Below are 144,179 nucleotides of genomic sequence, written 5' to 3'. Positions count from 1 at the left end.
CGTACTGGGATTTGGTAACGAAGCTGTACACTCTCGTCAGTTTGGGGAAGTATTTGGTCTTTCGCATGATGCTCCACAACGTTGCGAAATTTCCTGCTGGTCGGTTTTGACCCAGTTATTAAACAAGATAGGGCCAATGCAAGTGTATCTACATTCGACAAAAGCAGAGAACTATATCGCTGTTCCTTAAGGCAGCACTCTTAAACTTGTGTCGAACTGCCAGATCCCACTTTATTTCGTATCATAAAAGTGGAGACACCCCATTTTGTTGCTGCAAGCATCTGTAAGTTTTGTTTTGTGTACGGTGTTATCTACGGCTCATACTTTATAGCTTGCTTCTTGGAAATACATTGGGCATAGAACTTTAGACTTCAGGTCTGGTCGCGAGCTAGGGCAGAAAACGTTTGTTCGGCTGAGTAAGGTTGGGTACGCTTTTTAGTATTTTTATAACTGGCAATTGAAGTTTGTGTGTAGGCCTAGAAAACAATCAAGAAGCGCTTTCCAGCATATTAATGTATTGCCCCCGACGGATTGCATCCCTTGCTTCTCTTGCAATCAAGCTACTTTGCACGCAACTGCGTGTCGTAACTTCTGAGCCTCGGAATCCTCTCGCTGCCGTCTGTTTCTAAGGTGCGGCTTAATTACTTTCCGTAATATCGCGCTTCAGCTCCTTCACCATGCTTCACCATGCATGTGTAGGTACAGCCTTTGTAAAAATTTTGCGGCCCGCTCAGACGCCTTTTCAAACTCCCTGCAGATCTCGCATTTTCAATAGTAATCTCGTGTGGCCTGCCCAATCACATCCTTGAAGCTTTTACGGATCTTCCGATGGTATCTTTATGTACACAGTGTTCTCCGCCGTAATGACGCTATAACAAAGAGGGAAATTGCATACCTTAACCATATTCAGATTTATATACCAAAATTACTTTTTTACAGTGAGTGTAAAGGACTGAAAACACCCAATTATATAGCCTTGTGAACAAATACCATACTTACCGTACGCATCCTCTAAAAACATGGGTGGCGCATCGATTTACAACCCAACACAGTTTTGAATTTCTAGAATAGATTCATTTGCTTCACTCTAACACCAAAATATTTCTGCAATGCTGCTAACAAGAGTTCAGTAGTTGTAGGGATGTAGAAAACGGTGTAATAAATAACGCAAGACAACAAAAAAAGGAACCCAAAAAGCCACGTCAGGAAGGTTAAAACCTGAGATGAGTTATTATTTTAGGACATTATTTAAAGAACAATCACACATGTCGCAAGGAAACATATCCAACAAAGAAAATTTCACAGCGATGGCAAACACCCATATTACAAACAAAGTACCGAAAAAACATAATGCACAGGTGTATTCGCCCCAAAAAACAAGATTCACAGCGCAAGTGGTTTTCAAATGTGTTAATTATCAGAAAGCTCTACAATATTCTCTTGAAGGCAAATATCTTTAATCAGAGTTTTCAGAAAGGATGATTAAGTTGTTTTATGGTTGGAAGCCAGTCAAGGAAAACCAGTGTCTATGTCGTGATGTGTGCTAAACACAAAAATACTTTTAAAGTATCATAAGTATCGCTCCTTAGTTCGTTTTATTTAAAAAAAACAACCTAAGCGATGAACCTATTTATAGCAATTTTTTCTATGTGCCAGCTTTAGCTGTCAATCCTTAATGTGAGGCATAGGACTATAAACTACAAATGACTGCTTTTTTGTACTCAAACAAATTTAAGCAGTTCGCCTGGCACAGATAGAGTCAAATTACCTATTTCCAATCCAAAATAGGTGACCGGACGCGTATACAGGCTAATAACATCGCACTCCTTGGTGAATTTTAAAGGGCCCACATGAACTCAGGAAGGGAAGACATTGTAGGATGTGAAATGTATGTGATATTTTATCATGATATTACGATATATTTCACGATGCAATCACTTGTCAATAAACAAAGCCATGCTCTTGTGTGAACGTTCTGATTCTTACTAATACTCTTCTCTGCCTCCCCCCAATCATTTGGTCTTCTGGCTAAAGTCATGTCCTCTGGTTAACTGGGCATTTCTATTTTCGGTTGTGTTCGCTTCAAAATGAGTCCCTCCTTCATTTCATGCTACTGCCACTGTGAGAGTAGCGTCAAATAAAAAATAACTAATTTATTGACAACCATTTCGAGCAAGCAAATTTTTTTGTGAATGTTTGGGAAAGGGGGAAATTTTTCTCCTGGACTCGCCCCAAAAGGAGAACACTGAGTGCCAGGCAATAGCTAGAAACGCTCCGGTAAACCTATCAGAGTGTTGGCAATCTTCATCATAATCATGGCCATCACTTTCATCGCCACTCATTTAATAAAGGCTTACCTGTGGCCTTACGTTACGGGGGAGTAGGGGCACTGTTCGGTAGCTAACAAGTCATCATAATACTACGTAAGCAGACAACCGAACAGCAATAACAAGAATACATAAATGTGGGTACAGGGAGGACATATCCGCTTACATATGTTCTTAAGAAAACAGAAAGAAACAACAGGAAGAAATACCAATAAGGAAAGAATAAGATAACAAGCAAGGTAAGATTAACAAGAGATCTTGTCGCAGAACAAGGTTGCACTGACGCCGGCAGCAGTTTAATGGCATTGGATCCCGAGGACTTACGAAGAAAGAAGAAAATGCACGCAAAATAATTAGTTGCTAACTACACATTTCTCACTTCGTATTCCTCATCAGGAAAGAATGCCTGCAGTATGGTCCTTAAATTCAGTTTTTTACAGAGCCTAATCCAACTCAAGTTTATATTTTCATGGCACTAGACTTGTTCTGGAACTGCCAGCTAGCTGTGAACTTCAGAACCTGAATAGAAAGAAATTAACATGTCTTCAAATCTCTGCGGTTGCAAGCTATCCACTATCAAGTATTCAAACGTAGATTTAGTTGGTCTTCATGGTCTCATTATTGAAGTGAAAACCGATAAAATGAAGCTTCTCCTAAGGCACCATATTAAATTTCATATTATGTAACCAGCATGTCGACGGGTATCTGGAGGTAGCTTCCGCCATCATCACCTTTATTTTTTGAATATCTGAGACAAGTTTTGTTTTAATTTAATTTGAAGCTTTACTTGGCGTCACTAAAATTTGTTTTTGCTTAGAAATTGCTCAGGATAAAAATTCAGTAGACTCTCCTTAAGACCAAATTGGTTATGGCTAATTTCAAGGTGTATGCAAACAACACTTTTTCATTTTTAGCGTGCCCAATACAGAAAACGCACGCAGAAGACGAATTTTTGGTAATATTAAGGCATTTTCATGTTCCGTCAAGTTTTCTTTACACGGGAGTTCTCTCAAACTGGACATTCTCTTAGCCGCTTATCACAATTTCAGTGTTTGTACGAAATGCTTTTCACGTTTTATGACTTTGTCATTGATGCAAAGAATAACCTCAGATCATTCAGGTTGTGGCTGTAGTAAGATAGGTGAAATATTCTCTTTTTGCCAATTTATGCTATACTCGCCTGGTAAATTGACCAGTATCTATATGGTGTCCACAAAACTATTTTCACGGCTTAGTTTTAAAACTTTATTCGTCACACTGAACAGGTAGCGATAAATTGATTGACCTTATTCTGACGAGGGAATTTCTCTAAGACCATCAGCATGTCAGGGAATCAGCATGCCAGGGAAAATCACAAGGGATGTTTAACGTAGGCAAGTTGACATGGGTATATTTTAATGTTCATAAAACCTAAGATATACGATAACTATTTACAACATACCAATTGACAAACACACAATGCTAACCTATACACCCGCATATAAGGCGTTTGAATAAATTGTAATTTTTTTTTACAGGAAAACTGCCTGCACTAGTGTGCCTTCAAGCGAACTCGGTTTCGCACAGTCTGGCACAGAATAGTATACAATGAGAAATAGTTTCACTGACAAATACGTCCCGAATTTTACCATGAAGCGAGACTGTTCAAAGCGGAGAAACATCCATGGTTGTGCAATTCGACATCTATGGTTGTCCTCGCTGCTTTTTTCATCGATTTATTTTCCAAAACTGTTGGTGTTCACTTAGATTTAACTTTCATTTCTATCCGCTTTATAATATGTGGATCTGGCATACACTCACTTCTAAGAAATATAAAACATAAACTTTCGCGAGGAAATAAAAGCTTCACAAAGTTTATTAATATCTCGCTATGCGACTCTTTATATGGCTTGGGCTTTCATTACTTTTGAATTTTCAGTTCTTCAACCGGAACTTGACCTTTTGGATGCTGCAAAGAAATTACAACGTCTCTGAAAACTTAAACGATTCGATATGTGTTTGGTCCTGGCCGCCAAAGCGTGTGGGTTCTAGTCATTCTCTTCGGAGTACGTTTGAATATAGGAACCTGAGCTCAACATTTGTTCTTCCAGAAACAAACGCAACGTTGTGGTAAGTGGCTACGTGACTACGGCACGGTTCCTTTTGTTGAGAAATAATGAATATCTAGTGCGCTCTGGTGGTTTGGGTGGCATTATCGGGCGCTTACTGCCTTTTCCTTCGCTGCGGCTATCAAAATAGGCAGCACATAGCTTTTAGCTTCCGTGCGTCTAACATATACACTAAAATCTCGATATAACGAACTTGAGGGGACCATAAGAAATTGCTCGTTTTTTTGAAAGCGAAAATCGCAAAGTTTAAGACAACAAACAACATTTTAATGCCTAAAATGACCTACCTGCAGAGGTGTGCATCCTTGAAGTCATTTTCCAGAAAAAATGCACAAGTGATCATGAGACAAAGTACGTTTATATAAAGTAGTTAGCGATTTTATTCTGGTGCATGCAACACAAGCTTTCTGGCACGAAGGTCTTCAACTCTTCCATATTCCTGTGGACTGACTCCATGGCCGCGCCGTTTTCCACGAAAATGGGTGATTTTAGTACACTGTCCAGAACATCTGCAGTCGTCACGTGCTGCTCGCTGTCTTCGAGTGCTGCCGCGGCACCCACAGAGGCATCGTCATTCATGCCGTCTTCGCTGCCTTCTTCATCTTGAACGCTCATGTTCTGAAGATTGTCCTCTGTGGTCAGCTCCGCTGATGTCCTTGAAGATCCACCAAGCAACCCAAGCAGCGGCAGAACGTAGAAAAACTCGAGGTGGGGCGCGAATAGCGCGGCCGCGGCTTTCGGGACGGAGGAGGCCACCCATGCTTCATGTTTCCCTTCTCCTTACCTTATTTTTTCTCTCTCTGTCGCATCGGCTCGCGCATTCCGCGGAGCAAGGTCCCAGACGCCCTCTTTTGTGCTGCACTTTGCCGTGTCGTCTTCTAGCATACGGCTCCGGTTGCCGCGTTTGTTTAACGGAAATCTAACAATCTCCGGCCTTAAAAATCTGAGTTGCTAGATCTGAGGCGTTGTTAACATGGCACAGAACTAAATAAAACGTTCGTTATTTTGAAACGTTCGCTGTTCTGAAGTACGTCGTGGTGAAATATTTTACATTAAAACTATAAGCAGTCGGGGTGGGATTTCTTAAATGCTCGTTAATCTGAAACGTTCGTGAATGTGGTCTTTGTTGCACCTAGTTTGAGTGTAGCAGCCGGTAATGATGGCTTGTGTTAATCGTCTCCCGGCTGCATTCGTCTAGTCACTAACAGAACAGTGGTTAGAAGGAATGAATTGCCGTCAGACTGCAGTAAGTCTGGTGAACAAGGAAGCTTGATGGAATACAGTAGCATGGATTTCTCTGGCCAGCTGAAGCAATTCAGCGAGAGACGAGGACGAGTACTTCGTGTGCTTCGTGAAGCGTTTCGACAACGACACCATGGCCACTAGGATTAGCGATAATTGAAAAGTTTCGACAGTCGTCACAAGCATGACCTAAAAGCTTGCCGCACATTAAAATACCGTCTCGCTTCAGCAAACTCCAAGGAAGGCTGCACAGAGGTTGTCCCGCTTCTTAATGAGCAGTACGCTACAAAGCGTATGGTGATTACCGGGCGGTTTTCACAAATTTCGCGAGCCAAGCGCCAACCAGAGTATTTGGCTGCATTCACGTAGAATTAAGAAGTCAAGCTTCATTGTGCGAATTCGCGAAATACCGAAAATAGGTTTTACGGTACCCATTACTCTTCAAAAAGAACAAACTGACTTTTGCCGCTTTTGAGATCTCGAAAATTATTGCCCTTGCGCTAACGAACACAAGAATGTTTTCACAGGTCACTTAGCAGCCGGAAAAAGAGGATGTTGTTGGGCACCCCATGCACAGTTGGAAAACCACAGCTACTTTGTGAGCGAAACCAGCCTCAGCGGCATACAAATTGGAGCACCACACTGCGCCCCACACTGTTTCCGCTGCATATCAACTGGCGTGTTATAAGCCTGCCTTTTGCAGAAACACAAATGCCATTTCTGGAAGTTAGTGGGTCATCTTTTGTGAGACTGCAAGACCACATCCGCCAGCTGTGCGAGCTGTAGGCGGCTTCTATAACGAGACGGAGGCAATAAAAGGTGACGACGAGCCTGTGTAAGACATATTGCCATCTGACAGAGCCCTTGAGCTACACACTGAATGTTGGGCAGCTGGTAAAAACGTTCGAATACAATCAATTACGGAAGCGTGTTTTATTTTTCAAAGCAACTTTATTTCCGGAGTATTGGGTGTTCTCAACCCCTGCATGTCGTGTGAGGCTGAGAGAATACTTGGGGCCTCGTTTGCATAAGGTACGGAAGTTGTATGTACTGGCAGAACAGAACGGTGAGCTATCCACTCTGCCGCTTGCTGTCGAATGTGCGTCGCAGGCATGTGGGACATCGTTGTTGTGTCGAGACTGGCTGTACGAATAAAATCCCCTCAGGTTCAGCTCCTGCGGTATCATCTTTAACAAGGTAGCATAAGCCGTAGTAAAATTCTGAGTCTCTTCACCACCGCATTTCCTCAATCCACTCGGCTGAGTAAAATATTCTGAAACGTTTATGCATAGGGAAATTGATTTCAAGGACCTACTCCACTGGAAGCTCGAGTGAAGGAAGAACTCAGAATATTAGTGCAAGAGGCATCCCAGAAAAACTGTTCACGCGTGTTATCACGAAGCCTCGGTTGATGCCTTTTGGGGAGCGACAACACCCCGTGGCCGGAAAACTGCAGGCGCAGGATAAAAGTTGGCGTACTTTTTATGATTTCATCTAGCAAGTTGGCGATGACCCATAATTTTTCAAAACCAAACGGGGAGTAAAATAATAAATGGGGGAGAGGGTTACAAGCGCACAAAAAACAAGTATCTCAGTATTGATCATTGCCTGTTGCAAGTAAAGGTGGTGTAGCGGCCACTTCGCCGTTGGCGGAAAGCACCCACTATCATCGCCATGGGCCGCTGTGCCATCGTCAGCAGTGCGTAGCCTCGACACGCAGGACGAGCCACGCGCCAGAGAACACCCCAGGCTGTTGCGCTGCTCGGCCGCATTCCATGGGCGCTCCCCGACTCGCGGGGCTTCTGCTGCCACCGAATCTTCCTCTTTAAATAAATGTGGCGTCAGCTGTGCGACCACATCGGCGCCCACATTAATTGGTGACCCGGACGTGGGCAGTATGGAGCACCAGTCCGCTTGCCCGCTGCCGCCCTACCCGGCCTTCGAGCGACGCTACCCACGAGCCTGGTTCCTCAAAAGGGAAGCGCACTTCTTCATCTGCCGCATCGACTCACAGACCGAGCTCTACCGCATCACCACCGCCCTGCTTCCGGCCGACCTGCGCTGTGAGCCGCTAAAACACTGTTGCCGGCCCTACGACACGCTACAGGCCTACGTGATGGAGAGCCTCGGCTCGAGTCTTTCCCGCTACAAGGACGCTGCATCGCCCCCTTCCACTGTTACCCCGCACGACGTACCGCATGATGGAATGGGAACCGTGCTGACCTGCTTGCAGGTTCCCTCGCGCCCTGAAGACGATTCTCCGACCCAAGGGCGAAGAGACGTTCTACCACCAGCCGGCTTAGCTGAACGTCAATTCACTTACGGCCACTCCAAGCTGGCAGCGCTTACGCACTCAACTCCTGGTGATTCCGCCAAGCCACTCAATACAGCAGCGTTGCCACCTCGCCCACCATTCTACCCCAAGAACCCCGAGGTGTGGCTTATGCAGATAAAGTGGTTTTTCGACCTGTACCACGTCACAGCCCAGGAGGACCGTTACTCACTGATGTACGAGCTCTACCATCAAGCTTAGCCTCCAGCTTGCCGGAGCCTGGAGCCCAGCCCTACGACGAGCTGAGGAACGTCCTCCTGACGCGCTATGGTCGGTACCTCAAACCACCCACGCCAGCCGCCCGGCCTTGCAAAACCCCGGTCGGGTACCTTGTTCCAAGCACCAGCATGCTGGCGTCGGCGGTACCGCCCCATGATGACACTACTACTACGACCACGATATGCCCAGCGGACGGCAGCTCAGTGGCAACGATGAACGACTGGGCCTCCCACCCCAGCAGTCTGTTGCCCACTGTGTCTACGGTGCCTGTCTGCTTTACGCAAGCACCGGGCTGGCGCCTGAACACACCGCCGTTACCATCCTTCAAACAAGCGGTTTCTGTGGACGTAAGCGCAGTTCATGCACCCAACACGCCGTGTTCGTCCTCACAACAGGAGATGCTGGCACAAGACGCTGCTTCGCAACGCATCTCGACCATATGTTATGTGGCTGAGGCGTTCACTACACCTCCACTGCGGTCGCCTTACACCCAGGAAACGCACACTTTGTCACTGATTCCACATCAGGACGGAAGCCTGTCCTCCGAAGAGCAGCCACCATCCCTTTCGACCTACAAGTACAAGGACACCGACGGTAATGACGGGGTCACAGAAAATCCTCTTGCCCAAGCAACAAACTCAAGGTGCAGCTTTACCATTCCCAGCATGGCTAAGTGGACGCTGAGTTTGCGAGCCGCAAGTCCCCCCGTCCAAATGATCAGCCACGAGGTCCATCTCACGAAAACGCACCCTATTCGGTGTCGAAGCGGCCCCAATCAACACTCATGTGCGCGGTCGCTTCGTAAAAGTCGCCGCCGACGCTGCAAGCGCCCACCCCGAAGGCGGTCTGCTGCACTGGTAAAACCACCGGAATCTCACGTCGACCGCCTGCTTCGGCTCTGCCAAAGCCGGAGGCGCGTGCGCTGGATCCGTCGTGGTTTTCTGGCTCATCACAAGCTGCTTTCGACTTCCGCAATACGGAAACGCCGCAGTCACTGTCGGCATCACGTAACGCTTCCGCGTCAGGCATGCTGCGTCTGAGGCCATTCCCTCCACTCCAGCTCCAACGCTGCTGCTTTCTTCAACGCCATCGTGCTGTTTTTACACCGGCACACTCACGATGTGAAACGCTGCAGTCCCAGCGCCCACCCTTCCAGACCCGTCCCACTATCACATTAATTTGCACACCCACAGCAGCCTCACATCGGTTCAGCCGATTCATGCTCAAGATCGTCCGCTGCTATACTCCCAGCTAACACCACCGGAGACGTGGACTGTTCAAGGACCTTGACCGTGGACACGGCTTCTACATTTACTTATGCAGCCTTCTTCATACTCGTGCTACCCTGTGTCTAGTCTGTTGCTCATGTTCTTTTTTTCCTTTTGTCGCGCTCCGCGCTAGAGTGGGAGCCCTGTAGCGGCCACTTCGCCATCGGCTGAAAGCGCCCCCTATTATCGCCATGGGCCGCTGTGCCATCGTAAGCAGCGCGTGGCCTCGACACGCAGGGCAGGCCACGCGCCAGAGAACGCCCCAGGCTGTTGCGCTGCTCGGCCGAATTCCACGGGCGCTCCCCGACTTGCGGGGTTTCTGCTGCCACCGAATCCTCCTCTGTAAATAAATGTAGGGTCAGCCGTGCTACCACATCGGCGCCCACAGTGGATATATTTGGAACGTTTCAAGGGTGTTGGCACTCCACTGTTCCATAACTTGCAATGATTTACCAGCCACCCAAACGTTACTAAGGTGTGAAGACGGGCTAGTTGGTTCAAGCTGATTGCAAAAACCAGCCCACAGAAACTGAACGGAAGTGGAGACACAGACGAACACGGGCGCTGACTAACAGCTGAAAAATTTAAAATAAAACAAAATAAAATAAAATAAAAATAAAATAAAATAAATAATATAAAATGTTGTCTATAGTCAGGAGCTGCACTCAAGGGTAACAAAGAAAGCTGTGACTCATTGCGTGAGCGAGGGTGTTGATGCGCTTCTAGCCAAACCCATGCACTCTGCCTTGTTCCGGACCAATAGGGTGGTATCCGCCCTGAAGGACGCTGACTTAAAGCTTCTTTGTTCTGATAAGGAAGGTGGGTTTGCTGTGCTGCTATTCGCCCTGTACCGTGAGAAGGTGAGGGAGGCCTCAGTAGATGTGAAGTGTAAGAAAGTGAAGGAAGGAGCCCTAAAGTTGTGTGAGGAGCTTGCGTTAACGAAGCTTGCAAGCTCGGTGAAGAAATGCCCAGAGCTTTTTGTTCGGTGAAAACGCACAAGGCGGGAGATCCTTTCCGAGTAATTGTCCCTCAATGCTGGATTTGCAGCATGTCGTTGGGCAGTTTCTGCAAAAGTTGCTTTTTCCTGAAGCTTGTGACCCGTTCCTGGGGCGGAGACCGCAACATGTGTCTGACTGTTCTGACGTACAGTTACCAGGAGGCGTCAATGCCCTGTCAATAGACATCAAGGATCTTTATTACTCTCTCCCGCACCTTTCTCTTTGTGAGGGGGTCAGTAAGGGCATCGACATGCGTGGAACCATTCGATTCCAGAATGCCTGCTGGGTTAGAGCAAGCGGTTTCATTGAACTACTGTCATTCTACCTCCGATCGACCTGCGTCGACTTGAGTGGTGAATGCTGCATTCAGAAGCAGGGAGTGTGCATCGACTCCTGCCTTGCCCCACATCTTAGCGATCTAGGGTTGGCCAGCCTAGACCAACGTCGGCAGGAAGCGTTTGCGGACGGCGCCATGGTGAGGACCTTCCGGTACGAGGACGACTTCTTGGTTGTCTAACGGGACAGGAATGACAGCGTAACGGAGATAGAAAATTTGTTCGGAGGCTTCGCCCCTGTACTTCGCGAGTTCGTCCTCACCAGTGAGCTGCCAGTTGATGCTTCATGCGCGAACGACCCACCCTGCGAGCTCTTGCTTGAGAAATGTCACGTCCTCAGGCGCTACAGCGACCAGAGAACACGCGAGATCTTTGAACCTTTTAAATGCAGAGCATTTCAGTAACTCACGATGTCACCCACGTTGACGTCCGTAGTCCGCACCGTCGTTGTCCCCACTATATAAAAAAACAATACTGTCCGGCGCCCGGTTTCGATCCCTCGACCCTGCGGGCGGAGCGCAATGTACATGGTGCTCTACCCACTACGCCACAAAGCAGACACAGAATGGGACGCTACGAACGCGCCTTATATCTTTGACTCATTCAAATTACTGCTGACGAGCGCTCTCTCGTCAGCAGTTGCCACAAGTGCAACAACATTACCGTAACGCAAACTACTTAACGTCGTGCGCCCCCGGAAATGCTCTGCCTTTGTTTGTGCCCCTCCCGAGGGGGATGTTTCACTGCGTCTTCTCGCGGTCGCGGGACCCGTGGCGCCATCTGGCGGAGGCGCGGCACAACTCGTAGCACTTTGAAAAGATGCGGCGCCAGCCAGCTGTGTGTGTGTTTCGATGTACGAGCGAGCGGGCGCAGTCGTCGGCGTGCCGTCAGTCGACTTGTTGCCCAAGGAGATAGTATTTCTACAAATTTAACTGTATATGCTTTTTCTGTTCTTTCTGCATTTTCTTATATTGTCTCCGCACACTAAATTTTATTGAGTTATTTGTCAGCGCCCGTGTTTTCCTCTTTCTCGTCTTCCTTGCAGTTTCTCTGCGCTGCCTTTTGCCACCAAACATTACTTAGATTCACAGACTGCGGCTACTGTGGATACGCACGGGAGTTGGTTACTGTATCCGTTGCGGCCAAGCAGGAGCAAAATGGAAAGACGAGCTAGTTGATGAATATGCAAGAGTGAAACTTATGCTCAAACTGACACAGGCACGAGAAAGCAAAGCGATACCAGCTCTAACTGTCAACTGAAAGTGTTGTTACACTCGAAAGCGCAAATATCCCCGCCCAAGGCACAAACATGAGGCACGTGTGCCCGCCGCACATGGGTACGTGCATGCATGAGGGCAACAGCCCCCCCCCCCTGCTTTCCTGTCTCTCTCGTTTTTTCTAACCCCCTCTACTTAAGAAGAGGCACATATTAATTTAAAATCATCAGTGATAGCAAACACTTGTCTCGTTTACCTTTCACGTTCCTGGGTCAGTTTGCGCTTACGTTTCGCTCATGTTATGCAGAATAACGAGTGCAGCGTCTATTTAGGGCGCTAATACGCGACAGTTCAAAGGGACTAGAATGGCTTACTGGTTTCATTGAGGATGTACGAATCACTGCGAAAACCGTAGAATAGTGGTATGGGAGGAATAACACGCAGTGACTAGGTTTAATAAACAATAAACTAAACTTTAAACTGCAGTTTTTGAGACGTCAGCAATTTATGCCAACGGGCATACTGTCGCAATAAACAAAAGAGACATCACAGGCTTACATGGGCCAGGTCATCGGTAGAAAAACAAACAGGCCTTTTAACAAGACTATTCCGGCAATTAATAAGAAGTAATTTCTAGTGTAGCTAACAATGTCATATCTTGAATCATATTTACAACAACACAATCACCTATTCAATTATTACCAAAATGCAAATGGACAACTGAAGCAGAGTGACCTTTACGAAAAAAAAAGTGTTGGCGTACACAGAATTCGATATGAACATTTTGGGAATAATCAGTGGCTCTTCGTCTCTTCGTCTAGTTTACGACGCCTCGGGCTAAAAGTAGGGGCTAGATTTTTCTACAAGAAAGCCTCTGAAAAATGGCCGATTGGTTTGGTATCTAGGGTTCTCAATAAGGAAGAGAAGGCGTACGTGTATGTCAAACGAGTATCGCTGGTTGTGTTGGGCGTGTTTTAAAGTTATTTTAATTCAAATATTTACAAATAACCTGATCTTCAGCCCTTCGTAAGGCTGGTTCTACATGATGAGCTTGTCCGCACGATGCCAGCGACACATATTCAAAGCTAGGCTTCGTTCGATGGTTGTAAGCTGCAAGTGCGTACAACTATCGCTGGTTGTACCACTCAGCTAGGAATAATTGAAATGTTTATGCATTGTCAAGGTTGCCTTTGCAGGTACCGAACCAATCACCAGAGTTAGGGAGCACGCACGTTTTAAGTGTGTCCGATGAAATTCCGCTGCCTTCGAATAAATGTAAATTAAAAGAATGCAGAAGAGCGCACTACCAAGGCTTGTTTCTAATCGGCGAAGCGGCAGCCCTTGATATGAGCAATATGACACATTGGCCTGTCATAATCTTAGCCGTATTGAACTTTCTGTTACCTTGGATTTTTGTATCCGGAGAAAATCGCATAAAAGTGTCGGTTCCGCTTTGTTCAAATGTTTTGTCACGGGTGAGTGCAGTTTGCTTGAGAAGAAAAATAATATAGAATTCAAGTGCGGTTCCTCACGTTAACTGAAGACCCCGATAAACTGTGATGACCGAACAGGTCGCGAAAGGATGTGGAACAAGGCACCTGTGGCAAACCAGCGCACCCACTTTTCCGTTTTTGTCCTGGGGCTTGCTTAAGCGAAGGTGGCAAAGTACGCAATTACACTTGTCGCGTCATCATCAGCTGTGGTTTTATGTGCTTGTAGAAGCTGTATCCAGAACTTTCCGAAGGGATCGGGAGGAATTCGACAAACAATAAAAACACAGTGGCAAGACTGCGCGGAATCTTCGTTTTTTATGCATTGCGGGAATTGGTGGTTAAGAAATGTGCTCCGAGGTTCCGTTCGAGTGCGTTTGCAACGCATTCAAACTGAACTGGCATTTAACATGTAAAGCCGCATCCTTATCATGCGGCATCATAAAGGGCCGAACGATGCGTACACACCTTCGAAAAGGTACTAAGGCGAAGCTTTCTGCCTCCCACTGTTGATGTCCGTACACGAAAGCGCATTGCAGGAAAGCAAAATTTTCCTGACGATGACGGTGATCGCGCAACAAGTGTAAAAAATAAAAACGTTCCCTTGCGACCCTTGGCGACACCTCCGAAAGGCCCCCTCCGCCAAAGTTGATGTGCAGTAGAGGGAGTAGGTGACCAGGGCAAGAGACGGCGTGGCACATTTAGGCCTGACGTCGTGTTCGGAGGTGAGTGTCAACAGACGTTAACCCACATCTCGCCAGAGGCAACGAAGGCGTGCGACGGCACCACGTATACAGGCCTGACGTTATATTCGGAGGTAAACTTCCACAGCCGTTAACCACAGCCGGACAAACGATGAGAATAGCGTTTGTATGCACGTCGGAAGGCGGTTAGCTACAGTACGTAAATACTAACGTCTCATTTTGAGGTTCAGGACGTTACCCTAACGTGGCATTTTTAGGTTTCACACCTTGAACCGGTACCCATGCGAAAATTACTCACTGTAGGCCAAGCAGCAGGCACGAGATTACGCCGTAAACCTTAAACCCAAATGTTAGGACTACGGAACGCTGCAGCGGTTATTCTAGAAAAGTGATGCATACCCGAAAGTATTACGTACACGCAGTGCGTTTGGCCAACCAAGGAATCGATCACGAGGCAGCTTCGCGCTCAACTATCGACGTCTTAGGCGGGGGGTGCGCGACTTTTTTTTTGGTAGCGGTGCACTGTAAATTACGTTCGTCATGTTCTCAATGTTTAGGAATGTGTGCTGCCAGATATACGCAGCCCCGAGGTGAAGGGAAGCGGCCTCGTCTCCGTTTGTACGGCTGTGGGCTTAAATATTGTTAGGTGGTAGTTTGTAAGTTTGTAAGTAAAATGCCTGATATTTCTACCAAAATAAGTAAAAATCTCCTCTTTGCCACAGTCATTTGTAATCGGAGGACTGAATGTCAAGACGACGGCATATCTTGAAAGTTCAGAACTTTGGATGGTGATAACCATGAACTGCTCTTTTGATCAACTCTGCAGAAATACAAAAGAAACTCATTAAACCAACACTTTTTTACATTGCAAAGTTTTTGCTTTTACCCAAATTTTCTGCGCAGTGGCGTTGTGTGCCCAGTGGTTACCGCTAAATCCTTTTTCCGAGTAAGCTTTCCTCTATTCAGCTAGTCTCACCTATTGGTGCTAGTCTCTAATAGCTGTGCTTAACGACCACTACAAATTCTGAATGCGAGTTCTTTAACGACTGGAAATAGTAGTCACATGGTTATTTTGGACCAGACTTTTGGTATCCAGGAGAGGAGTGCTGCTAGGACCTCTCGTGCAGCACAGAATGGCGTACATTAGTGCTACGTGTTGTACAAAAACGTTAGTGCTCAAAGTTGCCTTCTACAAGCTGACTTCGAGGGGGCTTTCTATTGTATGTCAGGAAAAGTTATTTCTAATGCGCAAAAGTAATAGATGGCCCATCGCGCACCACAACCGGCATCCGTCAAAGGGGTTGGCATCTGCTACATTATTAATGCAACATTGTCGCTTGTAGGTGCTGCATAGTTGAAATACATAAGCGCTTTCTTTGAAAAATAGAACATATCTCATCTCTGTGCCACATCTATATGCAATTGTATCATTTTTGTATTTTTTTGTTATTTTAGAAGTTTTCCTGTTTTCTGCTAGATACTAAATGCTGTCTTAGCCTCCCCGGTCATGTTTTAAAATGGCCCACCGATGCCCGCCTGAATATTTTTAGGTAAAAGGTAGTCCCAACGTTTTACACCTGTGGTTGCTCTGTTACACGCGCTAGGCAATGAAAACAATATTGGCAGTCTGTTTTTTAGGATAAGTGTTAGTACGTGCTAGCCAAATTTACTTTTAAAAAGAAGTTGTTCTTACGATGTACGGGTATTTGTTTTCGTTCTGTCAGAAATTGAAATAGTTCACTGGGTCACGCTGTTATGCCCTTTATACGGCAAGCAATATCACGATGTAGGATGTTCGTGGAACACTCCAAAGTAGATGCAGTGAGAGTGCCACGCCCTCTCGCACGGAATGAGCACTGCTTCTTGGAATGTATCAGATGCAATGTATGAAAACAAAAGCGCTGCAAAACTTGGCTTGCTTGCTACTTTGGTGTTTTAGTCGAAGTTTCACTCAAATTTTAGCCTACCGTTATAGTCAAAGTGTGGTCAAATATTCATAAGTCAAAGTCTGGCCGGTGGTTTATAAACTAACAACATCGACCGCAAAAAGATGGAAATAAAAAAAAAACTTTCGTGGTCTCAGGAATGTGTGCCAGTCTCGTAGTAAGGACATCACATGCAGAGTTTTAACACACATTCAAAGTCATTTTTCTTATCAAGCGTGTTACACTCTTTGGTATTTCTTGAGGAGTCATCTGTGTGATTGTATGCAGGAGCCATTAATCGAATAGGAGCTTTGTGGGTGTCATTGGAGAAGGGCAAATTCTTGCGTTCTAGCTTGGTATATGCATGAGAGTTTTTATAGTAGTTATGCGATTATCTCTTCTTTCTTTTAGGCACAAAGGACTAAATAGTGGTTAGATAAAAGAGGTAGGATGTAAGGGCGGAATGCACAAACACTTTATTATTTTTATCCACCTTCACCTATCCTAACTATCGCAAAGTTGACTGTCAAACAAGATCATTTGGTGGGACTCACAGTACTGGGGTTTGTTGTAAGAATTTGTCTTTTAAATGCATGAGCGCAAACGAAAAAAAAATATCGCGTTTTAAATTTAGCCGTGCAATGCCTTAAAAAACTTGTTTTCTGATTATGGGAAGTTTTATTACATTGCGCAATCTTGAATGCAGTCCGCACGAAGGTGACCGTTCATTCTTTCAGGCCTGGAGCCAGGATTACATTGAACTTTACTCAATATAGAGCGGATCTGACATATATTTACGCCCGGGAAGCTACCATAAATTGTAAGTATTCGCAAATTCTTATGCATTCTGATCAATGCACCAGGCCCAGACAAGCACCGAAGAGGCATAGTTGCCGGCCTGTCGCCCCAACATTCTGCAGGGGTTTCGCTACATTCCATCTTATTGTCGGTTTCTGCAAATGGAAAAGCTGTTATTCTAGATAACTTTCAATAAAACAGCAGTTGTTACCTAAACATGGAATTTTCTTTCCACAAACTGTACGGTACCCCGGTGGTGGTTTCTCGTTCATTTTGTTTAGGCTCATTTCTTAAGGGAATCAGCGTTACACAAGAGAAATAAATGGAGTCAGAAAAACTGTGTAAGTCACTTAGACCAGCCAGCTAAAACATCAAATGGCACCGAACCTCTTATATATGCATTGCGAAAGCATAAATATCCCACAACAGATATTCTTGATATGCTCTAAGTAATTTTATCATTCTTCACAATTTGTCTTTTTCTTTAATTACTGTGACTCACGCAATTTCCCGGCTTTGTGTCACCAAGCAAATGAGGCATTTATCAGGAACATACTCTACAAATCATTAAGAGAAATGTGTAATCAGCATGTTGTTGTGCTCCTCCGCCTTGGTAGGCAGCACCATCTGCTTTTCACCCCCTGCCATGCACAGGCCTCTAAAGGTCACCGAGCATGCAAAAGCTGCTTGCACGTCGACGCCAGAAAAAGTAGAAATTTCTCTGGAATGTTCTTTTACCGAAGTGGCTGATGACATTTTCTTATATGATATCAAGCACTTTGCTCAAGAATACTAAAAGGTCTTGGGGTACTGCGGTAAAATTCACAGAAACCAAGAAATCATCAAAGCAATTTATATAACGTCTTTCACTAGCCACTGCACTGTTGTGTGTTAACGAAAGGCTTCTAACGTCCTCTTTTCTACTTGACTTCACGGGGTCCCGTAGTGCCTTCCAAGTATTGTCATTTTAGAGGCAAGGTTGCTAAACTCTTGTGTTTGCCCTTGTTTGCATTTTCAATAGAAATAGATTTGCAAGTTGCCTAAGCTTAAAAAATTACATCACATCGGCCCTGTCTTGATTGAATCGGCGTGTACAATTCTACCTATTAGCTGGTGTTTTCGCCTTTGAATACATCAAGTCCTATTTTCCTTTGTTTCATTGAAAATACGTTTGAAGAAGGATGAAACTTGATAAACTGGAGTAGTTTTTTAACGAGCAGCCATAGTTCAATTAGGGTTATAATTGTATTTCGGGCGAAAAACTATCAAAATTGAGTTCCACCACAGAAGAATAATAGACTACCAATAATAAGACAGAAATAACGCTCCACTAATGCAGGGAGGGCATTGAGAGTCTTGGGTGCGTTCTCGTGCGTGTACTATATGGTATAGCGTGCGGTGGTGGGGACAGTGGGCACAAAGGAAAGGTTGTTGAGTGGTGAACATGACGTAGCCTTAGGTCATATGAAACTCGCATAGAATTTATGGTACATAGAGAAGGTATGAGGCTATGAGTTATGAAGTCCTTACTGCCTAAACGTAACTAGGGTATATCGACGAAATATCACACGGTAGATTTCCACGGTGCGAGTGCGCGAAAGTATAGAATTGTGTGTACACTTTGGTAATATGTGAAGGCAGCGTGAACAGCACCCACTCTGAATCGCAATATTACTGCAGGAAAGTTCGCAATTCTGGCTCGTCAGCTTCACGAACTTTTACTGAATGAGTTTCAGCCACAGCAAAAAAAAATCACACATAGACGTTTATATTTCATGAAAATAAGCATGCTTCACTCAGAATGAATTGGTTTTGCTATAAGTCCTGATGCATTCAAAATGTTTAAATGGTATTTTAGCAAGGCACACAACGCATTCCGCTTTTACAATAAAATAAATGTTAAAAGGTTCCTTTTTTGGATGCCTACCCGCAAAAAGGAGCGCAAATGTGAACGTACCAAGCTGTTGGAATGTGATTGGACTAGCTACAGCGAAGGGAAGAAAGGCGAGATACCCCAGAAAAGGCTTTACTGTGATGATCTAGTAAATAAGTCCTACCGTCGATATATCACCTGTAAAGTTCCCCTGGATAGTGGGTAACGGACCAAAAAATCTTCGATACAGATCGAGGTACTTCATACCTTGGAATAACATGCGCATTTTATCGCCCCACGCCGTCCTCCTCGGCTAGTTAGACAGTTCTTATGGATGATACGACTAACGCTGAAATTTCGAACGCTCTACACTAGCTGCAGCTTTGTTAGGATGCCTTTTGGGTGAGCGCTCGTGTACGCACGCGATATTCGTGTTCTGCCTGGAGCTGTTTTTCCCACAAGGGAAGTCCATGCGATTCTGTACCCAGCAATCCCTTATAAAACCGCTCGCTGGCGGTTACGTTCTATTCTAATCTTATACTCCACATGGGGATACATCGGTGTGAGGACTATACCCGCCGCGGTGGCTCAGTGGCTAAGGCGTTGCGCTGCTGAGCACGAGGTCGCGGGTTCGATTCCCGGCCGCGGCGGCCGCTTTTCTGATGGAGGCGAAAAGCAAAAACGCCCGTGTGTACGAGATTTCGGCGCACGTTAAATATCCCCAGGTGGTCAAAATTAACCCGGAGCCCTCCACTACGGCGCGCCTCATCGCCTGCGTTGCGTCGGCGCGTTAAACCCTACAATCAATCAATCAATCGGTGTGAGGACTATCAAGTCCGCAGACTATTTGAACGATCAAAAACCTTCTATGTTTTAACAGGCAAATGCGCTTTCTGAGGCAGTGATTGCATGCCAAGTGTTCATTATATACGCGTCGTAAAAGAGAAGACTGAGATATAAGTTGTAAGCACGCTACAGGAATGCCGGGAAAGTATTTCTTCGGGTTACCTTGTGCATAAAATAATTGTAAACGACATAAAATATATCAAAGGGCCGGAGGCGTGTACCGTAATTTTAGAGCAAACGTAGAAGTGCATTTGAAAACGCTTATTGTAGAAATAAAATTTGTACTGAGCATCGCCTTCACTGAATGTCCCGTTTTTTCGTAGAATCGTGATAGTGCAATTACCTGTAATTTTTAACTGCTGATCCTGTACGACGTCCACTATCAGTTCTCCTATAATCCGTCCCAAACCTTCCTCTTTCCTTGCTAAATTAAGTGATGCTGAGAAAAACGCCTCATGAAAACCTCAATGAATGCAAGATTTTTTTATATGTAGTGTTTTCATGTTTTCGTTTTGTTTTTAGCGTGGTTTGGTTACAACCTGCCCCCGATTAATTGGCGCTTTTTGTACACTGGCAAGAACTGCTCTGTTGTACAAGTGCTACCAGAAGGAATCAATGAAAATGGTGAGTACGTCATCATTTATATTGTAAAATAAAAAGAATTAAAAGTGCGCATTGTCAAGCGTTCTGCTTGCTGATTTCGTTTCGGTGTACTTCGATACACCATAGTCACTTACGGTAAATTAAAGCGAATTTGTTGGAACCATCGCACTCCTCATGACTACATGAGATAAACGGATATTTTGTGCATGGACGGTAGTATCCAGTGTATACTAATGGGACACTATGTTAAAGATACTTGCATGTAAACCATGCGTAGAGTTACTTTGTACTAGCCGTAATTGTATTGCCGTGGACCTTTACTGATTCACTAATTTTTGCCTTCGGTCAATACTGGGGCGCCCACAAAACGCGTGCGGAAATAGCAAAGGAAGAGAGGGCATGCCTTTTTAGAACTGTTCTGAAAAAAATCGTGCAGAGATAGTGGGCCTAAACGATTACTTACCAATGAGAAATGGGCTTGATGTCATTGTCCCTCTGCCCGCACTCGAGGACACAGAGCAACGGCCTAACCATTTCGCCATCGAAAGGCCTACGCAGCCACACGGGAAGAGCTAATTTGCGAAAGAATATGGCTCTTGTATTCTAGACAAAATCATTTTACAAAATATGGCCTTAATTGGAATGGACACAGCGAAAAATACCTGAACAAAAACATGCTATCACAGGCCGTCGCGCACTAGCTGATTCTCTTCTCTCTTGCTGAAATATGGCCGACCAGCTGCGGTCATAGCTCGCGGAAGGGCGAAGACCCCCAATGGCGACTCAGTGGCTGGAGTCTTGTGCTTTTGTCACTAAGGCGAGATGTTTAATTGCGCACACCGGGGTCGTTTCTGTCATTGAGGCGAAAACCAAAAAACCTTGTTTTATCGAGATAACCAAAATCATTCAAGCACCCTGGTGGTCAATACTATCCGGAGATATTTACCCCGACGTGTTTCATAGCAAGGTGTGGTATCGGCGGGGAAACGCCAAAAAATTGATTTTTTTTTCAGAGGATAAGGGTGTAGGAATGAAGTTGTCATACTCGCGCTCATACACCCTGAAACGCCACTGTGCGTGCACAGCACGGCAACATCACTTTTTGGAAGTCGCCAAAGAGCCCAGACAACTCCCCTGGTACATCTTGTGCTTTATAAAGAACGAAGAAATGACTGAACTCCAAATATTTACCCTCGCAGTGATGGAAGCTGTTTCCTACAGCGTCAATGTTAAAACCGCCTAGCTGATAACGACAAAAGTACTTCGTCCGTGTCTCCAATTTTTTGCGCAGTTAATTTTAGGTATGGAATACCAGCATTCCCAGGATGCTATCCTTATCGCCTTCTGTTCAGAGATTATTGTGCTTACTGTCGGCGCTTAACAGTGCTAGCGTCACAATAATGACTTGTGCCCTACTTCTACTACCACCAAGGGCCGAAGCAGAAATTCAATGATGAAAGCACTTTTGTTGAGCATCATAACGTCTATTCTCGCGTTTTACTAGCGGTAAGGCAACAGTGGACAAAAAGTATCACCGTCGCTCTCCTAGTTTTGGAAGGGCAGACATGTGCATTCAAAAAGCAATGTTCAGGTTGAGGCCACATAACGTCGCACAGTTGGAAAAGGCATCGCATGTACAAACAAGTTGTTAAATGCTACTGTCTGTGTATATGGGCTATTTATACTCAACGTTTTACTCATGAGTATTGCTTGAAGATCAATATGCTGTTCTTACTATGAGATTTCGGTCGCCTTTTCAGAAGTGATATCAATTTCAAGCACTGACAAAAGAAAAGTGAAATGTGAATTATGGCAGACTTCAAAAGACGACTATACTCCTATTACCTTGAGAAACAAAACTGCCAAGTGTTGTAAGGATTTCTTTCAGGCATACTGTGACACGTCAACTATCTACCAAGTCTACGATTCGACACGGTGTAACCGATTTCCTTGGAATAAAAGCAGTGATACTTGACGCAAACGTAATAACTTCGCTGCACTTGATTTAAAACTTGATTTATGTAACACTTGATTTATAATCTCCGGAGACAATTTTGCAATGCTTCACCTGAACGTGTGTGGGAGCGTTTAACCCTAATAGCTTCCTCTGTCATACCCACACCGACCAGAGTACTGCTTACAGGAACTAAACAATTCCGTCCGCAACATAAAGATCAATTTCAAGAGTGGTTGCACAACTCTGCGAACACTAGAAAGTGCCGAATGTTTTACTTCTTTCTTTGAATATGAAATTATCTCATTTTTAGTTATTTACAATACTTTCAGGGCCAAGCGGCACTACCGAAAGGAGTGGAGATACAGAACTATGGCAACCAACATGTCTAGTACATAAGTGGGAATACATAGTACTACTACACACTTTAACAAATGAGGTTTTCTAGGGCAGTCTTGGATTGGGAGGGTACCAACATGGAAGCAGTGGAGGCGGGAAGGTGCTTCCAGCCCACAGTGGTTCTTGGAATGAAAGAATCGTTAGATAGGTTAGTCCGACAAGAAGGAACACCAACTTCATTGATGTGGTATGTGCGGGATGAAATATATGTAGGCGGAAGCATCAGCTGTTCTTCAAGGTGTGTGATGTAGAAACAGTTTTTTTGGAAGAAATTTCAAAATAAATACAAAAAAAGGAGGGACGGAAAACATCCGCAAAAAGTGTTAACGCCGCCTGCTGGAGTTCCCTAGCTTAAGCTTCCCCCACCAGGTCCCAGCAGCGTCGTGATAGGAAAACAAATTTTCTATAAGCAAACCTATAGCTGCGCGTCTCTTGTGAGGAGCCACACAACACGTTTCGCTGTAGGCAATACCATGGTGTTGGGTTTCACAGAACCTGCTTAAGTGGCTCATTCGGCCTTTACGGATAACAGCTTGTGAGCAATGTAGTCGATGTTTACCCACGGTGCTCAGTGTGCCTCTTGTGAACACCGTTTGCAGTCGCCCACCTGCACCCCTCAGCCCTTCTCGCCAGCAAAGCCTGTCACCCAACCCCGTAAGGAAAAGCAAGCACGGCACACCGAGTGGTAGCGTTGCCCATGGCACAAGTAGTGAACCTCTACAAACACCGCGATGTCTGCAATCAAATGGTAGGAAGCTTCGCATGCCTGTTGCAGCTCTCTGAAACAACCTGCGTGTCTAGAATAGCAGGCTCCTCCCGGTCTGACGTGCTTCGAGGCATGAGAGGCAGATTTGACCAGTTTCTTACCTCAAAGACAGCGCGAGCTGATTGAGAGGCAAGAAGAGGGGCTGCTGCATCTGGGCCCGTATACACTCAGGTTCCACCTTTGAGCTCCCTGCAATCTCTGTGCCCCATTTTCCAAAACCACAACTCTTTCCTCCAGGAAAAAGATATATATATATATATATCTCTCTATGTTTCTCTCTCTTTTAAAAAAGCACAATTGTTCATCCCGTCCTAGATTTCATAGAATAAACGTTTTGGTACACCTTGCACTGACTCCTCTTGGCTCAATCTAACCAACACCTCGCATTTGCAACGGTCGCATTTTAAGCCACAAAAGCGCGAAAAGCCTTTGACTCTCCTGGGACGTGGTGTTTGAAAAGCCTGGTTGCTAGTCTTTCTCTTTTCGTTAGACTTCGATCAGAAATGCAGCAGCTGCGCTCGAACTTGAATAGAAGTATCGCTATCGCGCCTTACATCATAGGATAACAACGTAGATGCCTCTGCCACTTTTTTCTTTCAAGACAACTGCGTCGTCTTTGGCCTCCTGACAATACTTTCGAACTATCGGATTGACCCAAGCCCGTGACCGATATTAAGTCTTAGCCAACGTCGGGGCATCGCCGGCTTTCTTTTTGTGAAATATTCCACGCTGCAAAATTGCCATCGCTGCAAACGCTCTGACATTGCCCCTTCATGCCGACCTGAAACTTCAGGAACAGCAAAAGTGCGAGATTCTTGCTATATTATAGGATTGTCGCCCTTGTGTTGCCACAACGTATGAAGTTAGCCGTATTACTGATGCTACACATGGGATTTTCATTCAAGACAAACCAATAGCGGAGGACAGTCTTTGACTCCGTAAGCTAAATCTAAAGCGCCGCCGCTTAGAACACGTGGACAAATGGCGAAGCTTTTCATCTAAGTCACCGCTTTCACTTATGGTGCTAACAGAGCCCTCATCTCTGAGCGCGGTAATGCATTCACTCCGTACCCGCCGCGGGAGTGAATGTGGCTAAGGCGTGGCGCTGCTGAGCACGAGGTCGTGGCTTCCATTCCCAGCCGTGGCGGCAGCTTTTCTGATGGAGGCGAAAAGCAAAAATGCCCGTGTGTACGAGATTTCGGCGCACGATAAAGATCCCCAGGTGGCCAAAATTTATCCGGAGCCATCCACTACGGCGCGCCTAATCCCCTGCGGTGCGTGGGCCGGTTAAATCCTGCAATCAATCAATTATTCACGTCCCATTTCATGCAGGACGTACTTCGACTGATTAATAACAGCCACCTGCGAACAAAACTGCGGGAGCCGTGTAAACACAATCGTGTAAAAAAAGGGGCACAAGACAAAAACAAATATGATCGCCATGAAGATGGCCGTGGGCCACGTAACGAGGTATAAATCACCTTCTGTGACGTTCGCGTACAACCGCGCAGTCCAGCTAACAACGGGCTTCCTGTCATTTTAGCTCGCCAACAGTCAACGCGTGAACGCAATGCTCAAGGTAATGCTGGCTCATTGATCGAGTTCACATAATCCTAAAATGGCGGAATAAGACAGTGCGTGAAGGAAGCACGGCAACTCGCAAAGTTCAGAATAGAAATAATATCTGCCGATACTCGGGGATGCAACTGCGTCTGTAGAATTTTACATTGTGATAGACAGCAGTTTGAGATAGATGGCGAGGCAGTGGAAGTGGTAAGCGAATATATATACTTAGGCCAAGCTGTGACCCCAGATCCCAATCATGAGGCAGAGATAATTAGAAGGATCAGAATGGGGTGGGGTGCATATGGCAGATATTATCAGATAATGAATAGCAGCCTACCATTGTCGTTGAAGAAGAAAGTGTATGACAGCTGCATCTTACCGGTACTCACCTACGGGGCAGAAACTTGGAGGCTCAATAAGAGGGTTCAACTTAAATTGAGAACGACTGAGCGGGCAATGGAGCGGAAAATGATAGGTGTAACATTAAGGGACAAGAAGAGAGCGGAGTGGGTCAGGGAGCAAACTGGTGTTAAAGACATATTAGTAGAAATTAAGAAGAAGAAATGGACTTGGGCAGGGCATGTAATGCGAAGGCAAGATAACCGCTGGTCATTAAGGCTAACAGAGTGGATTCCTAGAGAAGGCAAGCGCTGCAGGGGGCGGCAGAAAGTTAGATGGGCAGATGAGATCAAGAAGTTTGCGGGGATAAATTGGTCACAGTTGGCACAGGACCGAGGTAATTGGAGAATATTGGGAGAGGCCTTTGCCCTGCAGTGGGCGTAGACAGGCTGGTGATGATGATGATGAGACAGAGAAAGAAAAAAATTATTTGGCTGTTTCGCTTGAAACTTCTTATTCGGCAGGAACAATTAAATTTTTTCTTGTTGGATTTGAGAGGGTTCTTGCCAGGCAGCTGGGTGCTCCAAACTACCGGGGGTTTCTGGACAAAGCCTGCCATTAACAGCTGCTGCTGTAGCGCGGTCGATTTACCTAGCCACTCCCGACGGATACAGTTTCGGTCCATACTATGCGCTCTTGATTAAGCGGTCCGGGGCATACCTCGCACATTGGTGGTAAAATGTTTAAACAGCCTTTTTTCATGTATACTTCACCTGGTGTGAGTAATATTTGTGTTTTCGTCCTGCTCATGGTGCTTTGCTGTTGCCTCAGAAATTTCTTGCGCGGAGGAATGAATTTAGGTCTGCGGTCTGCATAATGCCTAACGTCTCATTTTTGCAGAATTACGGGCTTCCGGGTTTGTCTACCGTTGGAACGTGTCCGAAAAAATGCTTCCAGGGCTAGCATCTTCGCTATTTTGTTTCTTGCCAAACCTCCACGTCACGCTGCCCAGTGTACCCTCATCATGCCTTTATGGAGTTTAAGTTCTTCTAGAGCTGTTTTCGAAACAAAACTTTGTGTCACAAGGGCGCAGGCTTTCCTGGTGTCAGTGTATATGTAATTAGGAAAATGCTGTCTTCAAGTGCAGGCGCCTGTCCAAGCTATCACTGTGGCCTCAGTTATTTCGTTGCAACGGCCATTTTCTTCGTTTGTCCCCTTTTGGCCCGAACTGCTCGTGATTGCGATACCATAGCTAAAAACCTGCAATGCTGCGTTTGTTAAACATATGTTTTATGCGAGTGCGTGGTGGCTTTGTTACATAAAAGTTGGCCTGTATAGGTCCTCGGGATGGATGGCGTTCTTTCCATATCTTTTGGCGGATGGGTGCTGTTTTAGTGAAGTTTAACGGTTCCGGTGGAAATATAGCCAGCTCCTGCTACTGGCTAGCAAGGTCTTGTGGTTTGCGGCGCACAGAGTGTCCTGGCCTTGGAGGGATATTCTCAGTTGATCCTGCGAATTGTGGCTGTTAACTGTCAATACTTCTTGAATTGTATTTATGGTAGCTGTGTTGATTAGAAGCTTGGTATTGAGATACCAAGGAACGCTGAAAGCGATTTTCAGGTTTTTGCGTACGGGAGTGTTACGTTTTTCTCTGCGCCCTGTTGATTTGACGTACGTTATCTGACCCCGAATTTCAGGCATTAGGAGGGCTTCTCTGAGGGAAAACAAGTCATGCGGTACGGAGTTTATTTTTGTTGGACATTATTTAAAATGTCCGCAAAATTTGTTCTCCTTCTCTGATACTGTTATTCACCGCCATGTGCCCTATTCCTTCACTATGGAATGGTAGTCCTTCTTTCTTGACGTACTTGCACGCTGTGCATGTTGAACGATAACCATACATCTGAAGCTTTCCACCACTGAGTATGAACTTCTATAGGCTTTCTTCTCTCCATAGAGCACTTACCCCCTATCTGCAAGCCGGCAGCTTCTGTAGCGTTGACGGCCTGCTGTATCAGCTTTTGCATGTGCCCGGGAATGTCGGTGTTGACCCACACGGAAGAATCGTCCATGTAGAAGGTGTTTGGGATATCGAGTACCAATTCCAAGAGCCTGTGAGCTTGAAGCATAGCCTGGTTTAATAAAGTAGAGGATAGTACACAGCCTTGTAAGAATGCTCATTGTTCATGTCGAAATTATATCGATGTGTGCACGTAAATTAATCCTGTGGGTACTCTTCCTCTCAAACGGTTTGTCAGATAATAACAGAGAGGGCCTCCGCAGTCTGCTATAGCGAGTTCCTCAATCATTTCATAATGATCCGCGTTGTCAAAACATTTCTGGAGATATATTGCTAATGTAGCTCTGAGTTGGCACCTTTTGAGTTCCTTAGTGATATTTTGGTCCTTTTGAAGTGGTGCAGTTTATGTGAAAGCGTTCGCCCGATACCCCACCAGCTGTTTGGAAGAGCTCGTTTCTATTTGGGGTAATCTTGAAGGCGCTGCAAGACCAGACGTTTTATGATTTTGGCGGCCCTTTATGTATATATGATCGGTCGTTGGTTTGTATGTCTGCCTGCCTTTGTTGGTTAGGTACAAAATACTGTTGCCAACCTTTAATTAACTCTCAAGGGGGTGTTGTACTGCCACGTACGGTTTATTTCTTTCAAAAGTGCTGAAAAATCCTTCTCCGCTAGATTTTCCAGATGTGCCCAGGTAATGACCTCTGGAGCCGATGTAGCATTTCTTTGGAAGTGGCTGAGATGTCTGTTTTTGTTGCTCCCGGGTTGATGGGGGATCATAGTAGCTTATTATTCCAGGTGTTTGGTGTGTTATGTAACTGATCACACATTTTCATAAACTCATCACGTCGTAGGTGCCCTGAGGTATTTTGTACGTGTTTGTTCAGCTGATTTATGCGCTTCTTAACTTTAAGGTTGGGCCTATTCTCTATTCAGCATTCACAAGCGCTTTTCTGGTATAGAAACAATGCAATAGTTGCTCATCCACTGCTACGTGGTATTCCGTTTGCGAGTATGAGTTGTTCTACTTCTTTTTGCTGGTTTGATATCTTCCCTCCAGGAGTCTTTAACATTTAGGTCGCAGCCGTGTCCATGTGAATTGTATTTGTGCCAATCGGTGATGTGCCGTTTCGACCACTTTAAAAGCTTCGGCGTAGCTTTAACGGCCACGTTTATGATTGTATGGTCAGTGCTAAAGAATATAAGCATGCGACCATTCAAAGTTAAGCTGTTTCTGTGGAGATAGCAAAATGCAGGTGGCTGTCTCTCTCGACAAATTTCCCAATATTATATATTGACTCAAATCGTTACGTATTGTGTGCATGTGAGTTGTTGGGTCTGAGCTGTATTTTATTTTCTGTAGCTTGGTTATTTGGTAGCACTGCACACATTGGTAACGGAAAGAGGCCGTTGCTGCAATGACATAGATACTGTGAAGCTCGCATCTTTGTCATATTAAATATTAGAGGGTATAGGTGTGCTGACAAGAGTGGCAATATTAGGTATGCTTGATACGTCCCACTAAACTAAATGTTTAGTTTTTTGCCTGTTTTCTGTAGTGGGATAAAATCCAGACTGCAAGGTTAGAATATCATCCAGCGGTAAACTACTGCAGGTATTAATTTGAAACCACATATTTACACCCTCGGATGACAATATCCTAACCTGTGAATGTTCCGCATAGCTAGGGATTGGAGGGAAGGTAGCCTGGTATTTGGTCCACCCTGGTTAAAAGAGTGTCCACTCCCTTGAGGACGCGTGCCTCAAAAGATCGCTCTTGTTGAGTAATCATTTCGGTTTTGGTTTGTGCATGGATTGGCTGTGCTTGAGTTTGTTAACTACGCTGCATTACTAGGCAGGCAGCTTGCAAACCAATGGCCTGCTCGCGCATTTTGGTGTTATTTAGTAGAATAAAGTTTGCAGTGGCGCATCCGTACTCCGCCGATCCCTCAGGGCTCCTGCTCTTATTAGGTACTTCGCCACATCTGACACCTTCACTATGACGTTATACCTGACGTAGCACACCCACAGTCAACTGAAACCCAGGGCCAGTGGAGGTCCACGTTGTAGACATCCAACCTTACTATAAACAATAACCCACGACCTGCACACCGTAGCCGCATATCCCACTGCCTTGCAGTTATCCACAGCGTCAAGTCCGTGAGTCCTACGTGGGGTAATGTAATGACCCTACAATCGTGACAACACTACAGGAAAGCAACATCAGCGCTTGCAGAGCACTTGGTATCGGATACTTGTTTACAAACCACCAGTTCTCAGCTATTCACCATCATCGTTATCATTACAGCCTATGTAAGTACACTGCGAAACAAATGGCCTCCAGCCCATCCTGTGCTGCGCTCCTCGAGTACATTTTTTGCCCCCGACATTTCTCATTTGTTCCCTCCGTGGAGGTATTGGTATTCCCTTTCTTCTAGACGCATCTCTCCGGATCCACTCTCTTACTCTGGTGGTCCTGCAGTAGTCAATTTGTTTTACCGCATGGCCACCTTGAGGCGCTTTTTCTTTATTTGTACTATGATATCGTCTACTGCAGTTTGCTCCCTCATCCTGAAAACGTCTTTCTTTCTCGAAGTAATACTCGTACCTTTATTCGTTCCATGTCTTGTTGGTTCGACGTAAGTTTGATTTCCAATTGTTTAGTAAGGCGCAATGTTTCCGCTCTACATGTTATCACTGGCCCGGTGCATTATTTGCATATTATAATTTTTAGCGATAGATGTAGCTTACATTTATTATTTGGGAGTGTTTACCGAGTGCACCCAAGCTCATACCTATTCTGCGGAAAACGTCTGTGTCGTGGTTGGGGTCAGCAATGAAAACTTCTCTGAGATAGTAATGATCTTCAACTGTAAGTAGCGTTTTGTTACGTATGCTGAAGGAGGTGTTTGTTTCATGTTTGTTCATAATTACTTTCAATTTATTCACATTCATTTGCAGGCCCACAAACTACCGTGTGATATTAGTGCTTCAAGAATATATACAAAGTGTTCTACAAGACTCCCTTAAAAATACTACGGTGTCATCGAACTTCAAATGGATCTAGTATTCTCTGTTTATCTCTAATCTTGTGTTTTCTGAAGCAAGATTTTTGAGTAGCCCTTCCGGACGTGCTGTGAATATTTTGGCGAGTATCGTGCGGCCTTTCGGTTCAGGAATTTGTCGCTTGGTTTGTGAAGAATTATCCTGACCATACATCTTTTGTATATGTCTTTCAAACTTTTTGTTCAGGTCGCCTCTACTACCTATACTTTTAATGCTTTCAACAGTGCTGTGGTTTCTACAGAACAAAACGTTTTTTCATAGCTTGTAAGTGCCATGTAAAAGAATTAACTCTATTTTTGCGGATATGTCCTTTATGGTATTGACAACACGCGTTCGATCTATTGTGGAGTATGGCGCCATAAACCTACACCTTTAGCCAAACTGGACGAACGGGCCATCGCCAGTAGCCCTTGTGGGGAATAAACGTGTTGCCACTAGTATTGGCCTTTTTTTTACTACCGTAAAGAGTACCCAGTGTTCGACCCTCCCCATTTAGTCTCTCCACGGTTAAAATGTTTGTCTACCATCAAGGTGAACTATTAATCCTTGGCCAATCAATTGTTAGTCTCAACTGTTGGTACACTAGATACCACTGGTTGCTCCTCTGAGCATGAATATTTATATTTCTCATTACTCGACATAGAGCAGTTTATGGTCTTTTAGGAGTAAACGTTCATCCTTGCAAATCCTTCCCTCAGGATTAACCATTTTATATCAAAGACAAAATTTCCCCTGGAAATGCTTCATAAAGAGCAACTGCTCCTCTATTTAACCAGTAATTCAAAAAGCAAAAAGCAAGATCAGTATTTCCTGGCTATCTAATATAATTACAAAAGAAGAAATGCCACTTTCAATCTTTTATTGCAGCGCAGCGTGCCTACATACACAGCCGAAATAAACCATACTCCACTCCAATACCGGAGTGTCTATATAGAAGGCCTGTTGGTCACACTTTGTCACGGCAATTTCAAATCCACATAACCGGGCTATTTGGGGCTCCCAGGGGGGCCACATGGTTGCTGTTCTCAGCACAAGCATCCTCTGCTTCCTCGATGTCCGTGTCTGGTGAGGAGACGCACCGGCCGTTTCTGTCGCGGTCTGCTAGGAAAGCATGTCGTCACGTTCCAGTAAAAAAGATGTAGGCAACAAATGAAGTATTATACGAGCACCCGATGGCATTTTATTTATTCATATACCTCATAGAACCAGGGTAAATAATCAAAAGGCACACATTCTTAGTCTCTAAGTGTGTAAAAAAAAACCTTGAACACGGGTTTCAAAATCCAGAGAAGAGGACAAACCAAAAACCTGAATTAGGTGATGTACTTTGCGTAGTGCTTTTCTCAGCTTCGGGAAAAAAGTTTTACAATATTCCGTGACCACATATAAACATGGGCTCCCTTGCTCTTTGAACGAGACTAGAAACAAATTATTTCATTGTACGATGCTAAATTGCAAAAAAGCGCGCTTTTCAGCAGCCTCAAAAAGCTTTTGTAAAGCTTGAGGCGCCCCACAAAGTAAGAAAATAAAAAAAAAGTAAGGGTTTATCCAGGACACGCGAGCTGTGGCTGCGAGTTTTGCTGTGTACTGGACTATGAATCAATTAAGGCCGTGGTGCACAGTTGTTATATGCAAAAAACTCTATGAAAAGGTTTTGTTGTTTGTTTTTGTTTTTCTGCTCCAGCAGGTAATCCCGCACTCAAACCTGAAATAGCACATGTAGCCTCATTAGCCGTAAAAAATTATTGTACCTCTTTAGCAGACCCACACAAAACAGTGGCGCGATCAACATGTCTCATTCTCGGCACGCGGGCTCGTTGTCATGATGAGAGGCCTACGTAGCAGGAAAGAAAAGCACCTACTTTTTTTCAGGCGACATATGAGAAAACAGACGCTTCCTGTGAACAACAGGTCTACAACAAAATTGTATGGCCATGATAAGCAATAGGCAAGCAAGAGAAATCGTTTAGAGATTGGAGAAAACTCTGCTTACTAGTAGTTAGGGCATGGGTTGGCGGGAAAAGCTCGTTTTTGATGTCTGGTAGCGATATCGCACAATGCGGTTTTAGTCCTAAAAGTATACAGTGCCCAATTTTTTCTGTTTTCCTAGTTTTATCACGGTCATGTTTTATTGAGTGCATGTTGGCTGTTGTAATGATAAAGCCAGTTTCCCAATACTCCGCGGCTTCAAATTGGAGTTGGCTCTCCGGCTGATACAACGTCTAGTAATGTTAAGCTGCCACACTGTCAGCCTCAATTCTTGTATTTTGTGGTAAAATTGCGCATCACTCGAAGCAATTGTTAGTGCCTACGTAGGCAGGCTCAGGTATTTGAGGACGATAGAGTTTGCTGAGTCAGCTGTAGGCCTCCAGGGTTTCCGACTACGTGTTGAACTTGCCTTTCAAATTTCCGACATAAAATCGAATAACACTGTATTTCGGGGGGAAAAGCGCTTAGGGGAAGATTGCTACTTCGGATCTTTTATGGTGATTATTATTATGGCGAGGAAGCGTGTGCAAGGAAAAGCTTTCGCAGTAATATTGTACTCCGACCGAATACATGTTTGCGTTTCACAAAATATCGAGAAAAATGGAATATTTCAGTTAATTCGCGTTTGCTGAGTGAGCTATACCCCCGAAGGGTGTCGATTCTTGGTTGAACACGCCGTTTAGGTTTTTTACGTTATAATGAATATAACTGTATTCTGGTAGAAAAAAACTAACGCTTAGGTGAAGAATAATACTTCAGTTCTTTTATAGAAAGACAGCGTATGCGACGAAAATTATATGCATTTTTACTGCAGTCTGGCTGAATACAAATTTGGGTTCCGCCATACCTCATTAAAAATGCAGTATTCATCCAGTTTACATCAGATTATAGCCGTTAAAGACCAGTTTCATTTGGGGCGTTGTTGCGGTTACGACGGTGTAACTATTTTTTCTTCTACTCAGCCACACAGTGTAAGCGCCCCTTCAGATCCCGTATATGGCAGTTTGTTAAGCTTTCTGCGTAATGTGTAACATTTTCATTTAGGATTTCGTAAGTCTGTAAGCAATTCTTCAATCTTGAAAACATCGTGTTGTTGTGTTAGTGTTCACGCGTGTGAATAAAGATGTTAAAGCCCTTTCAGGGTCTCGACCACGTGTTAAACACATGATATAAGTTTTCAATCCTACAAATAATTAATATGTAATTTCGAATTAAAAAGTTAGCGGTTAGGCTCCTGTTTGTAGGATGACCCTGTGCGGGCGGTTATTTCTGCGGTTCAGCCAAGCTTGCGAACGAAAACTGCTTTTTACTGTGTTAGAGTTAAGCGACAAATTTCAGTAAGTATTGACTGAAACAAGTAAACAGCAGGTGGTTGCTGGCACTGAGCTACAGCATATTGACTGTCGCTGGGTTTAACGAAATTTGTCACTCAGACGCTAAGGTACACGCTGACAAGCTTCCAAAAAAGAGGGCCAATAGGTAAAAGGCCCCCTCACGGGGTTTACCTCTTATACGTCTGACGCTCCCGGCCGCTGAACAACACTTAAGCAAGTCTTCAGGACGCCGCGAGGGGGACAAGAGCAACGTCTTTGGAGCAAACAGTCCACTTAGTCTTTCTGGTGGTCCCATTCACGCCCTCGGGCCAACGTGTGGCCCTTCACATTTGCACACGACCCTCTTCATGACGCACTTGGGTGTCTATGGTACTAAGTGTTCATCTTGAGGTTCACCGCTGTTTTTCCTGAGGAACTTAAAGTTGCTAGAGTGACGCCGATTCATAAAGGGGGAGCGCACGACAATGTATCAAATTACAGGTCAATATCGGTCCTGACAGTTTTTTCTAAGATATTTGAGGGAGTAATCTATAATAGACTATCGCCTTTCTTTCTTAAACACAATGCAATTTCGAAGTATCAATACGGTTTCCAAAAATTTAAATCAACAGGGCAAGCATTACTGTACAATGAGCATAAAATAATAGCAAGCATTGAGAGCCGGCAGTTTACAATTGGACTGCTTTTAGACCTTAAAAAAGCATTTGATTCGATAGATCATAATATTCTGCTAAATACATAGGAGAAATATGGAATATGTGGCGTGCCAGGTAACCTTTTAAAAAGCTATGTGACTCAAAGAAAGCAGATTGTTCAACTCAACTTCATGGCATCAGACATATTAGAAATAAAACAAAATGTCCCGCAAAGCTACAAGTTAGGTCCGTTACTGTTTATAGTTTAGGTAAATGACATTATACATACAGAAGGTACGCAAGAACTTGTAATGTATGCGGATGACACTAACGTATTCCTCACATCTTATTAAATAATTAAACTTCACTCAATAGTACATTTTTATTTGGAACTATTATCAAATTAGTTATTAGATAATAAACTGCAACTTAATGCTTCGAAGACCACTTACATGATATTAAGCGGTACAATAAATAATCGAGAAAGAAATCCAAATTATATTCAACGGAACCAAGTTTAACCGAGTGACACAACAGAGGTTCTTAGGTGTTTGGTTTCAAGAACAACTGTCGTGGAATACGCATATTGCTGACCTGTCCACCGAACTCTTCAAAAGTATAGGTCTTATATACAGAATCGGCCATTTGATACCACTATGGTTGAAAGAACACTTCTACGATGCTCTCATTTATTCGTAACTATGCTACCGGATTTTGGGGTGGGGGAGCACAACTAAAACTAATTATAACAGGCTCATTGTACAGCAAAAAAGAATTTTGCGAAAATATTTCCATTATCAGGGCTGTTACGCAAATTTAAGTACCAGGCCTTTATTTACTGAATATTCAATCCTTCGAGCTGACCAAATCTATTACATGAAGGTTCTGCACAACATTTATAAGCAAAAGACCCACAAACAAGTTAACAATAAATCTTCTGGCTACCATCTCAGGCACACAGTACAGCACACTCCAAAAGTAAGAATGAACTATGGTGAGCAATCTTTCCTGTACCAGACAACTGAAATATAAATAAATTTGTTTGAAGAAAAATTAAACTTCGACGCCAGTGAACGTACGTTTAAAAAACAGGTCAAAAAAGTGTTACATAAGTAAACGCTTGCAATACTTATATATAATTAAGGGTTTGAAATATATGTCTACATGTTCCCCTAAAGGTAGAAATTACAAACAATGACAAACAAAAACACATTCATACGTAATTGTGGCGTAGTAGTGTAACTGATAAAACTAGATGCGGAGGAATTACTGCGTTTATGTATACACTGTGATACTTCTGTGAATTTTCGACCAATGCTTTTTACAATACTTAGGCCTGCTTTGTGCTATTTCTCTATTACGATTGTGCTATATTGCTTAAATTTGTGAACAGACGTGTTATTATGTACGTTGTAAATCGGGTGGCTGAGGCCCCTGTCAGGCCACGCCCGCCTTTAGTCTCAGCCTCCGCTTGGTTTTGCCAAGAAATAAAAATCAAATACTCAAATACTCAAAACGCAGCAGTTTGTCTGATGTTCTGCAATTACAGATAGGAGAGCAGCCTGATTTCTGAGTTTTTGATAATCCAGTCTGTCACTCACGCGGTTAACTCTTACTTTGGTAAACCACCAGGCATACAACGGAGATTTGGGTGATGGGTCTTTAATTCTTAAAGCCTTCCTCATCTCCCTTCTCGTTAATCTAACTTTGTTCGAACTTTTATAGGTTATAGCAACTTTCGCAGTCATTAGGATTACTCAAATTAGTGTAGCACACTTTTCAGAAGAAAACTTGTGCCCTGTTCAAACATTCGTGGTTATTTTGTCGTCACCTTTAGCTTTTCCTCTTTTCTTCAGTTAACAGCTTTATATTTTATCTTGAGTTGCTTGTGGCACATCGCACGGTTTTACGCTTAATAGTACTTAAGCTTGTACGTTAAGCAATTTCCCGTGGTCTAACTTCGATAGAGTACAGCCAGGTGAGTAATCGTTCCGGTAGTAATATTATCTCATCCGATTTCAGCTTAATGGTACCCTACTCGTCCCTATGTGCACACCAACCGTATTTGGCGCTGGCTATCTTCATCGCAGTTGCTTTAACCTTCCATCCCGTGTGTAGCATTTCCTCACCCATTGACATTTTGTACGCTGGAATGTCGTTGGTTTACGCTGTTTTTTAAATTTGTGTGCTGGATCTGACAGTCTTCATGTTCGATTTTTGCTTTTCAGAAGTTTCCTTATTTATCTTTTGAGATTTAGCTTTGCTTCGCATCTAGCTACCGCATGATCGCTGCTCCAAAACTTTTCTAGCATCTCTCCGTCTTTAATGATACCTGAGTGTTACTTAAAAAGAATACAATTTATTTTTTGTTGCACCGTTGGGGCCTGTCTCATACCCATTTCCGTATATTTTGTCCATTACTTCTGGTCGCATCTATTGTGACCCAATTTAACCTGCGCTTTTCATGGCCGCAAGTGACATTCCTGGTAATATTTTTTTTAGCGCAGCAACTCGCGCATAAGCGGGCATCTTTAGTGCAGCTCAGAGACATCGTCCTTGATCCCAGCGTTGGCGTTGCGGACGCTTTGAAGTTTTGGCTCTTCCCGAGGTTTTCTAACTTTTAAACACAGAGACAGGCTCAAGAAGTGCTTTCAAACGGGAAGAAGTGTCAAGGAAATGGGTAAATGTTTTTACAGCATATTTGACTGTATTTGTAATACAGCAATATTTTAATTAGTTTTAAAGTATTTAGGGCTGCATTTGTTAAGCCATCTTGCACGGAATGCACATTAAAAAATTCTTGAGGCATCTAAGTCTGTGTATATGCTTTGACGGCAAAACCCTGGCGATGCCTAACAACAAATTTTTCGCTGAAGCTTCGCAATTGCATTGCTTTTTTTCGCTGTTCTTTCTTTGTCTTTCGAACAAACCTACCTCATCCACCTTCTTTTCAGCTACACCGTGTACACGCCCCTTTCTTCGTTTCTACTTCGTCTTTCCCCCCGAAATACACCAGCACTGACACATGCTAACGTTCCCGCAAAATCAAGGTTCTCCCGGGCTGTTCCGCAGCTGTTTTACTTACGAGCAATAAGCTTGAGTTGTCTGCCGGTAAAACTTATTCTTCATTTTTTACTTGTCAAATGCAAAAGTTTCTCAATTTTTAGGAGCGGGCACAGTGACCATGAAAACTACCGATTCCGAGACAATCAAACGACAGGGACAACAATAACGACAACTTTTCTTTCGCGCCGGCAAAGTTTTGAAAAGTTAATTACTGTCAGGAACTCGGATGTTAATGCGAGGAGAGCGTACCACTATTTCGCTTTGATCAGAGGGGGTGTGTTACAAGACAAAAAAATGTCAAGTGCCGCGTAACGCTGTGATAATCCAATGCAGATGACGACCAAAAAGTGGGCGACACGCGGCTTGGATTTACTCTGCAGCACGATTTTCAGAAACATGCTCGCTGCTCCCTTGTGCTGCTTGTGCCATGCTAATCCCAACCACGTGGCATTTGCGCGAGAGAATCAAATACGATTTGCAACATGCCGGCCAACGGAGCCGGCGCGCTGCGAGGTAAACGCAGAGTTGCGCACGCCGCCGTGCGCTCGCTGATTACGCCAACACTTCCTGAGACGCAGCAGAAATGCGCTGTCACCAAGAAGACTGGAGCTGGCGCTGCGCAGACATTTCATATTTACGGAGTATGTAATCGTAAAGGCATTTTTTACGCCCATCCGTGCTTCTGTTTATTTTTCACAATCATCTGATAACCGCGCTACCGCCGCCAGCAACCGCGCCACTGCGCAACGTGCAAAAGGTTCAAGGGTGGACGCGAGCGGAAAAAAGTGGCGAAAGAGATCTCAGCGGCGGTGAAGAGGAGCCCTGTATCGGCGCCGAGCATATCGGCGACACCGGCATGAAAACAGATGTGGTTAGGCATATACTGCTTTACAATAAAAGGAGCCATAGTTTCAAGCTCGGCACTTCGAGCAGGCATTGTCCTTGAAGACCAACGCTCTCGCAAGCTGCCCTTTTCTTCGCCAGCTGTAGCAGAGTCAAAGGCAGACAATCGCGCTACAGCAGAAAACTTCTATGTCCCAAAAAACACCGCAGGTGTCTTCCCTTGCCATCAGCACTTCTAAGGTTCTAAGCGCCTAATTAGGTTCGCAACAACAGCGGGACCCTCCGCTCGGGACGTTGCTTGGGTAAATCGGGTAAAATTGGCTGATTAATACTGCTGTCATCAACTTCGAGACGAGAAAGGGCGTTCTGTACCTGCGGTGTTCTTACCCTCAAGAGGAGAAACAGAAATTGGTGTCCCATTTAAAATCCGAGGAGTCGTCTTGGAAAAGCCGAAAGCAGGAAACCTCGGTGGGCGCAAGAGTGTCAAGCGGATTATATCTGTGGCACGCGAGGACATCTACCGGCCTGCCATGCGGTTCTAAATTGCAAGATTTGTTAAATCGTGCCACAAATGTCAGCGGGCTGTGCACGAATAAGTACAAGCGCGAAAGGAGATGGTGGGGATAAACACACCAACGCACCGTGATGTCTTCGATGTTCCCAGGCATTTCTCACCGGGTGGCCAGGATCGCAAAAACACCGCGAAGATTGAATACACCCAACTATGAAGCTGCGGGTGTTATCAATTGTCTGGACACAAAGGTGTCAGCACCACCCTCTTGAAAAAGCCTGATTTCCTCCACTCAGTAGCCTGGACGTGTGGCCGTATCCAGCCTCGCAACCACCGCCATTCTACTCCACATTAGATTATTAGGAGTGTCTATGAGACGTGAAGAATAAAGCCCGGTTGCCTAACTCATACCTCCGTGTGGTGGGGCGCTATATGTTATTTATTTATGTTTATCTTGACATTCCGTAAGATACTATTTTTGGCACCATTGTGAACAAGTACTGACAGTGCTAGAACGGGTGAAAGAATTAACTTATTGTCTTGTGCCATGAACGAGTATCATTTTCCGAGTTTTTTTTTGCCTCTCGAGAAGAGGGTGCGTGTGACCATTCGCATAGCAGGCGACACGGGTAAGCATCTAATTGACAAGATGAAAAAAAAAGACCATTGAGAGGACGTCATGCGCGGGGCACAGTTCGGGGTCAGCTGATGAGTGGTGAGAGCTCCTTGGCGACCAGGAGGCTGGCCAGCTCAGAAACATGACTGGATGGGACTGCTGGTTGCTGTTCAAGGTTCGCCAGGTTCGAGGTGCGAGGTACGCCTTGCCAGGTGCCGTCGCGGAAGACCCCGCGCTGCCGCCCGAGTGGCAGCCCTCGGTTGGGTCCTGTGTGCCAAGCGAGGGTTAGGGCCGCCAACAATCACGCATATCTCGGCCGTGTGAAGCTGCTGCCAACTTGCTACTGAACGCCTCGCGCCTCGGCGTGCCCCATTGCGTCCTCATCACCACGTCGTCACGTCTACCAGTGACCGGGTCTACCAGTGACCGGGTCACGTCTACCAGTGACCGGACAGTGACCGGGTCATTTTATGCAGAAATGCATTATAGTCGGGGGTTGTCGTGCGTCCCTTGGCCGGCGTGCGCAGCGCGTCTGATGATGATTCTGGCATGATGCCCCTAGGGATTGGCCAACCAAACAATCCATCACGAGATAGCTTCGCGTTCAACCACCATCGTCATCTTCCCGTAGGGGAACCGCTGAAGAAGAAGAAGGAGAAGAAGACAAAGCTGCGAAGAGGAGGGCTGCGTGAGTTTTAGCTACCGTTAGCCTCCTCGGCTGGCGCATCTTCCCGATCTGAACCCGGTCGAAGAGCGGCTCATCGCGCCTCGACTCCCCTTCATTAGCATCAGGCGGCTGACTCGAGGCAACGGGCAGTTTGGAATCAAGGGACAGGCGGTGAACGTGCCCATCGACGTATCGAAGGTTGTGCGGTGCCTTCCTCGCATGGTACCCGAGGACGTTGCGTTCGACGTTCGCATTTCTGGATCCTCACAATCCCCCTCGGGGAAGGGCGGGGGAATTTTTTTCACTGCAAAGCAGTATACCTCTACCCTCCAAGGCTTCTTTCGTAACCGCTGCCGTCAACAGAAAACTCCCGAAACAAATAAAAGAAATGACTGGAACCGCCAGGAATTGAACCTGGACCCGAATATAGTAATGGAGCAACAGCCCGTTGTCTTACGGACTAAGCTACGCCCACACGAGGTGAAAAGGAGACAGATGGTGTGCTCAACGAGCACAGCGGAGGGTCTGCAAGCTGCGCTCATTCAGAGCCCTCTGTTGAAGTTCACGAAATAGATAAAAAAAAATCGGCACGAATAATGCAAGACCACCTCCAACAGGCCGCCAATGTAGTGCAGGCCTATGCAAAATGTTGTGGACTGACTTGCTCCCTCGCCCCCCCAGAATTCGAGGTCTACCTTGTGCAAAACAGGCGAACCGACACAGCCATGAACATAAAGATAATATCTGACGGACATAGTAGTACCCTCCCTTCTTCAGCAGTTAATATATTGGGCATTACCCATCAAGAAAATTGCAAAAACTACCCCCTAATCAAAAACCAGAAGCAAGCACAGCGCAAATAATTAGGATTCTCTCAAGGATGCGAATCAGAACCGCGGTTAAAAGAGCAATACATGCAACGTTTGGTCGAAGCGTTCATTGTTTCTCGAATCACCTATGCCGCATCCTGCACCATTTTTGAGGTGCGAGAAAATCAGAAGATAAACACAATTATCTGCAATGCGTACAAACGAGCCCTAGCTTTTCCCTCAAGTGCATAAACAACTCGACTGCAATCACTTGGACTTGGTCTAGGAGACCTTACTGAAGCCCACCTAACTGCTCAGAGAGCCTGACTAGCCATTACCTCTCTCCCCTCCGGACGCCACGTACTCGAAAGACTATGCTACGCACTTCCACAAACCATCAAATACGTCGGACATCCCACTGGACATTCGGTCAGTGCTGCGAGTACCCCCACTTCCACGGAACATGAACCCTAAGCACCATGAAGGTAGAAGACAAGCCAGGGTGCAAGCCCCAGAAAGCTATTCGGAGAATCTACCACCAAGGTGTACGCGGATGCAGCGGACAACGCGCTCGCAAACACCAAAACTGCAATTATCCTAGCCCCCTTGCCTTCATAGGGAGCATAAGTCTAAAGCAGTGCATGATGTACAACCGGTAAAGGCAGCGATTTCAACAGCCATTGCGCAAACTCAAGCCATCACCATCTTCACTTACTGTATAGGAGCTGGTCGTACGTGCATGGTGGGAAAAACTCCCAAAAAAGCAACGCAGGTTTTAGCCCAGAATCCCCTATAGAAGCCTATCAATAATTTGGGCGTCTCCCCATTTGTTACTCCGCGGCAATGAAGCAACCCATGAGTTCACGAGAGGTTTCTAAAACCTGGCACCTTTGGAGGATGACGCCCGGGCACTCTTGGTTGGCACTTCATGGTTGGTTGGCACTCCATGTACAACGGCAATATCTCGGGGTAAGCTGTTGTGCCAACTTTTTTCAGCAATTTTCTGCACTACTTCTACGAGTGACGCTACTTTTTCCTACGGAACTTCTTGAATTCCTACGCTGTTGTTTTGGCGGTATTGCTTCAGTTCTATGAGTTAGATTCGTGCGCAAGCCAGTGATTCAACCAACTTCTCCCTTTCGAAGTTCACGGCAGCAAGTACTTTTTATTGAAGCTGGATAATTCTATGTCGTTCGAAGCTCCTAGAAAGTCTCATTCATGTATCCAATGCTTGCCTTATTCTAGTCTACTCCCTTTTTTAAGCATGCTAACAAGTTTGTACAGTTTTTTAAATGGTGCTAATGGTTTGTCCCCCATACTGAAGAGCGTGCGATCCAAGCCCCCAAAATCAAGATTTCTCAAAGCAGTGGTTTTTCCTGTCAATGAAGCTAAAGTGAAGACATATTTTGATGTGCGTCTTAGGCCATGATCGTTTCGGTATCTCACAATAAATTCGTAGGCTCGGACCTTTCTACCACACTTGCCGCAATCTAAAATCCGGATATTGCGAGAATAAAATATCTAGCATAACGAACTTTTGTTCTGCCGAAGCCTCAGCAGACATCGTGTATTAAAATTTAACCCGTTTGTACCTTTTTCACAATTTTATACCAGACAACATATCTAAAACGGTTTTATTACAACAGAGTAGTCGAATGAGAGCCGTGTAACATCTCTCAAACAATTCGTGGTCATTCGTCATTCAAAAACTCCCGTAACCTTTCGATTAGGCTTCTTCACCCCATTGCACCATCCAGGAATAAGAAATCCGTCATTATTTCTGCTACCATCTAAGCTCTTCCTCCTCAACTACGATCATTTCGTCGTCACAATAAACTGGCATGCGTTATCAATAAATAGTTGATCCTTGCATCATGCACGAAACTCCTCCATACAGGGCTGACTGACATACCTTCTATCAATGACGAATCGCCCTCTTGGGAAAAACCAACGGTACATTCATTCGCATTCTCGTAATAATACACGTGCCCGTTCTATGATATATCACACCGTAGTTTACATACTACACTTTTACCGTTAAAATTTTATGTTTTATTGCTTCATTTTTAGTCACTACGCTGCATATACTATGAAAAACCACTCCTCCCTAAGGTACGTCATCGTGACCTTCAAATAAAAAAGCTCAATGTGATATAAAGAGCACATCAGCTAACGGGACCAATTACGGTCTGTTCTTTATGTTCGCACGATTCGCATAACGTTTTTGGTATTTGCTAAACAAAATACAAAATAAATATTTTCAGGGGATTCCAATTAACTTTGAATTTATACGATGTGCCACACAAAACTCTCGCTCGAATAATTAGCATAGAATAAACGCATTACTGCACATTTCAGGAGTAAGTGAAAAACACTTTTTTTCTCTGTGTTTTTGTACTCTATACTTTTTCGTCTCTTTAGAATGATTTTCCTGTTTTGTTCCACAATTCCGCAATATTTGTGCCGAAGGGCCACACTACTGATTTGCTGCATAAGCCAAACGGCTGTGCAAGGTATCTAGTCAAGGAGATGTAGCCACAAACGGAGGATAGCAAAATGTATTTCAAGTGATGTAAGCGAGGTCCTTTCAAACAGTGCCGTCTTTGCCGCATTCAAACACAGAACAATAACTACGGCAAGCGCTTGCATGTGGCAAAATGCCGAAGGAGTGCCTGTCAACTGGTGTGGGCGATAGACTGTCTCGAGACAATTCCTTTGGCAGCGCACTTTGGTGACAGCTGCCCACGGCTATTCTTGCGCGCGACATTAAACCAGGTTGCCGCCATTCCACGTTCTGGAAGGTTGTGCGGTCTCGAAAGAAGCGGTCGTATTTAGAAGTGTTATTTGAAGCCATGAGTTCGGCAACCCTCTCCACGTGGTCACAGTGTTTACTTGTTGCTGTTATTTTAGGCAAGTGACAGTTTCTCTGTTTTCTTTTTGTGTGAACGTGGAGGAGCTAACAGCTGGACTTCGGAGCTGCGTCAGCCTAGCAAAGTAAATCATTCACGTTACGACGCACCATGCAAAATGGTTTTCAATTACAGGTTATCGAGCTTTACACCGCCCTGCTGGAAATAATTGTTAACATTTAAGACACCCAAACTTCATGAATGTCACTTGGAAAATAGACTGATGGCATGCAGATGTAAGTTATGAAGATGAAGAAACACTGCACTTCAAAGCAAAATACGTTTGGCGGTTATCTGGGCAAATACATGACTTAAAAAAATCAGCAAATTGCATTCGTACTTCACATCTTCAGTCGAGCAACAATCCGCAAAGCCAGGTACGACATATATCCGTGGTTATAGGGGCTGAGTACCTCCCAAAATTGGCAAAAAACGCCCATTTTACACACAATGGATGTTCTTTTGCTACCGCGGCGCAGAAAGCTGTCTTTGTCTGTCTGTCTGTCTGTCTGTCTGTCTCTGATCTTATCAAACGGGCTGCACAAGAAACAAGATAACGAGCGCTTGAGAGTGAAGTTCAGAAAATGAAAGGCGTTCAAAGCGATAGTATCTGGGGAAGTTGCTGATACATGCCCTCATCATTACGCTGAAAAGCGACCGGAACATGTTTCCGGCGGAATATCAGAACATAGCCTCTAGGGTGCTAGCGATCTTTGAACTAGAAATATCGGTCAGATTACTTGACATTGTCTTGTTGCCTCAGCTGCATATGGAAGTACTGCAACAAGAATATATACGAAAACGCCTGAAGACTTGACTCCCGACCAGTGTCAACGCTCAAAAATTTACATGAATTCTGCAAACGTCGAGAAACCGCCATACTATTTGTTGTGGGAGGCGCGAGATCGGGGAGAAAAAGGGTGAGGATCCTAGAGGCGACAGGAGAAATTGGGTTATCTGGCCGGGTATGCATAAGATTATTGTCTATCGATGATGTTTTCAAGAAAGTAAGCAAATATAAAGCGACATTTTTTTGCATACATCTGTGAATTTCTTAGGAACCTTGTTCCGGTGACGTTACTTTTTATCAAATATTTCTCTTATTTAGCGTCATTTCTCTATTTTTCTGCACCCACAGCTACTCCTTTGCCCTTAGAATTGGCCCGCCCCTCTGCGAGTCTGAAGGGAAGAAGAGAAAAGCACAGCGCTTCACCTGATGTCTAGCCATTAGTGCCAAAAGGGTTGACAACATCATATTCTTCATTGCCATTTTCATCAGCCCGTAGCCGTTCCATCTAGGCCTCGTTCGGCGTTTCGGTTCATCAACTCCTGTACATAATATTCCTTTGACGTGACCATATTGTTACGCCATTATAGAATAAATCTTCAACATGAAATTTTCAGTTCGCCTTCTGAAAAGATACGTTGGATTGTGTGGGAAAGGTACGGACAGAGTAGCATCGAAAATACAACCACAAAAAGTAAAGCCCTTAAATTCGCCGTACAGCTGCGCGGTTGTGGCGCCTGCGTATAAGTGCGGATTGCAAAATAGTAAGTAGACTAATACGATTTAGAAACAACCTGAAACATAATTTAAAACTCAGTTAAGCAGTGTTTCTGCAGTGAACTACACACACAGTTAGAATGCGCTTTTTAAACATGTATGAAAAGCGGTATCCTTGGAACACATAATTGAGATGAAGAATTTTGAAAACGCTACTCGGGTTATTTGATCCGGTAATTGAATTTTAAGGGTGGAGTATTGGTCGTGCTATCTCCAACCACGAGACATTTGCCTTAGGCCTGTTTTACACTTCGGACATTGGCCAATGATATCCGGAATACACAAACTCAAGGTGTTTTGTTTCCTTTAAATCTTAAGCAGGACTGGAGTTATTATAATGAAATCGCGAAAATTTTGAGAAAAAGGCCAACTGACGTTTCAAATTTTCACTCATAGTTACAATTTCAATTGCAGTAGGTAATTAGTGTTTAATTGATGCAGTGCATTATAAGTGTAAAATGCAAACATGAGGCTAATTAGCGTATGAAAAGAAACATTTATTGCATTGAGTATTTTTGAATAAACTGTAAAACATTGTGTTCGAAGAAAATATGAGTGTGTTATTTTTATTGTAGGCATTTGTGGAATTTCCTGGGGAGGGACTGGAGGGTAATTCGGAGATGGTGCCAACAATATATGTTAGCATTCATTTTCCCCGAAACGTTTATGGCGCATATGCACTCCTTATCACGTGGTAAACGCGGAATCGTTGAATTGTGGATCGGATGAGCTGGTATTCTGCTGGGCGTCGTGTTAATCGGCTACAGCTGATGCAAAAGGTTCACAGGCCATCGCCACATAAACAGCACTGATGTAGTTTGCTAAACAGGTGTCAGGTATAAAGCAGCGCCTTCATTCTATGCACAGTAATGCTGTGGTACCTACAGTGGCATGTGTCCAGTTAGAAAGCATTGTCAATTTCTCTTTGCTAAGGATATTTCATCTCTGTCTGCCACCTACTGAGAGTCTTACCCGCTATATCTTGCGTATACCCTACGAGCAGAATCCTCCTTTGCGCTCACATAATCGTTTATTGTACATTTGTTAGGCTAAACATTCTCCTGTAGTACTGAGAACATGTTGTAACAAGCGTTTCTCGCCATATTACACGGTATGCCTTTACTAAACTAAAATAAGGAAGTTTCTGTTTTTCAGTTCCGCGTTTCTCTCACATCCCGTAAAACGCTAGTGTAAATCCTCCGCCTGAAAATTCATTCCACTTTTAGATGTCTTAGTGACTTCGTCAATTGCGGCTACCCTAAGAAACGTGGCACTATTCCCAGCGTTTATTTTATTATTTATTTCCTTTTATCCTTTCATCGGCCAGCTTCTTTGTGTGCCAGGGAAGTCAGAAATTTCAAAATGTAGTGTAGTAATGACTTTGCAATTAGGTCACTCCGACTGTAAATGAACCCCGAAAATTTGGGCTAAAGGCGAGCGCCATCAGATCCGCCACCCGTATGCTGAACGCTCTAAATGTACAGCAACGCTTGTAACAGGGTATTCATGTCAGGTGAAAAAAATAAAAAAAAGGTCTGCAAGGCAGGGGTAAAGTTACCAGCAATGCCCCGCCCATTACACGACCGCATTCTGGTATAGGAAGCGGAAACTGTATCTTTTAACACAGCGCGACGTTTTCGAATTACGCTTTTCAGGGTCCCGTTGGGGCTTTCCATCGCCTTCGTGCGCTCAAGGCACCAAAGGTAAGTGTCGCTTTTGGAGCCGCTCAACCCTCCCTCACAATTTCTATTGGGAATGCTGCACTATTAGAGCCATGTTGTTTTGTTCTCAGCCCATGCTAGAGGGAGAAGGTATCTGCCTCGCTGGATTTATGGCCGTATCGGATGAACCATACGTCGTGGAGTTCAAATAGGCTTACTAGAGAATTTGCTTACCAAATAGTCAGCTTATGCCCGTGGTCTCTAGTCTATGACGTTTGGGTTCGGCTTCTGGATGAGTGATTTGAGTTGATATGGTTTGGGTGACGACGTGAGCGAAAGATGCTTAATTTTTTTGTGAGCTCCTGTTACTTGCAAGGGCAATACAAGCAATGCGTGCGGTGCACCTGAAGATGGCAGCTGCTATAATATCGATGACAGAATTGTCTGCTGCGTAGATCTACACAGTAGAGCAGTCGGTAGTCTTTGCGCCCTGTTTCTCGTTTTATGCCGTTTTCCCTCCCTGAAGAAACCGTACGTCATGTAACCGAGAACAGGCCCACACGGCTGGTAACCTGATTGTTGTGGGTATGTCCGTAGCAACAAGATGTGCTTGTTTATCTGGTTGTAACGGGCAAGCACTTTAATTCCAGTTGTTTTATCTTAGCTATGGCGTAGGTATATCAAAATGGCTTCCATTAGCACCTATACCCAACTGAAAAAGCTGCTTTATTATGACCATATGGCGAAGCTCAATGAATTATTAAAACACGATGTGTTTTAATAATGCGTAGCATTCTTTGTCGAGCACCCCCACAACCAGGCCCGTGTAACGCCCTGCACGAAAATGCAGATATCGCGAAGGTTACACCTGTAATTGTTCTAGCAACGTAAATGGAAATAATTGGTCAAACAAAATTTTGAAATATTAAACCACAAGCAAAGTATAATAGGGAAAATGGCAAAACGTATGACGCATGGCATTTCCACTATAATGCAGATGTCGCGAACGTTTCACCTGTTATAGCTAGAATACCGTAATTGCGGATAATTAGTTGAACGAAATTTTGAAATATAAAAAATATAAAATGTAAAATCATTCTGGAAACAGGCGAAACGTGAAGCCCCTGTGTTTTAACAATAACGCAGGTTTCTCGAAAGTACCACCTGCAGTGGTTATAATAGCGTAAGTAGAGATAATTGGTCAAATGAAATTTTCAAGAACTACAAAAATGAGAAAAATATAAAATACTTACAGAAACTGCTGAAATGTGTAACTTTTTGAATTTCCACTATAATGCAGGTGTCGGGAAAGTTCCAAATGTAATCGTTATAATACCGCAAATGGAGATAATTCGTCGAACAAAATTTTGAAAAATAAAAAATAAAAAAATTATGGGAAATGGCGAACCGTGCCCTGCATTTACAAAATATAGCCGATGTCGCCCAAGTAGCAAACGTAATCGTTATATTACCAGAAATGGAGGTAATTGGCGCACAAACTCTTGAGGAACTAAAAAAAACAACAATAAAAAATACGGAATATGGCAAAACGTTCCACAATTGCACCACACTTTCCACTATTCCCCAAATTCTGCAACAATACCTCCAATAATGCTGATTATGCAAAGGTTCCACCAGTAATTGTTATAACCGCGTAAATGGAGATAATTGTTCGAACTAAATTCCGAAATACTAAAGAAACAGAAAAAATATAAAACAATTACGGAAAATGGCGAACCGTGTTACGCTCCATTTTTCCACAATATTGCAGATTTTGCAAAACTTCTAAATGTAAACCTTATAATACCATAAGTGGAGATAATTGCTCGCAGGAAATGTTTAAAAACTACAAATAGGACAGCAATTAAAAATTACGAAAAATGGCAAAACGTATAACGCATGGCACTTGTAGAATATTGCCGATTTCGAGACATTTTTGACTCCAATCGTTATTAGAGAGGAAATGAAAATATTTGGCGGAAAAAATTTTCACATAATAAAAAAATATAAAATAACTACACAAACTGGTGAACCATGTAAGAACCTGCATTCCCACAATAACTCAGATTTTGGGAAAGTTCAAAATGTAATCGTTTTAATAACGTAAATGAAGATAATTGGTCTTGGTCGAACGAAGATTTAAAAAATACATAACAGAACATTTTTTTAAAAATCACCGGAAATCGCCAACCGTATAACGCTGGGTATTTCCACAATATTGCAGATTTTGCAAACGTTCCACCTGCATTTGCTATAATGGCGGAAGTGGTGATAATTGTTAGAAGTACATTATGAAATATAACAAAATAAAAATATAAAAAGATTGCGGAAAATGGCGAACCCTGTCCGCCGTGCATTCCCACATTATTGCACATTTCGCGAAAGTTACAAATGTAACCACTATAACAATTCAAATGGAGATAATAGCTGAACAAAACTTTGAAAAATAATAAATAACAATAATACGCAAGAATAATGGAAAAGAGAAGGGGTATAAATACCAGCATTTTCACCGTAATTCAGAATTTGCCCAAGTTCAACCATAATCGTTAAATTCGCGGAAATATGATAATTGGTAGAAAAAAAATTTTGAAAAGCTAAGATAATAAGAATACCAAAAAACTACTGAAGATGACAAACAGCCTAACACGCTGCATTTCCACAACAATGCATATTTCGTGAATTTTCTACTTCTCGTGGTTATGATAACGTAAATGGAGATACTTGGTTGGACAGGATTGTGAAAAAATAAGAAATTGTGCGGTAAAAACTCACACTAAAGAGAAAGCCGAAAAAGACTGCTCCGAAATAGCAGATAATTGTCTGAATTCCGGAAGAAACTTTTTTTACGTATAAGCACATCAATTTCTTTCCAAAATGGTCACACTGGGATCTGCACGAAAAGTAGCTAAGCGACTACGTTGCGCCAGATTTCAGATATAACTGTGCGACACACTGTTTGTTTTGTATTGTATTGTCCTGTGTTGTATTGTATTGTATTGTATTGTATTGTATTGTATTGGATCCTCCAATTACAAGACAGCGGACGTGGAGGTCAAATACCTCAACATTTTGAGATAGGTGCTCCAGTTGTCAATTAATTGCGCTGCGCAGAGTTTAGCTCACTTTTTAAGCCCTTCTTCATATAGTAATTAAATGCGTTGGGCTACAGGTTCGATGGTCATGCACTGCACTAATTGTTAGTAAAAGGAAAAACAACATTCGATTTTCTGAAGGAGTAATAAATAGGACTGATTTGTTTTCTGATATACTGCTAACAGTTATTGGTTTACTCTTGATATCCAATTTTAGCATTTAGCGTTTCAGTATAAAACTCCTAATTTGTCGTTCTGCACAGTTTGATGCCTCACACGCGACCCACAAATTCATTCCTAACAGTAGATCACAACTGAGCGGCAGCCGGTGTTTAGCAAAACTCGATGAGCTTAGCGTGCCAGTCTTTTAGTTGCGAAGCATCTCATGATCGAGGCTGTGTCCCTCCCTCCCTCATTGTTGTCCGCCGTCCGAACTCTACTGCGCATGCGCGTCTCTTCAGCCCCGTCAGCGTTTCGGCGCACGTCAGCTAACTCCACTAAAAAATAAATGCCTAGGCGGCGCCCGGTTTCGATCCCACGACTCTCTGACCGCAAAGGGAGGTGCGTGGCGCTCTTCCCACTGCGCTACAAACCGAGACGGGAGCATGTGCTACGAACGCGCCTTATGTCCTACACTCCTTCAAACTACGTCAAGAAGCTACTGATACAACGAAGGCACGGGAAGCTGAAGGTCAACGGAAACGACGAACTGAAAACTTTAAAGGAGGATGTTAAATTTCCCACGGGAAAGCTGTGGCGAGAAGCGCCACGCGCCTTGCAGATCAACCAGAGAAGAGGACGAAGAGGGCGGGCAGCGGGGTAGGAGCGTGAGCACGCAATAAAGAAAGACGAGAACAGGAGGTGTTCCATCAGGTAACGCGGGTGTCGGTCTCTTCGCTGTCTCTACATTTCTCTGTCTCTACACGGGGGTTCACACTACGGTCCCATTCGTGCTCCGATAAATGAAACAACATAACGGCAACGCAATAGAACCGACACGAAACCCCCCAGATTCTTCCAATCCTCCTCATGGTTCCCCATGGCAAGATGGTGTAATTTTTTTTAAAAACGATAGTTTTTCTTGGGCTACTTACACCCAGAAATTTTTTCTGTCTGTGTGTCTGTAACTTAATTTCAGCCACCCGGCCAAAGTAAAACAAGGCCTGTGCAATAGTCTTATATAATCACAACTGAATCTACCAGTCTAAGTCCGGTGTATTGTTCATACTTGTCAACATTGTTGAAGAAGAAGAGCAAGACATTACGCAAATACAGGACAACAAATTATTACAGAAGTGATATTTGCATTGTTTTTATAAAAAATCATACATGCTTGATTTTTTCGATATTAAATTCCTCATCAACAGCAGAAAAAAAATTCACTCCACCGTCGCCTGCTGTCGCCCGCGCCACTATAGCTTCTGGCGCCGTTTTAAGGAATCAACCGGCGACAGTTACGAAAGGTTTCACGTTCCACGTTCTGCTTGGAACGCACGTGGATTCGGGCAACGCGGTTCTATAAATGCTGAAGTAGGGCGTCTGGATTGACGCGCGTCTCCGCCGCACGGCAGCGTTGGCATCAAAACACATGGCCTGGAGCAGTGGAACGCGTGAATTTAAAATGATCTAAGCAAACCTTTGGTGTCTTTACCTTCGGAGGGGCACAACGCAACAGGAACAACATGAGAGGTGAGCGGGAAAGCGAAGGGAGGCATTTACTGCTCAAAATTCGATTGAGACTATTGTCTTTTGGCGACATTTGAAACTAAAGGAGCAGATACGCGGCCAATTTTTCTTTATTCTTAGACGTTGCTTGTCCTCTTCCCCAACTTCGTGCGATAAGTTTTTCAGCCGTCTGTGGTGAGTTAAGGCACTTTTTGGCCTGAACATTCACAAGTACTACACTGCGTAGTGGGTTACGATATTCACAGGTTCACCGACATCATCGCGTTTGGTTATCTCAATAAATATTAAGGTAATGATGGGAATGTCACGTTGCCTCATGTCCTCCACTTCTCTCCGAAAAATAATTTTGTCTAGTGTATTGCCGTTTGTTCGACGAATATATTTTTATCGTCTTCACAACCCTGGCGCGAGCACTAGAAAAATAGTTAGCAAAAGACACATTGATCACCTACAGAACAAAAAATTGAGTAAATTTGAAAGTTTGTGTTCAACCAACTCCGTAAAATCCCATTTGTATATTCATGCCGAGGGCGGGAATTTACATATTTAAAAAGCTCAAAGCTGGAGTGCCCTATTTGATCTGTCACAATTGTTGCTGTAGTGTATTGTATTGCATACGTCCTCTAGTTCAATACAAAGCATACAACGCACAACTATAGTCAAAAGGATGACACTTATATTGCCACTTAAGGATATCACAGCCTTTTCAAGAACCTTTAGGGGCAAATGACTATTAAAATTACGCCGCACAAATCTTTTACCACAGGGGGACAAATCCAATTGAACACGACTTTTACCTATGAAAGACGTTGCAACTTCGATAACTCTGCAGACGGATGGACGGTGAGTAGCAATAGTTTATACGCATGTTTCATATAAAAACAACTCTATCAAAGCACTTTATTCACAACGCCCTGAGTAAGTGTTTGTTTTTACTGCTTTAATGTCTTGGGGTATTCATATTTGACGCTGTATTTTTCTAAAACACCCGCAGCCTTACTTGTGAGTGGTACAATCCTTGTTTAGTGAAACATTTGCCTCGACGGGTTAATGCGAAATGCAGTGCATGGAAAGTTTATTGCTTTATAATACAAAATTGCTAGATCAAGGGTATTACGGTATGGAGAAGGGTCAGCCGAAGGCTACGAGAAAAAGAACGTATGTAAAAACAGTAAGTGCGCCAAGTAGAGATATCAAGGATTGTAAAGACATTCCACCTGTTTTTGGGACGACCTCCCAACGATTCATTGATTTGGCTTGTAACAACAAAGCTCGTAGCTTAAGGAGGGCTTGGGAATATAGGAACGATTTAGCTGGGGCGGAGCTGAGATGAGCAGTGCAAAACCGCAAGAGGGCGTCCTCGGGTTGCTGAATTGGGGATAAGAAGCCTGAACGGAACGGTAAAAGTCGATGTGTTGGTGAGCTCGTCATGACCTACTGCCGGATTTTTAGCCAGCAGGGACGTTCGTTCCTTTCCAAAGTATGATGGTTAACCTTAACATAACTCGTAATATTCTGTCTTCTTTCTCACAGCCATATATTCTGATAGCTGTATTTATTGATCAAGTAATAAAGTTGACTTCTAGTACTGTTTCCAAAAAACTCTGCCAATTCAAGGAGGTGTAAAGCAAACTCATTTCTAAACCAAAAGCTTACTTTGTTTTCAAAACACAGACTACCTTATCCGCGCTTTGGTTATAAAGTAACCTCGAAAAGTAAAACTTACAACCAGTGAGTACGTCTCCGACATGGCAAAGTTCGTAGAAAGTGTGCACGGGAAACCTACGGGCTAAAAACTATCGTCCGGTAACGAGCTCCGAGTATTGAAACTCAAAATATAGTTACCTTCCACGCAAAAAATAACGGGTGACCTCGGAATATGTGAACACCTAGACAACCCATCTAAAGCGCCTACTTAATAACCTTTAAAAAAAACTTCATTATCGCTATTTGTTGCAATTGAATATGTGAACATATGTGAACACCTAGACAACCCATCTAAAGCGCCTACTTAATAACCTTTAAAAAAAACTTCATTATCGCTATTTGTTGCAATTGAAGGGTTCTGTGAGCATGGCTACAATCTCTGACACTCTATACAACTATCAATCACAGAAAAGGAGTAGGAGATAAAATATTAATGCCGCGAACCATACATTGGGTTTGTTTATTTGTGTTTTGCTTTTACCGCCCGGCTGCGCGGGTCTGTGTTATCTCTGCGCCAAGGGAAGCGCGTGTTCCATTCTTTCTTTCTGTGCCGCATGTGTTATCTGTTGTGATAGGGAGAGCATTCCGATCTAACGTGAACAGCCCAGAATAATCTTCTTGGATCTACTATGTTCTCGATGCGAATCGACGTTTCGAGAACCACGCGCGCCAAAAGATAAAAAGCCTGCAGTGCGGACGCCGGGGCATTCGATTCGACGACACTCGCCTGTGCAAGTCACTTTGTTGACCGCTGCTTCGCCGCCTCTGTATTCTTTTGAGTTGTTAGGGGAGCACAAGTTCGCTCCAATAAACGTGTTTCTCATTCAGCACCACTGCATCGTCCTTGTCTTCGTGACATCTGGTGGAGGTGCGGGGTACGCACCCTTCATGCCCACTACAACCTCGAAAAGCCGCCAAGCCAGTCCAACAAGAGCCAGCCCCCGCCTGCAAGATTTACCGCCCGAGTTCGGTCTTCTGCCAGAAGGGCCCAAGAGAAGGAACGCTGCAACCAGCACCATGGTGCAAGAAACAACGTCGCCAATCATCCTGCAGCAGCCCCGAGAACCGCCATCGTTCCGAGGAGCCCCCGCAGAAGACCCAGAAGAATGGTTGGAGAAGTTGGAGCGCGTCCGCATCTTCAACAGGTGGGACGACGAAGAAACTTTCCGGCATGTCTTCTTTTACTTAGAAGATGCTGCTCGAACTTGGTTCGAGAACCATGAGAGCTCTTTGACCGACTGGACTCAATTCAAGAGGGAGTTCCTTAAGACCTTCACTACCGTGGTGAGAAAAGAGCGAGCTGCGCTTTTGCTTGAAACTCGAACGCAGCACCCCAACGAAGGAGTCGTGATTTTCGTTGAAGAGATGAAGCGACTTTTTCGTCGTGCGGACCCTGAAATGACCGAGGAAAAGAAGCTCAGGTTTCTAATGCGAGGAGTGAAGCAAGAGCTTTTTGCTTGTCTAGTCCGTAACCCTCCGAAGACAGTGGCCGAATTCGCGTCTGAGGCGGCCGCGATGGAGAAGACGCTAGAAATTCGAACGAGGCAGTACGACCGCCCTGTCAACGCGCTGTTCTCGGAGACCATCGGTGCTGCAAATGGAAGCTCCGATACATTGCGAGAGATCATCCGAGCAGTGGTCAGGGAGGAGCTTCGGAAGCTTTTTCCAACGACGCCGCAACCTCAAGTGGCTTCCCTGACCGACGTAATCCGAGAAGAAGTCCAAAACGCACTGGGAACTTCTACGCCGTCGGAAGCACCCCGCGAACCACAAGCCATGACCTACTCCTCGGCTGTTCGTCAACCCCGCCCTGCTCCAACCCGTCGTCAAGAGGCTGAGCCATACCGCCGTCCAACGCCGCCCGCCCGACGCCCTGTAGACCAATACCAGACGCCAAGGAAGACCGACGTGTGGCGAACGCCCGATAATCGCCCGCTGTGCTACCACTGCGGAGAGGCCGACCACATCTACCGTCGCTGTCCCTACAAGAGGCTCGGTTTGCGAGGGTTCTCCGTCGACGCCCCACGCCCCCGATACGGCCAGCGCCCTGCTGAGATCGAAGAATACCTCTCCAACACCAACCGAGGACCAGCCCGCTTCAACCGTTCACCGTCGCCCTACCCGTCTCAGTCACCAAACCGCCGCAGCACTGCTGACTTCTCACGTGGAAGGTCCCCCAGCCCACGCGGGGGAAACTAAAAGCAGCAACTTCGGGAGGTAAAGTTGCACAACGGCGGAAAAATGAAAACCCTCCAACGACGCAGCTACTCGCTGAAGACCATCATTCACGACATGCCCTCATCCCGACGACCCGACCTAGCCCTAACGAGACTCCTGAACACGACGACAGCTACACGGCGCGACGCGTACCCGACCTGACCAAGACGTCCGTTGAGAAGACGACGACAACGACGATGCACAGTGCCCGAGCATCAACACGTACAAGCAGAGATACGACGCCCCGACGAACCCGCAACTCGAGGACGACTGCATCTGACGTCAAGGTGTCCATCGACGGCTTTGACGTAGTCGCCCTCGTAGACACGGGAGCTGACTATTCGGTAATGAGCGGACCATTTGCGTCTAAACTGAAGAAAGTTATGACCAGATGGGACGGTCCGCACATACGCACAGCAGGAGGCCACCTCGTGACGCCAAGTGGAACGTGCACATCGCGCGTCACCATAGACGGCACAACGTACCCTGCGGCGTTCGTCGTTCTGCCTAACTGCTCCCGCGACGTGATTCTCGGAATGGACTTTTTGACGGACAACGGCGCAATAATTGATCTGCAGACCAAGTCGATAACATTTTCCTCCAATCACTCCACGACGCCGCAGCCGAACCCCGATCACCGTGCTGCTGTCAGGATCGCCGACGATCACATCACCCTGCCACCCCGCGCAAGCTTGATGATCGCCGTCTACTGTGAGGATGCTGCTTCTGACATCGACGCTATCGTAGAGAGTGATCGAAGGTTGCTTCTCGACCGCGGTGTCTCCGTCGCAAGAGGCATTGCGCACTTTAAGCAACGCCAATCTCATGTTTTGGTCACTAATTTCACCGAAGAGTACCAGCATTTAAACAAGGGAGCTGCAATTGCGTTCCTCGAAGAAACGCAAGAAGCAAGTGATGTGATCGCAGTCGCCGACTTTGAACGCACACCTGTAGAAACATTCAAGCTCCCGCAGCCATTCGACGTGAATCCGGCGATACCGCAAGAACAACGGAAAAAATTATTGGCTTTGCTGCGTCGCTATAGCGAATGTTTTTCGTCGAGCGCAAAAGTACGTCAGACCCCTCTAGCGAAGCACCGAATAATAACCGAAGATGGAGCCCGACCTACCCGACAGTCACCGTACCGCGTCTCTTCACACGAACGGGAAGCCATCCGGACTCAAGTCGACGACATGCTGAGCGATGACATTATACAGCCATCGAAAAGCCCCTGGGCTGCGCCCGTCGTACTCGTAAAGAAAAAAGACGGCACATTAAGGTTTTGCGTTGACTACCGGCGACTGAACAAAATCACGAAAAAGGACGTGTACCCCCTCCCCCGAATCGACGACGCCCTCGACCACCTCTGCCACGCGAAGTACTTCTCATCGATGGACCTGAAGACCGGCTACTGGCAAATTGAAGTGGACGAGAGAGACCGAGAGAAGACTGCATTTATAACCCCAGACGGCCTATACGAGTTCAAGGTGATGCCGTTTGGGCTGTGCACAGCACCAGCGACGTTTCAAAGAGTCATGGACACTGTGCTAGCTGGCCTTAAGTGGCACACCTGCCTCGTATACCTCGACGACGTAGTGGTATTCGCCCGGACTTTCGACGAACACCTTGCAAGGTTGGAGTCTGTACTCGAGGCCATTCGTACGTCGGGGTTGACGCTGAAGCCTGAAAAGTGCCGTTTCGCATACGGGGAACTCAAGTTCTTGGGCCACGTCGTCAACGCCGCGGGAGTCCTACCTGACCCGGCAAAAACTTCAGCCATTGCGAACTTCCCAAGGCCAAAAGACAAGAAGGGCGTGCGGAGATTTCTCGGGCTGTGCGCATACTACCGGCGCTTCGTCGCAAACTTCGCACGCATTGCAGAGCCACTCACGCGCTTGACGAAAGATAGCACCCCTTACAGCTGGGAAAACGACCAAGAAAAAGCATTCGGCGAGCTGCAAAAACGCCTGCAAAGCCCGCCCGTGCTCGCTCATTTCGACGGAAATGCCGAAACGGAAATGCATACGGACGCCAGTGATATAGGCTTGGGTGCCGTCCTTGTCCAAAAGCAAAGCGGCTGCGAAAGGGTAATCGCCTATGCTAGCCGTGGTCTGTCGAAGGAGGAGAAAAACTATTCTGCCTCTGAGAAAGAGTGCCTGGCTATTATATGGGCGATTTCAAAATTTCGCCCATACGTGTATGGAAGGCCATTCAAGGTTGTAACAGACCACCGTGCGCTGTGCTGGCTCGCCAATTTGAAGGACCCCTCTGGCCGTCTTGGGCGGTGGAGCTTGCGCCTGCAGGAGTTCGACGTTACAGTCGTTTATAAATCCGGCAGGAAACACTCCGACGCCGACTGCCTGTCCCGCGCCCCCGTCGACCCACCACCACAAGACTCTGATGAAGACAGCGCGTTCTTCGGGATCGTGACGGAGAGCGACCTAGCCGCCCAGCAGCGTGCCGACCCCGACTTACGCGTCATAATCGAGTACCTCGAGGGATGCAACGTTGCCGTTCCTAGGACCTTCAAACGCAGTTTACCAGCATTCAGCCTGAGAAACTCCGTCCTTGTGAAGAAGAATTTCAGCCCCGGAACAAGAGCGAATTACCTTCTCGTCATCCCCGCGGACCTTCGTGACGAAATTTTGGAAGCGTGCCACGACGACCCGTCTTCCGGACATCTGGGCACAGCCCGCACTATTGGAAAAATCAAGGCGAGGTACTACTGGCCCGGCCTTACCTCTGACGTCACCCACTACGTCCGGAGCTGCCGTGACTGCCAGCGACGAAAAACGCCGCCGACAAGACCCGCCGGACTTCTGCAACCGATCGCCGTCCCATCGAGACCATTTCAACAGATTGGAATGGACCTTTTAGGCCCGTTCCCTACGTCACGATCACAGAACAAGTGGATTGTCGTAGCGACAGACTACATGACGCGCTACGCAGAGACCGCCGCTCTTCCGAGGGGGACTGCACAAGAAGTGGCGAAGTTCTTTATAAGCCAAGTTGTGCTGCGACATGGAGCCCCGGAAGTCCTAATCACAGACCGCGGAACGGCATTTACTGCGGAGCTGATGCAAGGAGTATTACGCTACAGCAACACGGATCACCGAAGAACGACGGCGTACCACCCCCAAACGAACGGACTAACAGAACGTCTGAACAAGACAATCGCAGATATGCTGTCAATGTACGTTGACGTTGAACATAAGACTTGGGACGAAGTGCTCCCGTATGTCACGTTTGCGTACAACACGGCTATCCAGGAGACGACACAGCTGACGCCGTTCGAGCTTGTCTACGGTAGAAGGCCGACTACGATGCTCGACGCCATGCTTCCGCACGTAGAAGACGACGACCTCAACGCCGACGTCCACGGATATCTTCAACGTGCGGAGGAGGCCCGCCAGCCCGCTCGAGTTCGTATAACGGACCAGCAGCTGGTGGATGCGGGCCGCTACAACCTCCGACGCCGAGACGCCGAGTACCAACCAGGAGATCGTGTGTGGGTTTGGACTCCCATCCGACGACGCGGACTCAGTGAGAAGCTCCTGCGACGGTATTTCGGACCCTACCAGATTCTACGACGTGTTGGCCAACTTACCTACGAAGTGATCCCCGATGGTGACTCCGGCACATCACGACGACGCACGCGGCCTGAAGTCGTCCACGTGGTTCGCTTAAAACCTTTCTACGGACGATGACGAACTTTTATTTTCATTTGTTCGGACTGTCGCTTATGTTAGCATCGGGTCGATGCACTCTTAGAGGGGGGGGTAATGCCGCGAACCATACATTGGGTTTGTTTATTTGTGTTTTGCTTTTACCGCCCGGCTGCGCGGGTCTGTGTTATCTCTGCGCCAAGGGAAGCGCGTGTTCCATTCTTTCTTTCTGTGCCGCATGTGTTATCTGTTGTGATAGGGAGAGCATTCCGATCTAACGTGAACAGCCCAGAATAATCTTCTTGGATCTACTATGTTCTCGATGCGAATCGACGTTTCGAGAACCACGCGCGCCAAAAGATAAAAAGCCTGCAGTGCGGACGCCGGGGCATTCGATTCGACGACACTCGCCTGTGCAAGTCACTTTGTTGACCGCTGCTTCGCCGCCTCTGTATTCTTTTGAGTTGTTAGGGGAGCACAAGTTCGCTCCAATAAACGTGTTTCTCATTCAGCACCACTGCATCGTCCTTGTCTTCGTGACAATATCATACCAAGATTTTCTGGCAGCACGCTCCCTGAATTCTTTAAAACAGAAATCATCCACTGTGAGACAACCAACTATATTACAAACCCACTAGGTCGGTTTAACTGTCAATGATATGGGCAAACTAGACCCATACTCGGGGCCCTTGAATCGGCACAGTTCTGACGACACGACCTTGTGACAAACAGATCAAAGCGCATACAACTAACCACGTTTATTCCTACTCGCCCCATTCACATTATTCCCATCAGGGTATTTTTTCTTTAATTCGACGACCACAGCTTATCAAAAAGCAGTTTTACTTCAAAATAGCACATCCTATTACCTACACAAAATGATGCGTAAAAAACACATTCCTATGATACTGGCCGTGTTGCGGAGTGGGATCTCGCTGAGGGGTGGGAACACATGTAGTTGCGTGACCACCGAATGCAAATATAAAGTGGCCCCACGGCCAGGACAGCGTCAAGCTGAAGCTGCATAGCTTAGGGCTCATAGCTTCTACTGTGCCGCGGCTAGATAAAGCCCCCAGTGTTTGTCAGCTTTCTATAAAACACCGGTACACCCAGTGACTTCTGGCTGCCGTGACATCGAGACCAGTGTCCCCGATTTGTCACAGCCTACTGAACCGTCGGTTTCACACAAGCTTGCCGCAATACACCGCGTAGCCGTGCCATGCTTGGTCATCTAAGCCCATGTGCTGGCGTTACTGTTGTATTTCCCTCACAATTCCCGCTAATGGTATCCTGGGAAGGTATTCGAGACAGTCTTTTTAGGCTACGGCTGCAAAACCCAAAGAGTGTTTTTGTAGTGTATATCAACGACGCACGGATACAGCGTTTTTACTGCATACGACCGCAGATTATATCTTTGAAAGGTGTCACTTGACACACGCCGTTTCTTTGTAGGTATTACAGTTTTTGACAAAAATACAGTAATTGGGATATGCTTGTTAAAATTTTGTTTGCCAATTGCATTTAAACAAAAACAAGAAATGTCACAACCAAGGCAGTGCTTGCACACCTACACAAAATAAACCATAAACTATACCTTTGCCTTATTTTCACTACTTTTCCATATTTTCGCACGGCCTTAGGATGAAGAACGCGATCCATGGCGGATGAAGCGAGAATGTAGGGTTAATGGGCGGGTGCATTAGCACCAGCCAACACGGGTTATGGTATATTCAGAACGTCCTCGTCCTCATGACAGAATTCTATTGCGCATAGCTGTACTACCCACTTTTTTCTTGACTTGTAACATATCCCACAGCCGAAGACGACCCGCTAGAGGTCGCAGCCCATGGAAGTGTGCAATAACGATGAAAGAGGATATGAATTGATGAGTTTGAAAATCCTCGCCTCCGTTGGGTGAGATGAAAATACGGGTAAGCACTGGCATAACAACAACATTGCCCGCCATGGCAATGAATAAACACTCAAGCGCTTGGAAGCGCGCTGAGCGAAAGATGGGAGGCAGTGTTAGATGGATGATTTCTCGGGCCCGGGTCTACTGCGTCCTCGGGGTCCTAATAATGACGACGGTGATAACCAAGGTATGATGTATTTAGATGCTGAAATTATCGAAGCCCACGTTACGTTCACTCATCAGTGATAAAATATACATAATTAGTATATATTCCTTAAATAATTTATTGGCTTCATTTATACTGTTATATAACAGGCGTTATCAGACGTACATCTTACTGTCGTTTGATCCCCCGGCTACCGGAAATCCACAAATAACTGAACTTTCCTCTCGCCCCGCCGCACAGCCAATGTACAAAAAACCATTTTCCTAAAAACATTCTGCATTGCATTCTGAGTTTAATTTCGAAACACATCAATTTTACAAGACGCATGTACAGCAGCAGCGAGTAATGTGTGTTCCCGGAACTTTGGCATCTATCATAAACACAATTGCCCCGCTCCGGCTGGTTTAGCAAAGGGCTCAGCATGGAGATGGTGTTTAAGGTTTCAGTGATGGTGGCCGAATTGACCAAATCGAGCTGTTTTTGAGATGAATAATGGAAGTGGTGTATTTGCACACAAGTAATAAATTAAGAAATGTGAGTAAATAAGTAGTAAAAAACTTCGAAACTGGAGTGAGACTCTAGATCCAAGAGCGTAGACATCTCTTAATTAGGTGTCTGGAACTCCATCTAACTCCTTTCTTCTATCATCCGAGGGTACACAAATCGCTCGAGCAACAACGGTGGGTTTGAGAGGGGCACAATGCTGATCACATTTCCTTGGCAGAGCGTCCCTTTTTTCGTGTACATCAGAGGAGGTGAGACCAGGTGCTACCTGAACAAGTGGCCCCACGCATTCTGCCGCATGCTCCATTATAAAGGTCACAGAGGCGATGTTTGTCCCAAGCCTAACGCTATCACTGTCGCCCACTCCAAGCGGTGTGGCCAGCTGAGACAAATGTACGTTCCGCACCACTGTCAGCCTAAGTGTGCATCCTGCGGCGGAGAAAACATTACGGCTAGCCTCAGGGAGTGCCCGAAACGCTTTGTTCTATCAGTAAGTTGGAGAAAAAGCAACGCGAGGTCTCCAATGGTCGCCGCACAAGCCGAAAGTCAAGATTCCGCCCTAGATCCAGAAGCCCTTCAGGGAGAGAAGCAAGACCTCATCCAGGTCCACGTTCCGAGGGAGAACACCTACACCCTAGCGGAGGTCTGCTGAAGACGCCATGGCTAAACAGGTGAGCTGGGCTCAGATTCTCTCTCCACGTGCTCAGACCCCCCTGTTCCTCCCCCAAATCCCCAAAACGTGACGAGCTGGCGGAGATAAAATGACTAAACGCTCAGCTTCTTGCCGAGATAAAACAGCAACCAGATGAAAACCAACAACTCCATAATTAGCTGCTCGCACTCAAGGCAGATATGAGGCAAGGTGATAAACCCCACGCTAGAAAAACGCAAAAAAAGCTGAACCCACCACACTAGAGCCCCCACAAATCCACCTTCCAGTTCAACTTGCCAACCCACCAATACGACGGAATTCCCGCTGACACAAGAGAATACCCAAATCGCACAAAATCGTAAAGCAAATGATGGTCATGTTAAAACAAACCACACAACGGTTAGATAAATTACAAGCACTTGGGCAGGAATTAACTGTTCGTCACTGTAGCCGAGACCTGAACCCTCCCAGACAAAGCCACCTCTCAAGATGGCACTTCCCAGAATAGGCGCACCTTTCACCAAAAATAAAAGCTTGCAATACGGCAATAGAACTGAAGGAGCTCAGTAAATTGCCACCTCTGAGGATTTTCCCGATATCATTACACTTAGAGAAACGAAGTCTCCAGCAAAACGTCCTGGCTTCGTCATATTATGGCGATGGACCCACGGGCTCTCTCTCCACACTAATACGCAAACGACTTACAGCCATACAGCATCCACTACAGCAATCGGAGAAGATTGGAATACAGTCGAACACGGATATATCGAACACGGGTATATCGAATTATTGTCTATATCGAACTCATGAATTATCCCCTTGAAAATTCTGTGTAAAAGTATAGGAATTCGTACGTTTATATCGAACGGTATTTTTCCCGACATTGGGTATATCGAACGCCGCACGAGCTGGAAGGTGCTCTTCGGCGGTCGCTGCAACCCAGATTTCCGCGGTCGCTTAGTGCCTTCGCCGAAACCCGACAGGGACAGAAGCCGGGGCTTAGGAGCGTCGCGCTTGCCTTTTTGTGGATAACTGCTCGGCCAACCAAACCACCTGCGAGGTCGACAACATCGAGCTCAAGTTTCTGCCTCCGAACACAACAGCCCGGCTGCAGCCCCTCGAGCGCTCGACTAAGTCGTTCAAGGTTGTGTACAGGAGGCGACTCCTCGATAGGCTTTTGATGAACCTCCGCGTGGGCACCGAGCTTAAAGTTGACTAGCTGAGGGCCATACACACGATGACGGGTGCTTGAAACAGCGTAAAGCAGAGTGTGGCCAACTGCTTCCGGAAGGCAGGCTTCGTGACGGCCGAACATTCGGAAGCTTGCGAAGACGGCGACGACGACGAATAGGGCATGGACGACATGTTTTGAGAGCTGTCGTCCCTTTTCCCGGCTGCTGTTCCAGCCGGACTGTCTGCCGGCGACTTCGTGAACGCTGACAGCAATGTTGAGGCTGTTGCGAGCGTCGGTGACGAGGATATCGTAGCTGCGGTTGCAGGAACCCAGGCTGATAGCTCGAGTGGCGAAGATCGTCCGAACGAGGATGCGGCTACACGATCGTGCTCCGCCGGTGAACTGGCGGCTGCGTTCAGCTTGATTCTACGTAGTTGCGGCGACATGGGAGTAACTGGGCTGTCACACCTGGATAGCCTCAAGAAGATCGAGACCAGCGTCTTTAATTCCATGTACAGGACGAAGAAGCAGGCCAAGATCAGCGATTTTTTTTCACGCAAATAAAGCATCCTGTTGCGTTGTTAGTGCGGAATTAGTTGTCATTCTTGAATGCGGGGAACGGTAAGTGGTCGTCCGCCACAGGTGAGGTCTCAGAGCCCATATTTTTTATATCGAATTTTGCATATATCGAACTATTTCGCGATCCCTTTGGAGTTCGATATATCCGTGTTCGACTGTATTCACTAAAATCGTACCGGGAAGTGGCACACAGCCTAAATGTGGTCAACGTATATTGCGGCACCAGATGCCAGGAATGTAATCTATCTGATGTTATCAGACAAGCAAAGCGCATTGAATCCTCTCGTCGACTTGTTACCACGAGAGATTTTAACGGTGCACACTCCTTATGGAGATACAGCGACACAAACAACAGAGCGACCACCTTGAGCTCTATCCTCCAAGTGCAAAACGTCATTCTGCTATTGGACCCGCATGCTGCCGTGCGTTTGGGCAATAGTGCCTGCAAAGACACGTCCCTGGATGTCGTGATTACCACAGAGACTGACTGTCAAGGCTATGTGGTCTCACACAGAGGACACCCTTGGAAGCCACCACTCCATCCTTGCCACCACAATACTTGGAAATATATACGGTGGCACACTTGGTACAGCCAAGCTGACGGACTGGCCGGAATTTTGTAAACAAAGGGAGCAAGTCGGACTTGATGCTGCAGTTAACCAGTCCCTCAGGCTAAAAGAGTGGACCACAAAATTTTCTCTCGCATTACAAACAATATTCGCCTTACCACGATGGTCTACTGCGTAGATTAACACTTTTTAAACTTATGGACAGCAAGAAGGAGTCTAATCAAACGAGTGAAACGCCAGCGCCTTATTCGTCGGTTGAAAAATAGGATAGATTTCCTGACAGAGCAAGCAGCCCGCTATGCGGCTCGAATATGCAAAAAAAGTTTGTTAACCTTTGTGACAGTCTACAGAGCACACTAACTACATCAAATGCCTGGAGACTGCTAGGATATCCATACGACCCTTCCGAACGAAAAAGAATCGAATCACACCATGCGAAAGGTGATTCACACCCATCCAGGGGATTCCGCTGACATCGTAAAATACGTCCACGATAAATATGTTCTAGTCAATCCCCGCACCCCAACCTCCATACTCAGGGCAGCCAAATGTTACTCTCGATGAGGTCGTTTATATCCACAAAGTCAAAGCGGCCCTTCACATCATCAGGGGTAACACGGGTCCACAAGGGCACGACATAACAAAATAAGCTTCAGGCGAACTTACATAACGAGTCTAATACTGACCTCGCGGCCTATCTCAACATGGTGTGGAGTTTAGGTCGACTATGTGGAGGACTGCTCCGGAAGATTGCAGACGGGCGCCTTATTCCAAACCCTGGAATGCCACCAATCCCAGAAAGTCTACGCCACATTGCCCTTGCATGTTGTTTGGGGAAGCTATTGAACCACATCATCCACAAAATGCTACAGAACTATCTCGAACACCACAACAGGTTTCCACATACCAGGTGTGGATTTCGCAGTCACCTCTGTACCCGGCACATCCTTCTTCAACTTTTAAAGAACAGGTCATGCCAAAAGCCTCCCTGGAATCCCCAAAAGCCCTACTAGCTACAGATTTAAAAGGGGCATTCGATTGTGATGGAACATACCCGCGGAGGAGAATGACGCCACATTCTACGCGAAAACGCCGAAGCTCAAGGCCAAGCGCCTGCTGGTGAGTTGGAAGAAGAAGAGGTGAACGAGGCACGGGCGCAGGGAGCGAGACCCCAGCCAGGGAACAAGGCGTACGGAACGGGGCACGGCTCTGTGCGACCTCACGGCAAGACGTCTGGTCTACGTGCCACAGTGAGGCAAGGCCGTCGCCTGTCTCCGCTACGGTTCCGGGCACCGCCGCCAAGGCCCGGGACATCGTCGCCAGCACGGGCCACCATCGACCGGGCTCCGGCGTTCCGAACGGCGCGTGACCGGGCGCGAGGCGGGAGCAAGGCCGTCAGTGGACCCGGCTTAAAGTCTTCTGGCTTCGGAAACCGGGGTGCCAACCTCAACGACGCGAACACCGCTACGAGGGCGACGTCGCACCCGCGTCCCATACAACCGGCTGTGAGCGTTTCCTGCCCCCGGGACGTTTACGCGAGGACGGTCGCGGACTCCGTAGTTGTGGGTGCTGGAGCGGGCCGCTTGGGCTGTTTTATTAGCTGAGTTTTCTTCATAACGCTTCGTGAATTCCCTTTTATCATTGTTTAAACCCTCTGTGCTGTCCAGTCTGTAAATATAATGTCATTTCCTCATCCGCACCAAGAGCGTTCCCTCCGTTTCGTGTGATCCGGCCCATTTCATTACAAAAAGTGGCGAGCCTGCCAGGATCCTATCATTACCATCTGCGAAAAGTGGTTGAACGCTGTGTGCGGACGAGTGATCTGACAGTTTGAAGATGGATTTGGAAAAGTTAATGGCAATAGGGTCACAGTTAGGCTTGACGGGACCCGAACTTCGGGAGTGGATTGGGAACAAGCGTGCGGAGGAGAGGGCTCACAGGGCAGCCGAGAGAGAAGCCCTTAGAGAAGCAGCGGAAAGGAAAAAGGAAGCTGACGAAAGAGAGTTGGCACTCCTCCAACTTAAGCTGCGCATTCAGGAAGGGGCACAAAATACTCCAGCAGGTACTGGAGAGAGTAGCTCTGGCCCCAAGACGCTTGTGATCAACCCACAGAAGTTGCTACCCTTGTTCGATGACAGGCGAGACGATTTGCACGCCTATCTGCAAAGGTTCGAGCGCGTAGCAACGGGTCAGGGTTGGCCCCAAGACAAATGGGCTGTTGCCATTAGTATGTGCTTGTCTGGGGAGAGACTTTCAGTTATCGGCCGGATGACTGCAACAGAGTCGTTGGACTATGCGAAAGTCAACAACGCTCTGCTGCAACGGTTTAAGTTTACTGCCTAAGGCTATCAGGACTAGTTTCGCAAAGCACGAGCTGAGGATGGCGAAACAGGGAGGCAGCTAGCAGCTAAGATATCCGGTTATTTCGATCATTGGATTGAAATGACCGGGATACCAAAAACATTTGAGGGTCTCCGCGATCACGTCATTGCGGTGCAGTTCCTCCGCTGTTGCCATCCGAAGCTCGTAGTCTTTTTAAAAGAGCGCCAGTGCAAAACTCTGGATAACTTGGCAGATTACACCGACCGGTTTCTGGAAGCGCTAAACCTCCCAAATCTTGGGTAATGCCCAGATGACGGGAAGAAAACCCCGAAGAATGCGCAAGACGCGCAGAAGAAGCAACCTCCGAAGTGCTTCTTGTGCAACCGGCCGGGCCACCGCGCTACGGACTGCCGCAGCACGGCAAGGGAGCAACCGAAATGCAGTGCCTGCGGACGTGTCGGCTACAAGTCGCAGAATTGCAAGCGCAAGTCAGACGGCCAGGAGCAGGTATCTGCATGCGCCCTAACCCAGAGTGACGGGGATCCGGCGGTGTGCAGCCAGCCGAGTTTTCCCGCAAGAAATGCGTATCGTTCCGCCCACAACCACGGTCAAGGCACTGGAAAGGACGCCTTCCGCGTGAACGGTATGCCTGTCGTCGAAGGCCGCGTTCAAGGAAAGCCTGCTACGGTGCTTCGGGATACCGGGAGCAATACTGCTATTGTTCGGCGCGACTTGGTTGAAGACGGGCGTTTAACTGGAAAAACAACGTGCGTCGTGCTTCTGGACGGCTCTAGTAAAGAACTAGCCGAGGCAAAGATCCAGGCCGACACTCCCTACTTCGTGGGCGAAATCATTGTATGCTGCATGGACCGGCCGATCTACCACCTTGTGCTGGGAAATCTGCCAGGTGTCAGAGCAGCGGACAACCCTGATCCTGATTGGAAAGGCCGTGTGGGACCAGCTCAAGTGGCAGGAACCGGTGTGGAGTCTACACCTCCGAATAGGGATGTCTTACTGTCCGCCGTTGTTAGGGCGACTTCGTCGAAGAGCAGGCCTCTGAAAGCACGTGATTCCATGCACGGAGATAACGAAGAAGGAGCTAATTCAAGAGCAAAAAAGTGACCCTACTTTAAAGCGCTGTTTCCGCAAGATTGGGAAAACATTCTCATCTGGTAAAGGTGACAGCTACTCGTTCACTGAGGTTGACGGCCTTCTATACCGCCATTATCATCTAGCAGCGGGGAGATCTTTCAAACAATTAGTGATTCCCAAGAAGCTTAGAGAATCCATTCTACAAGTCGCTCATGAGAGAAGCAATCCTTCGATCTGCGTACGAAGGCTTTGGTGCAGGTCATCAGAGCATGCGAAAAACGGCCTACCGTGTTTTAGACACGTTTTACTGGCCTGGTCTGCGAGGAGACGTCAAACGCTTCGTCAATTCGTGCGACTACTGCCGCAGAACATGCATGCACAGGGTTGCGATACCACCACGACATACTACTGAGATACAGACCTCTCATTGCGTTGCAGTGTGCAAGAAGAAAGAGTGCGACATCATGAAAAAGCATGTTCAATCTCTAGGCCATGGCATGAGTGCCTCCAAAGGATTTCGTCGACGGACCTGAGAAAACATCCTGGAATTTCAGAGACCTATAACCAAGATGGGTCTGCACTACTTTCTCAACTTGAGTGGGTGCTACCGGAAGTTCATTCCGAACTATGCTGCAATCGCCAGACCTTTAATGACTTGATGGAAACAACAAAGTGAAAGAGTGTTGCTTGCAGTGCATCTCAGGAGGCCGCGTTCTTCACCCTGAAGCAAAAGCTCTCCCAACACTTCACAGAATCGGAAACCGACGCATCGGACACCAAACTTGGTGCCTTTCGCGTAGGCCACAGGATAGAAAATCCTTTGAAACCTGTCTCCCAGGCTCTTACGAAAACAAAAGGGCGGGAATAACCTATTTTGACTATACCTACAATCGGCTAAGCATGTCCACAGTTTTGCACTGTCGCTTGCCATTGTACGAGAATATTTCGTGTTAATTTTGGCAAGAACTCTTTACTGTATGAGCTTACCGTACTATTTGACGTGCCTTAGCAACTTGCATGCTTCCGTAGGACACAATTTTTGTGAGGACAATGTTTTTGTGTATGTTGGACTGTTTTGGACTCTGCTTTGGACTGTAGAATAGTTGTTCCCCGAACAACTTTCTTAAGCGGGGGGTAATGTGATGGAACCTACCCGCGAAGGGGAATGAGGCCACATTCTACGCGAAAAAGCCGAAGCTCAAGGCCATGCGCCTGCTGATGAGTTGGAAGAAGAAGACGTGAACGAGGCACGGGCGCAGGGAGCGAGACCCCAGCCAGGGAACAAGGCGTACGGAACGGGGCACGGCTCTGTGCGACCTCACGGCAAGACGTCTGGTCTACGTGCCACAGTGAGGCAAGGCCGTCGCCTGTCTCCGCTACGGTTCCGGGCGCCGCCGCCAAGGCCCTGGACATCGTCGCCAGCACGGGCCACCGTCGACCGGGCTCCGGCGTTCCGAACGGCGCGTGACCGGGCGCGAGGCGGGAGCAAGGCCGTCAGCGGACCCGGCTGAAAGTCTTCTGGCTTCGGAACCCGGGGTGCCAACCTCAACGACGCGAACACCGCTACGAGAGCGACGTCGCACCCGCGTCCCATACAACCGAATGTGAGCATTTCCTGCCCTCGGGACGTTTACGCGGGGACGGTCGCGGACTTCGTAGTTCTGGGCGCTGGAGCGGGCCGCTTGGGCTGTTTTATTAGCTGAGTTTTCTTCATAACGCTTCGTGAATTCCATTTTGTCATTGCTTAAACCCTCTGTGCTGTCCAGTCTGTAAATATAATGTAATTTCCTCATCCGCACCAAGAGCGTTCCCTCCATTTCGTGTGATCCGGTCCATTTCATTACATCGATATTGTCAGCCACACAGCTATACTGAAGCAGCTAAACGGCCTAAACTGCAGGAAGCATACCTGCACCTACGTTCGAGAATTCCTTGACGGCCGTAAAGCTATTCTCAAGGTGGGTGACCTGAAATAAGATTCGGTTACCCTAGGCAAGAAGGGCACACCCCCGAGTGCCGTCCTGTCCCCCTTGCTATTTAACATAGCCCTCATTGGTCGCCCAACGCTCATGGATGCTTTTCAAGGCATACGCCGTGGACTACATCCGGACTGTATTGTCACATGGGCTATTCATGGATTTATAAGAGACATGGAGAACAATCTACAACAGGCGGTGGGCATAGTCATTCAATACGCACGTCAGTGCGGCCTAGAATGCCCACCGCAGAAATAGGAGTTGCTAATCGTTTTATCAAGGAAGAAACCCTCCTGGGTCGCCGACCATCTCCCTGTATATTGATGGCCATGTACTTGTTCCGACTCCACAAGTCAGGAGGATGGGCTTGCTTTTCTAAGCAGATCCCTCGAACATCTAGCTGCTCAACAGACTTAAGAACACCAAGAGCAAGTCTCCAACTTGATCCGGAGGAGTAGCACCAAGAGGAGGGGTATGCGAGAGGAGGGTGTACTCACGCTGGTTCAACCATTCGTCGTATCTAGGGTCAATGCTTCCCCCACGCCATACTCTGGAATACCGAAAAGGACAACGTGGAAGCCCCGATCCGCAAGGCGCGCGAAGTAGCCTTAGGACTGCCTCTTACCACCTTAACGCTGACACTCTTGCAGCGATGAGTCCACAATACTTAGATGAGCTATTCGATGCCCACTACTTGAGCCAACTGTAATATCTCAGCAACACCCTGCCGGTAGAGCCCGGCTGTCTCAATTGCACCTGCGCGCTCTTCTGCAACACCCGCAGGGCCGATGCGACTCAGCTTCCCCGGGAGATTGACAAGTTCATTGATGTGGCCCAACTGCCACGTAACATGCATCCGACACCTCACGCGACTAGTAGGGAAGCTCGAGCGAAAACGATTCTAATCAACACGGCTGAAACTCTGCCACAGTCTATAGAGGCCCTGCTTCATTTACAGGGTGAAAAAGTATGACCCCTGTCGTTTCTACTACCGAAAACCTCATTACATGCGCATAAATTCCCGCCGTCCACTCTACGCAGGCGGAGCAAGCAGCAATCTCTGTATTCAATTTTATTTTTTTTATTTTGAATACCCTCAAAGCAACTGCATTGAAGAGGGGAAGTAGGTCAATACATTACAACAAATCAGAAAACTGCAGTACAAACAGCAGAACAGAAGTAGCTATAACCTCTACAAAACAAAGTTACGCGGGTAAACAAGGTCGCAATCTTCCTGTTGCGACGAGGGAAGTGCGGCTGAGGTGTGCATGGGTGTCAATTTTTGTCATTCATTGCAAATATAATAAAAAAATACATACATTGGACAAGTAGAATTAGCAGAAATCAATGTAACGTTATACAGAATCAAATGACCTATAATATAATACTCGACTCAGCGGTACGAAACAAATCCGGGTTGCCAATTGTAGCAATATTAAAAGGAAGGTGGTTCCAGTCGCTAGAGGTATGTGGAATGAAGGAATAAAGAAAGGCATTAGCGTTGCAAGAAGGAACGCCAACTTTATGAACATGATCTAAAAGCGAAGATGTGTATGAAGGTGGAATAAGTAAAGCGTGGCAAAGCGTGTTGTTCGAGAATACTTTATGGAATAAGCACAACCGTGCAATTTTGCGACGTGACGTCAGAGATGTTAGACCCAAGTTACTTTTCATTCCGGATACGCTGGCTGCTCGCTGATAGTTAGAAAAAATCAAACGACCGGCGTTGTTTTGAATCATTTCGAGTTGATTACTAAGAATTTCAGTACATGTACCCCATATCGCTGATGCATAGTCAAGTTGTGAACGCACAAGTGATTTGAAAAGGAGCAGTTTTATCGAAGAAGGGGCGGAATGGAAATTTCGTCTTATGTACCCAAGCATGCGGTTGGTTTTGAACAAACCTCTGCAGAAATCAACATAACAGACAGCCCACAAGCATGTAGTACCTTCTCCAGCAATTGCATATCACGACCTGCCAGTACAATTATTCTGCATCATCCTAAGCTACATCCCGTAAACATTATATGGGTTCCGGCCCACTGTGCCGTGCCTGGCAATGAAGCTGCTCATGAGCGTGCCCTTGAGTTCAGCCAGCGGGCAAGCGAGGAGTTCGGCGAGCAGTGGCAGGTCTACTGCCTCTTGTGGTTCCACGAAAAAACCCAGCTATACCGCCAAGAACGAAAACTATGTCAACCTGCGCAGACACCTCAGTGAAGAACAAGAGCTCCACCTCCAAGGCATCCAAACAAACACATTCCCCCCCCCCCACTAGACCCCACATTCTGACCCCCACCCTGTACTCCTCGCAATGCTCTTCTGCGAGGCTCCGGGCACGTCTACCTTATCATGTGGGGCATGTGATAACAACCCCCCTCTAGAACCCCCTTCCCTTCCCCTTCGCTGTGCAATGGGAGATTGGCCTGTCCAGTTCGGACCCTGACGACCAGCTTTGGCTGTGCAGAGAGCCCAAGAGGCCGGACGCACTCAAGGGGTCCTAGAATGAGGACTCTTCCCCGGGGCCAACTGCTTTAGAGACATGTTTATTCCTCCTCCTCCTCCTTCGTTTTCAAGCTCCAGGATCTATTTGCGCGGTACACCACTCTACCCTCAACTTCCGAAACCACATTTATTTGGTCTCTCGTTCAGCATGCTCATTATTACCCAAACGTAGCAGTCCTGATCGCGACCCCTACTATCGCCGGAAGCTGTCCCCCACAAATACTAAGACAAGAGCGACAATGGCCGGGACTTTTTTAGTTTCGTAATTCCCCGTTACACAGCTTGGCCCTTAACGTCCGATGCCAGTTTTTATACTCTTTCTTGTTTAGGGATCTCATACACCCGAAACGTAGCATCAGCGATGGTGACATCAAGTGTCACTGGGAGCTCTCTAGTTCAAATGCTCACACAAGAGCCTTTGTTATGGCGAAGTTGTCCTTATAAAACCTCCGCCTTTCACTATCTCAACGACGCCCGTCCAGCTCTACACCTGCATAGGAGCGGCGTCAATATTGGCGCTGGCAGCTCTCACACACAGTAAACCGCCGAGCGATTAGCCGCCATGGCTGCCCTATAAGCCTGTACGTTTCCCGCGCAGACAAGAAGACACGCGGTGGTTAGACGGCCTGTTGACTCTAAATGAGGGGGGGGGGGCGCAGAAGCACCGCGAAAGTAGCCCTTCCCATCGCGTTCTCCGGAACTCGAAGGGAGCCGCTTGAGACGCGGTGGGACGCGCTACCTATCTTCTTCTGCGTTTATACGTGGGGGGTTGGAGGAGGGGGGGGGCGAGAGGGTGGCGCCTGGAGAGACATTGGTGAATTGTTTAGTGCGGAAGTGCATGTTCCGCAACGGTTGTGGATCAGACAGCCTGGCGGCTACACCACAGAGGCGAGGCTTCACGTCAAGCAGTTTCCCTAGTGGCCTGCATAACCCTTGAACGTTTAAAAGCGGTACGCTGACCATTGTTGCAGGTGCTATGGTACTCCGGAGTACGAAAATTCACAAGTGTCGCGCAAATCAATCGGCCACGGACAAAAAAAGAGCTTTGAGGCATTTCGGCCATAGGAAAGAATGCGACAGCTGTGTCGGCAGCCCTTGCCTGTCATTGTCAAAAAACATGTTTACAGAATTGCACATCAACTTGCATTCATGTCTAATAAATGAGGTGCGTCGTTTTTTTTGTAATGTTTGGGGATTTTTCTCCTTTTTGGCGCAAGCGTCCACTCGGTAACCTAGGTGAAGTAGAGCAACAATGCAGTTGAAGTCTAGCGTTCATCTCGTGCAGTTCTCGCTTGGTCCCGTCGTACAGGGCCAATAAAATGTACCCAGACACATAAAATTATTTCACTTTTTTATAGAGCTTTACATTTATTACGATAAAATAAACCTGTCATGTAAGACTCTCCGCAACTCTCTTTTGATGGGCATAATAAACAAATCAGCATCTTCTTCATGGTTGAGCCAAGCAGATTTAATGAAGGTAGGATTTGAAAAGAAATGTTTCAGGGCAGGAGATGCACTCAGCTTTATTTAAAGATTAGAAGGATAGCCACCCCGCGTTCTTCTTTCGGCCAGGTGGTATCAAAAAGACACGGTATCTAGGGCATTGTCGTCAGCTGTCTGAAGGATAGAAACCTTTGTGGCGGTAAGTTATTTGCAGCGAGTAGGTATAAAAGGGGGCACGTGGGCGCATCAAATGCCGACCCAGTTTTCAATGCCAGGGCTGCCCGATTGTTCGCTCACTAAAACCTCACGTAGTGTTGAGTATCATAATTTGTTGCAAGAACAGTTAGGGGTAAACTAATAGCAATGGACACAATATCTTCCACTCTAACATTCTAACAAACTATTCACGATTTTTCCTCGAAAGCTACAACACTACGGGTAGCGCAGATAAACTGTACCAATTCAGGAAGAAATCTCGAGTCAATATCACCATTATGCGATTGCACTTATTCACTGGACCAGGTCACGATCACAATGAACTTCATTGTCAAGCGCCATGTATTGAATTTCTGGCAGAAACAGGGTGCAGTGATTTCTGAGCCTGCATGTCAGTGTATAAGCTGTGAATCGCTATATTTAAGTCCCCTCACAATTAAGTAGTTCACAATGTTCTTCAGAAAGTTTTCATTATTACCCTACTTAAACCTGTCCTGGTGCCGAAACGTGCGGGCGCCGAAACATCCGCGTGTCGCGAGGTTTGTCTACCAAAAAGAGTGTACCGAGACGCCCTGTACCGAAAAAGACCGGTACCAAGCTGCTCGGGGCGTTATTTAGATTTTGGTGCCCGATCAAGCTGGGTTCCCACCATTTGGACCGGGCAGCTTTCTCAGAAATGTCTAAAAAAATAAATAGGAGCAGGAATAACCAATAAAAATTGAAATGCACTCGAAGGTTGTCAGTAATAACGTGCGGGCTTCGCGCCCCCCCCCCCCCCCCATTGTCACCGGTTTGCCATGGTCGGCGTGAAGGCAGGTTGAGCCTCCTGCCTGCAACTTTGGATGCGACCATCAAGCACACTAAAATAATTTTTTTCAATAGTCCTGATAGCTCCTGATAGGTCGAGGCCAGGTTCTGCAGCCGCCCTAGCCAATACCCCCTTAATCTGGTCTCGGGCGGGGCACGCACGGCAAAGAGGTCGCGGCTTGTCTGGTCATTTTTTGTCTTGTCTGGTCTTGTATCTTCAAGTGAATGGTAGGGTTCACAGAGGGTTGGGTGCAGTCAACAGGTGTTTACTTGATTTTCTCTCATTATTATTTTCTTAGAGTAAATGTACTTTTTTTGCAAACTAACTATTCGCGGTGAGATATTTGAATGGCGCCCCGGGCTCTGACGCCAGCTTAGGCACTCGCACCGCGGTCGTCTGCAATACTCCGCTTGTGAGGGGCAGCATCGCCAGTGCTACAAACCACCTGCTTTGATGCTTTAGTGCATTAAATTGCGTATTTCCAGTAATCGACCTATTTTTACCAGCTTCTAACACATCTCAATAATTTCAAGCTGTATCCCCCACAAGTCTGCAGTAGACGAGGAGAAAGAAAACAACTTTCTTCAGAGCATCGGTCAGACGATGCTGTGTAATACGTATGCCACACGTACACGAACATGACATTAGGTGCTTAAGGCCTTAAAAAAACCGAATGACATTATTTCGGTGGTCCGTGCTACACTCCAAAACGCAGAGGCATTTATTGCGTTAGGCATGATGGTGATAATGACCAAAAAGAGAAATGAGCTCATCTTTGAAACGTTTTTTATGTAAAGAAAAGCGTCTTAAAAGGGTTAAAATATTTTTCTGTGTGAGAAAAGGTTCTACGAAATAGCTGTTTTAACGAATGGCCTTAGCCGCTTTTAATGACGACTTCAGTTGCTGCAATCGCCTTCCACCCATTGCCAAATCCAGCCCGGTTGTTTTCCACATGGTTTTCCACTCGGAGTTTTTACCTTTCTCTGTCTTCTCTGATCGTTGTCGTGATCTGATCTTCGCGCGAGGCGGCAAACCGAAAAAGGTTAGAAAAGACTCAGAAAGGGCGCCCGTGTGTAGTCGGCCGCTGGCATCGAGAAGGTCGTCTGCTGACGTTCACGGCGCGAAGCTTGTAGTTCCTCTTCTATGCTTCTTTGTGCAATATCAGGCCAAGGAACGACGCTTTCAACAACGTGGTGAAGCCGACAAACGGCGTGGTCGAAGCATCGAACAACTCTTGCTCGCCAATTATTTCATGATGACCACTGTGGCCGTGCACTCACTGGGGCGGTGGAGAGGTTGCGTTGGCGCTTCACGCGGAACGACAGGTGGTTTGAGGCGACACTGCCTCACTTGGGTGAAGCCCATTTTAAGCATTGCTTTAAGGTGACGTCGGCCACTTTCCTCTACATCTGCATGCTGCGCCGACCTCACCCGCCAGGACAACAAGATGAGGGAATCGGTGTCCGTCGAGAAGAGAGTGGCCGTTGGCCTTTACCGACTCTGCTCCACCGCAGAAGAAAGAACCGCCGCGGAGCAGTTTGCTTTGGGATGGTCGACGGTGAACATGATTTATAAAGATCTCTGCGTCGCCATTTTGGATAATTTGGAAGACTAGTGGGTGAAGGCTGTCTCGCCCTCCAACACGTCCCAGCACATGAGGAAGTTCGCAGCGGTGACTCGGTTCCCACGAGGCATTGGAGCTGTGGACGGGTGCCACTTCGCGGTTTCAGCACCCAAAGAAGACGCAACGAAATATTATAACTCTAAAGGCTGGTAGGTAAACCTTCTCTCCTAATTACGGCTATTAATATATACTTCGTGTTCAAGCTGGCTGCTTGGTGAAAGTGTTTATGTTCGTCCCAGTAATAGAAATGCTTGCAGCTGTTCATACATGTTTAAAAAAAAAAACATTAGACACTTTCATGCGCATGAAGGATTTACATTGCTCCGTTTGCACGTGGGTACAGCATTATCCTGCTGCCGTTGGTGGACCACAGGTACTCGTTTCGGTACACGAACATTGGATCGGCCGGGCGCTACCATGATGCATGCGTGTACGGGCGGTCGAAGCTGCGTAAGTTCGTGGAGAGCGAGGAATTTCGAGGACCAACGGCTGAGATTAAGATAATGCTAATGCTACCAATCATCCTGTAAGATCAGGCTTTTCCCCTCTCCCAGAACCTGCACAAGCCACATGCAAGTGCTTCCCCAGGAACGCCTAAAGCAGCTGTCAAATATAACCGGTCAAAAACCAGAATGATAGTTGAGAACGCGTTTGGGTGCCTCAAGGCGAGATTTTGCTTCATCATGAAGCAAATGGAGTGTGAGCTTGACACTTCTGTGCTAGCAATTAAAGCCTGCTAGTCCTCAAGAATATCTTTGAGGGATTCAGGGATGGCGTTGACCCCCCGTTGGAAGAGGGAGTAGCCATGTACAACGCTATGTACTGGCAGCCAGCCCGAACCACTCATTGCGAGAGAGGCAATGGCAACAAAGTGCATGCTGCACTGGCAAACTACTTCTTTAAACAAAGTGGTTAGGGACTGTGAAATGCCTGTCAAAACACACAAGAGCCAGTTTGCATTGTATAGTATGTGTGTTGAATTTTACGTGTTTTCTATTTCTATCTTCAAGGGTTATGTGTTTTACAAAAAGCCTAATTGTAGTATATTACATTTTACACGTTTGTTATTTCTATCTTTAAGTGTTAGGTGCTTTACAGAAAGCATTTTTATAGTATATTGCATTTTAAACATTTGTTATTTTTATCTTCAAGTGTTATGTGTTTTACAGAAAGCCTACTTGTAGTATATTTCATTGTGTTGTAGTTTCAGCTCCACCTTTGTCCTTCTTGTGATCCCCGTCTTTGTGGCACTTGTCAACCTCCTTTCCCGATTGAGTGTGGTTTTAACGCTGCACCACTCACAGGCGATGAGGTGTGCTGTAGTGGAGGACTCTAAATAAATTTCCACCAACTATTGATCTTTAACGTGTGCCGAAATCTCGAACACATGGGGGTGTTTTTTACCTCCTTCAGAAAAGCAGCCACCGCGGCCAGGAATCGAACCCATCTTCTTGGGCTCAGCTGCACAACACTGAGCCTCCGCAGCGGTTCCTTTTCCTTATGTTTAATAATTAAATATTACTTATTTTGGTACTGTGTGAAGTATGCCTTGCAGGCGTATTTTCATGCTTTCTTCACTCCACTGCCTTCATTGAGCTTATGTGCTGTGGTGGTGCATTCAGTATACATGGTACTGTCTGCTGGGATTGTACAGTATTCATTTTCTGTCATGTAATAATTGGTTTGTTGCCTCACCGGGTACCTCATCGACATTGTGGGTATCAAATAAACAAACATCATTCCTGCTCTCGTACTACTGTTTGTAGAATCGTGGTACCCAAAACATGTCTATAAAAGTTTCAATACGAGGTGTTATTTCGGTTCAATTTATTTGATTGATTGATTGATTGATTGATTGCAGGGCTTAACGCGCCGACGCAACGCAGGCGATGAGGCGCGCCGTAGTGGAGGGCTCCGGAGTAATTTTGACCACCTGGGGATCTTTTACGTGCGCCGAAATCTCGTACACACGGGCGTTTTTGCTTTTCGCCTCCATCAGAAAAGCGGCCGCCCCGGCTGGGAATCAAACCCGCGACCTCGTGCTCAGCAGCAGAACGCCTTAGCCACTGAGCCACCGCGGCGGGTGGTTCAATTTATTTGCTGCCCAGCCCAATAACAGGTATGGTTTGGTAGGCAAACAAACCATGAGTGGACCACATGCAAAAAAAGGGTAAAGAGGTACAAACTGTGTGGTGCATATCGCAAGGGCGTACAACATTTTTCAATGAAGTGTAAAACAAAACAACCTATTCCAAATGTGACAGAAATTATATAGCATAAATTTGTGCACTTACGACCGTACCATACCAGAAGATTGGAGCCAACATCAGAAGAAGCCAAGTTGCCTAGTTTCAACAGCCAACTACAACATGACTCGCAGCTTTGGCAAATAAAACCACTAATTTGTACTTTTGGAAAACCGAAATTCATCACAAAATCCTGCGCAAAACAACTGATTCTTATTGCAGAGTGGTGAAACATAAAAAAATACATCCTATAAAACAAAGAAATGAAGGCAATGATTCATAACACAAGGCGACATAGCTTCCCGGTATTGCAACGGTGACTGACTTGATTCAAAATACATGACTCGTATCACAAAGCCCCAAGCCAAAAAAGACAATTCAAAATACACGATCTGTACCACAAAGCCACAAACTCTTGACATGAGGGCTGCAGCCAAGAGGGGAAAGACGAAAAGAGAGAAAAGACGTTCAAATCACAATGGTACATATATAAGCTCTTGGTATTGCACATACGACGAAAAAGATTCCAACTGAACAGCTTGTACCACAACTACGTTCAGGTCAATATGGCAAGTGCGGGATAAAAACATAACAGTAGTGCACACACTTACACACACTCACACACACACACACACTCACACACACACACACACACACACACACACGCACACGCACACGCACACACGCACACATACACACACGCACACACACACGGGCGCGCGCACACACACACACACACACAAAATCATTGATTCATACAAATGTTTCGGTTGCAGCTGCAGCTGTTCCTTGCGAGCCTCTTCAAATGTTACACTAAGGGCCCTCTGCTCTTGCAGAATGTCGTCAAGCAAGCTTCCCCGTTTTGAGGTCCTCTTCCTTTTTTGCCCCTCCGCAGCCATCCTGTTGGGTGGGTACGCTGGTGATGCAGCTGACTGGCTCGTGCTGGCCACCGGCACCTGTGAGCATGCCAGACCTTGCTCACTGGTGGTGCTTATAGGCACTGTCGCTGGCACGCATGGTGCACTTGATGTTTCCAGCTCGCTCTCCGCAGGCTCATACGGGTCGTCGTCAAAGATCCAATCTTGAAAATCGACCTCATTAGGCTCGGGGGATCCGCGTTCCATACGGGTGACTAGCTGCGTAAAGAAACATGACGAATTGTTACAAGATTTCAAAGTACTTGGTTATGAGTAGGGCTAGGCATAGACGGATTAAAAATAACCCAATTCTTTCGTAGGCTTCACTCGATTAATCCATCATCATCCCCGCTGTTTATTGAATCAGGATCATATGCACTCACCATAATTGCCGGGGGCACCAATTAATCGTGGGTACTTACACCGAGTTAGTGTATGCAATTCAAAAGCGCGGTAAGCGCCCGCTCAGTTTTTTTTTGTGCCATGTATGTTTTAATTGGGAATAGTCATTTTTTTCAGTCGGTGCATGCTATCACCTTATTGTTTTATTCGCTATAATTTTGGATCATGCTTGCATCGTTTCCTGTCGTGACTTAAGACAGCTTATTTGAACATGAGTATGAGTGTCGACATGCTTCCGCAGAATTTTAGCGTGGCACTTTTCGTTCATTCTCATCATATTACTTCACCCAATCAACCGGTTAAAATATTTGAACTAAAGCATTCATAGATTAATCAAAGGGTAATTGATCAACTGCTCATCTCTAGTTAGAACAACACTTGGATCCTACCCCTCATACACACAATAAATGAACAGTTATACAATCAAAATTACCAGTAATCAGGCAGTTGCTGTACAATTTTTTTGGCTGCGGAAGTGATGCCGGCATAAAATTTGCTATTTACCTCGTCGACGGCAACGTTGCTTTCCACAACTCAGGTACGGTCCTTCGCTCGTAACTTGTCCGAAAATTCGGACACTGCCCAGTTGTGTGGCTATTTATTACCAGGAAACCCTGTTGCCCTGTTTTGTCTATTTTGCTGTAAACAAGAAAACCGCTAGTAAGAATTCGTATGGCCAGACAACAAAAAAGAATTATGGTGAAACCGCGTGCCAGTTGCCATTACCGACCAGTGTTCCAGCCTGCTTCACTATCAGGCGTGGGCACACAATCTGGTCATAGTGCAAGCTAGGCTTGGTCATCACGCAACAAACATGCTTGTGTGCATATCCAGCACCTACGTCCGTCACAGAGTAGGTTGCCTGGCGCTATGACCAGCATTTTATTAAGGAACAGTCGTCATACAATCCTAGTAAATGTTTTATTCATATATTGTGGGGTTTATTGCGCCGACACAACGCAAGCGATGAAGCGCGTCGTAGTGGAGGAATAATTGTGATCGCCTGAGGACCTTTGACGTGCGCAGAAATCCCGTCCGCAAGGGCGTTTTTGCTTTTCGCCTCCATCAGAAAAGCGGCCGCCGCGGCTGGGAACGCTAGCAATAGTTGCTTTCAGAGCACGTCACTACACTGTTTAAGAAGAAACGAATCTCTCGTGCGCTTTCTGAAAGCAGCCTCAAACGCTATCAAGCCCAAATTTGTCAACAATTGTGCAGAACGTGCACAACGATGGCGGTCGTTTAAAATACAGAGTGAGAAATAAATGGTGCCTTTGGTTCAAGATTTTTTAAAGAAACGCTTGGCGAAACCTATCTTTTATCGTTGCCTGGAAGCGCGGATCGTAGCAAAATATAACGCTACCCTGGCGCGATTCGGCTTGTCTTTTCACCTGGGGCTCAAAGATGAAGCTTCGCGGCCAGGGTAAGCATCAGCTGTCGAGGAATCTGGCACAATGGTCATGACCCATTTATTGCGACGTTAAGTTCAAAACAACGTCCTCAGTAACAGTTAACTTTAAAACGCTTGTAAATAGAACTTACCGGTACTTGTTGCCCAGGTTTTCAAGCCTGGAGTGCACTTTGGCTTTCGTGTTGATTATGCCGAAATGTGCGAGGGTGGCGATCCTTTCGGCGTACATTTTCCCGTTAAGTGTCAGGCCGCACAAACCGCTGATTCGCTCTTTCCAAATCTGAATTAACACGAACTCTGGCGCTCACCCAATGCGCCCCGCCACACCCGCTGCCCTTGGAGACAATGCGTGTTTCATACAGAACTGAACGAGAAACGCGCGGACACAAACGAAGCGTGGGTTGCCAACACGGCAGATAAAATCGGCTTGCTTCGGCTACTTTTCGACGTCAACACCGTGGTGCTGAGAGTTGTTTCATTTGGGTTGGGTACGAGAGTAAGCAGATTTAGGGCGTTTGTGATGGCGAAGGAGTTGTGCGGAACTCTTTAAAACAAAAATGATTTTAGAGCGAATGGCATTAGATTTTAACGTGTAATAGCGAATTAATTGCATTAACACCTTAGACATTCAGCAATTAATGTAATATTTCGTTTAAGCGTGGCACGAGTATAACTCGTTCGTTCTAGCTTATTTGCGAAATTCAGTGCCCATAGCTCCACGATATGCAATCGAAATGCGTAGGCTTCCCTACAGTATTTTTGAGATGCTCTTATGAAGGCCAAACAGTCTATTACTACGTACAAAGCCGCTATGAAATAAAGTGGCTGCCTTTTATTTCTTTTGTTGCTGCTGACTCGTATATTATGTGCCCAACGCAATAATTTGTCTTTGCCATCACAAACTTCTTATTAGTAGGTTTGGGGATGTTTTGGGGGCTTACAAAGAGGGTGTGGATATTTTCTTCAGTCTCTGTGGCATACAGTCCCTTCTTCACAAATTGGCTTTCGTTATGGCTGAGTGCATAAAGGTGCATATCCGCCACGTGCGTTCTTTATTCACATGCAAATACAATGAGAAGTTCTGTAATGCACCACCGCGATGGCACCCCAGGCAACGTTGTCCAGATTATCCAAAGTACTCGAAGGGGGCTTTGTGCTCTGAATTTCTATCGTTGCCGTCGTTATCATTAAGAATATATAGTATACGTGCATATATTACAAGAATCAAAACCGATGAATATTTTCAAGCAGCTCTTTATTGTTCGGAACCCTTCGAGGCGTGAAAAGCAAATCCTGGTCTACTCAGGAAGGCGTCTGATTATAGAATAAAATAACTCTCACTCTGTTGTCCTGGACAGAGGGCCCGGCCCACTAATCAGCTCGATTTTACGGGTAAATGAAGTTTTCTCCTCCTTCCGCTGCTCCGCCTCCTTTTGAGTGCAGTTTTTCTATAACGCAAATTTGAATATTGCAAAGATATGGCTGCGGGAAATGTACCAAAATATCCCTGCAGGTCTGAACAAACAGTGTTACGGTATCATTACCGCAGACGGGATTCGTTTTGCTCAATAAACCTCCCTACTGTTTCCAAGCCTGTTATAAAACCATCCCGCGCCTGTAAGTCCAGTGGGTAATTTGGAACTCAACCTACAGTTCTTGTAGCCGATAGTTAATTTCGGCATACTTTCATGCCATGGCAATGTAAACTGATGTGATAAAATGCTTTCACGCGCTCGGCCATCGCCGACAGCTCCGAAGGCCTGGAATTTTTTTTTATCTTGTATTCTAGCTGTTGTTGGATACTAGCAGTTGGCTGTTCCCTCTGACCTCTAGCTCCAACTCTTCGCAGGACAGGCTTCTTAAGGAATGGGGTTAAGCCGGCAATGTTTCTTCTGTAGCGGCATCCAAAACTACACTTTACCTCACGCCTTGAGCTAGTGTATGCGATTTTACGCCTGTTATTATGATAAAAAGTTTCCCACACGGAAGCTCTGGTGCGGGCAAACACCAGACATTAACCGAGCGCAAAGAAACCGCAGGGAGAGCGAGCCCAAGTGAAGCACAGGACAAATGCAAGAATCTCTAAACCAACGTAACGGAGGCGCGCTTCACAGCGCTGTACGTGGTCGCACTCACCGCGAATATTGTTCAAATGTATGTACTATGGTTTCTCTTTGCACGTTTCTTTTCCAGTTTTTTGACACAACCCGTACAGTTCGGCAAGTGCTACGAACCTACAATCCGACCGGGAACATCAACGACTCCATATGTCTTACAGCGAAGCCTAAGTTGGCAACCACGCAGGATCATACCCTGTGGAAAATGTTTCAATACAGAAATATGAGCTCAACGCATAAGGTACCCAATACAAACATCATAATGTGGTAAGACAATTTTCAGATTCCTAGGCCATCAGGACACCACTATAAATAAAATACTGCTGCAACATTATACAAAGAAAGACAAAAATAAGCAATTTTTTCTGCCGGAGTGCGTTAACTCGTTTGTTTTATCACGCAGACGTTTCTCGCTCAGTATCTCGCTCTTTCACGTCCGCTGGTTGTATTACAGTGCAAACGTTTACGGAGTTACATGGTACGAAAGGCTTTCTGGGTTTAAAACGATGAAGTTAAGAACTAAACATTGCGTTGCCTTTATTAAAAAATCAGAATACAATCCAACTGTTTCAAAATCTTCAGTACATTATGAACGCAAGTTCTTTTATTATTTTATCTTACAACTGCGGGAAGCATTTTGTAAGTGCTAGGGAGCGCGAATATATTAAAATGCCAGCACATGCCGTGGTTGAGTAATACCATGTCGGGAATTCAAACGAAACAAATTTGGTCACATATTGGGCCATTAAGCTGTATTATTCTATCTAAAATGAATGTTGCAAGCTCTAGCCACAGCTGTATACGAAAATATAGGTGCAGCCATCGCTGTTTTACTTTGATGACTGCTATTCTAAAACTTTGAAACGTGTCTGCTGAAAGTGTACAACGTTCGTGTTACGCATACATGTAAAAAATAAACCTTAAGTGAACTTACCCTCACTAATATTTTGGTGAAGACTTTTTTGTAGGAGAAGTTCAAAATATAAAAAAAGACAACGTTCGTTGGAAGCAAGCACAAAAAAATTGTTTGTGAAGGCTCGTAGTTTACATGTTTTAATCGAGAAAAAGCCCCGATTCACGTATAACATTTAACTTAAGAACGCCTCTTCATATGTACAGACTCCGCGTTTTTATTCCACTGTATCTGGCAAATGTTCTGGCCATAAGCTTGCGATTACTTTGCTCTTCCAAGGTCCAAACACATTTCCCCTTTTATTTACTTATAGTCATCCGTCCTTCGAGTAATTGTCTTGCCCCAGAGGCGGTCTTAGGACACAGTAGCACTCTGGAACTGGGATGGTCTATCTGAAGACAGAACTCTGCAGCATACGCTGAGAATCCTTGAGGTAGAGCTATGAGGTCTTCCAGCCTACGTTTCTTTTCGTTTTAGAGATTCTGGTTCCTCATCTATCAGCATAACTTCTACGAGGATTTATTGAACGCCGGGTCGGTCTGTCCGAAGTTTCTTAGAAGAGTTTGAAGGCGTTGCCATGTTGCCTCACAGATTTCAGCTCCACAAAATTTTGTTACGTGCTAGAATTATTTGTGTATTTAGGCTGCCCACTCTTCATTAGATGGGAGTACGCGCCCACTGCTTTTTTTAGTTTCTGGTATTCGCTTTTCAACTTTCAGAGGAAACAGACGAAATACACTGCGTTTTGTCGGATGGTGCTAAGGTTTGGATTGCAGTAGTAGAGTGCGAATTCGAAATGGTTCTTATTTTGTTCGAAGAAAAAAAATGTGCCTGAGTCAAAACGCTGCCTATAGATCGGATAGGAAGCCGAGACTTCTGAACAGTTGTATAAACACCAGATGACGATGTTTTATAGGCCTCCCAGTATATCTTTCTTTATAAACAAGAGCGTGCTTCCTGCTTGCAGCGCTATTTTGGACCGGATAATATAAATGGCTAACTCTGCTGTTAAGGTTGCTCGGTGCAGCCGCTAAGCTATTCTCGGCGAGTCATTGAATTGTCTGAGAGATAATGTCGTATAATCCTGCCCATTTTTTCTCTTGATTTAGCTCTCAAATACCAACTATACACAAGCATAAAAAGGATTTAGATGGGAGAAAATACCCATGTGAGATGCTTTTCTTGAAAGCGAACTTTCCACTCTTAATGTTAGGGGTGACCAGACCCGAATATTCGACGAAAATATGTTTGAGAGCTTAGTGCACGTCGAATCTACATCCCACTTTCTGATTGCTTGAACACTGAGTGGATTGTACTGAATAAAACGGCTTTGATAGTATGAAAATGCAACGGCTTCATTATCTACTGCGTAATTAATTTCTAGGGAGATGGCTATGTTTTGCGGCGTTACAAAAATAGTTCCTTAGTCACAGCTGTGGTGTAGCTTGCTGCAGATGTTATTTGTCGCTTTGCGGTTATTAAATGCCTCGGTAGAAAATCTTGTACAATGCAGAGAAGGCTGGATAGACTACCATTTTAAGCTGGGTTACGCTCCCCTTCATTTCAATTTGAAATATCGCGGCACTTTTCAAGGCGAGTGGTAACATTTGAGCCCTGGAGCATTCTTGGAACAGCCTCAGGATATCTACGTTATTTGTTGCTGTTCCGACAAAGATCAAAGTTACACTTATTAAAACTTTTCCCCTTCCTCACAATGCTGGTAGCCCAAAATGAAGCCTAAAACGGCTTTCCGCTTTTAATACGCCATTTACGTAGCTTCTAACGCTCACCATACCGACTAAAAGTATAAACCCCCCCTTCTGCATTGGAAACTTTCACTACACTAACCTTTATGCTACCTATGTTACGTACATCCTCCATCGTTAACAGCGGTTCAGTTTTTGGATGCTGTAGGTAGAAATTTGACGAACATTAGTTTGGTTTGTCTACCACGAACATTCCGTCGTTTGGTTTCGTCACTCGCTCTCCACACTTCCAAAATCATGCGTGCTCCAAAATCTATATTTTTTCTATGATATTTTACAAATGTTTTTTGTGTTGTCTGCCTCCAAAAGCTAGTTCAGCATCAGTTTTGGGTATCTCACCAGTTAAAACAGAAATATAATATGATGCGTTAGATTTCTGTGCCGCGTAACGTACTGCCTAGGATATTATTTTTGTGCTATAAAAGTCTTCTATTTCGTTTATATTATCCAGTGTTATTATGCTGTATTATTACTGCAGTCGCTGCTATTCACTTGTAAAAATACCTCACCATAGGTTATAATACTTGGCTGGGGCCTTTAAGTCAATCCGATTGCGTACGTTACTTTGCCTTTTTTTTCGCATATTGAGTTATTCGCATGTTATTCTTCCGCGTGCCAGAGGTTGTAATTATTGTCCCCCGCACTATTCCTTTCGGCAATTCCAACTTTGGTATTCTCATGGTTACTGCGACCATCTATTTTGACCTTTCTCATTTGAGAATCTCCTATATTTTTCACTCGTATTTATCAGTAAAATCTCGAATCACTGTTTGTAAGTATATTTATCTTACTGACGGGCAGAAACTAAGTGGTCGTTGTAACAGCAAAGTGTAAGAACAGCAATCCTGCCAGAGAGTATGATAAATAAAAACTGGTCGTGTCAGATTAACCTACAAATAAGAGGTAAACGCATAGGGGAGCATCGAGTGAAAAATTTGAGAATAGATTTTTTTATTTGATTTGATTATTTATTTCTTGGCAAAAACCAAGGGGAGGCTGAGACTAAAGGCGAACGTGGCCTGACAGAGGCCTCAGCCACCCGATTTACAGCGTACATAACAACACGTCTGTTCACAAACTTAAGCGTGATAGCACAATGCTCCTTGTAACCATGGAAATACCAAAGGTGGAGTTGCAGGAACAAATATTGCTGGGACGATTAATACAACTTTCGGCGCAAGAAGAAATACGTGCAAAAGACCTAGTCGCCACAGTGCACGCTGCTGAATTGAATCCTACATACTTCGGTATAAATAAAATAAAACGAAGATATTTATTTCTTCTTGTTCAAGGGAAGGAGAAGGAAATTGAGAAATGCTGTACAGTTGCAACATGACGAAACCAAAAGCTTGCAACTGTATTCTGTGTACCCAATTCTGAAATATGAAGCACAGTTTGCGCACAAAAAGCCGCGCTACCCAGAATTCAAAAAAAAATTTTAAGCAAAATAATAAGTCAAAATGCGAGTTAGCAAACATGCTCAATTAAAACCATAGGTGCTAAATAATTCTTGCTTATATTATTGTCCCTAGAGTGGAAAACATTATGATAGGAAGCCAATGCGAAAGAACTGAAGCGAACTATAATTATCTGGTAATGTTCGATGCCATTGATTATTTTTGTATTTCCGCGAACCATGCATCGAGTCTTTTATAAGTTTTGTTTTTACCGGGCTGTGTTACCTCTCTCCCAAGTGAAACGCGTGTTCCATTGATCCTTTCTTACGCCGCACAGGTTATGCCATTTTATAGGAAGAATGCTTCACCCTAACGGCACTAGGCTAGGATTCTCATCTTTCATTTACAGTGTTCTCGATGTAATTCCACGGTTAGAAAAACACCCCCGTCAGAAAGCTAAATGCCCGTTGATCATACGCTGCAGCATTCGATTCGCCGACACTGGCTTCCGCACGTCACTTAGCTGAATCCAGCTTTGCCGCCTGTGTATTTTTGCAGTGTTTAGGCGAGCATAAGCTTGCTGAATTAAATTTGTTTTTCGTCCAAGACAAGTCTTGTATTTTGTTGTATTTCGGCTTCGGGACAATAATTATACGTACTGCCGAAAATTATCTCGTGTACAACCACTCTTCAGCTTATTTTTGTTTTCAGGTAATGTTTTCAAGCAAATACGGCTTTCACTGCGTTTAAAACTAATCGAGAAAAGGTAAATGCTCTTTTTTTGCAGGGCAGTAGCAAAAATGTTCATGAATTTTACGAGGGATCCCGGTACGCAAAATTATAATTTGGTCAATTCTACCATAGCACACTGTAAGTATCAATTCTGCACTTTTTATAGAAACATAAATGCCAGTTGGACTATCCACAGCAAGTTCGTAAAATAAATCATAAATAATATAATTCTTCAAACATGAAAAACAAGCAGTACGATAAAGCAACCTGCAACCAACTAACCAACCATACCGTGGCATAGCGAAACTTGTTCCTTCTGTAGTGTCCAAATCCGCGTTTTCGGTTTTTATAATACAATCCCCTTCATGTACCGTTGCCCGTCTACTAGTCTAACCCCTTCACAAATGTTGGTGAGCCTGCGAGGATTTGTTGCTGTTTCTAGTGGAAAGTATTGAGCGTCGTGGTCCTAGACTCAAGGGTCAGGCATGGATCAAGACAAAGTGATAGCGTCCAGAACCCAGTTAGGCCTGTCAGACGGGGAGCTTCGCACGGGGGTCAAAAACGAGAGGGCGTTGTTCAGGGCGGAACGAGTGGCCGAATGAGACGGAAAGCGGTAAGCGGATGAAAGGGAAACATCTCCCAGAGCTCAGACTCCATCTACAGGAAGGTGCGCAAAAGGAAGCGCCATAGACAGATCCCGCCGCGGATACAGCCTTAGGCGCCACCTACAGTATTTCCCTAAAAGCTCTTGCCTTTAATCGACTAGCGACATAACGACCTGTATGCTTACCTGCAGCGTTTTGAACGGGTAGTGACTGGACAGGGCTGGCCGTAGGGAAACTGGGGTACTGTCGTGGGCATGTGCCTCACCAGAGAGGCGCTGGCGGTAACTGGTAGGATGACCACCGACGAGGCCCTCGACTACCAGACTGTCAAGAAGGTCCTGCCACAGCACTTCTAACTCACGGTACAAGCCTATCGGGAAAAGTGTAGAATGGCACGGGCTCAAGAGGGCGAGACCGGAAATCCGCTAGCTGCTCAGCTGTGTGGTTATTTACACCATTGGGTTGAGATGGCCGAAGTGACGAAGACTTCTGATGGTCTCCGTGATCACACGATCTCGGAGCAGTACCTGCGCTCTTGCAGCTCGAAGGAGCGGGACCGCAAGTCACTTGCTACTTTAGCAGCGTATACGGACCCCTTCCTAGAAGCCCAGTGTTTACACAACCTAGAGGGTGTTGTTGATGATGCGCGAGACACCCGCGAGAACGAGCTTATGGGAAGAAAAGGCCACTTACAAGGTGGCCATTGCTTGGGTCATCGATCGAGTCTGCGATCGAGTGGGTCATCGAGCTGGGGATTGTCATAGTACAACAAAGGACTTGATCCCGAAGTGCCCGCGTTGAGATGACAAGGTCGTTGCTTGCACGCTGGCGAAGGGTTTTACCGCCTGACATGGCTGCCCAAAATTTCAGTGTCCTGAGAAACCCGCCGTCCGTACACACAACGGCAAACACATGTAACAGGAATGGCCCATCTTACTCGTGGAAGCCATGCCCGTTGTTTAATAATATGTGCTCGGGAAGAAAACAAGTCTTTTAAGCGACACGAAAAGTAACACGGCTTTCATCTAGGGGACCATGGTTCCAGACAACCACCTGACCGGGAAGATCAGCCAAGTGCTCCTTGTTGATGGTTCAGTGAAGACCGTGCAGGAGGCGGAGACCCACATCGACACGCCTTACTTAACACGAGAAATAACCGCTGCTTCCATGGAGAAGCCTATTTGCGGTTTACTCCTCGTCAATATACCAGGTGTGCGGGGGCCCCGGAATCAAATTCTAGGGCGCGATGACAAAAGAACTGTGTTAAAAAAACAGGGAAAACTAAGGCTGATGAGCAATCCGCGTTTAAAGACAAGTCCGTCTTAGTTATAGCTGTCGCGAAACAGAGACCTACTTAGCGCCTGAAAGAGTAACCTCAATATGTGGTGTCGACGTCTCGAAGGAGCAACTCGTAGAGGAACAGCGCAAAGACTTCACGCCGAAATGTTGCTTCCGAAAAACAAACCCACGCATTTCCTCGAGTTACGTCAATCGCTTCACTTTCTTAAAAGACGGCAACGTTTCGGCAAACGGACGAACAGGCAAACTAGTGGTCCTGAAAGCCATATTACTATGACAGCCTCCAAGGTGTCCACGGGAACGAAATACAAGGCCACCTGGTAGTCCGGAGAGCATCAAGCCGGATTTTGGAAGATATCAATTGGACGGGTGTGCGCCGTTGAATCAAACGCTTCATAAGGTCTTCCGACTGTTGCCGAGTTACCCTCACCGACGAGAAAAACCCTGGGAACTGTTCGCCAGATAGGAGACAGAGAGGTTCTCCGTACTGTCCCTTATGGTAGCCGCAGCTTCCCCATTACACCTGATGCAATGCCTTCAAAAGAAACTGTAGTGCTCTTCATGCTTTAGGAATTCTACCCATAAAATTATCTACTTTCGCAAGGATGTGAATAGCTTTGGTTAGAGTGTTTGATTTTACTTTTACACTTTGAAGTGTTGGCGTTCACCGGATTTTGTGCTTTCATTGAATTAGCTTGACTTAAGTGCTATACCTGCGCCTTACTCGCCTGATAGAGTTGTGACTAGTATAGGTGCAATACCTGTGACTTCCTAATCAGAGACTTCTGACAAGGACATTGTTTTTGGGTGTTTATTGCTCTCTGTACTACAAACTCACCAACCATCTTCAGCGATGGGGAGTGCCAATATTTGTCAAGGGACGGGCCAGGTTACGTTTTTTTCTAGGGTTTCAGACTAGTGCTCGGATATCGGTACACGCAGGGGATTATAATATAGAAACCAAAAACACCGACATGGACGCTACAGACGAGAAAATGTGAAATACTGCTTGGTAGAGTTCACACACTCACGGGAATAAATCAAGCGTCCTACGTTGTACTTACGTTGTACAACACGGTACTTGTATGCACTTAAAGACAAGCAAGGCAATGTCACCACAAATAGGGACAAAATAATCGTAGTAGCCGAGGAGCTCTATAGAGATCTGTACAGTAGCCAGGACATTCACGATAACGACGAGCCAGAAAGTAGTTCACAGGAGACAGACATCCCACCAGCAACGACAGAATTAAGGAAGGCTTTCAAAGAAATAAATGGGAAAATGCATCTGGTGTAGGTCGGATAACAGCAGACCTCTTGAAAGATGGCGGGCAAATTGTACTAGTAAGACTGGCAAGCTTGTACACGCAATGCCTAACGACCGCGAGTATACCATAATCTTGAAAGAACGTGAACATCATCATAATTCATAAGAAAGGCGACATGAAAGACTTGAAAAATTACAGGCCGATCAGGTTACTATCAGTGGTGGACAAGATACTTACAAAGGTAATCACTAAAAGAATTTCTGCCTCCTTAAATTTCAACAACCTAGAGAACAATCATGGTTTCGTAAAGTCTATTCAACGATGGACCATATTCACACGATCAAATAGGTAATAGAGAAGTGCACGGAGTATACTGAACCCCTATAAATAGCCTTCATAGAATTTGAAAAAGCATTTGACCCGGTAGAAACCTCATCCTTCATTCAGACACTACAGAACCAAGGTGTACAGTAGCATTATTTATTAATACTAGAGAAAATTTGCAATGGATTTCTAGCTACCATCATCGTTCATAAGTAGAGAACTAAAATTCCTATGAGGAAGGGCGCACGACATTCAGACACAATCTCTTCAATTTGTTCATACCATGTTTACTAAAAATATCCACAACACTCTATTGCGAACCGGTGGGAGTAAGGGTTGATGGACAATACCTCAGTAACCTCAGATTTACAGATGACGTGGCTTTGCTAAGTAACTCGGGGAGCGGATTACGAAGCTTGCCTTCCGCACTGGACAGACAGAGTTGAACCGTGGGCCTGAAAATATTATGCAGAAAACTAAAGTAATGATCAAACACCTCGGGACAACACAATTTTATATAAGTGGCGAGGCATTAGAAGTGGAAAGCGAATATATTTACTTAGGCGGAGTTGTGGCTCCTGATCCCAACCATGAGTTAGAAATAATTAAAATGATAAGAATGAGGTGGAATGCGTTTAGGCAGGCATTCTCAGATAATGAATTTCGGCCTATCATTGTCCCTGAAGAAGATAGTGTATGACAGAAGCATCCTACCGGTACTCACCTACGAGGAAGAAAGTCGGAGGGTCACTAGGAGGGTGCCACTTAATTTGAGGACGACTCAGCAAGCAATCGAACGGGAGATGATAGTTGTAACAGGAAGGGACAAGAACAGGGCGGAGTGGGTCAAGGAAGAAACGCGTGTTAAAGACACATTAGTAGATATTAAGAAGATATGGACGTGGGGCGGGCATGTAATGCGAAGGCAAGATACCGTTGGTCATTAAAAGTAACAGATTGGATACCTAGAGAAGGTAAACGGGGCAGGGGGTGACGGAAAGTTAGATGAGCAGGTGAGATCAAGAAATTTGAGGGGATAAATTGGTAATTTGGTCGCAGTTAGCACAGGACCGGGGTAATTGGAGATTTTTGGGAGAGGCCTTTGCACTGCAGTGGGCGTAGATGGGCTGGCGATGATCACTGTGATGACGTTGAACTTGTGGTGCGGTGGGACTGTTGACACTGCGGGGTCGCCTCGGAGTTTGTTGCTTGGACAGTTGTCACCCTCTTCGGTAAAATCAAACTGATGGTCGCGCCCACACCGGACGCCGATCGGGATGCCGAGCCTGTTGTGCTGCGTCCGGAACTCGTTGTCTGACCCGGCACTGGTGTCTTATCTGCCTGGACCGTTCACCGCGACGGGCGTTCCACTGCAGACCTTCCGCCCGATCCTCACACTCGAATGTTTCTTCTCACTCTGACCCTCCGGCACACACCTCGTTGCGGATTGCCAAGGGCTCTTTCTGCTTGGGGTGTAAATCTTCGCCTTTCGAGTACATCATCACATACTCCTGGAAATCCTTAATCATTGTATAGGCATTTGATTCTTTAGTTTAAATCGCACCTCCTACTCCTCGCCCTTCTAGCCTTTCTGAAAAAGTGTTTCAAACGATATCCGTATAAAAATATAATGGCGTCATTTCTAATCAAGACATTTTCCAAAAAAGGACTAATATCGGGTGCATAATTCGTTGTTCTAGATAATAGAGTGATGTAGCTTGTTTCCCATGTCCCTGGTCGTTATATACATCAAATGTAGCTTACAAAAACCACTGATCGCTTTGAAAAAACTCTCAATGTTATAGTAGATTTACTGCTTTCCATAAGTATCGTAATCTAAGGCAATTTATCAATTGGCGTCTGATACTGCAGTCGGTACGTTTCTGCCCAGAACACCTAACGCTAACATCCCGACATCTTTTGCTGCGTCGTTTTGCATTGTAAAATGTTCGCAAGTAATTACAGCAGCCTTAGCATATAAATATAAGCACAGATGGAAGGTATTGTATGGCAGTTCGAAAATTTTCTCCTATGTAACTACTCCCACAGTGACAACATACGTTCAGGGTCCTCCTCGACGCGCTGGATGTAAGTGGGGCAGTCGTGGAAGGAGAAGGCATGATGCCTGGAGGTGTCCTCGCCGCTGTGTACTTCTGGTGCACCCAGCAGGAGGGAGGCCGGCCACAGCCTACGAAGTTGTTGGAGTTGAAGAAGATCGAACACTTTGCTTACAATAAACTACGGTACTTCTCCAGGTAACCACAGACTTAACACATGCTGCATCGTTGTAAGAACTTGTCAAAAAACAACACAGTGTCCACGAAATGTTTGCAAAAGTTGTACCTTCCTTGGAGTTAAAGGCTTTTGTCTTTATTTGCCAGATAGCAAGTCGTGAAAATTCGTCCTCCCCACGATGCCTTGGCCTGGAGATCCTCGTCTCAGCAGTCGAGTTTCTTTTGCTTGATAAGACGTTGCGGGATGTATTCGTCTTGATGACTTCTTTTTGACGTTTGGTAGACTATTTTGGGAGAGTATTTTGATTTATGGTAGCTTTGAGTTCCGTTGTTTTGTCGTTACTTCTTAATCCAAGCTGTCATTTGCATTGATAATATGATTCAGTTTGTCTATTCCTGCTTTACTGGTGGAGGAGATGACTTCCCCTTCTCTTGACAGCATGACATTAACATCTTTGAGGTCTATGTCAGCATTATCAATGGTCTTCTTGATGTCTTCAAATTTCTCCTTGAGAGGAAGGTATGACTGCACTACAAGTGAAGTTTTCGTTTTTTGTCTAGTTCCAGGGTCGTCAGGTTCAGACCCTGGGAGTTGTTGCCTGGGCCTTATAGGAAGAAGCTCCTGGGATAGTTCCATGCGCTGCCCTGAGGCCCTTTACCTCATCTTGTGCAAATTTCATTTCTTGGTGTGCTTCCAGAGCAATCGCCTTCACTCCGATGTTTAGGGACTAGAATCGTATACTAGAATATTCGGCCTCAAAATTAATATGCAGAACACTGAACCAAGGCTGAATACCATTTGGAAAGCACACCAATTTTAAAGAGGTGGCGAGGCATTGCATGTAGGGTGGTAAGCGAATAAAACTACTTAGGCCACGTTGTGCCACCGGATACCAACCAGGACGCCGAGATAATTCGATCGATGTAAATGGGGTACAGTGCATTCTGCAGGGATTCTCAGATAATGAATTGCAGCCTACCATTGTTCCTGAAGAAGAAAGTGTGCAATAACTGGTGCTAACCTGCACTCACCTACAGGCAGAAACTTGGAGACTCGCTAAAAGAGTTAAATTTAAATTGAGGGCCACTCAAATAGCAACGGAACGAAAGACAATTGGCACAGCGTTAAAGGAGCACTGAAGGGTAGTTGTCAAGCCCCCGTTTTTGCTCGCACTGCGTAGACTGGCTCAAATTAGCACACTATTCATCGTTTATCTGGTCGATAAGTGAGTAATGTTTTATTAGGCCCCAAAGTAGAAAAACAACCATGCGCGATCTGCGGTGCCTGCACCAACTAAATACTGTGACGTCGGGAGAAGGGGCACCGTGACTGGACGATGTCCCATATTAGCATTCAAATGGATTTTGGTTTCTGTTCTGTAAAACAACACGCTTGACTCTGTCGTTCTCGTTGGATGGGCATTCTCGATAACTCAATAATCGCCATACCGCGCTTGTGTCATATTGAGGGCTGTAAGATGCTTCAGATAATACTACAAGGATGGCTTGGAATCGCAGCAAGCACTTGCCGAAGCGCACGCAATAGAGGAACGTCCGCCATGTGACCGCACATGCTCAAATGCCATGAGCTTTTTCCAAATCCTTGGAGCTTGCCTCACTGATGCCTGTATGGTAAAAAGCGTATTCGCACCAGGCCAGGGGTCTGCTGATTCTGGCTTGTGCGCACTGCCCCGAATTAGTGGGTGCTTGTGGCAACGCACGCCAAGGAGAACTCGCTAGCGCGTTAGTGTCAGTCTGCGCGCGTTTTGCGAACTCGTTCGTGGAGCAGTGAAGGTTACGGATGAAAAATGGCGAAAGCAGTTAAGAAAACATCGTACGCAGACGAAAAAATCAACTTGCAAAAACATAGCACGGCTCCTTTATATGCTCCCGATTAAATAAGTCACGTTTGTAAATCGTTCGGCAAAATTCACCATATTGGATGCATTCGGGTTTCTTAGTCTGTAAAAACTGGCCGGTTTGCCTCCATGAAATGGCTGCCTACCGGGAGCTGGGTCCTTCATCAGGTTTCGGCCAGCTGCCGAAAAATAACACGTCTGGACAAGGACATTTTCCTCACCGGGGTTTATTTGAGTGACAGTGGTCCTCGGCGAACTTAATATTTTTAAAAACTCACAGGCATACAGACGTTTCTGCTCATTTTGGTGCCACAAACATTTAGCGAGATGCTCCGGGGTCTAGTTCATTTTGATAGGATTGATGGGTTTGTCCGGGCCTGCAGTCGATAATACAGAGACGAGGAAGACCCCGCTAGAATTGGCGGTATTTGCTCTGTTTACAAATGAATAAAATATAGACAAAAAAATGCCATTTTAGCGCCCGGCTGGTGCTACACCAATTGTATTCTTTCTCCACGTTCGGCCCCATGCCCGTAACAGGGATTACTCTTGATAGCCCTTGCTTAACAACTGTACAAAGGTGGGCTACTCCGTAACATAAACCCCGTGGCGAAAGCGCCATCCCGGCATTTTCTATTCCGGAACCGATAGAGCTGACGTGCACAGTTTCAGCCGAGTGACATGGACAATGTCTGTGGGAGCGAAGGTAAGGATTTGTTAATCGGTGTGATATTGTTCGTCATGTCGGTCACCTCGAGTACTACCGTCCAAGGGCCGGTGTCGAGTAAACGTACTTTCGATGACAGACCCACGTGACGGCAAGGAGACCGCAGAAGGACTAGGAAGCCTTGGGCATACCTTCCGGGATGGTGGCTCTTGTCGTAATCACCCTTTTAGCTGACTTAGGACTGTTTGGTGAGAATGCGGACAATCTGTCATGTGTTTTCTACATGGTCAATAGCTTCGCTTGCGTATGAGGTAACAGATAAATGGTAAGAAGGCGGCAAAGTTCCCAGTGGCCAGATATGGTAGCTTCAGTACGGGAGACAAAATCGGGAATACGTGGTCGTCTCTGGCCCTAAGGAGTTGTAAGCAAATGCCACAAACAGCAACGTTATGTCCAAGTCGCGATAGTCCCGTAAAACGTACATTGCTGGCATGTTGGTTTTAATATCATTAGGCGTGCACTAAGCCCTTAGTAAGCCCACGTGAGCCCATCTTAGGACGACGCGCAATAGAGAACTTATGCTTAGGGCCGCACGCACACAGCATCTTTGTCTTAAAAGGACCGCCCTCTATCCGTGGGTAGATGGTGATAGGCACCATGGTGGACAAGTACCGTCATGTAAGAGGGAGACAGCAACTTCGATAGCACAGCTGCTTGGAAGGGCCCTGGTGATGACAAAGCGGATAGCATAGTCAATGGCAAGGACAACCCACTCGTTTCCCAGATTTCCCAGTGTGGAAGTAGGAAAAGGACGGAGCAAATTATGACCGGCGCGGTAAAACGGTTAAGTGGGGACGCCGATGGGCTGCAGGAGGCCGGCTGGGATCACTGTAGGGGTGTCCCGTCATTGACTGAGATCACAAGAGGATATATGACGCTTCACCGATCTGTACATGTTCGGCCAGAAACACCGGCAGCGAACGCGGTAACACATTCGCGCAAGGTCTATATGGCGCGCAGTACTTCGTTATGAAGTTGTTGAAGGGCAGACAATCGCATGTGTTCAGGAACGATGACCAAGGACTGGGGACCATCTGGACAAATACTTTGGCATTATAGAGTCCCTTCCTTCAGAAAATAGAGACAAAGTGAAGCATCTTTCTGTGAAAAGTTTAGGCGTGCAATTATGCGCCGCAAGCATTCATAACGTTGTTACTCGTCTTCGATGCTGAGCAGGCCTGAGATGGAACAGACTTGGTCGTCAGTCTCATTTACATCATTTCTTAGAAGTGGCCAGCCTCAGGCAACCGCTCGTTTCTATGTAAACAGTAAAAGTATTATTGAGCCTGAGATCCGAGTGGTCTAGCCTTCCTGTCGGGCCCATCAGTCATGATAGCCAGAAAGGACATGGTGGTCTGGAACCACAAGAATCACCGTACCCAAAAATACTGTCAAACTTGCTGATAACATATACCAGTGCAAGCCCTCACGTTCAGTATCACAGTATATTCGTTATAGTGTAGTTTCAAGTAGTAGTTCAGGGAATTTATGCCGTGAGGACAGCACGGAATCTGGGACTCAAACAACAGAGATTTTCAGTATAAAACACAATATAATAGCCGGATATTCTTGCCGATAGCTTTAGGACAGCACGTCACCACTTGTGTTTTGGGGAAGGTTCATTGGCACGTTATTTGTGAAGCCACAATCATAAATCACGGGTAGACTACTATATTTGTCGTTAGAACCATACTTTCCTTCCACTTAGAAAAATAGGAAATACATACCTACGTTGCTGCCATAAACTAAAGCTCTTCATGGGCCACCTTTCGTTATTGCTGGTGATATCTAATCTCCCTTGGTACCCAAACCCTGCAGTTGGTTTGTACCAGGTTTTATTTACTTTTGTCCCTGCAATTTAAAAAACTTGAAATTATGCTAAGGTGTATGTGGTTTTTTAAACATTGGAAAAATTCTTTTGTTTGGTTTTGTCCTTTAAAAAGGATTTATGAACGTAATATAGTAAAGCTGCTTAGGAGTTCGCACTTTAAGCCGGGGCGCCCTTTTTTCTGTCCGCGCAGCGTGGCTCGGCTACAGCTTGCCACCACCACACTGGAATGTTTTATTCGCACGTTTATCATGCGCGGTGGTGGGAGTGATTGAGGACGACGAGTCAACACAGGGTGAGTGCGCAGCAGACGGTGTTGATAAGTGAATTTTGTTCTAATAGCTTAAGTATAACGTCTTCATATCGGTCACAGTGTTGCTACCAAACCATCAAAAAGGCCTGGTGATGCAGTAAAAACTAAGGACTTTTTGGCAGGAACGAGGTATACAGAACAAAAAATATGGTCGGATATTTTGCAGCTAGCTGCCAAAATTGTCAGACATTTTTTTTGCCTGAGGAAGCTGTTTATCGATAGGAATATATGTCGCGACAAAAAACGTAAAAAATTAAGAATAATATATTCCATCTAGTACTTTACGGCTAATGAGAAAATTAGGAAACAATATGTATTTCTGTCTTTGGTTACTGGGAAATGTAGCCCTTCATTTTACCGTCTCATAATAATCTGTGGTAGTAACTAAAAATATATTTCTTATGTGGGGCTATTAGTTAAAACATGTTTTCTCAGTCACCGTCTAGTCATCGCAAGAAAACATATAGTTAATTCCAACTTTCCGAAGAACAAAAGCCAATTTGGAGGCACTTCCAGTGGTTTGACTTAAGAATTGGGGCAGTGGTCTGTGAACCGTTGCTGTTTTTTTGGGGCAATAAATGTTAATGTTCTCATTCTATGAACGCGAAGAATAAATGCTATTTGCGACATTATCATTTTCTGCAGTCATTGAGCGTCTGACGCGACATTTACACAAATGAAGAGACTGTAGCATGGACTACCAGCAGAGTCACGATGCGGCATCCTTGCGAACGAGATAGTGCTCTCTGTACGCTTGCGGCGGCAGGTGATAGCTAGTGCCTAGGTTTGGTTTATTGGTTCTACTGTGCCTGGTCATCACTTCAAAAGTATATTAAATTTTGCCCTCGTTTCACGTGAATGCGGCCTCACCTCCCATAGCAACGCATTATAGGTTTTCACAGCGGCATTTCCGAAGTGTGATAAACATTTCTTGCCCACAATACTCAATTTTGCAATTTTGTTATGTTTGTAAACGACATCACTTTTGTGATAGCTTAATTTGTTTGGTTTGATCAGGTACGTGTGAATCTACCTGGCAAGGCCCTCTGGCTACGGCTGCACGGCGATGAATTTGAAGTACTCAAGCAACAGTTTTTTCGACTTCGTTTTTAAATCTTAATAGCTTTCACAACAGAGCCAAAAAACGCATTCAGTACTCCGAATGGGGGATCACAAAGTACCTCCGTCAAATGTTACTGCTGTATCCACGTCAGATTTGAAACATCTCTAAACGAGACATAGTTTTGTGAGCTCTTCAATTACGTAACTACAGCTGTAGAAAATGTCACCGACATGGTTCTCCAGACCATGCACGAAGACGACGAAGACACCTAGATTCGACGGAGATGCTGAGGGATAGCTCGCGCTCCCGGCTCGCTTGTCCTGGCACGAGGCTGGCCCCTCGCCCAATCAAATGACGACACCCGTCCTGGGTGCCACAAAAATAAACGCGCTTTTTCTGTTTGTACCACGGAGAGCTTCATTTCTCGGCTTCCCCCATGCCTTGGCGTAACATTGTTTGGTGCCGATCACCCGAGAACCACATTCTGGGACCTACCGAGAGCATTGAGGCAGCGGAGCAATCATGGAGAAGCTCCAGTTCAAGAGGACATCGAGGTGGGCACGTAGCACAAGGATAATCAACGAGGGCAGTGCCACCATGGCCAATCACTGCGCTACGACCGACTAGATAGCGTCGCTTTACAAGAGGCTGAAGGCGAGTAACGACGAGCTAAATAAGATAAACGAAGAGCTCGAAGCTCACATTCAGAATCAGGGGTAATTTGAGGCCGAATATGCGAGCGTGATCGTGTATGAAGATAACGCGACACGCGTCCTCCCTGAGCTAAACAGCAAGAGCAACCGCCTTTCCAAGGCTGCTGCACCTATGACAGTTCCAGTAACAAACGTCACGCCCCTAGTCGCTGCTATGGCTTTGGAGAGAACCGGGCCAAGCTTACCGAAACTGACCATCACGCCTTTCTATGGCGACATGTGCCGATTGAATGATATTTGGGAGCAATTCGACGAGATCATCAACAAAAATAGCGGCCTTTCAGTTTTCGAGAAATTCCCTCACCTGCGACTCTTTCAGAAAGGAGATGCCACTGCGGCAATCGGTGGGCTACCTACGACGAAGGCTTGCAACCAGGATGCTCTTGCAATGCTGAAGAAGCGTTTTTGTGATGGCACACGACTCGAGCAACAGTATTTCGCCGGGCTTCAAATGATCAACTCGATCAGGTCCTGAAGTGACACAAGTGGCCTACGAAAGCTCAAGACTAGGTCTTAGTCAACATCCGCGGCCTCGAAACCTTCGGCGTAAAACGGTCCTCCTTTTTGTCGATGCTCTGAGACATCCTGTTCCAAGCGCTTCCGAACGACATCGTGCTCCAGTAGCACCGCACGCGCGCTGCTGACACACCTACACCGCAAGCGGACGCACCTGCCTGAAAAATTGCCGACACACCTAGACCGCCTTCTGAAGTACCTCAGCAGCGAGCTGGAGAAACTTGAAAAGACCGATTTCAGGGGTCAGAGAGGGTGAAACACCAGACCTGGATATGAGACAGACAAAGCATCCCCCTTAGAGACTCTAAGCCCACGCCGTGTGCTCTCTCCAACACTTCGGCATGGTCCGGTGAGGGATGCGCATTCTGCAAGTCAGAAGGTCACATTAAGGAGTCATGACCTGCGGATATACCTTTCAAAATGAAGAAGCAAATTTTGTCGAAGGAGGTGCAACGCTTTCGCTGCACGCTGAAAGGCCACGGAGCACGTGACTGTCGCCGGAAGATTACCTGCCATGCGTGCTCCGGTAGACAGGCATTAAGCGCCTGTAGCCTGAGAAAAAAAGCACCGCATGGGATTCTCGTACTGAAGGAAGTCTGAACCCACGCACGACGGTCTGCGCACAATCGGAAAGAAGTCAGGAGTTTATACAACTGGGTGCCTTCTCCTCCAAACATTTCGATCCTGTAAACGGGACCAGTGGGTACTCCAGCTCCGCATCATCGAGGAAATCCCGGTTCCTCGATACCTACTAGAAGAAGATAAGTTTGCCAACATACTGGAAGTGCACATCTTTTACGATGCAAGCCCGCAAGCGTATGAAGCAGCGGTGTACATCCTCACGGAGATTTTCAGAAAGTGTCGCCTGCTGATCTACAAGTTGCTTGTGGCCTCATCGAAGAAAATCACCTTACTGCAATTGGAGCTTCCACGCTCCTTCCAGGAGTTGTCCTGAGTGCATTAGAAATACCGCACATCTCACGGGACATCGAGGGCTCGATGATGGATTTGTCTTTCCTTCTGGCGTGCGAAACATCGGGAAAGGTCATTGCTGATGTGCTCCTTCACCCTTTTTGATGAATTCATAGCGCAAAAAGGACGAGGACAGAGAGAGAACACACAACACAGCGCTAACTTCCAACTAATTTTATTTCACACAAACGTACATATATGTATGCCCAGCCTACCCGCAATCACTTCCCACCGTCACCGCCAATGCTGACGTGTTCCAGCCATGCGCAGTAACGTTGCCTCCTTATCCGACCAATTCAGTGACGGCACACTCACACAGGACAACCGCGCTTTACTAATGAAATCTGCCTTTACTATTTCTCTTACTTTTTGTTCCTTGTGTTTCGACCGTATCACACATTGCTCAAACCGTGGCACGCAGCCGCAGTCGTGGCAGTGAACAGACAAATGGCCATCCCTGTATTTGCTGACCTTCCGCCTGTGCTCGCCTAACCGGTCGTTAAGACAACGGCCGGTTTGGCCTATATAACGCTTTTCACACGAAAAGGGAACATCATCCACCACACCGACTGCGCACTTAACACATGGTTTCCTATGTCCTTTTACACACCCAACCGGTGCTTTACGGAAGGGGTTAGTCAACTTGCAAATTTTGTTCAATTTGTTAGGTGCAGAAAAAACAACCTTTACGTTCACCCGATTTGCAATCTTTTTGAGACGGTGAGACGTAATGTGAGATATAAAATTACTGCTACTTTTTTCTTTTCACCCTCCTGTGACCTGCCCTTCCTCTGCCCTTCCTCTGTTCTTTTGTCGGTAGCTGAGAGTAACCTCAAGAATTTAGAATAGAGGAAGGGCAGGTCACAGGAGGGTGAAAAGAAAAAAGTAGCAGTAATTCCATATCTGCACAATACGTCTCACCGTCTCAAAAATATTGCAAATCGGGTGAACGTAAAGGTTGTTTTTTCTTCACCTAACAAATTGAACAAAATTTGCAAGTTGACTAACACCTTCCGTAAAGCACCGGTTGGGTGTGTAAAAGAACATAGGAAACCATGTGTTAAGTGCGGAGTCGGTGTGGTGTATGATGTTCCCCTTTCGTGTGGAAAGCGTTATATAGGCCAAACCGGCCGTTGTCTTAACAACCGGTTAGGCGAGCACAGGCGGAAGGTCAGCAAATACAGGGATGGCCATTTGTCTGTTCACTGCCACGACTGCGGCTGCGTGCCACGGTTTGAGCAATGTGTGATACGGTCAAAACACAAGGAACAAAAAGTAAGAGAAATAGTAGAGGCAGATTTGATTAGTAAAGCGGGGTTGTCCTGTGTGAGTGTGCCGTCACTGAATTTGTCGGATAAGGAGGCAACGTTTCTGCGCATGGCTGCAACACGTCAGCATTGGCGGTGACGGTGGGAAGTGATTGCGGGTAGGCTGGGGATACATATTTGTACGTTTGTGTGAAATAAAATTGGTTGGAAGTTAGCGCTGTGTTGTGTGTTCTCTCTCTGTCCTCGTCCTTTTGGCGCTATGAATTCATCAAGATCGCCACACCAACTTGCCCAAGAATCCGTACTAGTGTCCTTCACCCTGACGTCATCACTCGCGGTGGCATAAGCATCTTCATTGGATCGGACCAGATGTGGACCTTTAGGTCTGGCGAATTGGTGAGGTCCCACGAAAACCATGCTCTGATCGCCATAAACACGAAAATTGGATGGAGGTTTCAAGGTAGCAGCACAGTGGTAACAGCTGCAGCAAATAATTCGCCTACAATGGTCAGCGTTTTAAGTGCTGACGTAACCCAATGCGATGATATCCTTCGTGCGTTTTGGGAAGTTGAAAGCACAGGCATCTTGGATCCGACGAACAGTGGTACTTCAAAGAGCGCAGCGTTTGAGAACCTCGATAACGTCTCCTCCCGACATGAACGACACGAGATGACGTTACCATCTAAAGCTCACAAGCTTCCGAGCTATCCGTTGTAGGTCAACAACCTTGTCAAGGATGCCGAATCCGTAGAAGGAACGACAAGTTTGTTCTCTAAAGCATGCGGACTCATGAGGGCCACAGGCATGACGTTCAGAAAATGTACCCTAAACTCAGACGAGTAAACGAACCTTTGGGGCGTGAACATCGTGCTGTCTGAAAAGGAATTGTCGGACTTCATGAGCCCACGGTTAAAGTACTAGGCACCGCTTGGGGCACTCAAAAAGAAATTGTTCTGTTCCAGATATCTGATCATCTAGCCTTCCCTGAGACTAAGATTCATTCTCCCAGCGACATCAAGAATATTTATTCCACTAGGTATCGTTGGACCGTACACAATGTCGGCAAGGGTGCTGTTTCAAAAGCGTTGGCCTTCAGGAATTTGTTGGAACGAGCAGCCACCTCAGGATCAACACAGTAAACGGGACCAGTGGGTACTCCAGCTCCGCAATACTGGAGGAAATTGCGGTTCCTCGATACCTACTAGAAGAAGATAAGTTTGCCAACATACTGGAAGTGCACATCTTTTACGATGCAAGCCCGCAAGCATATGAAGCAGCGGTGTACATCCTCACGGAGATTTTCAGAAAGTGTCGCCTGCTGATCTACAAGTTGCTTGTGGCCTCATTGAAGAAAATCACCTTACTGCAATTGGAGCTTGCACGAGCTTTACTCGGCTCAAAACTGCGCAGCTGCGGCACTGCCAGTTTCAGTAATCTGGCTTTGCCTATCAAAACAAAACCCCCGATGAAAAGAGACAAAAGCACCATTAACTTCATCCGCTCTCGTTAGATCAAGTTTCAAGATGGACCCCGGCAGAGGTTATGTTCTTTGATTTACGCGCCTGGCCATTTTCTCGGGACCCGAAATGTGAGGAAAATATGATCACCATGGTTCTCCGGAGCACGCACAAAGACGACGAAGCCACCTAGATGCGACGGAGATGCTGAGGGATAGCTCGCGCTCCTGGCTCGCTTCTCCTGGCACAAGGCTGGCCCCTCGCACAATCGAACGACGAACGGCCGTCCTGGGTGCCACGAAAATAAACCCGCTCTTCTGTTTGTACCACGGAGAGCGGCATTTCTCCGCTTCTGCCACGCCTTGGCGTAACAACAGCAATTTTGCCGATATTGGGCAATCCCTCTCTGTTGCAGCAATAAACCCAATCGATCTATAGCCACTTTAGAAAAACCCACAAACGCTAAGCAGAAACGGAGGCGGCTAGTTATGCTGCCACGAGGAAATGTGCGCAGTGCCGCTTCATCTTGTTGCAAAGAGTAGCTTTCAGAATGCTTCCATGCGCAAAAGAAACATTGAAAGCGTTATCGGAAGTTTTGCAGAGCCCCCCTTTAGAATATACCCTGGATTAGAACATGCAACGCATCTCTTCGGCGTGCTAGGCGGCATGCACAAGGCGAGCCAAAGTGCACAAATGCACTCGGAACGAGTGCGTCTTTCAGGCGGCGAACAAGCAGAGGTGAAGCAATGGAGCAGCTAAGGCGATAGACTTACTAGCCACGAACGGCTGCCGCATGGATACCAAGGGCGTCCACTGCAACCCAACAATTATCCATTCATGCCGCTGTGGACATTGCACTCCATGGCTCCGTGCTTCTTCAGACGGTGCATTCACCGGCTATCAATCATATGACACCAATTCGGCAGCTAAAATCATTTTTTCAGTGTTTTTATGTAATTATTTGTGTATGCCATGTGTATTAAATGTTGTTTTCTACTCATTGTACAAAAGCACATTTTTATGGCGCCAAACTCTGCGCCCTCTGTTATAAAAGTTTTCCGATGCCGGAAACTCTTGTACAGCATTTGAAAATACAGGACCCTTAAACCAGGTGTTTATTGGGAAAGATTTATAGTTTCGTTGTTTGCTAATTATATTCGGAAAATATTACACACAAAATTTGAAATAAACATACGTGTGGTAATTGCGCAACTACAGGTCGCGAAAAAGAGAATTATTATGTTGAATTTGGTATAGATAAAGTTTTTGCGAATCACTAGTACCAGGGTATAGCTTGCGCTTCTTTTCAGGAGGCCCCTGTATACGAAATGGACATAAAATATGGCCAAAATGTGAATTGTGGCGAAAAGGAGAACTTGATACATCTTCAGGACATGAGGACACGAAGTGCTGTCAGGATTTTATGGAAACGTACTGTCACAGCAGAACAACGTATAAGGTGTACAGTTTTGAGCTATGCGAACACCAGCCAAGACCCCAAGAAATAAAATGTTGATTATCTCTCTCCTTCTCTCTCTCCAAAGACATGCTTTGCTAGCGTTTTTGCTATTTTCTTCACTGCAGTACCACAAACATAAAAATTTAGACTTTTTCTTAGATTTAAAATTTAAAACTTCAATAAACCTTATTTATATCAGAAAATCAGCAGACGGTTGGACTAACGCCAACCACTAACTATTGGGCAAAAGCATCGTACATTACAGCGTATAAAGCCTGTTCAAACCCTTCATGAGGCATGCGTATGTGTGTGGGCAACACATGGGTAGGCCGCCTATTACGCGCCCATGTATGCCAGTACGAGCAGCGATATATTCTGTTCGGTTCTCCTGGCACTTGCGTGGATAGCACATAATTAGGTCATTGATTGATAATTCTGCACCATGTCTGTGAGTGCCACTGAATCGATCACCTATTTCGCATCGTTCCATCATACTCCACTCGTTTTCAATATAACATTCTATAGCAATTCTACAGTAAGTACCCCTTTTTTAGTACGGATTGGTTATTCATTTATGCAAGGTTCTGGAAGTGAGACGGTGGTCTTGGTTTTAGTGCCCTATCATGGCAGGTGCGGTCCCGCTCCTTACACAGGAAGGAGGAACTGCCACTGAGCTCCTGTGAACTGCCTGAGCGTGTGCTAGATGTATTATCCTGAGATGTATTAGGCTGAGCGTGTGCCAGATGTGCCAGAGCGTGCGCCCTCTGTACTTGGGTGCCGCGTAAGAAGCACACAGCTAATTACCACACTGTGAGAAATTTGGGCCTTTTAAGTTTTTTTTACGTTGAAGTCGCAAGTTCTCGGTGTTTCTGTTTTAGTTCGAAGAATTTGGCGCCCGCTCCTTTGTGTTCGCTGCGCCGCAAGCCTCGTTGTCACCAAGCGAACGGAGATGAAACCGAAGATAAACTAGATAGTGCGAGTAGGTAAGCGGAGGAAAAAAGTGTGGCTTAAGAATGGCGAGGAGGAGCTGGGCATGCTCCCTGGCGGCGATGCACAACGAGATAAGCGAGAGAACCAAGGAGCCACCGAAGATAGAGCCAGCAGGAAAGCGAAGGGGAAAGTGTGGCGAAAGTGCGAGGGAGAGAGCGGTATGCCACGGTGGCGCTGGACATGTGCCCAGCGGCGACACGCTACGAATGAACGTCAGAGAATGGCCCGCGCCCTCATGCGTTCGCTGGTGGCGTGATAACTTTCTGAGACGCAGCACCTATGCGCTCTCGCCGAGAAGACTGCAGCGCTGCTGTCAAATTTCGTATTTAGAACTATCGCATCTGTCCGCCGCCGTTATATTTTTTTTTTTTTCTGAAGCTGCACGGAAACTTCAATTTTAGATACAGAACACACCTACGTATCTGTTCTTCAGTGTGAGTCAGGCTTAAGAGCGTTATGCAGGAAGGATAACTTTTAAAACGTCACCAAGAGGTTGCAGCGTCACTTCTTAGCGCTTTGCAGTTTATGTATTACCCGCTGACGTTGCTTAGTGACAATGGAGTTTTGTGCTACTGAGCGCGAGGACGCGAGTTAGAATAAAGCTAAAAGGGTTTTTTTGATAAATGCAAAAACCCAGATGCCTCGTACACCCTCCACCATTGCAGAGCTTCCTCCGTCATCTCTTATTCATCAGCTACAAAGACATAGTCACAATGTACCGAAACGAGTGATGTAGGCTTCCGAAACCGCATCCGCAGCTGTACAGATCGCAGCAGACGATCGCTCGTCGCATGCAAGCGGGGTCGCTACCGTATCCCGTGCTCCTGGGGAAGATGTACCCGGCCGATAAAGAAAGCTCGTGCTCATTCTGCAAGGAGACGGGAGGCACTCTTGAGCACATCATAGGGGAGTGCACGAAACCCAAGAACCCCCCCCCCCCTGCCTTCTCTTTCCCCCACCCCTATCTCCAACCCCCTCTTGCGATGGGACACATTGCTGTTCAGCACCGACCTCGCCACTAAGCATAGAACTGGTGGCCAGCGGAACGCAGCTGCTGGAGACATATTGATCCCGTGACTAGAGAACCAACCCATCTGGTGCCTGTGCGCACACATCTTCTTTAAGTGCTCAGCGATACTTCATTCTCTCTCTCAGCATCCCGCACAAAGCAAGGAATTCAGTCCACAACCTGACACAATTGATGATGATGGTTGGATATTTATGGTGCAAGGCCAACTAGGGCAAAGAGTGCCAAACAGTGGTTATGTATGAAGGATGTAGAGGTAAACTCTAAAAGCGCACAGCAAAAAACAAAAGTAAAACCAGTAAAGACCAAGAGGATGGCTTGTCTAAAAAGCAAAGTTGTGATTTTGCGTAGAATGAGATAAGGTTTAAAAACTACGCGTGATAGGAAATGAGGTGTTAAAACTTGATTTCGCTAAGAAGCTTACAGGTGCGTTGCAGAAGAATCATGGGATTATCGCACTAAAAACCATAATGGATGTAGTAGAATGAGCTTTCTGTATAGTTGAGGGAAGTGTTCGTGTCTTGTTTGGTGAATGTTTTGCATGTAATTGGAATGTAACTTACGGACAGGCCCTCCCCACACCTACTACACAAGGGTCTTGGAGATCCAGTGAGCAGATGGGAGTGTGTCGCGTGTGTGTGGCTTATTCGTTATATAGCTAGGGAACTTCGATGAATCTGTTTTGTGAGTCTGTAGTGCATCGTCCTGTGTGTGGTTTAATATGTGTATCTTGTTTGTCTGTGTATCGCAGTTGGCTTGCCATGTTTTACGAAGGTGTTGCGCTATGTGTGGCTTGAGGTCTGTTAAGGGTATTGTGGTTACGTACACTGTGTATGTAAGTGCAACAGCTACGGCCGTTCGATCCGCGGTCTCATTCCCCGCGATTCCAGCATGACCTGGAACCCAGCAGAGAGTTATGTGAAAAGTATTAGAATACGCAGACATTATGGCGATAAAAACTAGAGTGGCAATGCGGTTTTTTTCTGGATCTGTGTGACGACAATAAAGGCACAACGCTTAGAGCCGGTAAAGAAGACAGGCTTAGGAATTTATTTTGTTATGATTGTGGTAAACCGTGATTTAAACGTCTTAGGATACTGCCGAAAAGATAGTGGTGTGCACGCTCATATTTCTGCAAGAAATAAAGTTAGGACCATGAGAGCCGCAGGACACGATAGGTAAAATTTTCGCGGCATTAGTGTAGAATTCGGTGCATTGAAATTTATCGTGCAGAGACAATAAGTGCTGCAGACTCGCAGCACACGAACCTTTTTTTTTCATTTGTAAAAGAAACATCACAACAATCAGGCTGCACTCGCCATGGTGGACCCAATGTTGGCACGCATGATAGCTTCTGGCTTCTGTGCAAGAAAATTAACCGCCCCCACTACCAGCACGGCACTCCTGACTTCATCATGGAGGTTGATTTGCGAAAGATGGTTTACAACGTTAGACACCAGGTCATTCTAGAGAAACTGACTCATGCCTACCCTAGTGCCCGCACGCAAAATTGACTTAAAGCATTTCTCCAAAGCCGGTCTGTACGCCTTCACGGTTCGCAACCTGGATGGGAACCCACGACCTCCTATCTTGACCTCGGTGTTCCTCAAAGGTCGATTTTAGGCCCTGTACGTTTCAACCTGGCCATGACCAGAGTAGCTCGTTAACTTGAAAATGACTAAGGCGACTGCTTCTCCATATACGCCAATGATACCACAGACTCAACGAAATTGCCGACTTTGATTCTTTAGAGGGTCAGGTTGTTGAGCTACTGGCCGCGGCAAATAGCCTTGACCTCACTCTGTCTCAGCAACGTCTACACCTCGCACATGAAAAAACCCAATGTCTGGCAGTATACGGTTGTAAGCACCTGACCCGCCCCAAGAAATTGCAGTCATCATATTCAACTGCGATGTATCTGCTTCAACTGAGCCCCTTACACGCCTACGCCCTCCAACTGGAACAAAAAGAGTCCGGGAATGTGGCTGAAAAGATTACAACAAAAATGAAATATCATGCACTCTATCCGTTCATTGTCTAATAACTATGGTGGAGCATCGCAGTAAGCCATCTTTGATATGGCCAGGGCTGTCACTTTGTGCACCTTCACGTATGGGGCAAAGGCTTGCGACCTCAATAAGACCCACATCAAAACTATTCAGGTGCTACATCGGGTGACCCTCAGTATAGTCACTGGCTTACCAAGCATACACCAATTTGTAAACTGGAGCAAGCTGTACCTCTTTCTCCTGTTCAAGCCATCAGTCAGAGGCCAAAGCACTGGAGGACTTCAAAAGACCCCTCACTCACCAGGGACACGCGTTAGAAGCGTGGGATGCCAGAACACTACCAGTGCTTCCCGATTACCCAGTCCTTATTGCACTCTGGTGGCGACCACCACTTGATAATTTTACGCCCAGCAAACATATAGACCGCAGTAATAATTTCTTGCGACACCGGCGACTGGGCCGCCTCCACACAGATCGCTTTAAGAACGAACTGGAAATGTTTAAGGACGCAAGCGTCAACATTCATTGCGCGGGCCTTGCTTGGATATGCCCTGAGACTCCGGTTCTGTCAGGGTACACTACCATACTTGGCAGAGAACTTTCCAGCCTCGATGTGGAGCTGCACGTTATTAACCACGCAGTGTCGACTATCGTCTTAGATTGTGACTATCCCTTACCACCCTCCATAAGCATTCTCACAGATCCTTACGAGGCCCTCACATCTTTGCGATAGTATAATTCCACGCACCCTGTCGTCAAGCAAATTCTGTTTCAAATTCAACTCCTCCAAGGAAACAGCACCAACATCAGCGTCGACTGGGTACCTGGCTATCAACCATTTTCCAAAGGCAACCGGGCGGCCCCCGAGGCCACTCTGGAGAGTTCCCCCTCCCATCTTTCACTCATGCGTGGGGTAAGGCCGTGGCGGTCCCCCTCGCCCTCCAAAGCGATGCGCATCTACCAGCACAAAAAGGATCGACGCGCCCGTCTAAAAGCCCAACCTCCGGATGGCTACCTCAGCAGCCTATCTCCTATCCCCCCTTAGGCGAAATCCTTATTAATAAACATGTTGCAAATTCAGCCTAACCACCCGAAAGACTTCGCAAGTTGTCTAACCCTCATCTGCCCTCTCGATGTCATTACTGCCATACCACAACTCCATTGGACATCACACACCTAGTTTGTTGGTGCATTCCCAGTACATTCAAATCACCCGAACCACACCCCGATCCACAACAAACTGATGCAGAAAGGTTATGTAAAATAGCAGTTCGTTCAAGTAAACGTGGTCTAGCATGGGTTGTTTGAGTGCGTACCCCCCAATGAACTGGCAAACCTGCGAAAACTTTTGACTTTATTGAGCCCCGATTGCGATCACCACAAACTTCCCAATAATAGGAGGTTCCAAGACCTGGCCCAGTAATAGACTCTGCTGAGAACGACCAGCATTTGTTTATTTTCTCTTACCTACGCTCCCAATTCATTTCGTCTATCTTGACCAGAACTCTCTCGGTAAATAAACCAATTCCGAACGTAACTGGTTGGTGGAAGGTGCGGGGTATGAAACCACAACGAAAGCACAAGACTTGCGCCGAAGCCGACGTCTCGCGGGCCTCCCACTAGCGCTCGGTACCATGCTTTCGCCTTGCGATAGTCTTCTGCCGCAAACGGCATAAATGGCCAGCTTGCGTCCCCAACAAGAAGCATGAAGCTTATCAAGGAACGCTGAAGAAATCGTTCAGGAGTGGCTGAGACACTTGAAGCTGGTGAGACCATACAACCTCTAAGACGCGTCTGCTCAGCTAGCAAACGTCGTGGTTTTCTTAACGAAACAGCGCTCAGGTGGTTTGACAAACACAAAGACACGCTTACGACTTGGGACTGCTTTGTCGAAGAGACATGAGATCGTTTCGGGTACTCCATAGCAAGGAAGAAGAAATCAGAGCAGACACTGCTTCAGCGGGCTTAAATTTCTGGATAGACATGTACCACATACATAGAGGAAGTAGTAAAGCTACGAAGAATTTCCAACCCACCGATCCCGAAGGAAGACAAAGTTGTTCATCTCTTAAAAGGACTAGGCTGAGACGTCTACAATTTTCTAATGAGCTGGGAAAAACAGGAGTCTGCAGCCCACTTAATCCAGAAATGGCATTCCTTTGAGGCATTCAAAATCCACCACATCACCACCAAGTTCGGTCGTTTGGCCACCATTACCACCGACCCAAGTGTTGACGACAGCCCACCACCTGACTTCGCTCACCCTATCTGCCGCATCGTGCGCGAAAAACTGGCCTGACACCAGGCATGCCAAGACAATGTCGACCGCTGGCATACGCACGAAGTCTACTTTACACTAGATCTGCAGGCGAGCACTCTCCATTCCTGCAGCGCCGTCCTCAATGCTCGGAACTTTGTCACTGTAATTGAGAGTTCTCGACGTGTTCGTGACCACGACTCAGCCAGGTACGATCCCGAGAATTCCTGTCGCCATCCCCAGTGATCCAATTATCATACGCGTTTCCATGGCGCGTATCAGGAAGACATCACTGGCAATTAGCGCGATTCCCCTGCTTGCTACAAATGTGGCGTGGCAGGGCACGTATCCCGCTACTACCGCTGTCGACGCCAAGGAACAAGGTACGAGCAACGAGGTCTGTTCTTCCGCTCGGAAGCTGCCTTTTCCAGCCACGATGATGACTGGCTGACGAACTCATTTTCTGGACCACTACCACCGATACGTGACAATTAACAGGCATGTCACGATTTACCGGCGTCAAACCGCAGTGTTATACCTATCCTCCACCAGCGACGTTCGCCTTCGCCTCGGCTTACTCACCGACGCCGGGAAACTAGACGGCGGGAACAATGGAGGTGAGGTCGCTGGGCAAACCCCATCTACCGCACCTCCGACCGGACTGTTTACAATGGATCCCCATGCTCAAAAACAAATATGGAGTCGTGGTTGATGTTGTTAAAAGAATAGTTGATACCGGGGCTACATCTTCTGTGTTGAGTACTGATTTTAAAAACAGGCTTGGACGTAATGTGATGTTTAGTTGAGAGAATGTGGCTACATTTCTTGGTGTAGGTACTGCGTTGGTGCAACTTCTTCAAATATGCTGGTTTAATCTTTGCTTCGGAGGCCAGTACTGCACGGCGGAGTTCACGGTGCTCCCAGGATAAACCCGCAATATGATACTTGGGGTTAGTTTTAGAAGAAGTGTGGTGCGTAAGTTGACTTCAAAATTGAAGTTTCATTGATGCGGCTGCTTTATCGACACTTGTTGAAGACGCTGCTTGCCATCAGAGCGCACTGAGCGTTTAAAAGACCACAATCATTTCCGCGCGGTCTTGCCTATTTATGAGAGTTGCATGGCCGGCATCCCCTCTGCATGACTTTAGTCTGATGTAGATCCTACAGGGACTGAGGGCGTTGGGTTAATTGGCGTAACCTCCCATGAATACGCCAATTAACCCACGGCCCTCAGTCCCCAGCGGGTGCGAAGCAACTGACCACGGCGGCGGTCAGACCTGTGACGCAGCAGAGGGTGCTAAGAATCCCTGGATCCGGACAGGCCGCGATTAGAATCTGAACCTGGTAACGTTTAACGCGCGAACCTTATCTAGCGAAGCGAGTCTCGAGGTGTTGTTCGAGGAATTAGAGGGCATTAAATGGGATGTAATAGGGCTTAGCGAGGTTAGGAGAACAGGCGAAGCCTTTACGGTGCTGAAAAATAGACACGTCTTATGTTATCGGAGTCTAGAGGACGGAAGAGAACTGGGAGTTCGATTTCTAGTCAATAAAAGCATAGCTGGCAACATAGAAGAATACTATAGCATGAAAGAAAGGGCAGCAGGTCTTGTAATTAGGCTCAATAAAAGGTACAAGCTCAAGATGGTGCAGGGCTACGCGCCCACATCCAGCCACGATGACCAAGTAGTGGAATGCATCTATGCAGATGTGGAATCAGCAATGGCTAAAGCAGAAACACAGTATACTATAGTTATTGGGGACTTCAATGGTAAAGTAGGCAAGAATCAGGCTGGGGACAAGGCAGTTGGGAAATATGGTCTGGGCTGTAGAAATAGCAGGGGGACCTACTAGTTGAGTTTGCAGAACGGAATAACCTACGCATAATGAATGCCTTCGGTAAACGGGAGAGTCGGAAGTGGACCTGGAGGAGCCCGAATGGGGAGCATAAAAATTAAATAGACTTCATATTATGCGATAATCCTGGCGTCATGCAGGATGTGGAAGTACTCGGAAGGGTAAGGTGTAGTGACCACCGTATGGTAAGATTTCGAATTAGGCTAGATTTGAGGAGGGACCGCAACAAGCTAGTACGAAAGAAGCCGATATATGAGCTAACAGTAAGACGCAAGGTAGAAGAATTCAGGATCGCGCTACTGAACTGATGTTCAGCTCTTAACGAGGAAACCGAGCTTACGACACAGGATGCCAGTGACAACCTTACACGTATTATCACGGAGTATGCAGTAGAAGTGGGGGGCACTATGGCTAGACAGGATACTAGGAAACTCTCACAGGAGAAAAGATGTAATTAGGAAACGGCAAACCATGACAATCTCCACCGCAGCTGACAGAATAGAACTAGCGGAGCTTTGAAGTTAATCAATAAGCGTAAGACAGCTGACATACGGAAGTATATTACGGAGAGGATCGAATACGCTGTAAAGAACGGAGGTAGCCTGAAAGCTGTGAATAGGCGTCTTGGCGTGGGGAAAAATCAGATGTATGGGAGAGGCCTTTGCCCTGCAGTGGGCGTAGTTAGGCTGAAGATGATGATGATAAGATCCTACAACCTATAATTGTGCCAAGAACTTCCTAGTTCCCTGTGCCGCCATTTCAGTTGTCCGGGGTCAGTGTTACTTGTGGGCAGTCAACTAGTCCTTCGGACCAGTAGTGTTACCTCGTGATCTCAATGTGGATCACGGAACTGAGTATACATCCACTTAGATACCCGTTTTAACTGAAAAGTCGAGCCTATCTCCTAACACTCGTCCGAAGGACTCGTCGAAGTTTCTCGACATGATAACAAATCGCTGGAACCGCATGATCACCGCCGCCCCATAGACACTGTTCTCGGCCAGAACGCGAGTGGTTTCGATTTTATCAGCAGCAGAGGTGTCCTGCAATTACTGCAAAACGGACTCACCACTCAATAGATGCTGGAGAAGCATGCCCAATTCTCCAAAAGCCTTACCGCATTTCCCCGTACGAGCGACGACTGATCAACGAATAAGTCCAGGAAATGCGGAAAACAGGTGTCATTCAAGAACCCTGCCGCCTGTGGGCAGCGCCTGTCATTCTTGTGTATAAAAAGGACGGTTGATGGCGATTTTGTGTAGATTATCGACGTCTCAGTGCTATAACCAAGACAGATGTTTACCCGCTGGCCCGCATTGACGACGCCATAGACTGCCTTCATTCACTTTCTTACTTTTCCTCGGTTGACTTGAAATCAAGCTATTAGCAAATTCCCATGGACCCTAAGGATAAATAAACTGGTTTTTGTAGCGCCTGATGCACTATTTGTATTTAACGTAAATAGTTTTGGCCTCTGCAGTGCCCCGGCCAGGTTTGAACGATTCATGGACATGAGTCTGCGCGGACTCAAATGGTAAATGTGCATGTGCTTCTTAGACGATTTCGTTAGTTTTAGAGAAAGCATCAGGAAGCCAACAGTCACTTAGCCACTGTCCTTGAGTGATTGGAAAAAGCAGCCGTAATCCTAAATTCTAAGACGTGGCAATTCGGAGACCGCCAAATGTTTGTGCTGAGCCTTCTGGTCAATAAAAATGGCATGATTCCCGACCCAAGGAAAATCCAATGAGTCAGTGATTTTTAGGAGCCACGTTCTGTCAAGTAGCTTCGAAGTATTCAGGCCTTTTTCTAATTTTCGCCGGTTTAAAACTTGATTTGCCAACCCTACGACATCGCTGCTTCACAAAAGTGTTCCCTTTACGTGGACATTTGAATGCAAAACCACTTCCTGTGAGCTGACGCTCCTTCTGACATCGCAACCTCCGCATCGGCCGTAAAATTAACAGTTGGGCTAGTTGGTTTTGATTCATCGTAAGTAGCGCTTAAGCGCCACGTAAGTGCTACCTACGATGTACACATCCGCACTTTGACCATTAGACTCCTGACCAAGTTCATACCGATGCCAGGGGTGTTCGAAGAGAGGCCGTATGATTCAATATAATTACTACAGTGAACACGTTATTGCTTTCGGCAGTCGCTCCCTAAGCAAGTAAGAAAAGAATTACACAGTGACGCAACAGGAGTGCCTCGCTGTCGTATTCACCACAAAAAGATCTAGATCCAATCTCTATAGCCACCCATTTATCATCCCGACAGATCACCACTCACTGTGCTGGCTCTTCGACCATCGTGATCCTTGCGGCGGACTAGAACGTAAGGCCCTACATTTACAACGTTACAATTTCACTGCATCTTAAAAGGGTGGCTATAAGCATGCTGATGCCTATTGGCTTTGTCGCCTGCGGCTGGAAACCACTCTTTGCGATGATGACCGTTTTGAAGGCTATCATGCTTCGTGCTCATCCCCATTTCCTGACCATGCAACCTTTAGGATGCACAGCGCCGAGACGAGAGTCCACAGCCCCTAACCAGTCTGCCCGGGATTAAAAGGCGTGGTAGCCATTTTCACGTGCGCGATGGCATACTGTACACAAAAAATTACACTGGTCTTGGTTGCCGCCTTCTGCTCACGGTACCGCACATCCTTCGATACAGTGTTTTCAATTTCACACACGATGACATCGCATCTGGCCACATGGGACTGCCTCCAACACTGCAACGCACCAAACGTTTTCATTGGCCGAACGTGCATAAAACAACCGAATATTATGTAGCGACTTGCACACAATATCAGCCCCACAATCTTCCAACAACCGTTTCGGCACGAGAAATTTAGCCGCTGTATCCGAAAACTTCTCCATTCAAACCGATGAGCATTGATTTGCTAGGCTTATTCCCGGGCTCATAGAAAGGTAACCGCTTGATTCTTGTGTGTAGACTCTCTCTCCTACTCCAAGACAGCCGCACTACACTCTGAGCGGAAATCTACAAGTTCCTCCTGCAACGTATACTACTTCGCCATGAACCCCCTCGTTTCATCACAAGTTACCGTGGCCGTCAGTTCAGCGCCGACATCATAGAAGAGATCCTGCGCGTCCGTACCATGCAGTTTCGTTTTTCTAGCCGATACCATCCAGTAAAGAATGGTCTCACCTAGAGGACCAACCACACACTGACAAATATGCTCGACATGTATGTTGCATCCGGAAAACCAAATTAGGGCGACCCCTTGCCCTTTCTCACGTACGCCTATGACACTGCAAAGCGTGAAACTACCGGCTACAGCCCTTTCTCCCTTCTCTATGCCCACAACCCTCACAGCTTCCTCGACACCATTTTACCTTTCGAAGAACGCGATGAGCCTTCAGTGGCTAAGGAACTTTGCCTTCCAAAGGAAGCACTTCGCCTTGCGCGCCTAAGCAGATTGGCTTCTCAAGAACGCTCCAAGCAGCGGCATGACAGCCGCCACTTTTGGCTCTCTTACACCCCTAGTGACTTCGTGTGGCTCTGGACTCTCCATCGTAAAAGTGTACGGTGCGAAAAACTTCTTCCCCATTACATCGGTACCTTTATTCTCGTGGAACGCGTGAGTGAAGCCATGTACATGGTGTCATGTGTAACCACAAGTGGAAGACCATGCAAGAAAACACAGGTTTTGCACCTGTCACGCCTGAAAATCTATAAGTCCCGTATCGCAGAGTGACTCCCAAAGGGCTTCGGGTGCGAACAGTTAGCGTCACGAACGGAAACTACAGTATGGCTAATCTGGTAACTCAAGTCTCCTTGACTAAGTTGAAGAAGTTCAATAACGGGTACTTTCGAAAGCTATTAGAAATATGGAGGGAGTTCACGTTTTGACAATCGGAGCACCAGACTTCCCTCCGCCTGCAGAGACAGGTTCTTCTGCAAATTAACCAATCGTGCATGCAGGAATAATATAGGAACCATATAATACAAGTATTCTGTTATAGCCAGCACTCTAGCCATGGAGGTATGATTGGGCAAGAAGTGCATTGGCTGTAGCACAGGTTGACCCTAACTACCAACAGAAGCTGGTCGGTCGGGCCAATGCTACTGGCTACAACACCTCTTCGCTGCTCCATAGTAGGGGAAGCAATAATGAGTGTAGAAGATTAGGTGCACTTCCAAATTGTGTGGCTGAGCGTGTAGGGGAATATGCAGTACGTACATGCCATGTAATGACAAGATTGATGTATGACATTGACAGAAGGTTAATGTGAAAACTCGGTTGGTTTGAAGGCGGATTCAATTATTAGAACCTTGTTTTGCAGTCAGTCGTGAGGTGGTGGGAGGCGATGATGAGCGGGGGTTTCGTCGTACATGCGGGGAACAGCGCAGTAAACTTCCTCGAGGGGTACACACTAGCCTTCTTCGGCGGAGGTACCGCCCCGTAGGAAGCGGCATGTGCTCGTCAGTTTCCTCCAGGTACGTGAGTAGCCTGGTTCAGATGAGATAAAAGGCGGAAGGGATGGGACAGCCGTGCGAATTCAAAGGGCAGGATAAGTGGGGCCTACACCGCAGTAATACGACACTCCTTCTGAGAGGCGGTCACTATGGCAAGAGGGTGGGCTGTGGCAGTTACAGCGGGGGCAATAGTGGTATGCTAGAAAAAGATGGCGGCAGAGATGAAGTCCTCACTCTGATGATACGTCACTGTGATGGCGTAGGCCGGCTTGTGCGGATAGGAAGCCGCATCCAGTTTGAAGTTTTTTTCGTTAGTGATTACTTCTTACGAAGAGCGTGAATGGTAGCCATGCAAAAGCTGGATTGAAAGTTTGTTGCATGTTGTATGGAAGAGAGGCAATAGAGAGCTTTCTGCGGAGAAAAAAAGGGGTGCATTCTTCAAGGTTGCAGCGTCTGGGTGTGGAAAGTCGATGTGGGTTGAAAGATGCAGCCGGTTGCAGTGAGTTAATCTGTCAATTTGGGTTACATGATGCACCTCGTTCAGTTCAGTGGATGTTCTGTGTATCTTATACAGCTAGCGGTGGAAGGCACTGCGAGCAGTCCTAATATGAATTTGTCTGCTTGTCGATTTAACATGTTTAAATTAGGCGGTCGAAATTTTTATAACTTCTTAGGGGGCGCTGTATGTCAAACCGCTGAGGAGTGTTGATTGTATAAGGTGGACTACATGGATCCTGTAAACCTTCATTGTCGTTGTGTGATATCGCGGATGAGATGTGCATTCTCAGTAGTTGTGCCCTGTTTATCACCATCATCAGCCTATTTACCTATACAGCAAAACATAAGCCTCTCCCGCTGACCTCCGTCTGCTTCTCTCTTGTAGTGTTCAAGTCCAATCGTTCCCTCCGAATTTTACTATCCCATCCCTTGATCGAGTAATAGTTTCCCCGTCTTTTGCGGCCGTCGAAGAATCTTCAACCCTGTTGGGCCACTGGGTGTCATATACTCTCACTACAATTTAGACTATGATATCTTCTAAAGGACATTTTCCTTTATCGTGAAGCACGTTTCCTGTCTCTCAGAGTTATTCCTATCATCTTTTGTTCCAGGACCCGTAGAGCCGACCTGTTCTTTTTTTTCAGCTGGATAGTAAGCGTCAAGTTTCCGCTCCATAGGTCATCACCGGCAGCAAGCATTAGTGTGATATTGTTCTTTTCAGTTGCAAAGGTAGCTTACTTTTCAAAATTTCGAAGCGTTTGGAAAGTAAATCCCAGTTTGTGTCTCTTCGTCAGCGCACCGGCTTCTCGCTGTTTGGGTGAGCCTACAAAAACGGCCCAAGGGAGCTATTCTCTTCTGATTGCCCTAGCGTAGCATTAACTCAGCTGAATATGGCGATTTTAACCTGCTTGCTTATCATAACTTTAGAATACTCTAATTTACTGAGAGCCACAGGCCACGCTCACTGCGCTTCCTCAATAATTAGCAACCTTGTCAAGAATTAGCAACACAGTTAGCAACCTTGTCTGCAAACCTCAAATTACCAAAGTATTATCCCCTTATTGGCAATCCTATGTTTTCCAATCAGCTTTATTCAAATACGCCCTCCAGACATGCCGTGAACAGCTTTGGCGAGATGCTTTTCTTCAGTCGTAGACCCTTGCTAATAGCTAACCTCTGGCTTTTCTTTTGAAAAACTGCTGTGCGTGATGGATGGTTTACATGCATCCACGTCCGACCAGGGGGTTACTCTTAATGCACAGATATTGTCCTTTAGAGAATGTGGCCGTAGAACGTCACTTTGGTTTCCGGACTGAAGTGTGAATATCGGCCCAGGGTGCATTTATAAAACTAAAAGGTAAGAGATATAGTGGCGCAGCGGGAAATAGGAGTAAGGAGGACGTTAGTGTCTGCTCTTTCAGTGCCCATCACAAGGTGTCCTGCTTAGATCTTACCAACTCTCCCGTTGTTGCAGTATAGAGCTCTCTCGCGTGTACGGCATGCTGCAATCGTGGAATCGTCTGCCGGGGAAGATAGTTGAAGGTTAGCTACGTTAAAAATAGTAGAGCCACATGGAGCCTAAAAGTGTGCCGTCACGTCTCGTTCAGAATGTGACTGAGTATAGGTCGCTGAAGGACGAAGTTAATGGTGCGGTCGGTGAGAAGGTTCTGAATGTTCTGGCACATGCTTGCGCCACAGTGAGTTGTTTGGAGGACCTGAAGTGTCAACGGATTTAACACGTCGAAAAATGGCCGATTTAAGTCTAGGGCCTAAATACTCGTCTCTTTCACGGTATAAACAGAAGAAACGCATTTTCTGTGACCGGCAGGAGGGAAGCCGACCCGAAAAATGGATCACAAAATCCTTCATTGCGTTCACAAAGAGGTGGTAATATTCCAGGTGTGCTGCAATTCGGTTGTAAAAGAGGTGCTCGTAAAACGTGCAGGCTTTCAATGGAGGACTGGATATTTTGTGAGAAAATTGGTTTACTTGGCTTGGGAATAACAGTATTCTACGCTTGTTGCTAAATGAGCTGAAGGAAATAGTCATCCTGTAAGGATTGACGTTAGTCGAGCTGAGGAGAAGAGCTCTTGCAAACAAAGTTTCGGAGGATCTGGAATATATATGGGGTTTTTATTCAGCGTCGGAAACACATCGTATAATTCTAAAAGAGTAAACAGCTTGTCTAAGTCCGAGACTTGCTCCTGTTTGTGGCGGAAAAATAAGGGTGAGAATGTGCGTGTCACTGCGGCCGCGTACTTCGTGGAGAGTCTGGCCATCAGCTGGCTTTCCTAAGAGGGTGGTTATGTAGGATGTGACGAAACACGACAAACGTGCGAAAAAACGTTCTTGGAACAGCTCAAAGGACAAGGACGAGGCGTAGACGGGACACAGCGCAGACTAACAACAGATATTGGTTGCACAAAATGACTTCAATACAGAATTCTGTAGCAACAAAGTGGAGAAAGACGGAAGTAGAAAGAAACAAGTAGACATTCCAAGCTGTCACTGCAGCTCACGAGCTGTGACAAATGAAAAAAGCAATTCCTTTGTCAGTTAACAACACCGAAACATAGCTGACATACGTGTCGTTGTTACAATATATCTTGTACGCTTCAACGGTCTTCCGTGTCATTTGGTTGTTAAATAAGGAGCATTTTCTGAGTTCAGGATAACAACCACGATCTTTACAATGTGCACCAAGATGTCCGTTACCTTCCTTTTCAACGTGTCGCGATGCTTGCGCAATCTGTCATCGACACATCTCCCTGTCGGTACGATGTACAGAAGCCAAAACCTAACAACAACGCGAGAACGCGTGGCTTTCGATACGTGCAGCGCCGCCTTCTGATAGCCACTGCGTGATGAGAGCGATTAGGGATGACGACGTGGCCGCTATCCCTGCGAAAGCTATTGACGATGCTCCCTAGTTTTGGGGAGAGAGGTTCGACGCCAAAAGTCCCTCAGCACAAGCGCCGCCAGCGCCTATATTAAACATTATCTGATGCTGAAAGCCAGATAAGTCTCGTTTTGGCCTTTAGTAACTTCCCGATATAAAAAAGTTGAGTGGAATAGTTGAAAAAAGTTCAAACAAGACTGCACTGGTTATCAGCGAAGATATCATTTAACATAGGCTTTAGCGGCTGTCGTGGTGAGGGACTTTCGGCGTCAAAACTTGCCCCCCCCCCTCCAAACACAGACGCATCGGCAATAGCTTTCACATGCCAAGCCGCCGCAGCGCCGTCAGCTAATCTCGCTGGTCACACCGGTGACTATCTGCAGGCTGCGCTGCACGTATCGAAGGCAACGCGTTCGCGCGTTGTTGTTAGCAGTTTTGGCGTCTGTACTTTTTCTTGGACTTGTTCAGCGGTATTGAATAAACCACACCATCCGAGCAGACCACCTACGGCGTGCGATGTTTGGTGCTACACATATCCGACTTGACATGGTCCTCATGAACTTCATTGCAAAGCTTGTATAATGAAGGCCATGTCAAATCTGATACGTGTAGCACCAAACATCGCACGCCGTTTATGGCCTTCTCGCATGGCGTGGTTTATTCAATACCGCTGAACAAATTTAAGAAAAAATATTTCGGACAGTCAGGAAAATGCATAAATGACTGATGGAGCGAGCATTGTAATAACATAGGGAGACAACGGACATCTAGGCGTACATTGTAAACATTGTGGTCCTGACCTCACAAAGTGTTCTATAAGTTATAAAATATCAATTAAATGACACGGGAGATCGTTGAAGCGTACGAGATGTATCGTAACAAAACACGTCTGTCAGCTACCCTGCGGTGTTGTTAACCGAGCAAGAAATTGCGTTTTTATCCTGTGACAGCTAGTGAGCTCCAGTGACGGCTAAGAATGTCTATGCGTTTCTTTCCCGTTCCTTCTTTCTCCACTTTGTTCCTACAGAATTCTGTATTTAAGCAATTTTGTGCACCCAAGATCTGTCATTATTCTGGGCTGTGTCCCGTGTACCCCTCGTCCTCGTCCCTTTGCGCTGTTTCAGGAATGCTATACCATCACGCCGAAGCTTATACCTTAGCGTGGAATAGCTTTCATTCACCTTCAAAATAAGAACGGCTGTAGCAGCCACGTAGTGCAAGAAGTGCAAAACATGCCTCTGCTACGATATCTTCAAGATGGATACATTTATTCTAAGTTGTCGTATGAGTAAGCTAGTGCCTGCCTGTACTGCCACAGCGTCGTTCTTAAAACCAAAGAAACCAAGTGTAACTCCTAGCTGGAAGGAGCTAAAGGGGCTGTTTTCATTATTTCAGGCGCGAAGAATAGGCGGCCTTTCAATGTTGTATGGTACAGAAGGTTTCTAAAGCAACCGACAAACTGATGGCTGTAGTTGGAAATCATGTGACCATACTTTGAAGGAACTCTTTCTACACACTAAAGAATGTTTTTGAGAAATAGTAACAGTCCGGTAGTTTCACGGAATTCTGGGAGCCAGATATGTAGTAGGCAGTTGAAGAACAGTATTTTGCTTACACGGTGGACAGGTGAATCGACGATCAAGTAAAGAAGCATTCCCAACTGCTTCTGTTTACTGCATTACCAACAAGCACAATATTTTATTGTGTAACTTCCCTCTTCTGAACGTGAGAAAAGAGATCATCCCCTGGTGTTAAAACCTTAGGTTTCATGTGACCAGGTTGGAAACGGTAGTGTTCGTAACAGATCAAGGGTCGATTATTCATAATGTATTGTTTAATTTCAGAAGAAGTAGGTGCACTGCCGATGTGCTGAGTGCATTCTGTAAAATTCTTTTGTAAACCGGCACGCCTTTCTGGAATAGTTTAGTTTGTGCAAGCAACATGGAAGTGAAAGGAACGACTTCGGCGTTGTCGAAGCAGAGTCAACTCTCAAGTAAAATGCTAAAATCTGGTAACAAAAAGCCCAAAATAGAACTCCCGACTTGTGAGGATAGCGCTATCATGATGATAACGAAGTGCGGCGATATTTATTCCGTCCTTCGAAGCCGCTACTATTCGCTTAAAGAGAGGAGTGATATGGTCACTCAATGATATCGTCAGTTCCTCATAGTCGCCAAAAGAGGCCAGTGACAAGCCTGATGAAGAAAAACTGCTGGCACTGCCTGTAGTACCACTCTACTTCTGCATGCTGAAGAAAGATCTAGCTGGAGATTCTGCAGATACATCAGTGGCCACAAACTGAACAGACCGGCAGCGCAGGTTCGGATGAGGGAAATTCAAAACAACTGCACTGCGTTGCCATCTTTTTGTGGCAAACTTTCGAGCACCTTCATGACGCGATTGAAGAAGAAAGATGTTCCATTCACAGCAGTGTACGGGAGATGATGGTGGCTGTGCCCCGTATAACGTGGTGAAGACTGTGACCTCAGAGAAATGAACAGCCTGCAGCCAGCAAGAAGAAGGCTCTTTGTTGGATTTAAGAAGTGGTTTGCTCTCATTGAGACAGTGGTTGATGTTGATGTGCTGGGTAAACGTTCAAAACGAATGCTCTTTGGACAACACTGGAGTGTGTGTAATTCTCGGGGGATGTCGGTGACACATATTACTTTTTTTGCCTGAACCTTTTTGTCCTATCTTGGAGAAAAATTCAAATAAAGAAAAAAATTATTGCTGCCGGCAACACCATAAATAAATGAAGAACGTGTACGGAACCAGACTCAGTGAATAAGCTTCTTTTTCACCACAAAACCGTGTGATTTTATTTTTTCCATAATTGGTTTGCATGGATTATGGAACATGCGTCACCGGGATAGACACGCTGAGTCTGTATTTTGTTCTGGACCACACTTCTCTCCAATGATCATTATTTCTGTCGACGTATAGGACCACAATAACCTCTGCCCTAATAATTATTATAGTTTTTTCTGTATTCAACCCATTCATGTGTGTTACAGAGTAGTAAACATGCCTTTTATACAACATAACATGCATTACCTTGTAGTGCTGCACACATCGTGTTAACTGGTCTTTTTTTCGCCCTAGTAAAGGTTTTCGCAGACTTGAGTTTTACTTTCTTTCTCTTGACCGTCTTCACCATCATTTAGAGCTTCAAATGCTAGGAGCTCCGCAGGTGTTAATAAAAGATGGGTACAAAAATACAGTATTTTTGACGTTTTTTCAGTAGGGGAAGGTTAAATAAAAATAGTTTGGTTTTGAAAGCTTTAGAGGACTCAACAATAAAACGTCGGTGCCCATGTCTGAAGCTTAAAAAAGGCTAAACCATAAAACCATAAAACCTGTCCTAGAGGTGGCGTGTACCCATGCTACAAAATTGACTAAGACACCGCGTGAAAGAAACTTCAGTGCTAGCAATGATGAAGACTGATGTGGGGACCTCATATGGGGTACAAGAACAATTTATATTGAAGATGCAAATTACCATATCGCACGCGCCTGAGAGCGAGCTACAACTTCAGTAGATCGCACAAGTATTGTCCCGCGGCAATTTCTCATGCAAGTTGGTGAAGCGTGGAAACAAAAATATCGACCTTCTTGCTTCCGCTCTTAGCCTTAAAGCGAAATACTTATGCGGCGCATAAAGCGAATCCCTGTGTTTTAAGGATAGAATACACCAGAAGTTCGTTTTCAAGCGTGATCAGCGGCCTTCCGATAAACATTTTCTAAGAAATACAATAACAGCGCGATTCTATTGTGGTTCCAAGATGGCGGGGAATAATGACTCTGTGGGGCCCGAGCAGACGCTTTCGATCTGTCCGGTGTTTGTCAGAGTACGCAATGTGACCAGATTTTTTTCTTAACGGGAAAACTGCTTCGACGCCTGCAGCACCACGAGATTCTTGCGTCGACTCAGTTCGGTGAACCACGCGAGTGCGGCAACGATGCCTAGTGCATGAGGAGCACAAGGTCGACTTAAGGAAGGCTGCCTTTGCATTGAAGCCGCATACGCCCACCTATGTGCTGCGCGGACGTTTAGTTATATGACTGTGTGAGCATCTCATATACAAAAAAAGCAAGTAGCACGTTGAATATTGGACACATTTCTCTGATATTCGCCATTTGCTGGTCGCCACTAAGTGGTTCCCGCTGTTTTCAGAATTTTGTCTTTGGGGGAAACCTGATAACAGCACCCACCCGGTCTAAATGCGCTACTTAACAGCTTGTTCCGCCGAATCAATTCTTCAAAGTTGTTTTGCTGGGCAAATTGGTAGCTACGAAAGGTCGCTGTAGCCTATAAACTCCCGATGTGGAAAGTCAGGCAGGTGAAATTAGCTTGACGAATACAATTCAATTTTCGCCCGCTGGAAAGCATTGCGGAATTGTGAAAACCTTACTACGGACAGCCAAGAGAATAAACAGGTAAATCCCTCTACGCTAGCCCGCAGAAACGTGACGATTGCCTGATCCTTATAACACCATAAAAAAGTTTTTGCATTGCGGAATGGGCTGCGGTCAAGTCTTACTTTGTTTTGGGATTCAAGAGCCTGACGTATAAATGTGGACCGTGTCGCTGCCTCTGAAAAAAGAACGAATGGAAGTCCATATTTTTCTTATGAAGTGAAGCTGCTGGGTGGAGAGATGTTTGAGTTGGGGGTAAAATGCCGCATGTTTAAAAGGGAGCCTTGTTATCTTCGTAATTGTGTGAGGCGCAGTATAGCCGTTTGATCAGCGATCTCCGGTCTGCCGAAACTTCCGTGCTTGTACCCATCTTTGAACCCCTTATCGCTCCTGCAGAGTACATAGCCCCCCCCCCCACCCCCCCCCCCCCCCCTCTGTAACATACTCAATAGGCTGCCTTTCCTGTGACTTCCAGGAATATACGTATCTTCTCACAGAGAGCTCCTCGATATCCAGCACCTTCAAGCTTTCCTTTCGTTGCGTGAAGACAATAAACTCCTGGTAAAATGCGTTTTAGCAGCAAAGCGGACTTACGGCTTCATTAATATGAAGACGTCACCCTCATCTCTTTGCCATTTAAACTCATATGAACATTTTTCAGTACCAGCACAACAAATCTGAAAGGTCTTACATAACGACGGCTGGATGGATTTGTGTAAAATGCCTGCGAAAACAAATCTCCTTGAAATGATGTTTTCACGTAATCAGCTCGTGCGTGTTATAATTTGGTGTGCAAAAGATATTTGCGCTGTGTGCTGGGCATACTCATTTAAACTGGCTGGTTGTCGGGCCATTTGTGAGAAATACGCACAGTTGAAACTGAAGTGAAACATTACGGCCACTTGAAATTGAACAAAGCACACATGTTGGTGACAAAACTGAACTTTATTTGATGCAAAATGTGCTCATGTTGACATGCTACCAACAATTACACACACCAGAGCTCCGCTGCACTCACACTAGTACGCGGGCCGCTGTTACGATGTACTGTAACCAGTTGAATGGATCCAGCAAAGAGCTCGTGATGAAAAAAGCTGCAGTCCGCATTCCTAAAATCTTAAGGTCTTCAGAAAAAAAACCTCAGAAGATAACTACACGCAGAGGTGGTAGTAGAAACAAAGGATGGTTGTTGTTTGGATTGTAGTATTCTAGTCTTTGAGGTGCTTTCCGTTTCCGCGCACAGGTATATTTGCCATAGGATTATCGAACTGACGCTCACCCTCACGGTTTCTGGATTGGGCGATGTTTTCGTCTTCTTAAAAGAATGCCTTACCTCTCATAGCCTTCTCTTTTAATGGCGAAATGAGCGGGGTCCCTGCTTGTTTGTAATAGTGCTGCTGTAGAGGTCCATCACTGTGTTTCCCCAGTCAGAACTTCTCATGCTAATCGCTTCGATACTTGGGCTGCGTTTAAGTATAATTTCTATTGTGGTAGTGCGCTGACTTTAAAAGAACCATTTTTGGCACACCATACATGGGTACTTGATAATGAAGGTCGACGTACGCTTGCTTATTCTGACGTCGTTCTTTTGGCAGCTGCTGCCACACACTTTCGCTTAGCTAAGTTTGGTCCTGTCAAGTGACTTCACTGTACAATAAAAGCTGCAGCAGGGCAAACACATATCCTATGGTCTTGCCACTATGAAACATTCCGAAAAGATTCTTGCCCTTACTTCGTTCCAAAATGTTGTTTCGGCTTCACTTAAAATCCTTAAGTTAACATCTCTAGCTGAACAGTTGCTGTCTTTTATTGCCGCATTTATGACAGGTAACACTCTGTGCTTTATTCGTTTTACTTGTCGTAGGCGGAGGGGCGCCGTAAAAAATTAAGTATGTGTTGAACTGCCCATGTCTCACCGACCTTATCAACTGCTCTCGAAATAATTTTTTCTACTGTTAACAGCATTCTGCCACACTTGCTTCTCTCGTGATAACTTGTGAAACACCATTTTCAAATTCTTTCAGGGGCCTATTTTCAGAGGTTCTTGAATGGAGACAAGCTTACTCACGCCAACTCAAAGGAGACTTATCGGCGACAAGCATAGCCGACTCGGACCGCAGTGCAGCGGCCTAGAAAGGCAAATGTTAATCTGTTAATCTTATCTCTTGCAGATGGTTGGTCCTTTCAGGAGTCGAAACGTTTTTTTGGTATGCAGGTCCCGCCTTACTTATATTGCTGTTATAATTCCTGGTACCTTCACTGGCACCGGTGGTTAGGTAAGCCTAGCTTTCCGATGAAGTAGTCCACACGCTGGCCTTTCCTATTAAGGCGCTTCACCGTTCACGCAAAATACATTATCACTTTTATTGACACAAGAGGGTAAAACCGGATCACGCACAGTTACTCCAGCAAGAAAATTCATGTTGTATCAAGCAGCCGAAGCAATAACAAATATGAAATTCAAGTCCAAAATTATGGCGCCACTACACCGCATCTGCGCCTCACGAGTGGCGCTAGTTTCGCTAGGTGCTTCTGAGATGTCAGGACTAGTAGTTGAAAATGACTTATTCACAGTACAGGAAGGGGTACAAATAGCTTTAGTAAGTTGCACAGGAACCTGATTGATTGCTTTGATTGATTGTAGTGTTTAACGCGCCGACGCAACACAGGCGATCAGGCGCGCCGCAGTGGGAGGCTTGTGATTAGTTTGACCGCATCAGGATCTTTAACGTGCGCCGAAATCTCAGACACACAGGGGTCTTTGCAGTTCGCCTTCATCAGAAAAGCAGCCCCCGCAGCCGGGAATCAAAATGGGGCACTCATGTTCAGTAGCACAACGTTTTAGCCGCTGATCCACAGCGGCGGGTTGCGCTGGAAGCTAAAATACAGGAAATGCACGCTCTTAGCGCAGTACTTCCTATTGTCTACGTCAAAGACGCCCACCCGTTCCACATAGACCATCAGATCGTCGCACTGTCCAATTCTTCCCATGAGAAGTCGGAGGGAGAACTGGCCAGCTATAGCAGCGAAACACAGCACCGGCAAGTGAAACATATGGAGAAGGCAGAAAGATCTAAGGGGATGTTGAAAAAAGAAATCGGGCGACTTGCTCTTTTATGGCCGTTTACGCTCTCTCCTGTGCACTTGTGAGTATGCGACTAAATCCCTGCACGGGGCACAATGCGAAGCGCGAGCACACCGGTGGTGTTGCAAGCTGAATGTTAAAGCGAAGGCTTTATTATTAGGACGATGTAGTCCTGTGAAAAAAACCTGCTTTTCAGCGAAAACGGGCTGGCCGACCGTAGAGCTGTAAGATATATCGACACGCCACTTGGGCACGAAACCGGGATTCCATTGCGTCTAATTGGTTAACCGAAAATCGCGCTCAACATCTATCGTTAGGCAGTATATTAGTATAGTATACTACATTTATCTCATAAAACCAGGCCAGTATACGTCTAGAGCATCCGTACATACGTTTGCTAATTGCCGGAAAAAATCCTCACGTGGGTTCGTCTTTCCTTTGCAATTTGTATCTTTGAAGTTTTGACGATCTATTGGACGTACCTTCAGAATAATTAAAACGCACCTGTAGTAAAGGTCTTGACCGACTTTTTACACAGTTTTGGTATCATGAAGCTTTCGCGCTTCTCTCAACTTCATTTCGAAGGACATTCGAATAATTTTTATTTGCTCATTTCTGGAAATAAATCGAAAAATATCCTTGTTTTCGTGCCTAAAAAATAGTGACCAATTTTTTTGCGGGGGATTTGGAGAGAGGTAAAAATTAATTAGAACGACGGTACAAATATTTATTGCGCGCAATTCTCCGGTGATGTGGCTAAGTCCTATCCTGAAGCTTTGGGTATGTTTTAAATAGGAAGTGCTGCAGGCAATCACTGAATAATATAATATTGCTATCATGTGGATATTTGTGACACTACTTTTCACTCTTTGTGGAATAATCCGATGAAATGTTTAAACAAACACTCTCTATTTAGATGACAACTATTTATCCCCTCGGAGATATATAGTTTAGTACTGTTGACAAGGTTTGGATAGTTGGTCGATCGTTTTTGAGAGGATGTGCAGCGCAAAAAAAAGATGGAGGACATCAGGGATGAAAAACGACAAAACGCTATTGTAGATTTATTGAAGAAACACTTATTTGTAAACACGGCGTACATAAAGCAAGCAAATTCAGCGACACAAACAAAGGAAAATAAAACGGAAGAACTACTGTGATATTACAGTGGACTTCGTTTTCGCCGTCTTTCCAGCCACGGGATTCCGAATAAGCAATTTGTTTTGGCAACAAACCTATTTGCTGTAGACTGATACACCTGTTCTTGGCTTTGTAAATATCCAGCACTACAACGATTTTCTGATTTTTGCTCTTTATAAATATGTGGCAGTTTGAAAACATAGCGTCTTATCCCCAATCACGACAGTGCAGTTTAATGTGACCCTGGTTCTGGCGCCCGTAATAGTTATGCTCGCCCATTCTCCATTTCATGCATAGACTGCTTTGGCCAAGGTTTGTTGCCCCACCGAGCCGTACAGGAGTACACCACACCTTCAGCGCATGGTCAAAAAATTTTTTTCTTGCTTTATCGAGCACCCGGTTGGTTTTGGAGCAACTTGGTTTGTCTGTTTGAAAAGACACGATAGCTTTTTTGGCAAGAAAAACAAAACGCCGATAGTTGCGCGCCTTCCTATCATTTTCAGATTATAGAATATCCTGGGCTAATACGGTATTGCCAATACCTCATTGCATGGTTCGTCAGTGTTTTGCACGTGCTCTTGGTTTTTATATCCTCGTTGTACGCGGTTCTTATAAATAAGTGGTTTCTTCAATAAACCAGTACTTGAAAGTTCGCTCTTTGTCTTTGTGCATAGCTTCTGTCCTTCGTCTTTTTTGAGCTGTACATCTCTTTAAGGTAATACTGTTATTTGCTCCCCAGAAATGGGGCACCGTGTGTCCTGGCGACTTTTTGTGCAGTTCACAATACCAAGCTAAATACGGGCATGTAGTAAGCGGAAATCTGGCTTCCTGTTTCTAGGCGAGTAGAGCTTCAGCTAGTGTGCAGTGGATTGCTGCAAAGCAACAAATATCTGCGTTACACATCCCACGCTTCCATCTTTCCGTGTGCAACAGGCTTTTGAAGTAGACTCCCTCGCTGGGTGGTCTTCCTCGCGTAAACATCGCCTCAGAGTAGCCTTCGCTGTTGATGTTGCCAACTCTTCTGCGTAGTTAGGATCGGTGGGAAGATGACACGTTGTTGATGAATGAGTTCATAGCTTGTTCCTTGTATCGGTTGATTTGCTTCATCTCTGGCCGGGTGTGTCGAAATAAAATCTCCCAGGATGACAACGCCGTTTCTTGACCACCTGCAGATTTGTGGCGAATATGTTATTGAACTCGTGTTTCCTGTGGGTTGGAGAACTACATCGTTTAGTACAAAGGCACGAGGCTGACCCCTTTTGGAGAGCACGATCTCTTGAGTCCTACACTTAATAAATAGACCACCTTCTTCAGACCGTACAAGTTCATACACGAGCGGTCGCCACGTCTTAGTTGGCCCTTTGTGTGAACGCGAGGTTGCTCCGCCTTTGGGAAGCATGCTCTAGCCTTACCCGTAGATGGAAGCGCCAGCACCAAAATCGGAATCTCAGCAGGCGGATTTATCTTCCGACTCAACAGGCGGTGGAGTATGCACAGTGATGAGGTAAAACAATTGGCTGCAGCTTTTTGACCGCCTCCAGGGCACTCTGACATCCCGAAAAACTTGAAACGTACTTCGGTATTTCACTGAACCTCTAAAAAGCAAGAGCACATCTAATCAAACCATGCATTCCCCCCCCCCCCCCCCTTCACGCCATTTTCGGCAGTCCTGCACAGCTCATTCAAGGCTTAACCGCTAGAAACCTCCAAAATAAAATTTTCTTCCTTTTTCCACCCTGCTCTGGTACCGCCAGTGCCTTCCTGGAGTGAGATATTTAACTTTTTGAAGTAGAGGCAGCTCTGGCTGAATTTAATAAAAGGAGTGCTCGGGGCCCTGACCAAGTGATCTATGCGCCCTTGGCCAGTTTCGGTGAGAATGGACTTGCCATCCTGCTTGAACACCGCAATAAAATCTGGAGATCTGGCTGCCTGCCTATTCTGTCGAAAGCCACTGAAGTCGCATTTATTCTAAAAGCGGGCTAATACTCACACATATAAACTCCCTCGCCATCTTTTTTACCTCTTGTATAGGCAAGCTACTGGAACACATTATACTCAAAAGGCATCATTCATGCCGAGAATACACCAACCCCTAGCCCAATATAATTTTCTCCTTTCGAAACCATTTACGTACCCAGGATAATGCGTTGCGACTAAAAAGTCTTAATTACACTTGCCACTCGCCACTCCACTCAATCCTTTCTGGAAGTCGACACAAAAGAGCCTTAGACAACCTCGCGCAGGCACAGATTCTCTAACGACTTAATAAGACTCGTCTTAGCGACTGTATGTATTTCTACTTTTGGGACTTCATCACGCAAATCCAGACTGTACTTAACATTTGAGATATATCGCAAAAACCTGTCATTCTTGGCCCTCGCGGTACCCGCATGCTCGGTATTCACCCCGCTCCTATTCAATGTCGGTTTCCTGGGTCTACTAAACCAGGTAGAGCAGTCACTACACTGCAGCTTCACGACCAAGCAGTCAATCATTACGCGAGGCTTCTGTCTGAATATTTACCGCCGACTTCAGAACTCATCATTATGCGGAGACCCCCCCCCCCCCCCCCCCGTGCAAGACCAGGTTGAGCCCATCAAAGTATTTATTTACGGCTACTTTGATGAAACCTAGCCAAAAACTCAAGATATTAGATCTTAGAATGCAAGCCAATAACCGAAACGACTTTGCCATGTTCAAAATGCGTGTGTCTGATGAAGCAGTACGTATGATTAGCCGGGTCACTAACCGGCACAGATGAATGAAAAAAAAGAAAAATGCAATAATTTTAAGCTTTTCTCAATATCTGGGCTTACCTATCCCGCCCTATTCATGGTCATATTCAAATGTGACAATGAAACACTTATCAAATTATTCCAAAAGCATTTATATATTCCATAGGGCTCCGAAGAAAACCTCGACAACCAAGCTTCTTCAGAGGGGTCTTCACAACAACATCGCAGAACCTATTAAAGCTCATCTAGCAAGTCAGCGCCACCATTTCACGCACACCCAAGATAGCCGCATCGTTCTTCCCAGCATCAACTGGCCCTGGGCAGAACAAAGCCCCCTATCCCGTGTGCCCAACTAGTGGCCTAAACGTGTTTCGGTGAGACCTGGCGTCCCCAAAGATTATGAAGCCTGACCTACATCCCGATCACAAAACCGCCCGCCGCCAAACCCACTAACACCAGTAATCGCTTTGACGTGTACTACACCAATGCGGCAATGTACGCAGACAATAAAAACATGGTTGCAGTCAGAACATTTACAAATCATTTAAATGCGTGCGCGTCCCTCCACAAGACCTCCCCTCGAGGCGCCTAATAAGTTGCCATGTCCTGAGCCCTCATCCAGTGCTCCAGCAAAGTCATCATCGCTGACTCTCAATCAGCCAGCCACAGTTTCCTTTCAGGGAGGGTGGTACGAACGACCCTACAGGAACTTCAACACTACTGTCAACCTCAACGAGTGGCGATCGCTTGAACATCTGCCCATGCCTCTACAACGGGCAACAACTTCGAGCACCAATAGGCTCGAGAACTGTCCCACTGAGCCCCCGAGGCCACCGCAGTTCCGACGCAACTGCTCAACTATAACGACACTACTGGGTTTTACTGGGGCACTACACGACAATTCTCATGCGCTCACCCATGTCTCAGAACACTCAGGAAATAGGAATCCAACGATTACAAGAACGAACGTACATACTCCCAGTTCGAGTTAATTTATCATTTTTCTTTCATTAAACTTTTTTATGCCGATTTTATCAACAGATAGGTACCCTCCAGCGCATAATTTTGGAATGCACAACAGCCTATGCCTACCACCCCTCTCCACCTGTTCCTTTCCTGAGCTGTGCAAGACACTGTTGACCAGCTGTCAACTAAACGGCCAGACTGTCCTGATGACACGGGCCAAAACGGGTAGGGCAACGAATAGGTTTCCCTATTGGCGTTCACCACTCACTTTTGAGCTCATCAAAATGTTTTTCCCTCTAATTATAAGGATATGATCAAGATTACTCTCATTTTTTCTATGTTTAATGATTGTAATATATCTTGTGGCGAGCATAGCTATTCTGCTATATGGGGAGGCTGTCATGTGTGTGTGTACTTTGGTTGAGATGGCATAGAATCCGCTTCTTGTATGGCTGTTACGTATAGCCGGTCATGAATGTTTCGTATGAATATGTGCAAAGTTCTGTTTTTCTCTTTTATCATGCGCAGTTACAAGGCCAGATAGTAATTTTTTACTATTTGGTAGATTTGGCTTATTCAGAATCGTTCATTGTGTAAGAAGGTAGAGGCTGTGCATCTGGGCTGAGTGTTTCTTTTTTGGCCACTTGCCTTCACCATCGTTTTTGCCACAAGGGTTGTTTGTTTTACGTTTGTTGCATATGTTGCTATAGTTTGTTCATTTGTTTTAGGGTGCTCTGTTCCAGTTGCTGTGCTTGCTGCACTAGTTCCTATATTTGCATCTGAACCTGTACGATGGCTTCGGAGAGGTAAGTGGCTGTTGTAGTTCGGCTTCTGCAGAGTGAGGGGACAGAGGTCACTATTGGGGTAGGGCGTTTGTGTTTCTATATTTTGTGAGTTTGAGTTTAAGGCATTGAATTTTAGGTATTAGGTAATAATTTCAGTTGTCTTTTTTCCTCTGTAAAGTTTTGGTTTCCTGAGGAGTTGACCTAGAATTTCCGCTATTTTTTGTTTAATTTTAATGGTATTGTGAGATTGGAATTAGGTTGATATTTTTTATTGCTTTCTGGGAAGAAGGCTTTTGTTGTCGCCTTGCTGCCATGTTGCGGTTTTAGCGGCCGCTCAAAAAAGTTCAATGATCGGTAGGTTAGCTAGTTTCAGTGCTCCTCTCAGGTATATGGTAATTTTTCTAGTCGTCCTGTGGTAGGGAAGGGAGTTGTTTCTGCTGGTTAACTTGCACTGAATGTCGACTTGATGTCCAACTTGGGGCTTCGATAGTTGGGATTGCGGAACTGTGTCTTTTAACAAAAAGGTATTTTTTATCTTTATTTTGCATGTCCCCAGGTAAAATGCAAAGAAATCGCACAACCCAGCACACGTCTGCAAGTGCACGTGAGCACGTGCATTGAAGCGACCGCCCAGCAGTGTAAAAAACCAAGAAAACGCCTAGCGCTCCTGTTTGGTTCGCGGCGACTGCCCAGCGTCCACGGATTATGTTTGTCAATCCAAGCATACCCACTTAGGAAGATTGGCCAAAAAAAGTCCAGCGTTCGCCGAAATTGTGGCAACACTGGCTGGGAACGAGAACGGCAAGTCGTACGCACGCCCCTCCAAGCTGATGTTTAATGATTATCACTTCTTAACAAATAAAACAAGCTCACACTTGGAGCAAAAATGATGGAAAAAAGGTTTTTGCGGCAGCTAATAAAAAGCGAATAGGCGGCAATCGCGGACCTAATCCTAGAAATTGTTGTAAAAGTTGCGTACAGCTTCGCTACCTCCAAGTCGTACGGGTTAGTGTAAGCTCCCTTTGGGTATTTATCCTTGTTCCTACTTCTTTCAAGTTCAAGTGCAAGTTCAAGTTCAAGTTAAAGTTGTTATTTACAACGTGAAGATGTGGGTTGGCTCGAGCGAAAAGTGAAAGGAGTTTCACTTGAATAAGCCCGAGCCCACCTTGTTCAAGGCATCAATGAAACAAGGGCAGATAAAACAGTTCTTCACACCACGGGTTTGAATCGAAACAATTCTACATAATGTTCATATAACAGTTAGGTGTGACATCACAAAATACACACGATATTTCTATCAGGTCATTAATTAGAGAAACAACTACAAAATTAGCAATATAGCACACAATCAAGGTACACTGTACATGTGTAAAAATAATATGAAACGAAGTACACCGTAGCAGTTTTTAAAAGTTCACATTCCAGGATATGAAAATAATGTTAAGAAAGAAAACTTAGACCAAGATTACGCGAAGCATACCGTTCTAAAATTCTATTCTGGCGCATTAACCTGTTCAGTAGGTGAGGAACAGCGTAAGAAAGCATTTGGTGGCCATATTCAGTGCGACAAAAAGGAATGTGCCAATACTCTTGGTTCCTTATACTATACATGGGCATGTTTACTTTTAATTGCAATAACTGTGTGAAAGAAGATTGATTATTATGAACTGAGGTTTTGTACCGAAGTGCTAGGAAATAGTCAAAGTTTATGAATAGGCAACAAATTAAAACGTATGAACAGTGGTTCCATATGTGCGAAATATTCTGCATTTGCTATATGACGAATGGCTTTCTTTTGCAGCAGGTGTAATTTGTTAGTATTTGTGTAGGTAGTGGAACCCCAAACCAAAAAGCACTAATTAAAATGAGACATAATGAGCGCATTGTAAATTATCAGTGTTAATCGAGCAAGAACAAAATACCGACATTTAGCAAAAATGCTTACGCACTTTGAAACTGAGGTTATAAGATAATTAACGTGGGTGTCCCAATACATATTTTTGTGGAAGAAAACGCCTAATGTTTTTATCGTGTCAACGATTTCAATATTCGAGTCGCCAATGTTAAGTGATATATATCGGGGGCAGGCATGCCCGTTTGGATGAAAAATGATGGCTTTGGTTTTACGTGAGTTGATAGGGAGCGAATTTGCTTCACTCCATGTTTTCAATGACTGAAGTGCATTGTTGATGACCTGCTGTAGCAGTCGTACGTCTTTGCCTTGAAAAAATAAACTTGTATCATCTGGGTATATGATGTATTTGGGATTTTTATCAATTGTAACAATATCACTAATATAGAAAAAAAATAATATTTGACCTAATATGCTGCCTTGGGGCACGCCTGTTGTAATTTTCTGAAATGACGAAAAGTAATTTTCTATTGTAACACATTGATGGCGGTGCTCTAAGTATGAGTTTAGTAGCTCTAGTGGTAAGCCGCGAATGCCATATAATTCCAGTTTTTCTAGAAGTGTTGGATGATTGATACGCTCGAAAGCCTTTGAAGAGTCAATGAATACTCTGACGCATGTGTTCTTGCTTTCAAAGTCTTTCAGTATGATTTCTTTCTGGGCGAGCAGAGCGGTTTCAGTCGACTTGCCCTTATGAAATCCATACTGGGATGAACGTAATAATTTGTGCTTACGGGAAAAATTTTCTATCCTATTGTACATAATCTTTTCTAGGCCTTTTGAGAAAACCGGGATATTCAAAACTGGTCTATAGTTTGACATGTCATCCTTGTCTCCACTTTTGAACAACAAGATAACTTTAGAATTTTGCATACATTTTGGAAATTAGCCGGTAGAGAGGGAAAGGTTATACACGTAAGCAAGCACGGGCGTTATGACCTTCACAACATATTTGATTGGCGTGATTTGAATGTAGTCTATGTCACGCGCTCGACTGTTCTTAAAGGAAGAGTAAATTGTGCATATTTTGCTTTCATTCGTCGGTTCTAAAAATATGCTATGATTATTTGGGCTGATAGTTGAACAAAAAGGATTCTGATTTCTCGGTTTCCCTTTCACGACATCCTTTAAAAATACGCGCGAGTGTTCGGCCAATTCTTTCTCGCGGATACAGCGACCATTTATATTCAGTTTCCTAACACGAGGCGAGGTTTGTCCTCGATTAAGCATAGTGTTCATCTTTTTCCACACGTGCGCACAGCCATTGCGGTGTTCTGTCTGAAATCGCTGCAGCAAGAACGCATTTCTTGCACTTTTTAAAATATCATTAAGTGTGTTTCTACATTGTTTAAATATAGCAAGATCACCCATCGACTTCGCTTTAAGAATTTTTTTGAAAAGTTTCTTCTTCCTTTTTATCATTTTCAAGCAGTCACTATTTATCCAGAGTTTACGGGTTTTGTTGAAGCAATTTAGAATTGTTTCTTTGAAATGCAGTTTGTAAATGCGCTTAAAAATGACCATGAATTCCTCGTAGGCCTCATTTGCTGTTTCAGCGGAAAATACACTTTCCCATGTGCAGTTGTAAATTGAGCAGTGAAAAGCGTCTAATGCAGATGGTGTAACACGCTGGGTTTTTATTGGAAAGACTGTTTTAGATTTTCGCCTAAGCGTGGTCGCTGATATCGCAGCATAATACTCCGATCTGATTCTGATCTGATTGGGGGGTTTAACGCGCCGACGCAACGCAGGCGATGAGGCGCGCCGTAGTGGAGGGCTCCGGATTAATTTTGACCACCTGGGGATCTTTATCGTGCGCCGAAATCTCGTACACACGGGCGTTTTTGCTTTTCGCCTCCATCAGAAAAGCGGTCGCCGCGGCCGGGAATCGAACCCGCGACCTCGTGCTCAGCAGCGCAACGCCTTAGCCACTGAGTACTCCTGATAGCGTGTTGCTCCCAATAATCTTAGATATAAAGAAATCAATAAGGGTTGCAGTGTGCGCAGTGACACGCGTCGCTGTGGTTGTTGCAATGTCGTGGCCATTTGAACTTATCGCGGATAGAAGCGGAATTTGCGTTGTGGGTGGCTTCGAAACGCCAATGTTGAAATCGCCTCCTAGGATTAACTTCAATTGGTTGTCATTTACGTAAATTAAAAACTTATCAATGTGGCTAAAGGAAGCACTTATGCTGGAATCTGGTAGTATGTATATGACAGCAAAAATGTAATTTTGGGTTAATAATGCTAAACATTTATATCATCGGATAAGAAAGAAAACTGAGGTATAATGTCACAGCTTACGTTATTTTTCCTCAAGAAAGCGACACCACCACCTCGCTTGTTTGATCGGTTTAAGAAAAACGTTTTATAGCCATCGCGCCTTTATATTTCCAAATCATTTATGTACCATGTCTCTGTAAGCCATCGATTTCAAAAGCAAATTCATTCAAGAAAATACTAAGCTCATCCTCTTTGTTCCTTACGGATCGAATGTTTAAGTGGAAGCACGTCAAAATTAAGATTTTCTCAGAAGTACCTAAATTACTAGCATCGTTAGGAGAGACCGCCATCACCGAGAGCACCCGGCAACTAACGCGTTACCACTTTTTACACGATCCGGTCAACGTCCTGGGCATTTCGAATGTGTAAGATAGGCGGCGATTCCTCCTAGCTTGCCATAATCTTTACTGCATTCGTTTAGACAAAGCGCCACTTATTGGCCTTCTTCTGGGCAATGGCCATGCCAAGCAGCTGCTTCATTGGCGGGAAAGGTGTTCATTTTTAAACACCGCAGTAGTGGACGGGTGACCCAGATCGTGAGTTGAGAGGCGCGCCTTTCTTTCCTTTTGCAGCACTGGGTCACGTTTTGCGCGTCTCCGGAATTGGGCAATTATATTCGGAATGGCATTGGCCTTCTTCACCGAAACTCGGTGGCAACGTTCTACGTCACTTTCGTTCTACGTCACTTTCCTCAATGTTTTCCTCCTGCAGCTCGCCGACCTGCTGGAGCGTCTGAGGAAGGTTTTTTACTTCCATAACTGGGATTCCTTTGATTTCCAGGTTACAATTTTGTGAGTATTGCTCTGAAGCAGTGATTCTCTGTTCTTGCTCGCATACCTGTTTTTTCAAGTTTTTCATTCACAACTTTTGCGTTAGCCTCCTTCAAAGTCTCATCTTCCTTGGCTAGTTCAGCACGCTCTAGCTTCGCCTCCTCGGACTGCTCACTGAGGAATTCCCAGGTCTTTTTCAGCTCTCTCAATTGGCATCTCATGTCCCGCTCCAACTGTGCTTTGAATTCACGCATTGTGTTTTTTATTTCATCAAGACTTTCAGCCGTTTTTTTGCATTTTGGTCATAAAGGCAAAAAAAAGCACACAAAACACTGGCAGCAGCTAAGGCAGCAGTTCCAAAAGAGCCTCTTGTTCTTACAAGTATAACAACCAAAAAATATTGCAGACCTGTGGAGATAAGGCGTAGCTTTTACGGCGATGCTGCGCACTGCTGTCCCTGCCACTGCCAAGTGTACGACGGTCGCAGTGCTTTTGTAGCACGATCCAGTGGTGTCTGCGTCGCTTTCGGATTTCCAGAGCGGCTCAGTCAGGGCTTGTCACCCGGCGATCAGCAGACTGGAAAGCGTGCCACTTCGCCTTCAAACCTGTGGAGATAAGGCGTAGCTTTTACAGGGATGCTGCGCACTGCTGTCCCTGCCGCTGCTAACCAGCCGCTTTTCTCGAGTCACCGGTAAATACAGGGTTCGCAAGTGGTGAAATGAACTCCTGTGCGGCGCCGACTAAAGATTATGCACCTGAATTAAAACTGGTGAAGTTGGACATAAACTGCTGTCAAGTAAAAGTGTGCAAGACGGCCCTGGACCCAAAAATATACTCGCCCAGTGCTACACTAGCGAATGTACGACGGGTAATATTACAGCGAAGCCTAAACGGCTTGAAATCGAAGGTCTTGCAGCGCCGTGATAGTGCACTGAGTGACGAATCTTCAGAGAAGCAATCGTATTAACAATGAGCAGAGCTTACTAGAGATCTCGTATTCCGTTCAGATAGCCCACATTGCCCTTTAAAATAATAGTCCCCCAGGGCCTCTGTGTGTGAAAGAGAACAAGGCTTTTCCGGGATCTGCGTAAGCTTTGCCATTATAAGCCGTTTTTCGCGAATGTGTGTTACACAGTCAAACATTGCGACCTACGGAGTGGCAGAATTCTTAGGGCATTCTCGTCTTTTTGGACGAAATCCACAGTAACAGATAAGATACTAATAATAACAAGTAAAAAGTTCTGGACCTTGAAGGAATTTACTGGAGTCATCTCTGCTAGGAATACACACCACGATCACTATATGCATTCTTCTATTTAAAACCCGCATAAAGGTGCTGAAACTAGGTATAGCCGTTGCTTCCATAAAGAACTCGGCGTCAAGGTCCTGTCTTCGCAGGGTCAATAATAGCGTGGATTGCCAAGTCAAAAGGCTGAAATCACCTTCACTTCCATTGCCGCGCAACTTACCGGAATCCGCTTTGAGACGGTTGAGTGGGAACAAAGGAAAAACAAGGTCGGAGAACGCCGGCTGCAATCTCAATGTCACAGCGTTGTGAACGTCCTTCAGAAGTTCGAAGACAAGCCATATGTGCGGGCGGCTTTGGCCGCGCCAACAAATTACCCAATCGGGTTGCCATCGCGAATAAGGAAAAGCGACCCCAAAGCACATGCGGGAAAAGCAATACAAAGCAATTCGTGAAATGTTTAAATTGTGTTGTCTGTTTTTATAGCAAGCCGAAGCTACAAGTGGGCTATCAGTCGCGCAGTAGTAGAGAGGTCCGGATTAATTTATACCACTTTTGTATATTTAATGTGCGTCGAAATGTTCACACGCCGGTGTTTTCAGTTTTCGGTCTCAATATGAGGTTAAATATCTTGATGGATATTGTTACGCGGCGGCAGGACACGAACAGTGAAGTATAACAAAAGATCTGTTTACACAATTTACATGTGGCCATGGCCGAGACCACTCCGTCTGCATGCCCGTCTGCATAAAATCATCTAGTTTATTACAACTTACGATGGTTCTTTAAGGACGTGCAGGGCATGGACGGATGATGCTGCCAGATGATCTGTCGTCATCAGCGTCCCTTGTTCTCTACAATACTTCGCGCTAATAAAGTTGCCTCTTAATCAGACTGCACTGCTCAAAATGCCCTCATTAGAACCGTCCGCCGACCCGGTCGAAACATTTCCTTCGATGAGTTCAAGTTGAGGTTCAGTTACAAAATGGCAGAAAAAATATGGGTTCGGTTTGGTTCCAATTCAAGTCAAAACTTCTGGCTCGGTTTTGGTCTTTGGTTCGGATCCTGTTTCGGTCCGACGCCCTAGTGGTGATGCAATGGCTTCTGCAACCGGACAGAGGGCACACGGTAATTGAAAAAAACAGCTTCACAGACAGTTGCTATGCCAGTTTAGTTTCAACATTGCATTAGGTTTATTCTTTAATCAGAAACTGCAGGATTTATGTCATTTTTGGGGGGAAATGTTTAAAATGCATGCTCAATTCTATTTGTAAAACAGCCGTATTTTAACCTAGACCAACCTATGTTGAGCTTCTTTGGGGCTAACGCTGTCTTGCTGTGCAAGCTAATATGGCTCGGAAATTTTAAAATATATGGGGGAACGAGTGCGTTCACAAATAATATTGCCAGACCGCACGGCATTCTTGACACAACTAGATGGCAAACCGGGCACTGGTATTTTTGCGTGAGCTATACTGGCCGAGGTTGAGCAGTTTTGCGCGGCTCCTGGACCGCCCTGCTGCGCATGCGCGAGGAGCACAGACGTCACATGACGCGCAGAACGTTGCTCGCTGCCCGGCGTGTCTGACACACCCCACGCTCAAAGCGTCTTCGCCGACCTTCGTTCCGCAGGTTCCGGCCCGGTCCACTTGATGATCATGCGAGGGGTGGCCGTGTGTGAAAACAATAGCTGCTGCGACGCAGCAACACCGGCGTGAGCCTGCGGAACCAGCCTAACTCTTGGGCGATTGGTGACGCTGCTCCGGAGGCGCTGGATAAATATACAAGTGCTAGATAATGCGTACACCGTGTGTGTAATATAATCAGAAGTAAGCATCATAATAAAGCTAATCCTAGACAACCAGGACAGCTAAGAATAACCAGCTGAACATTATCTCACGCTACTTATATCCCGGCATAGCCGACCTAAGCCACTGGTAATTTTCTGCTTCTACAGAATACTGAAGGCTTGCGAGGTTTTAGATCCACTTTTTTGCTTAACTTAAGACTTGAAACATGAGGGATGGGTTGAAGTATACCTTTCAAGAGGGACGAACGAAGCAATGCTCATGACGACGAAGTGGACCATCGGTTTCGACATCGTATCTTCTCAGTAAATGGGTATGTTCCAGACATTATATTTGTCAGAT

The 144,179-nt window shown here is 45.8% G+C and overlaps 1 protein-coding gene across 1 annotated transcript; it reads left to right on the top strand.

The window, feature by feature from the left end:
- Positions 1-43,631: 43,631 nt before the first annotated feature.
- On the top strand, positions 43,632-106,749 carry LOC144144827 (uncharacterized). Its single transcript, XM_077676336.1, has 6 exons — positions 43,632-43,775; positions 46,994-47,041; positions 52,547-52,623; positions 84,078-84,268; positions 99,147-99,248; positions 106,566-106,749. Exons 1-5 carry the CDS (start codon positions 43,718-43,720, stop codon positions 99,226-99,228), a joined length of 456 nt encoding a protein of 151 aa, XP_077532462.1. The 5' UTR covers positions 43,632-43,717; the 3' UTR covers positions 99,229-99,248; positions 106,566-106,749.
- Positions 106,750-144,179: the final 37,430 nt, after the last annotated feature.

The sequence above is a fragment of the Haemaphysalis longicornis genome, unplaced genomic scaffold (assembly GCF_048455015.1).
Source record: "Haemaphysalis longicornis isolate Haplotype H1 unplaced genomic scaffold, Haemaphysalis longicornis Haplotype H1 scaffold_7, whole genome shotgun sequence".
NCBI classification, from domain to species: Eukaryota; Metazoa; Arthropoda; class Arachnida; order Ixodida; family Ixodidae; genus Haemaphysalis; species Haemaphysalis longicornis.
This window is presented reverse-complemented; position numbering and strand designations above follow the sequence as displayed.

Excerpts from the sequence above, each read along its gene's own strand:
- LOC144144827 (XM_077676336.1), top strand. The coding sequence starts at position 43,718 with ATGAGTTCGGCAACCCTCTCCACGTGGTCACAGTGTTTACTTGTTGCT. Across the intron at positions 47,042-52,546 it reads GTGCGCTCAAGGCACCAAAG|GGGGACAAATCCAATTGAAC; the intron begins GTAAGTGTCGCT and ends CTTTTACCACAG. Across the intron at positions 84,269-99,146 it reads AATACAAACATCATAATGTG|CGTGGCTCGGCTACAGCTTG; the intron begins GTAAGACAATTT and ends CTGTCCGCGCAG.